The sequence below is a fragment of the Phaenicophaeus curvirostris genome, chromosome 1 (assembly GCF_032191515.1).
Source record: "Phaenicophaeus curvirostris isolate KB17595 chromosome 1, BPBGC_Pcur_1.0, whole genome shotgun sequence".
NCBI lineage: Eukaryota > Metazoa > Chordata > Aves > Cuculiformes > Cuculidae > Phaenicophaeus > Phaenicophaeus curvirostris.
The window spans coordinates 16,499,051-16,643,229 of record NC_091392.1 but is presented as its reverse complement, the minus strand read 5'-3'; the positions used below and the strand labels follow the sequence as shown (position 1 = coordinate 16,643,229).

The 144,179-nt window shown below is 41.9% G+C and overlaps 2 protein-coding genes across 4 annotated transcripts; one reads left to right on the top strand and one right to left on the bottom strand.

Annotated features, from left to right (window-relative positions):
- Nucleotides 1–52,774: 52,774 nt before the first annotated feature.
- On the bottom strand, nucleotides 52,775–126,399 carry GRAMD4 (GRAM domain containing 4). Of its 2 annotated transcripts, XM_069849847.1 has the most exons (20): nucleotides 126,284–126,399; nucleotides 102,312–102,522; nucleotides 92,808–92,928; nucleotides 81,497–81,617; nucleotides 73,935–73,996; nucleotides 71,824–71,956; nucleotides 71,325–71,350; nucleotides 69,198–69,289; nucleotides 67,583–67,674; nucleotides 66,543–66,591; nucleotides 65,622–65,693; nucleotides 64,264–64,307; nucleotides 64,048–64,157; nucleotides 62,625–62,779; nucleotides 59,303–59,320; nucleotides 58,615–58,762; nucleotides 58,073–58,166; nucleotides 56,952–57,036; nucleotides 55,381–55,449; nucleotides 52,775–54,367 (listed from the first exon to the last, which is right to left on the bottom strand). In XM_069849847.1, the coding sequence occupies exons 1-20, from the start codon at nucleotides 126,310–126,312 to the stop codon at nucleotides 54,266–54,268; spliced, it is 1,833 nt and encodes a 610-aa protein (XP_069705948.1). In that variant the 5' UTR covers nucleotides 126,313–126,399; the 3' UTR covers nucleotides 52,775–54,265. The 2 variants fall into 2 exon arrangements, with proteins under 2 accessions (XP_069705948.1, XP_069705955.1); XM_069849854.1 differs by lacking the exon at nucleotides 59,303–59,320.
- Nucleotides 126,400–126,627: 228 nt separating this feature from the next.
- Nucleotides 126,628–143,978, top strand: LOC138716746 (histone H2B 5-like). 2 transcript variants are annotated; one of them, XM_069849936.1, is made up of 2 exons: nucleotides 126,628–126,651; nucleotides 142,258–143,978. In XM_069849936.1, exon 2 carries the CDS (start codon nucleotides 142,287–142,289, stop codon nucleotides 142,665–142,667), a length of 381 nt encoding a protein of 126 aa, XP_069706037.1. In that variant the 5' UTR covers nucleotides 126,628–126,651; nucleotides 142,258–142,286; the 3' UTR covers nucleotides 142,668–143,978. The 2 variants fall into 2 exon arrangements, with proteins under 2 accessions (XP_069706037.1, XP_069706031.1); XM_069849930.1 differs by lacking the exon at nucleotides 126,628–126,651 and adding an exon at nucleotides 130,630–130,757.
- The last annotated feature ends 201 nt before the right edge of the window (nucleotides 143,979–144,179 follow it).

Sequence of the window (144,179 nt, the reverse complement as noted above, 5' to 3'; positions counted from 1 at the left end):
TGTCACCTCTTTGTCCCAGTCACTAGGAATTAGGATGCTATTAATACAGTCATTTAGGGAGTTAGGATAAGACAGTTAATTAATTAGTTTTAAAAGTTTGTGTTTCATCTCTATGATGTGACCATTTATAATTTCTTAACGGGATTTTTTTTATCCCTCTACAGTCTTACAGATTGAACACCAAATTTAAATGGTGCAGTAACATTGTCATCCTAGCCAGAAGTAAGAAAAAACCTCCAACTACTTATCGCAATGATGTAAAAATAGCTGGAACACTTTAACACTAGGAATTTTGTAATTAATAAATAACACGGAGGAGAAAAAAATCTTGTCCTGACTAAAATGCTGTAACTGAAAAATTCCAACAAAGTTCAGTTCCTCAACCTTTTCTTGTCTTGAGTCCGCTAATGCAGGTGGGAATGCAAGTGCAGACCTTTAACAGGATACATTTTATGCTATTCCATGTACAATGCTATAAATAATGTTCTATCTTTGCCAGGAGCATGAGGTCTAGTTTATTTTTTTCCCCACAGCTAAGCTGGTGCCAGGAAAATCAAAGAAAACTATAAACATGGAGTTGAGGTACTCATCTGATGCATTGATCCTTGTAGAAATATACACATATCCCAGTATGTATCCTAACTCTCTTCTGTATTCTGAACATGCTTATTAAATCACACATAAAAGCTTTTGCTAGGCAGATGGCAATGTCTTGTCTTAGTTTGATGAAGTAGTTTAAAAGCAAGGATGATTCCTCTTCAAAAATTATAGAGGATTTCTTTAGAGTTTTTGAAATTTCTTTAAGTTGCAGCAAAATTCACTAGTGCCTGGTTTTTATACAATTCTGTTCAGGAAGATTAAGAGGTGATGAAGAAACTGCTTATTCAGACAGAAGACAGAATGTGGAATTCGTTACTGCTGGGAGGTCTTAGGAATGCTTTGCTGAGGTCACTTGTGCAGAAACAGCAAATTCATGGTGGCCACAAATTTGACAGACAAACTAGACCTGAGTAAGAAAAGTACGTATTTATGAACTGTTTGCACACAAATCCTTGACTGCATCCTTGAAAACCAGTGGAGCACTTCAACTAATGTAGCTACGTAAAAAAGGGCTGACTAATTTTATGGCTATCAATAACATCATTTTTACTTTTGCAAATAACGGAAACTTGCATCAAGCAGAAAGATGACTGTCACAGGCATTGAAGAGAAACTCTTACACTGCCACTATGAGCAATTAAACCCTAGTGCTGGCTGGGGAGGTTTGCAGGCCAATTAATGCCATTTAAGACACAGATGATTTGATTTTGACACTCCGTCTCTTCTTGCCTTCTGTAGGGAACAAAGAAACTCCAGGGGGAGATGCAAACAACCCAACACTACCCCTTCTAACAAGGATGCAGGGAACCAATGTGAGGACTCCCAACCACTCCTCCAGTCCACTTCACTGCAAGAAAGACATTGAAGTGCTTAAGCATGTCCAAAGAAGAGTGACAAAGCTGGTGAAGGACCTAGAAAACAAGTCTTATGAGTAGCAGCTGAGGGAACTGGAGTTGTTCAGTCTGGAGGAGACTAAGGAGAGACCTTATTGCTCTCTACAAGTACCTGAAAGGAGGTTGTAGTGAGGTAGATGTTGGTCTCTTCTTCCAGGTAACAAGTGATAGGACAAGAGGAAATAGCCTCATATTGCACCAAGGGAGATTTAGAGTGGACATTAGGAAAAATTTCTTCGCTGAAAGGGTTGTCAAGCACTGGAAAAGGCTGCCTAGGGAATTGGTTGAGTCACCATCCCTAGAAGTATTTTAAAGATGTGTAGATGTGTTACTTAGTAACATGGTATATTGGTGGGGTTGGCAATGTTAGGTTTCCAATAGGACTTGATTGGTCTTTTCCAACATAAATAAATCTATGATGCTATGGACAGGAGACAAAGCACAGCTAATGGTCTTATTTGGCCTCAATCCCTGAGAAATGGGAGACTGGCTTCTTGCCTCTGTCATATTGATAAGGTTTGAACTGTTGTTCAGTAATATATCCTAAATAGCAAATATCTACTAGAGGGACTCAGATCATCCAGGGGTGTTTGACAGTTATTTAATGAGACAACAGAACACATTACAAAGTCTTAAAAATATCAGTCAGGAATGCCTCACAAGGACCTGGTTCTGCCTTGGCAAAGGGGAATCACCTGGGAATGCCCTAGTTGTCAGTTTGGGCTCTGACCTTATTTCTAAGCATGGGATTCAGTTCACACAGATTTTGTTGGATGAGTAACTAAACTCTCAGTGTAGCCTATGCAGAACTAGTGGTGGATTTACTTTGTACCTTGAAGAACCCTAGGGAGCCTGGGACATCACCTAGACCTGGCACGTCTGAGGCAAGGCAGATGTGAGTTGCCTGCTGCCACCAGCCACTGCACACCCAGAGACTGGAGCTCCTTGCCTCTACTTAGGGATCCCCTCTACACTGTACGGAGACCTCCTGTCCAAGAGAACATCAGCAATTATGCTGAGATTCTCCAATTCTCAACAACTGGCTTCTTCACCCTGAATATGCACCCCATGATTCCTTTGCCTAGCAGCCATCATCAGTGGGAGCCCAGAATTACTGGAAATATTCTCTCCCAGTGGTCCTGGAAAAACATTCTGGATAGGTAAGAAATAAATCTCACTGCCTCTTCTTGTTCAATCCCTGTCTGACTCTCCTGCCTTGTTTTCCCATCTTCTCAGCTCCCTACTGCCTTCTTTTTTTTATTTTGTCAAGCCACAGGGAGCTCTGAAAAAGTCTTGCTCAAATTGTTTCACTCCTCTGCAGCTGGTACAAGTAGGTGGACCCTCTCAGGTCCTGTAGCAAGAACCTTATACTGCTTGCTACAGATTTCATGTGAGGTTAGTGAGATGTTCCAAACACTGCTTGGCCCTATTGCAGCATCTCAGAAGGTGCTGAAGGATTGTCTTCCCGCAGTATGAATATCCAAGAGAATAACACAGGACAAAACACCAACTGAGACATTTCTCTTTAACAGCATTAACTCTAATAATGATGTTTCCAGTCCAGAGAGAATGTATTTATCTTTCTCAGGCTGAAATAAAAAGTTAGAATTCTGAGAGCTTTGCATGCGTTACAGGAATTAGATATACTGCTCCACAAGTGCTGTTGTTCTGCACAAGGCCTCTGTAGTGCTTTAGATATATGTATCTATAAATCAGATGCTTGAGAAAGCAAAAGAGAGTGATCTCTCCATTAATACTACATGGTACGGCAGATACTTTTCATTGTGTGATGGCAGCACGGCTGTATGCCTGAGAGCTCCTTGTGGGAGCAAAAGCTTGCACAGCACCTGCTGCAGTGCAGCCTCAAGGATGTAGCTGTGTCACCAGACATTCAGCAGCAGCTTCTTAAGCAGCGTTTGCAGTTTGAATGATGTTCCTCCCCAAACAGGCTGTCTCTCCTTTTTCTCCTGCTGTTCCAGCTGCAGCCAGCATGCTCCAATGGAGCCAATGAAAAAATATATAGCTGTTTCCTCTGCTGTCCTGCTCCTGGAGCTCCACCAGAACAGAGGAGCAGATCTGCATGCTTCCTTTGTGTGTCCAGGGAACGCTGGTCCAAAGGACAGTAACTGAACCTTATCAAGGGTTATACAGGACCTGAGCTTTAAATTTATATTTCTTCTCTGCCTTGCTCCAATACCCATGAAAGGGCACAGTAGAGTATCTGGTGACACCCTTGGCACAGGGCTAGGTCTCTGTAGTGCAGATCATCTATTTCTTCTCCTAAGAGGACAGTACGAGGCCACTAGTTTAAGTGTCTTGACTTAGTTGCTCACATGCAGAAAGAATTAATTTGCAGTGGCTGTAAAGCAGCAGGATAGCCAGGTGCAATCATGAATCTCGGCAGCTCTTCATATTTATATTAGGCCTTTTGCAGCTGCTCTAGAGGCGCCTCACTAACTCTGAACTTCCCCTGAATACCAAGTGACTATGACTACACTGTCCGTCCTCTCAAGAACACATACATAGCAGAAAAAGATAAAATAATCAAGGGAAGCAGTTTGAAAGTTTTTCTTTTTGGACAAAAAGAAGGATATGCAATTCTTCTTCCACAAGAGCAATGTGAGAAGATGGAATAGTCTCTTCTGCAATCAGGTCAGGGCTGACACATCAAGGACCAGGACAGCCGGGTTTGCAAGCTCCCAGTAGCTGGGAAGTTTGTTCTTAATCCAACTTTAGAAGCAGACAACTACATATTTACATCTGTGTACACATACAGTGTACGCAAATGAGAGACCAATAGAAACCTTTTACATAGATCTGGGTATGCACCTTTGCTGAGCAAGACCATGGCAATGGGATATGAGCTGCACGAACCTCTCAGTTCGGATCTAGCTTCTCCCCATAACTTTGTCATTTGCTGAACTGCTAACAAAATAAGGCTGCCTGGCTTAGGTGATCTATAACCCATTCCCTAAATAGCTGGCCAAATTTTGTGCTAAGGTTTATACGATTGAGTTTATGGACCACACTTGTGTAGCTTTACCTGTACTTGTGTTCCAGTAACTTCTAGGTACATATGGGCTACAGGTGGCTTTAATGCATCCCTGCATCTTTTGATCCCTGATTTTCTTCATTTTTGTGCCATGCAGAGCATTTTGTCCACATGTAGCTGGGGTCTGAGTTGATGAGTTGACCTTTCCCTTGTTTGAAATCCATCTCCCTGTTACAAGAGGTTAAAAAGGTTGCATCATAACGTTTTGGCAGGGTTTATAACTTTCCTTAAAGTTTCACAAGGACATTTGGCAAAACAGGGGCATTTCTTAAAATCAGGCAGTTATGGGGCTCTGGCTTGGTACATGAGATACCAGCCTCCAGCCTCTGCAGTAAAAAGTTATTTGCAGAGCAGGGTTCTCAGCTTGGGCGTCTTCCAGGACATAGGACTCCAGTGCTCAACACCCACCAGGACCACGCTACTGTCATTAATACACCCCACATTTAGGTGTACAGCAGAACCCAGAAAACTTTAAAAAGATGGTAAAACAGACTAACAGCCTCTGGTTAAATGTGCCTTGACAGTAAACTCCCTGCCTTTACAGATGTTGCAAGATGGGCTCAGAAAGCCTGGTGGGTACCCTGGTCCTACCAGACCAGGCTCTGGACGAGAGGAAGTCTGCAGCCGTCTTACCCATCCCAGACAACAGAGCTGGTCCAGTTGCTCTGTAAAACAGGCTTGAAGGAGGTCTGAGGGAGAAGCCACAGGCTATGAGCTGTTAGCAGAGAGGGATGGATGTCTGGACACAGGGCTAAGCAGCATGAACCAGCTTGAACAAATCCATATGTATGAGTTTACCCAAGACTCAGAAAAGCTAAAGAAAAGTTCAGTGTCACAGAGTCAGGGAGAGTAGCAGCCAACATGATTGAAAAGCAAGTAATAAATAGAGTAGCTACCTATTTTGTGCCCTGGAGACACACTGCCAGCATGGCAGGCTTCGGCTGGGAGCCTGAAGAGATGCCAGGTGCAAGCTGTATTATTCTCACTCCTTAGCTCTCTGAATTCTCAGTTTCAGTACTTAACTAGATGCTATATGGACATGACGGTGCACTTCCTTACCCACATACAATTCTCGAGTGTGCTTTATATCAGAAAGCTTATAGTCCTGTGAAGGAGTGTAAGAAAGTCAAGTTACATATTTGTCCCTCCAACAGCCAGTATATGAATTCTCCCCTGTTGATATAACAATATTAAAATATGACATGGAACTAGAGGACCACTTTTAATCTGAGTGAAAAACAGTATTTCATTATCCCATAGCCTCAAGGGACCTATGTTCTCCAACACTATCCTGCCCATGTGAGCAGTGTACCTAGCCTTGCTCTCCTTCTTTTTCTAAACCTCCATCTATTTTATCCAGTGGTTTAGGGCATCTCTGAAACTTTCTGAATAAACTTACTCTATAAGGGGAAATATAGACCTCAACAGCCTGCAGAGATCTGGAATTTCACTAAATAGATGTAAAGAGGAAAGAAAGACAAGTGTGAATGTTTTGATGTTTGTCCCCAAACTGCTGCTGCTGCTCAAATCTCCGCTTAACTTGTGTCATCTGTACTTTTCAGCTCCACCTGTGCGATCATTTGAAGAAACATTATTAGCTGTTTGATTTTTTTTCCCCAGTTTGCTTCCATGACAACATCCATCAGGAAGAGAACAGCAGGAGCATATGGGGAAGTTACGAAGCATATTTTCTACAAGAAAAGAAGGCCAACACATTTAACAGACAGCACTTACGTTTCCCTTAGTAACTGAAAATCCAAAATACCTCTCTCGTTTCAGTATGTCCTAGTATTAATTAGGCTGCTTAACAATGTACCAGTGCAGGGTGGAGGTAACACTTGGGTTGTCTTTAATTAATCAGAGTACTGGAACATTTCTTTGAGATTTAAGCTTATTGCCAAAACACAATCTTGTTACATTTTTGTGTGCTCATGTTTTACAAGCAAGGCTCGGAGCTGTTAGACAGCCTTTGACATGCTAAATATTGTGGAAGTATTTTTGCATAAAGTTCCAAAGAGAATGCAAGAGCTGAAAATTATCTGTTTGAAGAGTTTGAAATCTGTCACCAAGGAATAGCTAGAAACTGTCAGGTCAATTTTAGAATAAGAATATAAAAAAATAAAAGTGTATCTCCTCCTTAGTCATTTCTCTCCTTGCCAGTAGCAACCTATATACCATGCACACTGATATTTTATTAATGAAAACTGCACGGGTATTCCTCTTTAGTTTAAAATACAGTCCTTGAAGCTCAATATGAAAATGTGGTTTTGAGGAAAAGGAATTTACACCTCCTACTCCCCAGTCTATGAGGGAAAGATGGAAAACATATAAATGTTGGAGAAAGCTAACAGGTGAAATGAAGTAAACCAGGCAGCCATCTCTTTAACTCTTTCTGAAACACTGAGAGTTGTTAGGCCTTTTTAGTAAGTCAAACACTCCGGTTGTCTCTTGGCTAGATCCATGTTTCTGCAACTGCATGGTTGAAATGAAATGTTGATTTTCTGGGGAATGTTGTATACTGCGTATGCATAAACCTAACAGGGAGACTGATGAGACTGCAGTATAGGACATTGGCAAAGATCAGGTTACTGGTTCCTAGAAAAATAATATGGAAGATGTTGCACCTAGCAGACATGCATTCCACTGAAAGGCTGTCATTTGTCCCCAGCGTGTCTGCTAGTTTGGAAGCATGGACAGTGCTGGATGTTGAATGAGACACACCATAATCCTCCAGCAGCCCCTGAGCCATTGTGAAATTTTGCTACAGTTTCGTATTTCCTCTTTCCATCTTTCCTCGTGAATTCCTTGCTTTTCTTCTTCTCATAACCAAATTGTGCCCTGCTCAACACATGCCACTACAGCCTCCCTCACTTTTGTTTCCCCATTTTATATTGTCTTTCCTCTGTGGCTCCTTCTCTGGTCCATTTGTTCATTGCTGTCCATATCTGCCATCCTTCAGGATCAGCTCTGCCCCATCCAGTCCTTAGAATGCAACTACCCTTTCTGCAACCACTTCAAGAATTCTCTTTGCCCCACTATCTGAAACATTTCTGCTCCTTGTCATCTGTGTATGTCTTTACACCTCTTCTTACCTGGCAGTGAGTCCCCATTTGAACCCTGACTTGTTTCCACTGGCCCCGTTCCACCTTCTTATCTCCTGCAGTCCTTTTGCCACCCAGCCAGCTCTCCCTCTGTCCCTCCACCTGATAAGAACAGAGCAGGAAGAAGAGCAGGAGATGTCTCCCACTACAGCAGAGGAGAGTAAAGTCTGCTCATACATTTCCAACATATCTGGAAGCCTTCTGCTGCCCATTGCATACCCAAGGCCACTTTGCCAGATCCGAGCCACAGCCCAGTGCACTGCCTTGGCTCCTCCATCAGCTCTGAAATCAGAGCAGGCTGCTGCAACAGGATCCTTAAAATCTCATTTAAAATCCAAATCTGCCTATGATTTCAAACCCTGCCCCTGGAGAGGTATAGGGGAACGTTGGTTAATTGAGTTCTCTCAACAGAGCTTGAATAGACTCAGAGTTACTTGGGCACAGATAGCTCCAAACTGCTAGTCACTGCTGGAGGTTGTTCTTTATTTGGGCTTAAGTTTCGCTCTTTGAAACAGGCAAATGTAACTTTGTCCTCTTTCTACTCTCGTGTCTTGGGTCACAAGAGTTTGTTGTACATCAACAAATTCTGCCATTATGTAGCCACATAAAAACCCCACACTTGTGAATCCACAACCAAAAGTAAAACAGTGAGGAACATGAACAGGTAATTGCACTGGCTGTAACTCAGCCAGATGTTAATTATTGGCATTTTGTGGGTGGTGTCAGTGTGCCTATAAAAAATAAATCAACCTACTCCCTCTACCCCATCCCCTGATTTTGAAGGAAGAATTAATTAATTAATTATCATTCGATGAGTTGCTTGGGTTTCAAGCAGGAAGCTTTAAGTGACCATATATGCAAAGATCAGTCTGTTGATGAGCAAAGGGTTAAGGCTCCCTGGAGGACTAGCCCTTCTGTAACATCTGATCCTCTGGTATTATGACAAATCTCTCAAATCCATTTTCTATTAAGGATGGCATAGGCAGAATCTATCCACCTAGAAGTTATCAAACACAAAATAAACAGGAAAGCAATATCTTTCTCCCTTTATTTAAAAAGCACCTGCTGCATGAACTAAGTTATAGCATAGATAGAACATGAAAAATAAGAGCTGGCAGAGACTGAATTGGAGAAACAATATTTCAGTTGGTCCTCCTACAGGAAATGACTTTTGTGGGACCAACTATGAGTACAGACAGAGCCAGGCTCTCCACCCACCTTAGCTTAGCAGAGGCAACTCTGCTAGTAAATCCCAGCCAAGGAGTGCTGTTGGCCAAAGCCTGGCAAAAGCAAAGCCAGCAAAGCACTGAGCAGCCAAGAGCAGGGATGCTGAGACAGCCAAGGCTGGGTAACGTGTGCTTGAAGGTGCCATATGGGAGACAGAAAACAAAATGATTTTGTTCCAAATAAGACCCTGAACTTTTACTGCTCCAGAGGGGTTGTAGCCCACATCTTCTAGTTCTACTAGTTGGTATTTTTTGTTTCTTAATGTGAGCAATATGACATTTTTATATATATGTAATATAAATGTCATTTAAATATATGTATTGTAATCACAGATAAGCTCTAGAGGGCAAATGAACGCTATCTTTTGTTTACTACAGAGCCACAGAAAGAGAATAATCAATAGGACTACATTATTTGCAAATTAGAATAAGAATAATGACATTATTACACTTGTATTATTACATTCCTGTCACTATTAAGATTTTAAGTCCTGAAGTGTGTTAAGTGCTCTACAGAAAAACACAGGGTGACATTCAGACTGTCAGCTCTAAGGACAGGATTCAGCTCCAGACTAAATCAAGGTGCCATCATTTAAGCTGCATGTTTAAGCTCGTGTTACACTCAAGGAGCACCTGTTCAATAGAGTCAGTGGAGCACAAAGATTGATGCAGCTCACTCTAGCAAAGTTGCTTTTAGAGTGATTCAATTGCCCAAACATAGACAAGAAGTATCATCTGAGATGCTGTAGGCACCTTGCTGGTGTGCCAGCAGCGAGGTCTCAGGCTTGCTGCCGCATCTGCCAGCCTGCGCAAGTGTCTTGGGACGTCTACAGTAGTGCAAGTGGCTATATTTGGGCAGTCTCTATAGGTGGGAGGACAATTTACTCTCAGGGCTCAACTGGTTGCATTCAGTTGCCTAAACAAAGGCTTCTAGTGAAATTCGAGTTGCTCAAGTATCTGCTTCCTCAAATACAGTGGCCACAGCAGAAGGGCACAGTCAATCTGTATTGTATCTGCCAACCTGATGAAGTTGTCTCAGATACACACAGAACGTCTTGAATTGCATTCTTTTAACATAGGCACAAAACATGCTTTCCACTGCCTTACCTGGGAGTAGGAGTCCCTGAGCCACAGCTGTGGACACGTGTCTCACACGTGTCCACACAAATCTCAGAGATTTGTGTGACACATGCTTGCACACAAATCTCAGAGTACCAGAGTCACGTGCTCTAGTGTATCCAGCCTCTAAAGCCTGCAGAAAATCCTGTCCTCCTAGACCAGCTTTCGCAGGAAAACTGACTCCTTCCTGGGGTTGAATACAAATATTTCAGCTATTGAAGTGCCACATTAAAATTCAAGTCCTTTAGTGTCCAACCCACCAGCCAGTTGACCTAGGTCCACACTAATATGAGATTACTGTAAGATTGCAATGGGCAGGTCTGAGATTTGTCAACATGAACATGACTAAATGAAACTAGACAAGTGGAGTGTTTCAGGGATTGTTAACAACCTCAGGCAGAGCAGTTTCAGTAGGCAAATGAAGACCTGGGAAGAACAACGGTGCAGTTAGAGGAGAAGACTCAAGTCCCACATTGTGTCTAGAGAATGGAATGTAAGAAAGCGAGGTTAAGAAGTAGGCAAGAGAAGTGCCAGCTTTATGAAGATGGAAAATCAGATCATTGCTTGCACTTTAGGAGGAAAAAGGCAGGGAGGACAGGAGATTAAGCCTGAGGGAGAATTTGTGAGATGCACAAGTCCTCAGCAGTAGCTCAGCCAGAGGTCAGGTAAGCGGACTGGGGGCTTCTGCAGGGTAAGTGCTGGGAGCAGGAGTGAGGTCAGAGTTCACCCTGTGGATTTAAAGGACACCAGTGCTGGTAGGAAGAGTATGTGATGTGCATTTTTTCACCAAAACAAAAACAGAAAGGACTGTGAAAAATAAGTATTTGCTTTATTCCTGTAAATAAGTCCCAAACCCACAAATGTTCATTTTATAATTCAACTCACCCTCTGTAACTGTTTTAAATCCCCTCTGGCACCTACTATTTTTAATATTTTAAATAACTCTGCAAGGATTAAGTAAGGATTTAGTGCTTTTATCCTCCTGTGGATAAGAACGTGAGGTTCTTTTACCTGTTCACTGCTGCCTTCACTTCCTTTCCTCTCCGTGTACGTGACAGAGATGCTTTCTATTCCGTTGTGCTGAAAATTACCTTCCCCAAATACTGACATGCTTAACAGCTGTTGTTCCTCAATTTGCACAAAAATGGAATATTATTCCATAATGGAGCACAATTTGCCAACTCTTACACCTCCACAGTCCTGAAATCTTTTTCTCTGCATCAGAAGGCATTTGCATACCTCAGGTCATGTTTAGTCTCCTTACAAAAACTAAATGCAAACTATGCCTTTCTGTTTCTTAATGTATCAGCCATCTGAAATTTCTGTCGTCTGAGCTGGTTGAAAACAACCCTCTCAACCACGGATCCTGTTAAAGTGCCATGTATGGTGGCTCTTCCAGAAGTGTCATCCCTCCCATTCCTGCAGGGAAAAACTAGTGAGAAATTTTGGACTTTACCCTGGGGGAAGTCCCCAGCAAATGTCTTGTGTTTGGACATCAGAGCAGCATGGCCATGCAAGCATGTGTCACCTGCCACCATGGTGTCACCATAGATGCATATACTCCATTCCAAGCAGAGCTCTTCCAGGCACAGCACCACAACCGAAGGCAATGATCTCTGTCACCAGCACATACATCTCAGAGTGGTGGCTGCTGCTTTGTGCATGATTGTACTGGTGAGAGGACTGAGCTGGATTGGAGAAGAGCATCTGTTCCGAGACTTTGTTTGAAAAGTAGAACTATGCATAAAACCCCACTCACATGGCATTTAGAGGTGTGGACCCCATTCCTGACTACATTGAAGCTTCCTGTACTTTATGCTATACTGTAATCATGTGTTTAAGCTTCACAGACAGTAAAATGTCCCTAGGAGACCTTGTTCTGGTCTGACCAAATCTTAACAATTGGTTTGGTGAAAGGTGTGTCTTCAGTGGGCTCCCCAGGGGGCACAAATGTGCAGAAATATTAACAGCTGGTGAGACCACTTGGATGCTCCGCCCACAGCCCAAGATTTTCCACTCTTTGCATTGTCTAACAACCTAAGAAATCCAAGCAGGATCTTCTGATGTCGGAATTCCTTCCCCTTTTGTCATGAGAGAACTCTTGCACATCATCCAGTTGATATAAGTTGCTGCATCTCTCAAGAAGATTCTTTCACCACCTCAAGCCCACATTGGCTTATCTTTGGGCCCCTGTGGGTATGTCTGGCTCCAGCCCTTTCCCTAGCTTACAGATGAGATCTGCTGCTGCCATCCCCTTGGTTCTGCTGGCCTGCGCAGGGGCTGTGGGGCAGTGATCTGCAGTGAGCACATGGCCCACACCACAGTCCCCCATGGCTTGACCCATTGCAGAGCAGCCCTCTCACTTGCCAAAAGCCCATCATCCTCAGAACCCAGTGTATCTAAACACTTCAAACAGAGCAGCTACAAGACTGCACTTTTTCTCCTCTTCTTTCTACAATCCCAGATAAAAATACTGGGGGTTTTGCCTTAATTTGTCACAATATATGGGACTATGGCCACCCCAGCCATCTCTGCTGCCAGTAACTGGCTGATTAGTTCAGTCTCTTGCTCATTCACGGGACATTAAACCACATGCAGAGGCGATGCCCTCCACTGCAGAGTCGTGCTGGTTGTGGGGCTGCAAAGGACCAGTCATCTTGTGTGATAATCATGTTCCACCATGCCACCTCTGGGCTAAGGTGTCTCCCTGTGCCAGGCAGCAGAGAGGAGCGCTGCCCATGCCACATGTACCAGATATTGTGGATGTCACAAGGGGTAGAAAATGCCTCGTGGGGCTCAACTTGCTTCATTTTTCAGTCTTTGTGAAGTGTCAGATATAAATTTCCATACATGCTGCTCTACTGTGGATCTGACTGAGATATAAACCTCTGAGAACATATTTACTTTCTTGTTCAGAAGCAGATAAAAACTCACAAGAACAACGATCCTCATGGGATCTTTGCCCAGAAGTGGTAGAAATCTCAAGCAAACTCAACTGATTTTGTAACATATCTGATTTTCCTGTTAAAAAAATCTCATGAGGTTATCTTCCAAGGCAGTTGAATTTGAAGTTGGGTGTCACCTAGGTTGAGTCTCAAATCCAAGTTAATCCACATAAATTTATGATTTTTTCTTCTCCTTTTTAATAATGACTTGGGCTACTAAGAGAGAGCAGTGTTCCCTGCCCTAGCATTGCTGCTTGGTGCTTTGTTATCAGGAGACTTAGGCACAAATGAAATCAAACTAACCACAGGGTGAGCACAGCAAGGGTTGACTCCCCCAGTGCCTTGTGGTGGGGTGGGGCAGTTGAGTGGCTGTCTTGCTTTATTCAATCCTGATTTTTCATAGCTCCACAGTCTTGCTGTGGTAATACACAACTGGTAAGAAGGTGGCACACAGGCCTAGCACAGCTCTGCAGCAGGTAAGTGTGTACAGGCAGCCTGGGTTTCTGTCTCAGTTGAAGCAGCTTGAATATGGCATTCTTCAAAAGCAAAACCAACAAGGGCATAACCATCAGGCATTTTAAGTCATTCCACCACAAGACACCGGGAATTGCTTATATTCCCGCAGAGTTTGCAGTGTGGAAATTTCCTGCGGGATTGGACGATTTTCCCCACGTGCCTGTGTCACAAATTGTATTGGGGCACAGTCACACACATGAAGATATATAAGCAGGGTCTGTGGCTGATTGTGTACATCAGCTGTAATGGTAGAAGTTATTTGAGGGAGAAATAAGAAGAAAAGAGGAGAGAGAGAGGAAAAAGGGAAAGGAATAATGTATAAGGCCCTTTGTAGCCCAGAAATAAATGGCTTGAGTCTGTGATGGGTAAAATGCGGTAGGGAAAAAAGAATTAGAAGGCGTCTAAGGAAGCACAAGGGAAGAAATAGCACACAGGAGCAAAGGAGAGAATAGATCTGAAGATGAGTGGTCAGTGGCTGGGAAACCCAGACTTGATATCATGTCCTAGATCAGTTCCTGTGAAAATCCTTGCAACATGGACTAATACACTCACAGGCAAGAGACAGAGATGAGAGAGAAATAAGGAAATAGTAGATTTTATATGTTTGGTCTTCTAACCTACTGTAAGAAGACCTTTATGAGACAGTGAGCAGATCCCTGGGAAGTAATGTTTCCCTGGGTCTCCCACTGCTAAAACAGCATCTGCAAGTGCCTCCTGTAGTCCCTGTGAGCTGTGCTGCAAAGTAACCAGGCACAAATTCAGCCTATCCCATCCAGATATGAAGAGTAATTTCTGGTTTAGTACTCCAAAATCTGACTCCTTCAGACAAACTTTCTGTTCATCATGTTGCAAAATTCTTCATGTGCACCTCTCCAGATTTCCCCTGTAGAGCATCTTGACTGCAGGTCAGGACCTGCTTCTTGTAAGGAGCGTGTGCAGCATGTACAATACCAGGGGATCTTCGTATTATTTGGAGCCTCTGTGTAACAGTGTGGTTACATTAAGGAAGAAAAAAGGTGTAACGCTTACTGAAATCCTCCAACCCTATTTAGCTTAACAAAATCAATGACTCTTACTTGAGCAAAAGAGCAGTATCAAATCCCTGTTGCTCACAGAGGCAGCCTGGCAGGGCATCCCCTCTTTTGGTTATCCTGAGAGCCTGAAGGTGATGGAGAAGTTTCAAAAATCTGCCTGCAGCCTCCACTTGCAATCAGCAATTTTATCTCAAAGGCAGACCTTGTCTCTGTGCCATTTCCTAGAGCTATCAGATAATCACAACTGTTTGTGCTCTCCCAACAGATTTCATGGCTACAAGGCTTCAAAATGAAACAGCTCGGCAATGAGGCATTTCTCTGGAGAAGACATGTGTTGACTAAACAGTTTAAGGTTTTTACTCACAGTAAAAGTAAAATAGATTGTGTGTACCTGTGCAGTTCAAAGCTCACAGAATCACAGAATCACAGAATAACCAGGTTGGAAGAGACCCGCCGGATCATCGAGTCCAACCGTTCCTATCAAACACTAAACCATGCCCCTCAGCACCTCGTCCACCCATGCCTTCAACATCTCCAGGGAAGGTGAATCAACCACCTCCCTGGGCAGCCTGTTCCAGTGCCCAATGACCCTTTCTGTAAAGAATTTTTTCCTAATGTCCAGCCTAAATCTCCCCTGGCAGAGCTTGAGGCCATTCCCTCTTGTCCTGTCCCCTGTCACTTGGGAGAAGAGGCCAGCACCCTCCTCTCTACAACCTCCTTTCAGGTAGTTGTAGAGAGCAATGAGGTCTCCCCTCAGCCTCCTCTTCTCCAGGCTAAACAACCCCAGCTCTCTTAGCCGCTTCTCATAAGGCCTGTTCTCCAGCCCCTTCACCAGCTTCATTGCTCTTCTCTGGACTCATTCCAGAGCCTCAACATTCTTCTTGTGGTGAGGGGCCCAGAACTGAACACAGGATTCGAGGAGCGGTCTCACCAGTGCCGAGTACAGAGGGAGGATAACCTCCCTGGACCTGCTGGTCACACCGTTTCTGATACAAGCCAAGATGCCATTGGCCTTCTTGGCCACCTGGGCACACTGCTGGCTCATGTTCAGTCACTGTCAACCAACACCCCCAGGTCCCTCTCCTCCAGGCAGCTTTCTAGACAGACTTCTCCTAGTCTGTAGCACTGCATAGGGTTGTTGTGCCCCAAGTGCATTTGGCCTTGTTAAACCTCATGACATTGGACTCTGCCCAGTAGTCCAGCCTGTTTAGATCCCTTTGCAGAGCCTCCCTACCCTCCAGCAGATCGACACTTCCACCCAGTTTAGTGTCGTCTGCAAACTTGCTAAGGGTGCACTCGATGCCTTCATCCAGGTCATTGATGAAGACATTGAACAGGGCTGGACCCAGCACTGAGCCCTGGGGAACCCCACTTGTCACTGGCCTCCAGCTGGATTTCACACCATTTACCACCACTCTCTGGGCCCGGCCATCCAACCAGTTTTCCACCCAGGAGAGTGTGCGCCTGTCCAGGCCAGAGGCTGACAGTTTCTCAAGCAGAATGCTGTGAGAAACTGTGTCAAAGGCTTTACTGAAGTCCAGGAAGACCACATCCACAGCCTTTCCCTCATCCAGCAACCGAGTCACTTTGTCATAGAAGGCGATCAGGTTAGTTTGGCAAGACCTGCCTTTTGTGAACCCATGTTGACTGGGCCTGATCACCTGGTTCTCTTGCATGTGCTTCATGATAGCACTCAAGATCACCTGTTCCATGACTTTCCCTGGCACTGAGGTCAGCCTGACAGGCCTGTAGTTTCCTGGGTCCTCCCTGTGACCCTTCTTGTAGATGGGCACAACATCAGCCAGCCTCCAGTCCAGTGGGACATCCCCAGTCTTCCAGGACGGTTGGAAGATGATGGAAAGGGGTTTGGCCAGCACATCCGCCAGCTCCTTCAGTACCCTGGGGTGAATCCCGTCCGGCCCCATAGACTTGTGGCTGCCTAGTCGGGCTAGCAAGGCTCTGACCACCTCCTCTTCGATCATGGGAGCCTCATTATGCTCCTCTAGCTCCTGGGTTAGTACACAGACGGAACGACTCTCCTTACAACTAAAGACTGAGGCAAAGAAGGCATTAAATACCTCAGCCTTTTCCTCATCCCCTGTCACTGTTGTTCCTTCTGTGTCCAATAGGGACTGTATGGTCTCCCTAGTCCTCCTTTTATTATTTATATATTTGTAGAAAGATTTTTTGTTATCTTTCACAGACTTGGCCAATCCAATTTCTAGCTGAGCCTTAGCCCTTCTGATTTTTTCCCTACACAATCTCACTTCCCTCCTGTAGTCCACCCAAGAGGCCTGTCCCTTCTTCCAGAGCCCATAAACATTTCTCTTCTTCTTGATATCCCTCAAGATCTCTCTATTCAACCAAGCTGGCTTTCTCCCCTGCCGGCTTTTTTTCCGGACCACGGGGATGGCTTTCTCCTGAGCTGCTAGGACCACCCTTTTGAAGAGCTCCCAGCCCTCGTGGGCTCCCTTGCCCTTGAGTACTGTCTCCCATGAGACTTTGCCAACCAGCCTGCTGAAGAGATCAAAGTCTGCCCTCTGGAAATTTAATGCTACCGTCTTGCTAACCACCCTCTTCACTTCACCTAGAACAGAAAACCCTATCATCTCATGGTCGCTTAGTCCTAGGCGTCCACCTACTGCCACATCCCCCACAAGGCCTTCTCTGTTCACAAACAGCAGGTCCAGGAGGGCACCCTCCCTTGTTGGTTTATTCACCAGCTGTGCGAGGAAGTTGTCTCCCACACACTCCAGGAACCTCCTAGACTGCTTGCTTTCTGCTGTATTGTACACCCAGCAGATATCAGGCAGATTGAATTCTCCCACAAGAACAAGAGGCATCGATCTAGAGATTGACTGCAGCTGTTTATAGAAGAGCTCATCAGCTGCTTCTCCTTGGCTGGGTGGTCTGTAACAGACTCCCATCACAATATCTACCTTCTGGTGGGCTCCTCTGATTTTGACCCACAGGCACTCAACCTCCTGATTGCCACAATCCATCTCAATGGAGTCCAAGTCCTCCCTTACAAAGAGGGCTACCCCACCTCCTCTCCTACCCTTCCTGTCCCGCCTGAAAAGCTTATACCCCACCATAGCCGTACTCCAGTTATATGAGTCGTCCCACCATGTTTCCGTGATGGCAACGACATCATAGGCTCCTTGCCCTACGACAGCTTCCAGCTCTTCCTTCTTATTCCCCATACTGCGTGCATTGGTGTAAATGCACTTCAGCTGAGCTGCCGAGCCTTCAGACCTCCTAGAGGGAACAGGGTTCGTTCCCAACTGCCTGGTAACTGGAGTAGCTAACACCAGAGTGCCTGCATCTCCTTTAGCACCCCGAGGTGTGTTCTCCCCCACTTTCTGTGTGGTGAGGTACTGGTGGTCCTCACCCGCGCACCCTCTCCCAATCACTAATTCCCCACGTCCAGGCTCGTTCATGTCTAGCCTGGGCTCAACCCCCTCCCCCTTCACATCTAGTTTAAAGCTCGATTTATGAGCTTGGCTAGGTTTCTAGGGCTTTAGCCCCCCTAGGAGACCCATGTGTCCCGCCCTTAGTGAGAAAGCCTGGGGGTGCGTGAGCCACCCCATGATCAAAAAAGCCAAAGCCCCTCTCCTCGCACCAGGCTCGGAGCCAGGTATTAATCGAATTCTTCATCCTGGCTTCCCGCTCCTCTCTATTTAGCATTGGGATGGAGCAGAATACTACTTGTGCCCCAGAGCCCTCCATCATTCTCCCAATGGCCCTGAAGCTCACTCCAGTTCAACAGAAATACAAAGCCACTACACTGTGCAAAGAAAGGAAAGGAAACAGAAATCTCACAGAGGACATGAAAGATTAGAAGTGAAACTCACCAGTATTTTAGGGCACCAAAGCTGTTGTGAAATCCCATAGAAGATTCCTGAAGTGCAACTTGGAAAAAAAGATTTCCCTGGCTTTTCAGTCAGAGCAGGTGGAAAATGCAGAATAACCATATAGGATGCAGACCCCTTCAGCACCTAATAGGATGGAACTGGCCCTGCCATCAACTGTGCCTGGAAGGTGAGCTTGGTAGTTATATGAAAACAAAAGCATGAGATGCGTCTGACTGGCAGTAATGGCTCCTGAAATCTTCTCTTAAATCTCTGAGCAGGTCTAGCTCCTTACTAACGGCCCTGCCAGGCTAAGTCCTGACCCAGGGAGCTTGATATGGGGAAATAAGGAGGTGTACCCTGCCCATTCAAGCCAGAATGTGTTGGCTGGAGGTATCAATCTGATGAGCAGCCAATAACATTTGATGAACAATTCTCTAATGTGCTACACTTTGGACATGATTGACTCTGGTTTTCAGCTTTGAGATCTTTAAAAGACAATAATTTCCTGTTTGAAGGTATGTGACGAGTGAAAATCTGGAAAAAATGGAAGATGGGAAGCTCATTCATTGGACTGGGGATCCCTACAGGGTAGAGGGCTGCATCTGAGCTAGTCACATCAAGGGTTCCTTTATATCGACTGCAAGAAAGAGGTAGGTTTAGGGCAGAGAGGCTTTTGGATCTTTCCAGATCTGCCTTATACTTATAGCTATTCAAGTATTTGTATGGTCAGACGATTCATGCCTGGCATTTCTAAAGATTTCCTACTTTCTTCTTGGGCTGTAAATCAGATTCTCCAATGGTCTCCTAGGAGTCTCTTGGCATAGTTGAAGAGGTTAATCAGACCCTGTAGCCAGGATCTTTCTAAATTCAGAAGAAGGTGCAAGGAAACACAAAACCAGTGCTGTGCTCATATTTGTCTATGTGAGATTTGTCTTGACAGGGAAAAACAGTTTTAAAATACAGTAGAAACAAACAGACCAATTGAAAAACGTTTAGGAAAAAAAACAGATCCATTACTTGCTCTTGATGTTTTTAAAATATCTGAGAGTAATGAACTGGCACGTTGCTCAAATGGAAACAAAAGAGGAAAAGGTCTCACATGGGTGAGTGGAGTGGGGAGGGTATAATCCTGAATGTAAACTTACTTCACACCCCTGCAGGTTAACACACCCTCCATGCAAACAGTATTACTCTGAAAAGGTTTTATTTGTGTTCACATAAAAGGAAAACTTCTGTTGCCTAGAAAAGATGAAAGAAAATTAAACCAGATCTGACACAGCCTGAAATAACAAGAATAGAAAACAAGGTGGTCTCAGTGACAATTTTACCTTTTCATAACAAGCAGTTATCCCCACCTTACTGGCATGCACGTGCTGCATATGCGCCGTGTTTCTGGGAATAGCTGGGAATAGTCATGAGTTTGAGGGTAGAATCCTAGAATTTGGGAAGAAGCAATGAATAACCAATAAAGAATAAAATCTTCATCAAAATCTTCAGCTCACTGCTTAGCAGTTTTATTAGCAAAAGGAGCATGCACAGCTCATCCTTACAGTACCTCTGTAACTCAAGAACAGTTATGGGGATTAGGGAGAAAAAAAAAAGTAATCCTCTAGATAAATGTTTACCACCTTTTCTCTCTCCTAACTCCTGTGGCCCCAGGTGGCAGGGAGCCCTTACCAATCTGTAATGTAAATCGCATGGTCTCGGCTGGCTTCGCTCGCCCTCACTCCAGCAGCTCAGTGAGGTTGAGCTCTATCTGCTCATACAGGTTGCAGCCTATTTAATATAACTGCTCCCCACTGCACAAAGTGGCCAGGTGCTGTGACAGCTCATTGGAGCTCTCCATGTCACTCCAGGAAGGTTTTTCTACCATTATCCTCCCACGGACCCTGGGGATATGATTAATTCATGGAGCATCACTGAAGGCATCTTTCTATGGCATACGGAGTTAAAGTGTCCTCTTCACAGAGCTGCCTGGGGACAACTGTGAAATTTGTATAGACAATCCCACTAGGTAGTCAATCTTGTAAAAGCACTGATATTACAAAGTAAATACAAGTGATCTATTTGTTTAAGGTTATTACTGTGACCGACAGGGTATTAAAACAATCTTTCTACTGACAAAAGATATCAGTCCTGCACTCTCATTTGATGTTCGTAGGCATGCCTTTTCTTCTGTCTTTCTCAGCCACTGAGCTTTGGGGTGTTCATCAAATTTGACTGATATGGAGATTGAAGCACATTGCAAAACCAGCCCATTGAAATTCAATTCAGATATGGGCTTAAATTATGAAAAGAAACCTTAGCTACTAATAACACTTTGATATGCAGATGCATAAAAGTTTTAACTTCTACTTTCTTCTGAAACAAATCAGCTTCCAGTCATGCTATTTGATTCATATTTTATCTTTTAATACATCCAAAGCACGAATATTAAACATTGCCCTCTGTGGTCAGGAAAATTGCAGTGGTGCCATATGAAGGCTTCCATTTCATCCTTTTATCAATGTTGCTTCCCTGCAACATGAATATACTTCCCAGTGTTCAGAGAAAAAGGTCAATCCCTTTATATCTGGCCTCTTTGTAACAGCATGCCATTTCTTTTGGAACTGGACATTTCAACTAGAAAAGGACATTGCGTTCCTAGTTGCATTTTATGTTCTGGCAGCATATGGACTTAGGGAAGAAGTCAGTTCTACATACAGATGGCATCTGTACAGGGCTCCCTCTGCTCTGTGCATTGCAGCCCTTGTCACCTTCTCCTGGTTGTTTTCTATTCCAAAGCATGCTGTCCTGTGCAACTCCCTGCTTTGCTTCTTTATCTGTTTTTGCTAGGGGAGGGACTACCATTCATCCACCTGTACACAGGCCAGCCTCATTTTATTCCTTGGGATCTCACAGCATACAACAGCAGGTACAAAATTCTTTGCCTTCACAATCCCCAAGGCTAGCACTAATCCAAAACTTATCAACAATAATTATCATCTAATTCTAACCCACATGTTTGTGTGAGAATCAAGCTTCATTCTAACTTTATGGCTCCTGCAGGATTCTGTAAATAACATGACAAGCCTGCACTTCACTACCTCTACCCTCAGCCTCAGTTCTAGCTTTAAATCCAGCAATACCTATGTGCCCCCAGAATTAAAGGCAAAGGATTCCTTCATATTGGTGCTAACCTTGTTCCTAGTATGATTATTCTTACAAGATCCAGGAGTAAACATAGTTTATCACTGACGAGAAGACATTTGTCTAGGTTTCATCCCTCATTTTCATGCTTCCTCCCTTGAAGCTAACCCAAATCATGTTGCTAACCTGAACAACACATTTAATCCTAAAGGTCTCAGAGTCTCCCAAAGATCAGCGTGAGGAAGCAACTGAAGAGTTCAATTTATGTTTCACACCTTCAAGGGCTAAGGTTAAGATCTGTGCCTACAGGAGCGATATTTTATAGCCTACCAATATAATTCACACTAGAAACTGACAATGGCCCATGGAACCATCATGAGCATGCCAGTGCACAATGCTCCTCAGGTTCTTAATCCCTGAAATTTAAGACGACTTTAGTTTTAAGGCAGGCACACAAATTTGAGATAAGGTGCATCCCGCAGGAAGCAGCTTTCACTGCTTCCTGTCAGGACCTCTAGGTATCACTCCCAGCTCTTTGGTGCTGTGATCCAAACTGCATGCAGGCAGCACCTGACCCAGCCAGCTCTGATGACCACTGCCCTACCAGAGACTACGCTAACAATTAAACAACATGGCCAGACATACATTAATAAATATGGCCTTGTAGACCCCAACATCAGAAAGCATGTTCTTTATCCCACTCCATCTCTGCCTTAACTGTAATACCATAAACAGTAATTTTGCTAGATAAAATACAAGTCATTGAATACTCAGGCAACAGTCTTGATTCTAGTATGGAGGATTTGGCAGAGTACAATGCAGATAAACAATAAATTATTCATTTCCCAGGTTCCTGTTGTAAATATTATTGCTAGAACTGAAAAAGTAAAACCAGATAATTGCAGAATAGTTTAGAAGACAAGGGATGTCTGACTAGAGGCCTCTGATCCTACCCCTTGTGCAAAAACGAAGATGAGACTCCACAACCAACTTGGCCACCTGGTTCCAGTGTGTAATCACTTTCCTTGAAAAATTTTGTCCTTATCTCAACTGGGTAGTTCGCTTGCTGCATCCTGTGAGAGTTGCTTCCTGTCCTTTTATTTTGCATCTTTGAGAAGCAGTTGGGTTTGTTGTCTCTGCAACAACCCTACCCTCAGACACAACAATTACATCCCCTTAGCCTTTTCTTCGCAAGGGTAAACAAACACACTCTCCTCAGCCCTTTTCTGTGTCATGTGCTTGAACTTCCTAATTATTTTATCATCTTTTTGCAGGACTATCTCTGCTGTAGCAGACGGGACAAAGAGTGGATGCAGAACCTAGAAGTGACCTCACAAGTATTGGTGCAGTCCAGGACGTGTCAGGTCTCCCCAGCTGCAAGAGTGCATTACTTGCTTGGGCATAACCCATTATCCACCAGCATCCCCAAGTCCTCTTCTGCCTGCTCTGTTGCCTGCTTGTAAGATTTCATGGAGTTATTTTATTTCAGGTGCTGGACTTTGGCCTTGTCTGTGCTAAACTTCATCAGTTTCTTGTTGGTCCACTCCTCCATCTTTTCAAGGCTCCTCTGAATGACAGCCCTGCCCTCCAGTCATGAACCACATCTCCCAGTCTGGTGTTACCCCTGCCTGTACCCACCTCAGTACTGAGCCCTGAAGATTGGCAGTTTTACTTATCTATCCGTCTGGTTTTGAACCACTGGCTGCACTTTGAGCCAGACAGGCCAAGTAGTTTCTCACCAATTTGTAGTTAGTTGGTTCCTTCAATGGTCAAAAAGATCAAATGACAGCCTGGGAATTGGGCTGCTGCCTGCTACTCACTCTGCAACCTTTGACGTGACCTGGGCATGGGTCTCTGAGGTTTGCTCTAGGCACAGCTTTAGATTAAGAGCTAAAGCTCTAGCTTAATCTAGATATGAAGGCCACAGGAGAGGGACAAGTAGGCTTCCTAGTGGCTTCTGGAGCAGTCACCAGGGCTATGGGGAAGGCTGCTATGTGCTGGAATTAACATATACTGGAATTTTATTTTTGAGATGATAATCTCACTTAATGCAAGAGAATTAGGGTTCAGGGTTGTGCAGCTATGGATTGATGTGAGGCACAATTAAGTACTAGTTAGTAGACTAGGATGAAGGATATGCTGTAGGTTCAGGCTAAGAGCGGGGACCTCATGAGTTGATGAATTTATGTGATGAATTTAGGTTTCCTCCCGTGCCTCCTACAACACATGTTGGATTTGGGCTGGGATAGGATCCAGTGGACTATTCATTATCTTATTTATTTATGGCCATAACTACATCAAGTAGTTAAACTTTTTGCTAGATATTCCACAGAGGAAAATTATGCGCTACAGATGGAAGGAAAAAAACTAAATGTGTCAGACTGATGTGGAAGATAATGGTGGTGAGACAGATGGACTGTGTTTAAGGGTAAGGGAGAAGTGGTTCCCTTAGCTGGACTGAAAGCCTGCAGTGACTGCAGGCAGGAAAGAAGGCTGGTATGAAATGAAGCCAGTAGATCAAAGCCATTTCTAAGCTTGGTCATAGCACAGCATGTTGTGCAATGAACATAAAAAAAATATTATTCATCCTCTGATTTCTAACCTCTACCCCATCCCCTAACAAAAGAAGAAATTCAACCAGCCTTAAAGCAAATCAGTTATCCCAGTGAACAAAGCTCCTCATCTCAGCAAACAGGTCTTGCAGGACACAGCCATGGTACAGGTATTTCACTCAGAGGAATCCCACATTTGTTATATGACCCAAACAAAGCCTGCATGTTTTGCAGGACTCATTACTATTCTAGTTTTCCAGCCCTGGATTTACCAGGCATGATGCAAAGCTATCTGTGAACCCAGTAGCAGCATCTCTAGGTCAATGAACTATAAGACTCCTCAGAGACTTTGATGGCAGAAAGAATCTCTAATTTTTCAACACTTGGTTTCCCATGCCTCACTGAACCATGTAGCTGGTGAACTATGCAGTATATGAAACATACCTCAGGATATGACCTTGAGTGACATGGTCTGGCTTTGAAGTTGAAACTAAGTTCGAAGTTGGCTGTGCTTTGATTTCAGGTTTGAGCCAGATGCCCCTACACAATCCTACCAGCCTTAGCTGTGTGAACCTGCACATGAATTCAGCCAGCACAAGCCTCTCACTGTAATATTGGCCAAAAAATCAATTTACGCAGTCCTTTCTCTACCCGACTCTAATGCCAATACAAGTCTTAGTTACTGCTGTCTGGTCCAAGACTGCAGTAGAATTAACCCATGCTATTTTCCCAACCTGACATTTGAATTTTGTGGGCTTCGAAAGATGCTCAGTAAATTTCTGTATCCACAGGAAGAAGGAAAGAGAAGCCATCTTTCGCTTTCATGTCATAACCTTCTGGTTTACATTTTCTAGAGGTTTCCGAAATCCTCACTGTATGGTTCTGGCTTCATAAGGATTTTTTTTGGCCATCTCTATTCAACCTTTCCTCCTGGGCTCAGTTCACCTCCCATATACTTTTCACCCTCCACAAAGGGAGAGGTGCTGACCGCTCTCCTCTGCCCAGACTTATGTGTGATGGCTCCCTGTCCCCTGCCACTGACCATCCACATTTCTCTGAACCACCCTGCTGCTGTCTGCCTCTTCTCTCTCACTCAAGACACAGCAGCATATGCTGCTGGCTTTACCTAGCCTATGTGCCTATTCTTTTAAGAAGACCAAGGCTTTGGGGGTTCTTTGCACTCTGCAGCATCATCCCTTACTTACAACTTAATGTGCAAAATCTAGGTTGTCCAGGTAGATGGCCAGTGGCAGGTATCTAACCCACCAACCACTTGTTCCAAGCTGCAGCTGTGTCTCAGGTTAATTTTCCTGCCAAGTATTAACTGCAATTTAAATTTCCTACACCATTTAAGCAGAGCAATCTGTACTTCAGATCTCTCGAGCATTAATAAAACAGTTACGAGACGTTTCAGGATAAAAGGTTAAGCCTATAAAAATATGCAACTCATTTATAAAAATAACTCATCAGGTTTTTCACAGACAATAAAGACAAAGGTGTTAATCTCTGCTTTTGTCATAACCTTGGGACTGCTGGTGGCAGAAGTCACAGGAATAGCTGCTCTTTGGGAGTCAACTACCCCAAACTTTTCAAACAATGTAGCTAGCCCATGGGCTTTGCAGCACCTTGTCAGCAAGCATTTTCTACTTCACAGCCAGGCAAGTAACTCTGGAGACCAAGAGACATCCTTGGTCACCTGTATTGGGTTTGTGTGGCAATGTTTTGGCAGCAGGGGGGCTACGGGGGAAGCGTCTGTTAGAAGATGCCACAAGCTTCTCCTATGACTGACAGAGCCAGTGCCAGTCAGCTCCAAGATAGACCTGCCGTTGGCCAAAGCTGAGCTTGTCAACAATTGTGGTCGCTCCTCTGGGATAACATGTTTAAGAAGGGGGAAAATTTGCTGCACAACAGCAAGTGCAGCCAGAGGGAGAAGTGAGAACATGTGACAGAAATAACTCTGCAGACACCAAGGTGAAGAAGGAGGGGGAGAAGGTGCTTCAGGCACCAAAACAGAGAATACCCTGCAACTCGAAGTGAAGACTCTGGTGAGACAGGCTGTCACCCTGCAGCCCGTGGAGGTCAAAAGTGGAGCAAACATTCACCTGCAGCCCCTGCAGGACCCCATGCTGGAGCAGGTGGATGTGCCCGAAGGAGTCTGTGAGCCGGTGGGAAGCTCGTGCTGGAGCAGGCTGCTGGCAGAACCTGTGGACTCATGGAGAGAGGAGCACATGCTGGAGCAGATTTGCTGGCACAACTCATGACTGTGAGGGACTCACAGTGGAGCAGCCTGTTCCTGACGGACTGCACCTGTGGAAAGGATCCGCATTAGAACAGGTAATGAAGAACTGCAGCTTGTGGGAAGGGCTCGTGTAGGAGAAGCTTATGGAAGACTGTCTCCAGTGGGAGGGACACCACCGGCGAGCAGGGGAAGACTGTGAAGAGTCTTCCCCTGAGGAAGAAGGAGCAGCAGAAACAACATGTGATGGACTGACCGCAACCCCCATTCCCCATCTCCTTGTGCCACTTAGTGGGAGGAGGTAGAGAATTTGAGAATTAAGGTGAACCCAGGTAGAAGGGATGGGTAGGGGAAAGGTGTTTTTAAGATTTGGTTTTATTTTTCATTATCCTATTCTGATTTATCCTACTCTAATTTCCCCAAGTTGAGTCTGGTTTGCCCATGATGGTTATTCAATGATTCCTCCCTGCCCTTATCTTGATCCATGAGTCTCTCCCTCCTACATTTCCTTTCCCCTGCCCAGCTGAGGAGGGGAGTGACAGAGTAGCTTTTGTGGGCACCTGGCATCCAGCCAGGATCAACCCACCACACCACTTCAGAGTGGGGTTTTTGACCTCATCTCCTCCTACAAGGCTCAGCACATGACCCTCTCACCAAGCATGACCACAGAGCTGGAATCTCCCAGTAGGATTGTCCCTCCTAGTGAATATCTCTTTGAAATGGGCCATTTCAAAGAAGTCACAGAGATAATCTTCCCATTTCGTCTGATATTGTGGGAGTGCCACCTGTGGGAGCTACTTCAGGGCATGTCAGGTGTCTGAAGCATCCCTCAATGGCTTCTGTTGGGTGGGGTGAGTCAATTTGTTTCTTCTGTGACTAGGGGGATCCACAAGAGGCAGCGCAGATGCAGCCACTTGGCATTGTGAACATCCAGAGCATTGCAGGAGGAACATCTTGTCTCTCTCATCTTTTGGTGAGGAGAATCAAGGCTCCCAGTGTTACCAGGTGAATCCAATTGAACATGGTTAAAATATTCCACAGTCATTTATTTTAAGAGTTAACTTTGTTAGCAGTTCCCGCTTGGGCTAGGATTGCCAAACAGCTGAAGTGTGTTTAGCTGATCAGCAGATACACAAAACCAGTGGGGTCTGGAGACAAATTTTAAGGTCTATTAAAAACCCAGATCTTTTGCTATTGCTGTAAAATACTATGAAAAAATGTCTATGTAGTTCCTCAGGAGCTCAGAAATCATTTTGAAATAAATCAGCTTAAAATAAACTCAATAATTCCTTGTTATACGTGATACCATATTCATCCTCATATAAGCAGCTTTTCTCACTAAGCATTAGCTTGTATTTGCCTATCAATTTTAGAAAGCCTGGTTTCTCTCCATCTAGAAGCCTTTAAAGCCTTTTCCTTTGCAGAATTTGCTGGGCGATCAGGTAAATGCAAGGCAAGCATCCTCCTGGCTGTTACCACTGATTACCTGGTGCTGGCCTGTTTTTCTCCCATTTGTTCTGCAAGCCTGGCCTTTTCTGGGAGCTGCTGTCATTCCTTACTGCAGCACAGAACAGTGAGGCTGTTTAAAAACACTTCCTTTTGTGGAGTGAAAGGATTCTGTGCTGTGTTGCTAGTGGTGCATGATGCTACTCCAGAAGCAGTGTGTGGCAGCCCTGAGATTTGCCTCAAACATGCAGTGTAGGCTCTTTATTAAAAGATATACAAATTTATATCAAAACACAAATCTATGAGCACTGACAACTGCTGCCACGAAGTCCAGCTATGGGGGTTCCTTGCCTGTTTGCCTGCTTGGTCGCACACTACACCACTAAGCTCCAATCAATTTATTTAACTTTACTCTGATATAACTGACACCTATGGCTGGTCCAATGCCTTACTCCTCACAAACTGAGCTGTAATAGAAATCCCATCTCAAACCAATAGCTTAATGAAAGGGAAAAGCGCTGTCTCCTCCACAGCCTGCCTGGCAAGAAGGAGGCAGGCATTCATCTCCCACAGCCCCACAGGCACTGCCCTGGGAATGCAAGAGAGGAGTTGTCAGGTGGGAGCTAGCTGTGTTTGCTGCCAGTGGGAGCTTGAGCAGGTCTTGGGGGGAAAAAATCGCCCCATTCAAACAACCATAATTTCATGTAAGATAGCTCACTGTAGGCTGAATGCTTTTAAATGGATTTTTTTTCTTCCTATTTGAGTTAAAAAATGAAAGCAGATCCAGGAGAGTGCTTCAAGGATATACTGTGTGAATAGAAGTAACAATAACAGTACTTAGCCTTTATGCAGAGACTTTTCATTAGTGGATTTCAAAGCACTCCCACAAAAGGACATCACTGTCATTATCCATGTTCTCCTGAAAGAGAAGGGATGTGGTCAAGCTTACCAGCACATCCTACCAGCCTCCCACGGCTGCCAGCTCTCACACTGGCCTCCCCACCACTTCTCCTGGTGTGCTTGAGCTGTGCTGGTTTTCTTCACAACACCTTCCTTCCCCAAGCACCTCCTGAGACAAGGAACTGCACTAAGGAGGTAGGAGATGCTGCCTGGAGAGCAGGCAGTGGGTGGTGCAGGTCTCTCTCCAGGTAAGGGCATCTTTCCAGTGCTAAACCAGCTTCTCGAGACAGGCAGCATGAAGACCAGTTCCTCTACATCCTACTGGTAAAAAAGGAAACAGTCAACTAGCGTTATTTTGGTCCTAATTTTTTTGAATAAATGCACAGTACACATTCATAAAAAGACCTGTAAATAGGGGAAAAGAGTAGCCCCATTACTCTTTTCTATGTGAGGAGCAACAGTTGTTCTCGAAGAATGAGGTATGCCCTTCATTAGTTATTTCAGCAACCAGGTACACTTGTGGGGTGTGCAAACACTGCCAGGAGAGGGACAGTTATGTTATGATGAGTTTGGTACCTGTCTGCAGGTTTTTCACTTGGACATGGAATCTGCTGCAAGGTCAGATACCTCAAAGATGTTTCAAGACTGCAAAAGACTCGAGAGCTTACATTTAAAAACATTTTAAGCTGAGCTACAGTACTATATTAGAAAAGAGCAGCAGGGAACCTTCTGCAGCTGCAGAAGAATCTGGGCCTGATCTTTACAGAGGGAAAATGCATTTTTTGCTTTTTTTTTCCTCCTGTGATGCGAGTGCTGTACAACACCAGGATTTCCATGGAGATGCGGGCATTTCTTATTGTTGAGGCAAGGATGTGATCTTAAAACAGAAATATGATTGATCTGAAAATGCTGCTGGGGGGTTGAGGAGAGGGCAAGGCATTGTTATGCTAAAAAGTGTGTTTTCCAGCCCTCTGCCACAGCCGAAGAACCGCAGCCACTCTTAACTCCTTCAGCACCAAACCCAAGAGGCATCCTAACAGTGAACAGTATGCCATAGCTTAAAAAATATTCAGAGGTAGCAAGATTGCGTAGTCTGCCTTATCCCTCAGTTCCAGCTTCTCTGTGATATAATAACTTTCATAGCAGTGTGGCCAGAAGTGCTTCCCCTGAAATGTACTGGGAAGCCTCATTTCTCCCCAGGGAGTGAGACTGGAGGCTTAGTGTCCTGAATGATGAGGCCATCAGATTTTGGATTTGCAGAGGAATTTAACATGAGGAGTTAACAAAAATAACACTTTTTAAAATATATGTCAGCCTTCCATTAACTGCCAAAAAACCTACAAAGAAAACATATTATTCAAAGTAAATAAGTACTTGATGACAATACTTTCCTCTTTTACATCTCCCATCTGCAACTCAACATTTAATCTGAACTTGAAGCCAAGAGAAAGTGAAGAGAGACACAGGAAGATGACTTGGCAGGTGATTTCAGCTGCTTCTAGCTGAAGAAGCCATCTCCTCAAATGACAGTCTTTTAAGCTCTCTTAGGATTGGGCAATCTCAGAAAGATTTAAAAAAATGTGTACTGTACCTCTGCAGAAACACCCTTGCTGTACCAGTGCAGAGGTGCAGTTAGCCAGGAGAGCACATGGGTGTGATGCTTAGGAGGGAGATGTGGGGGGAGAAAAGATGGTCACCTCTATAGAAATAGATGTAAAAATCCCTGCAAGAAGTCACTGAGGGTTTCTGATTCAGCCAGGAGCTCATGTGGCTGCTAAACCTCTCATAAGAAATACAGCACGGTTGGAGATAGGAAGCAGCCCCTGCTCCCTGCCCAGGGAAAATAGGCTCTCCCTCCCCAGAGATGGCTGGGGAAAAGATCTTCTGCTGCCAGCCCCACAGCCCTGCCTGCCACCCAGGGCAGGGTCTCTTGAGCTCAAGACTCTACCAAGGCGCTAGCATTGCCATGAGGAGACTGCTACCAGCAGCAGGAAAGGCTACAGAGTCTTTTATTTATTTGCAATTGACGGGGACCTTGTGAATGTCATTATGAAATGACTTCCTTGTATTTAGGACTAGAGGTGGAGGGACTGGAATGGGGAATTAGCAACAAATCTGTGTGCTGTATTTTTGTATGTGATGAGTAAAGAAAATTTAGAGATTTTTGGGGCTCAGTAGCCTCTGGTCCTCTCAAAGTAGCACATCCAAAGCTATATCAGCCTTTCCTGACCCTCAGATCACAGCAGTTTTCCTAAGCCACCACCTCCTGCTCCCCAGGCTTCCCTGGCTACACAGGCCTGTCCACATTTCACCTGTCCAGTTGCAGATCAAAGATGTTGCACTGTTAAATGCATGGTGACAGGACAAATGCTCACTGTTCTTCAGACTCAACAGAAAATGAAGGATTTTACATATTCTTGATTAGACAAATGGCTCACCAAAGGCAATCTTCATTAAAATTCCATATACACAAGTATCATTAAAACACAGAGCTGCCTTGTCCACACACACAAATTTCTCAGTTTTAAATCACAGAATTATAATATTTAATGATGTTAGAAACAAAAAAAGTTAGTCTGGCAACACACCATCAGGCAAGTACTGCAGGCCTGAAATTCATTGTAAAACTATTGCTTGATTATGGGGTTTATTTTTAACACTACCCCCACTGTCTGGAAACCACAGCTTGAAGATTTCTTATCACTGGTATGAATAAACATAGTGTGTGAGAAGGAGAGAACAGAAAAGCACCAGGGCTGCTGTTCAGCATGACACTTTTGGGAGGGTAGGGATCAGGTTGGACAAGCAGGCCATGACAGCAAGAAGCACAAGACTGCAGGGGCCTCCTTGCTTGCAGAGTTCAGCCGTTGCCATCTCAGCAGTCAGGTAGTATGACCTTCATAAACCGATCTAGTTCACCTTAAAGTTAGTTAGATAATTACAGTTCCTTAGCTGGATCTTATTCTTCTAATAGATCAGGATCCTTCTGGCAATTTCCAGTCTATACTTATTCAAGGACAGTTTATATCCCATACCCAAGTTGTCCTCCAGATCAAATCTCCCTTTGGATGTTTCCTGAATATTGTCTCAGCAGTGAGTGTACCACCTCTCAGCCCATGTTTTACCAGACTAAACACAGACCCTTTGCTGTCATCTTGAATGGCAACTTCTCCTTTCCTTGCACAGCTGCAGTAAGGACCAGGGTTTGTAGGCAACTATCGTGGATACTGGTGATCAAACCTACACATTTAGAGTCCGTAGGGTGGGTATGGATTTGGAGATGGTCTAGACAGTCGATGTTATCCATGTAAATGTAGCCTGACTGGCTTGATGGACTTGGATGCTCGCATTAGACAGTGATTTACCATCCTAATCTCTTTGGCAAAGATAGTGAAATTCTCTGGTGATATTTTGAAATGCAGTCAAGGGAATGTTTAAATAAGACAGCCATATTTGTGATAGAATGGACTGAAAGCACAAGTCTTGTCATACAGCTCTCTCCCACCATCCATGGGTGCAGGGTCTTCCTTTTCACTCCTTCTGGGCCAATCACTAACTAGGTCTTCATGTGAGCAAGGGTTACATACATTCTCATATTCTACCTCGGTGAAGATTTGGATGTGACAAAAGGATTCAACATAAAACGAGTTTCAGAGCAAGTGACGGGGGATTAAAATCCAAGCAGAGCATAAACACACAAGGTTAGCATCATCAAAATGAAATTACTTTCTCCTTATTGTTCTTTATAGACTGCATATTGACCATGAAAGTGAACTGTTTTCTGTAGCATGTTCAATTGACTTTGGGAAACTTCCTTAAATCAAATTGGAAATGTTTTGAGATTTCTTAGGAGAATAAATGAGAAATAAATAGCAAAGCAGCGTTTTGCTGTAGTGTCTAGTCACCAGTCATCATTAGATCTGACAGACAGAACAAGATGTTTAGAAAACTTATTGAATATGGTCTGTTATCTAGCTATGTACCAAGGCTTTTATCTGATATATTTCTGGTTTTCTTCATATAAAAAGAACTCAGTTGTATTTGCAACAAAAATATCTGTTTATCCTAAGGATCTTGTTGTCTACAGTATGGTTTTTTCCGAGCACTATACAATTTATTTGATGGCAACATATTTCTCTCTGTTTTAATATTGCTGTGAAAAATTAGGAACATTGCAGTTTGCCTGGTGAAGGGCAGACAGAAATCTGCTTTTATTTTTATTTGAATAAATCTAACACAACAGTTGACTTAAGTTGTTCATCTAGATATCCACTGCTGTCAAGTAGGAGAAACTCATCCACAGAATGCTTTTTTTTTTTACCATCATGTCTGTCCCTGCACGGCTGAGCCCAGGGTCCTGATGGATTATGTACAAAGTCTTTAAAAAAGTCATTGTCCTCCAGCCTAATTCTTCAGCCTTGCTCTGACCTTAGCTTCAGCCTTTTTCTGCAACATTACTGAGACTCAGAAACATTTCCCTGGATAAGGACTTAAAGGCCATGACCAAGGCACTTAAGCTTCTTCTGGATAATTTATATTGAGCTCTTGGCACTCTCTAAGCTTTTCCAGACTTCAAATCATTCTTGCAGTACTTTTCTGAATCCTTTCCAATTTATCAGCATACTCTTTAAACTGAGGATCCAAGAAGTAGTCAGTTTGTTCAAGTAGTTCTCTTGCTAATGCCTCATAGAGAGATAATTTCTCTTCCCACCTCTCATCTGTATTTTCTTCCCATGCAGCCATGGATTGCTTCAGCCCTTTAGCCACATGGCTAGACTGGGAGACTATCAGCAGTCAGCTATCCACCATGAAACATTTTCTTGGCCATTTCTTGCTGAAATACAGTCCTGAGTCCTATCATTGGTGCCTGCATAAAAATATTCCAGCATGAGCACTTCTATTTCCAGCAATTCAGCTGTATGTTAAAAGGTGCATTATTCGGTAAAGCACAAGCTGCTGTGCCATCAGATAGCCCTGAAGAGTTGCTCTTTATCGCCTGCCCCAATGCTTTTTGCAGCCAGGTTCCTTGGGGTGTATTTGCACCCTGACTGTGGAGGATGCTGGTAAGAACAGGATCATGAGCAAGCACTTTATGAAATCCTGGTGAACCTGCTCAGGTGGAAGACTGGTTTTCCAGATATAATTATTTTCTGATATCTATCCATTAGCCAGTTGTGTTGTATTGCATTGTGTACAGAAATGGTTATTTTATTTACCGGAATGTCATGCTTTATCAAATGAAATACCTTACAGTGTCGAGTTCGGCGAGGCTGCTACTTTTATCAGTCAAACTGCATCTCAAAGAAACAGCAATATCAGGTTTGACAGAAATACTGCTCTGCAGTCATTTGCCTATGCATACCAAAAAAGCAATCAATCTGCAAAACCTCAGCAAATAAGAAAATGTATTCAGTTATTTAAATTTTCAAAGAAAAAATCTTTAGTTCATCTGCTTTGTAATATTCCTGAAAACAGAGAGGTTTCTACTCCTTCCTGATATTCAGCAACTCCCATAACATCTGAGACAGCTAATTTTACTCTCAAGCCATTTAAAGCAGATGGATTGTAGTCATGCACAAAACTCTCTAATGAATAAGTAAAACTACAGTTACTTATTATATTATATAATAGCCATTTGTAAAGAACTGATCATTGAAGCAGTTGAAGTTTTCAGTTTCTCTCTGCCTTGCTTTATTTAATTGCCTTTGTCTGCCTCGTCTTTGTTGTGCATTTACTGCCATCCAGTGCTTCTGTGAGATATGTCTCCACCATCTGCTATTAAGAGCTAACCCAAAGCCAGAATATTTGGTTCTTAACGAATTCACTGACCTCATTTGCAGAAGTGCTACAGGTATTTTACTGCAATAAGCCAGTGCATTGCTCCCCTATCGCAGTGTTTTGAAATGATGTGGTATCTGACTGTGCCGACAGCTTCATAATGATGGGACAACGATTTTCAAACCCTGAGGGTAGGGCTCTGTCTGCCAAGCATTGAAGGGGGCTGATTTAAGCTGCTATTCTGCAGGTGCTGGAGAGGTTTCATGATGAGTACTTTAAATAATGGTTTGCTTTGATTTTAAGATGTTAATCTTTTGATTGATTTTTTTAAATTCCCTGCACAGAAGTTGCTTTTGCATTTTCTAGCCTGCAAGTCTTAGAGAGTGTGCTCCTTCGGCTTCCCAGAAAGATAAAGCTCCGTACTTGAAAAGCCTCCATCTTACGAGGATGTTTTCTTTTCTTTTTTTTTATGTGACAAAAATCGAACTTTGGAAGATCTACACAGGTTTATACAATGTCGAAGAAAGCTAAATTAGTAAAGATTTCAATTTCAAAAATCCAATTTTTTCATATTTTCATAAAAATTAGGTGGTGTTCATAATGAATAGTCCTTGTAGCAAAACAATCAGCAACCCTGGGTCTTCCACATTTTAGTAAGTCTGAATGTCTTAATTCTGCATAGAATAAACCATTTGGGGCTTTGGAAATGCTAAAACTGTTAGTTCAGATCTTGTAAGGAGATAGGCAGAAGACGGACCAGGCAAAATGAGAGATTTAGGGCTGTGAGCTGGGCAGTTAGGCTCAGCCCTAATCCTGGCCAAGTCATTCAGACCAAGCTTTTGAAGCTTTGTATGTACTCCTTGGTTTGGGTGGGTATGAGGTACCTAAGCAGCTTTGTTTATCCAACCATCTTCTTTGTATTTTCAGGATTTACTAGTTAGCAGCATTTTCCTTATTGCAACAATATAACACATTGTGGTGAAAATCTACTTAAGGAGAAATTCATATTTGTGTATTTAAACTGACGGCTATTTTGCCATTCTATGGTGATTGAAGGAAGCCAGAATTGTACTATACAGCACTTAATCCCTTTTTTTCATTGTGTCTGATGTCAAACTGGACCAGGCTGCCCAGAGAGGCATCCTTGGAGATATTAAAAACCTGACTGGACATGGTCCTGAGCAAACTGCTGTGACTGACCCTGCTCTGAGCAGGGGATGAACTAGCTAGTCTCCAGAGGTGCTTCTGGCCTCAGCAATTTGTGGTTATGCGGTTCAATATATAGGTTTGCCTGAAACAAAATATTATATAGCCCAAAGAAAGGAAAACCTGGCCCAGAAAATAATTTCTTGTACAACCAAAAGTTCCCATGTAAATCTCTGAGCACATGCAATTCAGCTACTCCACATATCCAAGACAAGTTTGGCCTCAGATTGGAAGTATAGGCGATTCGTTCTTCTGCAGTTGCATTTAACCTAGAAGCCTGGCATGCATGAAGCCACTAGGCTATCCTGATCCAGCCTTGCTCATCATCTTATCCTTGCCCAGCACAGTACGGCACCCCAGACCCCAGAAGAACATGTCCCATCAAGCATAGTGCTCCATGAGCATCAAAGCCTTCATCTCCCCTTGCCACAAATCCTCCCTATACATACACCCCAGCCTTCCCTTTTATCACTGAGTAGAAGAAAAAAAGCTTCCACATCTCTCACCTGTGTGATATGAATAACCACACCACCATACACATCTGAGCAGCAGTCCCCTACTACTGCTGATTACTCCTCACTTAGTTTCTGTCCTGCATCTTCAGGAAGCTACAAGGAAATGCTGAGTGCAGCGTTTCAGTACTAGAAGTTGTGCTACAGTGTTACATTTATCTTTAAAAATCATGCTAATTAAATATCTTTCCCTCAATTAGTCTCCATAGCTTAGAGAATTTCAACTGAACCTTGAAAAAATTCTTTTCCCCTTTATCTTTTTTATATGGTTTTGCATTACTTTCAAAGTGGTGATTCAAAGAGGTTTAATCTGCTTCACTTTGGTGTTAAATTGTTCCTAATTCCAGATGATTTTAGATCCTTCAAATGCCTTAAACAGAGATGGCAGGGAAATGCAGATCCACTGTAATAACAAAAACTGTCCTTAAGACTTCCACCTTCACCTAAAACAAAACACCAAAAGCACAAAAATCTTAGGCAGGACTTTGCAGAGAACCTGCATAACAGATGTGACCCTTGGGGAGAAAACTGCAGCTTTTTTAATCCTCAGCAGAAAAAACCCCTCAACTTGTTATTGGAATTTCTTTTAATCACCTCTCCTTATGTCTTAAAAAGTATAAAAGACACACAGAAGAAGTGGCTTCTGTTTGGGGATTCCTTGGGGTGGAAGGGAGATTTTATCATTGCTCTGGCTTGTTATAGTAAGAGTCTGGTCAGATAGAGTCCGACCCTATGATTAGATACACCAGCAGCTCTTCCACTCACATGAACCCATGTATACCTAAACAGTGCTCTTAGTTCTGTACTGTTCCCAGATTGTCCTGAATGGAATTATTGAGATCCAAATAAGCCTCAATATTGCTCTGCTCATAGCTTTAAATTGAAAACCAATCACCTAAGCCTATTTAAAAATACTAAAAAGAATATGTAACATGCTGAATGCTGAAATCACAGTCAAACCACAGAAAATAAGGTTGCTTGTGAAGAAGCAAGAAAAGTAAGGGTTTGCCTTTTCCACAGATGTCTGTGAAATTGGGCAGAGAGAGAAACCTTCGCTTTTTCTGAACACTGATATCTTTAAAAGACTGATATGCCATTTCTTCCAAAGTTTCAACTGACCCATTCCTAGATTCCTGCGCTACTTATATCTCAGCTCCCTGTTTCACCATGGCTTAATGTTATTCATACTTTTAGGTTTGTCACAGCACCTAACCTGCCTGTTCTCATGCTTAGTTTCTTCTCCTGCAGCCCCTGAAGAACTCTTGACTTTATGAATCTGCTGACATTAAAGCATATGCAGGTTAGGATGCTACCCAATGATGATCCTTAATGTACTGCACTACATCAAGTATCGGTAGGAGCTCCTCCTCATTTTAACCAGATTTTAAGTTCTCCTTGGCCTGTGCTTTTTGTACACTTCTAGAAACTCCGTGAATCACATCAATCCCCCTCTCTGCATTTTAAATTCTGCTTCTGGATCTGAAATGAGCATTGGCTGGTAAACATGTGGTGGATGCTCCATAGAATTGTCAGACATGGGCATTAAAACAAGCAAAAAAAAAAAGAAAAGAAACATTGCTTTGACTTCAGCAGTGAAGAACGTTAACTCTAGTGCTTGCTTCCTATGTGACTGCACCTAGAGGTCTCTTTACTCATTTCATGGTGCCTGATTAGACATAAATCTCACCAAACCCCAAAATATTAATTAGGTCCTGTCTAATGTAAGAGCAATTTAGGAGTCAACACAGGTCCTGAAGGTAACTGAGAAAACACAGCACAGAAAAGCAGTGGCTTGCATAAGGCTCCCTTTTCAAGTTGGGAATCTGATGCCATTACTAAACAATTTTATAAAGCTCATCAAAAGCCTTCTATCAAAGGGATTTTTTTTCCTTTAGAGTTACAGTACATAAATGATGGAAGATGTAGTTCCCCAAAGGGAGGGTCCTCAAGCCATCATCCCTTCATATGTTCTCAGAGGCTGACAAGTACTCACAGAGGTAAATGAGAGAAAGCAAAGTATGTTGCTGCTAGAACTGGCACTCCTTCCCCGGGATTTTTAGCTAGAGGGTAGCAAAGCCTGAAGACTAATGCCATAGGGGAAAATGGGAGCAAAGAGGACATAAACTCATACCCTCACTGCAGCTTCATGGACAGCAGGTACATGCTGTAGATCGCAGCTTGAAGCAAAAATGTCTAGGTGTTTCCAAATTAGGTGCTGGCTTTTGAACAATTTGTTCAGATTTTTATGTGCACTCAGGGGAATATTCCATCCTGCATCAGGACTAAACAACAAGTGTTGAAGAAATCATTTTTCCCCTGGGATGAGAAACCTAATTTCTACTTGGCTGTAGAAAATAAACAACCCACAGTAGCTTAGAGGCTTAATTAAAAGCAGACTATACCTGTGGTAAGGACTGGCAAACATCGACTTTCTAATGACTTCTGTGAGCAATCAAAAAAGAACAAACAAAACAACACAACCTACTTGACTTTGCCATGTAAGGAGAAATGCAGCCCTGAAGAGCAGCCAGGCTTTGGGACCCTGACCTTCGTTGCCAGTACCCTTGGAGATAAACAAGACTAAGGCAAGCACTTAAGTGATGCACAAGGTAAAAAATATTACTTTAACGAGATGTGTTTTATAGAGCGGTGTGTTTTTACTACCAGGCCATGATTAAGACCTAATGGAAAAAAACAGAAATAGAAGGTGACAGTAGAAACCAGGGGAGATTTAGGCTGGACATTAGGAAAAAATTCTTCACAGAAAGGGTCATTGGGCACTGGAACAGGCTGCCCAGGGAGGTGGTTGAGTCACCTTCCCTGGAGGTGTTTAAGGCACGGGTGGATGAGGGGCATGGTTTAGTGTTTGATAGGAATGGTTGGACTCGATGATCCGGTGGGTCTCTTCCAACCTGGTTATTCTGTGAAATACAGTTTATTAGCGCTACTGGTCGAACAGTGAAGGGATCTAAGCCGCGCAGGCAGGGAGCTGCTCTGAAGTGATGCAGCTGGCCACCTTGTGGAAAACGCAGTAATGCAGGGATACTCAACAGAGACTAAACGGGACGGATTTTAAGTAAATTATTACACTAAAACCCGCAGAGTTTCATTTTATTTTTAAGGATTATTTACCGTGAACCTTCTAAGAAAGACCCTCACCTGCTCTCAGTTCCTATCAAGCTCTCACCGTTGCCACTGCTCTAAAACACACATCTCATTTCTGCGAATGGTTTCTAAATGGCCTATTTGTTTAGAAGTCCCTGTTCGCTGTGCTGGATCTCCCCCCTAGTAAGAGAGCCAGACTTCACACCAATAGTAGTGTCACAGCTAGCAGACCCCCTGCAAGCGTAGTTCATAGCTGCTGCATTCACTGGCTTGCAATGAAGTTGTTCCACATTGAGTCATTACTAGCTAGAAGATGCTATAGCAGGCTCTGTCATTCTTGCCAACTCGTTAGAATAATCGGGGTGGGGGGGGTAAGGGAAGGTGGCTAATTTGGTAACAGGAAGGATTTCCTCATTGAAACATCACAGGCAATAAATAACCATTCAGTGGGCTTTCATTTGTTCTTTTGATTATTCCACATCTGTAATAAAAAGAATTAATCTGGTGCTATGTTTAAATGAAGAAAAAAATTTTATATCATCATTTGTACCGAAGTCATACAGGGGAAACATATGATGTTTGCAAAGAAAGACTATAATAGAAAATAAAACACACACAATTTATAACTGACTTTAATCTTTTTTTCTTCTTTCTTTTAGACAAGCTCATTACTGAAGGAGAACTGAATTTCTGCAGTAGCTGCCTTTGCTCACAGGCTTCTGATGAGCAATCAGCACTGTGCACTGAAGCATGAACTTTATATGTGTGCAGAAATTCACAGTTCAACAAATTCCCCAGATCAGCCAGGAGACGGAATAACAACAGAATTAGATGTGTTATTACAGATAGTGACCCAACACCTTCATTCTTTGTCTTTCATTTACCTTTCCTTTTGCCTGCATCCCAAATGACAAGCTAAGTCTGTCTTCACTCAGTCACTTCTGTGTATTTGATGAAACTTTTGCAGGCGAAAACAATTATTGCTTCCTTTTTGATTTTGGTGTTGCTTTCCCTATGTTGCTATTCACATAGATGCCATATATGGATGGAAGACATAAAGCAAAATGCCATGGCTTTGAAGTAAAACAAATTTCTCACAACCCAGTTTTTTCACACAGGAAGGATCCTGCATTTCTTCCACTTTTCCAAGAGGAATCACTGAGTGATTTTATCTTTACCAGTAAAAGCAGCAACAGGCAGCCAAAACACGAGAGTCTCTGGGTTGACTCAGTACCTGCAGCCAGTGCAAAAGTCCTGGTTTCCTGTTTTGGTTCCTGTCAGGGTGTTCAGCAACCTGCTAGGGTAGGCAGATATTGGTATTAAATTACCAGAATTTATTAAGTCCATATTTTTTTAGTGTATCTTGATTCCCATTTTGCATCTAGTCTGCAAAGGCATTAGTTTCTTTCTGTGGCACTGGGGAGGACATCAGTGCTCTTAGGGTTGTAGAAGGGAACCTGAAATCTGTAGGAGCCTTTCTGACAAGATATATGCATTTAATGTATTGCAAAGTATATTATAGATATATATACTCATATATATATTGAGGTGAAGTGTGAAAAGAGGGTGTGGCAGTCTCAATTTTGGATTTACTAAAACCAATTTCAGCACGTCATATGCAGATGACACCAAGCTGAGTGGTGCAGTTGCCACACCAGAAGGATGGGATGTCATCCAGAGGGACCTGGGCAAGCTGGAGAAGTGGGCCTGTGAGAACCTCATGAGGTCCTACACCTGGGTTGGGGCAATCCTTGGTTTCAATACAGAGTGGGGGATGACGTGATTGAGAGCTGCCCTGCAGAGAAGGACTTAGGGGTGCTGGTTGATGAGCCGGCAATGTGTGCTCACAGCCTAGAAGGCCAACCGTATCCTGGGCTTCATCAAAAGAAGCATGGCCAGCAGCTCAAGAGAGGTGATTCTGCCCCTCTGTTCCTCTCTTGTGAGACCCCACCTGGAGTATTGTGTCCAATTCTGGAATACTCAGTATAAGAAGGATATGGAACTGTTGGAACAGAGGAGGGCTACAAAGACAATCAGAGAGCTGGAGCACCTCCCATACGAGGACAGGCTGAGAGAGTTGGGCTTATTCAGCCTGGAGAAGAGAAGGCTCTGGGGACACCTTTTAGTGACCTTCCAGTACCTGAAGGGGGCTACAAGAAAGCTGAGGAGGGACTTCTTACAAAGGCTTGTAGTGACAGGATGAGGGGGAACGGCTATAAATTGGAAGAGGGAAGATTTAGATTGGGCAGTAGGAAAAATTCTTCGTGATGAGGGTGGTGAGGCTCTGGAACAGGTTGCCCAGGGAAGCTGTGGATGCCCCATCCCTGGAGGTGTCCAAGGCCAGGCTGCATGGAGCCTTAAGCAGCCTGATCTAGTGTGAGGTGTTCCTGTCCATGGCAGGGGGTTGGAACTTGATGATCTTTAAGGTCTCTTCAAACCCAAACCATTCTATGATCTCTCCTACAGAAGATGCTCCTGAGTCTAAGTGTTACACTAGTAAGGCTATGATGACATCAAAGAGGTTTTCAGGAACATACGGCTGACTCCCAGCTCAGCAAACTATGTTTTCTGGAGTGGGACACTCCATATGCATCACATTCTGTTAACCAGGCTGTCAGCAGTACATGCTCAGGAACAGCTAACACATTTACCCACAGGTAGAAAGAGGAAGGTCAGGAAAAAAAACACAATAAAATCAATATCTAGCTTGCTTCCCCACCCCCCCACCTTTTTCACACCATTTATTACAGTTGGAATCAGTGACAGACAGACCCTAAAGCCATGTGTTGGGACAAGACTATTTCCAGTCATGCCTCCTGCCACGCAAAGGCTGCTGTAGCAGTTGTAAGCAGCAGCCTCCTGCCTCTGAAATTAGTTTCCTCACTTGGTGGGTGACACAGGATATAACAAGATTCTCATTTGCAGAGGTAAAAAATAATTTGGTCTTGAATAGTAGGTGATAGTTTTATAGTTCAAAGTTTTTTCTTATCAGGCAAATGAGAGCAGCCTTTATACTTCAGGTGCCTCATAAAAATGTTCATAGTAAATTTAATTTAATAACCCCCATCTGTAATAGCTGGGGCTTCAGACTCCTCTCACCTTAAACAAGTCTTAAGCCAAAGTAATATCAGTGACACCAGCAGCACAGGGTCTGCCACTTCATCTTTTTATTTTATTTTTTTACCTTAACTCTTCCCCTTCTCCCTCACCCCAGTTGTTCAATACTTTTAAATTCTTCAATCCCTAAAATCTCTTTTATGCAATATATATTACATTAAACACGGGATTGTGGAGCCACATCCTTGATGTATGGGCTTAGTACGGATGAATTTGTAACGGACCCATTTTGTAAGGAAATAGCACTGCAGGGTGCACTCATCCCTGGGTCAGATCTGTTTTCACGTTCTCCTTGCTGCTGGCCAAGAGGCAGTGGCTGTTGCCAGCCTGCGCCAATCACATCCCACTGGTATAGCATCCAGCATCATCTGTCCCTGCACGAGGCCTGTCAGCAGGGTGAAAGGATCCTTCCAAATGCTGGCTAGCATCACAGCTCCTGCTGGCATCAGTAACCAAAACCACCCTCTGTAATGATCCTTACAAATAAGAAACACACATACTTTATTCACTAAAAGAATAAATCCATTATCATATTTTGATATGTGAATTTGATTTGTGAATGCTGCAGTTTTCTCCCTGTCCGCTCCTGTTTCAAGACTTGCAATTGAGGCCTCCTTTAGCCCCACTTCAGGTCCCCAAACTAGCTTCTTAATTCAAAGCTACTGGCCCACAAGCACATCATCATCATCAAACCAGATCACAGCAGAGGTAAGTGCCCAGAGTGGCGGTACTTGGAGTTTCAGCACTCAGCTTTATGGCTGTGAGGACCTGAAGGTCCAAAAAGTCTGGTAACCCAATTAACACCTTCAGAGGTTTCCTTTCCATGGTACTGCCGCAGTGGGGACAGATTCCTCACGGAGCACATGCTTGATGTTGCAGCAGCAACAGAGGATTTCCCTGAAGGTATTTCAATTAGTTCAATCTGGCTTATTGTACTACAGGGGATCATAAAGGTCCCGTAGCTTTATCATTACAGAGCTCTGAGCTGATGTGTCTGATAGCAGCCTGCATCAGATGTTTGCCATTAAATCATTAGCGGTACATAAAAACTGAAAATAAATAAATCAGGCTACTATTCACCAGACAGGGCCATTTCCTAATCTCATGAAACACAAAAATAGCTATGCTAATGACATTGTTATGAATCTGTTTTTCTTTCTCATCATTACCACTTAAAAGTGGCTTAAATGGACTAGTAATCACCATAGCAACAAAGCAGCAGCAAGGAGGACTACTATCAAGAGAATTTGGTGTCTTAAAAGGGAATGTGGTTTTTTACATCTTTTCAGTGGAACCTGGGTTTCTTCTGATTTTGAATCTGATAGAAGATCAGAAAGAATCATGAAGAACAGATGAACATTCTCATGAAAGCACCAAATATCCTCAAATCTACCCTTCTTATTTATTGATGCAAAGTTTAAGGGACATAAAGAGAGAAGCAAGCAGGAATTGGTACACGAGGAAGGATCTATGTATGCACTGGGGTAAATAACACTTCCAGGTAGCCAAAACTCAATGTTGCACCTGGGAAAGCAAATAACAGGTCTGGAAGAAGATCACAGCATCCTGCTGGACGTTAGACTTCACAGGTTTTTTTATAATAGCTTTTCCTGCTTCTGCCTCCTCCTTCCATCGACAAACACTCATCGACCCTTAGAATTACCTATAATGGTACACATCACAGTCTAATATCATTATTTTAGTTGTTCCTTAGACAGTGGCAACCATAGTTAATTATATTGGAGATTTTTAAAAGCGTGTGCTACAGCCTGGCTTAAAAAGTTTAGCTCTGTCTACAAAAAATAATGACATTGAAATAGCTGTCACTGTCTGTTGCTTGTCTCCCACTCTTCCCTGTTTCTAGAAGACTTGATAAGCCTCAGGAAGAAGAAAATTGAGTCAAAGTGACACAACAAAACTATTTAAAACCCTCTATTATTTATTTATTTTCTTAATACTGAATTATATCTGCATATATGCCTGACAAACTCTCTGGATAAAACCACCCCCTGTGAAAAATAAGGCGGCTGCGGCTGAGGTCAGAGTGCTGGGATGTTCCTCTGCCACCAGCCCTCAGCAGCAGGGCCAGAGATAATCTGGGCTGAGAAGCAGGGTGGAAGCCAGAGGCCAGTTTCTCATTGTCCAGATTCTACTCACTATTTTCATTTTCTTGCCAATCCACAACCAACAGCAGGGTTCTGGACTTCCCAAAAAGAAAGACAGAGCTTGACATGAGCCGGCAATGTGTGCTCGCAGCCAGAAGGCCAACCACATCCTGGGCTGCATCAAAAGAAGCGCGGCCAGCAGGTCGAGGGAGGTGATTCTGCCCCACTACTCCACTCTTGTGAGGCCTCATCTGGAGTACTGTGTCCAGTTCTGGAATCCCCAACATAAAAAGGATATGAAACTGTTGGAATGGGTCCAGAAGGGGGCTACAAAGATGATCAGAGGGCTGGAGCACCTTCCTTATGAGGACAGGCTGAGAGAGTTGGGCTTGTTCAGCCTGGAAAAGAGAAGACTCCCGGGAGACTTTATAGTGACCTCCCAGTACCTGAAAGGGGCCTACAAGAAAGTCGGGGAGGGATGTTTTACAAGGTGACAGGATGAGAGAGAATGGCTTTAAATTAGAAGGAGGGAAAAAAAAAAACAAAACAACAAAAAAACCCCAAACAACCCACATCCCAGACCAAACTCTCTAGAAAAAAGAGATTAACCAGCTAAAGCAGGCAGGAGACTTGCAGTCTTGCCGCATCACAGATTCCAGTCAATGCCAGAGAAGTCTTCCAGTGACAGGAGCACCTGAGCAGTGCTTTTTCTTTTTCAATTCTTTTTTAATTTCAATTTAACAACACCCAAGATCCTCACTTGTGATTTTCAGAAGAACGTGTTGCCCTGCAGGTGACACGTCTGCTCCTCCTGCATGAGTGCTCTGAGACAGCTGCCCCTACCTGCCCCGGCTTCCAAGAGGGCGCAGCCCAAGCCGGTGCTGCCGCAGAGCCACAGCCCCCAGGACAACGTGCTCAAGCAGGAAGCCAACCACATCTCCTGGACACACTTTCTGGCTCCTCTACAAGCACCCTTGCTCTGGCAGCAATGACCAAAAAAACCAAGTACAGATGAGCAACTCGCCTCCTTGTTGTCAGTAGTGGTTAAATTCTGAGAGAAGGAGCAGGGGAAATGTCAGTGCTTGAAGGAATCAGATTTAGCAGATTAAATGCAGTTCTAATGACAGCATATCAACTCTAACATACAATCAGGTGTCATGCAGAGCTAACTTGCACACATGGATGTTAGTTTTAGTTCAGTTTCTTCGGCTTATTCTTTCATAGTACAAACTCAGGACCAACCTTTAATGTTCACCTAATCTATATTCAAAAGCTGCCTCCAAAATCTGATGGACATTGCAAAACTGAAAAGGGGAACATAGAGGCATTTGTACATATCATCTCCTTTACAGTCACTGAAAACATAGCAGAGGCCGCAGATCCAAGGGCTGCTAAGCCAGCCTCTAACAGCTTATTGTGCTGGAAAGGGGGATGTCTACTGTTTTTCTTTTTGCTCTCAGGTCCTCTGCTGAGTTTCTGCCATTTCAGGAAGATCTGGCATAAGGTAGGTAGCAGGAGGCAGTGAGATCTCCATTTGGTACGAAACCACAGTCAGCTTAAAATGCTGCTGAAGCACAGGTCAGAGTTTGGGCTTTTCAAAAAGGCATTTATCCAGCTGGACTTTGAGCCAGGCATACCTGGAGAAGTAGGTGTCAAAAGACTCCTGTCATTTACAAGTTAGAAGAAAGCTGTATGGGGCACACTAAGGCCACTGAGCAGTCTACGTTGTCTGGAATATAAACAATAAAACACCTCATCTATTACGAAAAAAGCATGAGTTGGTTGAGCAGTATGTCCAGATTGCTGAAGGCATATGAGCCTTGTGTGTGTTTATTTTCTCCAGAAATCATCAAATACAACTGATATTTGCCACAGTGACCTTGCATGAAGACCACAGTGATCATATTTGAAAATAAATCCACATTCTTCATATAAACATCCTCTATAAACTTTTTGGTATACTTAAAAGCAGAGTCTTAACATACTTACGTATCTTGGAAAAGGAAAGGAGATGCTCTCTTCAAAAAGCCCTTCTGAACAGCAGCTGCAGATATCGGGGGGAGCATCCACAGTCATCACAAGCCCAGTTTTAGACTCAAAGCTGCCTGTCCCCAGTATCCCACCTATCTGCCCTTCCAACACACACTTCAGTCCTGCATCACCTAGACCAAGTCCAGGACTCAGCTTTTCTCCACTGCACTTTGCTTTTCCTTGGAAAGAGCCCAGAGCCACTTATCTTGCAGGATTGAGCACAGACACAGATGCCACCACTCCCTGAGCTATGCAGTCAGTGTTGCTTATTTTGGGAAGTCATAAGGGTCAGCGTACCATAAAAAACAACCTGAAGCTCCATCTATGAGCAAGAAGAACTCCCCTGCCAGGTAAGCACTGTGAACAAGGATGATGTCCTGTGTAGCTTCGGAAACTTTCCTAGAGCATGTCTGCTAACCAACACCATTCATACATTTCATGCAGGCATCCAAAACACAGGGCATTGCAAGAAAAACTCATCTGAATACAGGAAAGCCCAGCATCAATATACCAAAGCCTACCCCTGAGAGAAAAGAAAAGTAAATGCTACCATTATAAATTCCACAAAGCAATGTCAATTTGATCATTTGCCCTACAACCGTTTTTGCAAAGAGCTTTTTTTCTTTTTTTCCCCCCAAATGCTTCTCAGACAGCATCTCTACAGATTTATACACTTGTGTGGTATTTTTACAGATTATCTGGTTTAGAAACAGGTCAAACGAGTCTCAGCCCTCATTCCTGTTAACAGGAATGCTGGTTAACATTCATCAGTAGCTAATGACATTTCTGGTCAGAGGAGATGATTTTTCAAAAATCAAAAGTAACAGTGAATATAGGTGTTTGATTGACAGACTCTATACTAGGAGCACTCCTTCCTAAATATTTATGTGACCTAAAAAACTAGGGAGAAGATTTTTAGAACTTCTTACTGACTTATCTGTAAGAGGTTAAAACCTTATCCCTGTGCTCAAGAGTAGCATGGAGATGCCTGAGCAAATACTGGCTTAGGTTGAGTCCTTCCCAAATCCCGCTTTGCAGCAGGCAGCTAACTATACATTTATTCCTCCATGAATATATTTTATTTTACATAGACTTGCACCAGTAAGAAAACAGGCTTTGCCCACAAGAGATTGTCTGCTTTGAAGAGCTCGCTCAATAGTTTCAAGCAGCATCCTCTCCCTTCAATTGTGTGGGTCAAGAGCAAGAACATGGCACATCAATGTGAGAAAATGGAAGTCACTGAGTAATCCAAACCAGCAGAGATAGTAATTTAGTTCCAATTTACACAAAGTGGAAGATGTAAGAGGTGCGAGACAGCTTTAGCAAACTTGTGACACGTTCATCAGGACATGGTCAATTGGTATTTCTAAATAATCAGGACTGAAAGTATAAGGGTATTTCTGCCAGAGGAAGAAAACCAGAACAACACTGAAACAGAAAAAGCCAGGTATGAGGAACAGAAGAAAGCTCTCCATTTAAAACATGAGCAGTAACAGAGACAAAAACCAGAAATTTGGGGAACTCAGGAATGAAAAAAGAGCAGCTTCTTTCTGGACTTAATTCTCCTAGATGTCTAGCAAGACTGTAAGGTAAAAGCCAGCCACAAATTAGCCAAAAATGAAGTGAGGATGAAGAGAAATATCTGGTCTAAGCCAGTAGAATTTGATCCAGTCACACGAGGTCATCCAGAGATGAAATAAAGAGCAGGGGATAAAGAATAGGGATGCAACAAGCCAAATGGGCAGAGTAGTTTTGGAGGAAGGCTTGTATATGCATATGAGAAACGAGGAAAAAAACCATAAAGGAAAACAAATGTAGAGAATTAAGGGAGGGTGAAGCATAAGGCAGAAGTTATAGAATAATTTAAAAAAAATTTGTTATTTAAGAGAAAAGCATAGTGGAAAAGAAAGACCAAAGGAAATAACTCTCCACGTACAACTATTTTCCATGGAAATTGGCAAAGATGGGGCTTCAGAAGAGGATTCAAAAGCAGAGATTTTGCTCAGTTCTCATCTCAATACAGGATGTGAAGCTCACAAGGTAGAGATGAGCCAACTGTTTAAACAAAGAAACAGGTATTTACCTTCCCCTCTATCTGCCAGCCAAATCCAACCTGGCCACGTATAGCAACAGTTCAGGCTAAATATACCAAAGGCATGTTCACAACTACATCTTTGAGGCACCGCATTAAACCAACTTAACTTTCAGAGCACCCACAGCCCAGTAAGGACACTCTTGCTGCGAGGGACTGGTCCCTTTGCAGTGCCCTGACTTCTCCAACACAGAAAAGGACTCCTCACATCTTTAGGACATTTTACTCACGATGCAGGAAAAATGTCTGAAGGTCTGAGACGAGCTAATAATTCACGGGTGAAGCACTTAGCTTATCCTAAAACTGTCTAAACAGAGGAATGTAGTAAATGTCTAGGGGTTCAAGTAGAAGAACCGAGACTTAGATTACTTAAAAGTAACAGCAAAAAAAACCTTCCACCTCTGCAAGCTGAATGCTTTAACTGCCCTTTACCATTAATCCAAGCACTGCACAGGCCATGTTTCTATCTGGTCATCTGCACCAAGCCAGCACGTGCTGGTGACACCCTGCAGCCCACTGCCAGCACGCAGCCTTCCCTTGCACAGGCACTAGAGTTACAAGGAGGGCAGGTAAATGATTAATTCAATTCAATTATATTTTATTAATTTCATGGGCTGCTAAAGGGAGCTTGAGAAAGCAAGTGGCATTTTCAGGATGATTGCCCCCTCCTCCCAAGTGCCATGCAGTCCATGGCTGAAATGAGATTTCCAGGCCCCACACTCTCCTTCCACAACAATTCAGGCAGGGTCAAACCCAGTCTCTGTGCTGCAGATGTAACTCACCTTGTACAAATATTTAATGAAAAATGCATTACAGTAGTAAAAGTGTGAAGTTAAGTATTCTCAGAATACGTAAAGTACCAGTTTAAAAGCACCATTCCATTGCTAGATGCATTGCTGCCATAATGAGAAAACTAAATATTGAAACAAGTAGAGCAGCAGATATTCAGGACTGGAGGATCAGTCACAGACTGACCTATGTCAGCTGAGCAAAACACAGAAAGGAGCATTGTAGAGGCAAACAAATAGGTCTGGATTAGATGACCATGCAGCTCATACCTGGTATTAGATTCCTAACGGCAGACAAAGGCTTGTGTGCCCAGTGAAAGAGTGCTGTGCGTTCACCATGCATAAAGAAGCTCTGCCATTTATCCCCAGCAGGGTTACAGGTTATACAGAAGTACAGCCAAAGGCTCAGCAATTCAGTACGTGTCCATGTGACCAACGAGCTCAAGTGACCACAGATGCTGCAGAAGAGCAGCTGTGTCTGGATATGTAACACCTCTCCTGAACACACCTCCTGCATACCTCTGGGTGGAAAAGGGCCTATTCTTACCTCCAGTGCCCACCTGTAGCACAGCTTGCAGTGATTGATTTCATGGACAAGTTCGGGGGAGTACAAACTTGTATCTGCCAGAACTTGTCCATGTTGCCCATGCCCTTCTGCAGCGGCAGCGTTTCAGAAATCCCTGGTTGCTTTTCCATCCTCTAAATTAATTGTATGATGACAAAATGACAGGCACAGACAAAGATCTAACCAAAAAATATACACACATTTTCCAATATATTAACAGGATTATTTAAAATATAAGCATGTTCCTCGGGCTCCAAACACAGTGGGAAATAAACCCCACCCACCTCCCAGCTCAGTGGTGGACTCGAGGTGTCTATGAATTTGTCAAAAAGCACAAATTCACCTTGTTTGAAGAAATCAGGCATAGTTTTCATAGATAAGTTATAAAGTCTGTAAAAAGTGTTAGCACAAAGCATTTTTAGGTTTATTTAAATAAAAATTATAATTTATACAAGACTTTTTAAACAAACAAGATTTTTCTTAAAAAATGTACAGGGCAAATCATTTCATTATTTCAATTCTTCATACAGTATAAGTCTTTTGTCAAACAAAAGTTACACTGATAATGAATTATTTACAACTTCAAAATATAGACTCAAACTCCAGACATAAAAATTTTAACATCCATTATATTTCAATAATTAGTAGAAATTAAACATCTGCCAAAATGTACAGAATTCAATAAAAACTACCAGTGTTTTTAATACAAGTGTAAGTAGCCAAAAAAGTACATCCTTTCATCTCTTCACCATTGGCTAAAATCTCTTTTCTCTTTGTGTGCAGGAACAAGGGTAGGGTTTGGCTGCTGGCATCCTGTGTGATGTTGCTACTAATAAATAGCTTGTTTCATTCAATCTTGCCTCACAAAAGCTACAGTGCATGGAAAGGCATGATTTCATATTTCAGCTTTTTATGTGGTTTGAATCGAAACGGTCACTGATAAAGAATTAATGTGGTCAGTTTTCATATCCCTTTTTTGTCCTCCTTAAAAGGGACTCAAACTAACCAATGCACTTCTAAAGAAGTTAAATCCAATTACACGTGAATGATCCAGCAATGAACCACAGACACCAACAAAACTGCAAATATAAACAGCAAACAGACGAAAGACAAGAACATCACCTTCCGCTATTAGAAAGTAGCACTTCACATTAAGTGGTACGACCCAGCCTGCTACTGAAGGACAGTAGGCTACACTGTAAGACTACACATGAAGATTGGAATTTGACTTCAGTGTAATAATACAAGTCAAGTGTGTATTTCCTCACTGCCCATCCCCTCCTGCCCTCCAAACCTGGGAGGGTGGTGCAGGAGGAAAAGCACAGGAGTACCTGTGAGCAAACACACCAAGGTTATCTTCTACAGTCTCTCACGCTACATACGCCACAGGAGCAGTTACGTAGCAGGAACCTGGACAACCCAATGTAAAGTGAACTTTGCAAAATATGTACACAGATGTTTGTCAGTTATATTACAACTTTAATTAAAAAAAAAATCCAGTCTGTTTTCTATATATTAGAATGAAACAACGTTGCATTGCAGCTTGCAGTAGGTTCACTGCTTTAAAAATTGCTAACTTTTAAGTCCACACTGCTGAAGTGCAGATTAATTTCAAACATCAACACATTAGATTTTATAAAAAGTTCCTAATTTCTTCATCTATAAATAAAAATGTAAGGGTGTATTGTATGCATGGGGCATTTCAGTCTAGGAAAAGGCTAATTATTTCTTTTCTCCCTCTCTGAAGCCCAGGTATCATTAATTGCCCTGGCACCATCAGCATAGGACCTATAGCCCCTCTAGGAACCAGAATCTAGGACAACCCTGTGTACTAGGGTCAACCAGAGAAGGGTGGGAGGAGGAGGAGGTAATAACTCCAAGTCAACTGATTTCCTACGAAACTCCTGTTATGATCAGAGTGAAGGTATAAATTACACTTGAAAATGATACAAAAATAAGAAAAAGACCATGCTCTCTGTAAAAAATATACTTTTTGTTTCTTCAAAAAAAAAAAAAATAACCTTAAACACACTCAAGGTTTTTTTAAGACAAAATTAATGAATCTGATTAAGATTTATAGAACATTAAGCGACTTTAATGTCTATTTGTTAGCCACACTTACTATCCAAGGAAGTTTCCAGAAAGGAAACCGAATTATAATATGCAGTACTTACAAAAAGAAATTAACTGATTTTACGTTAGCTTTGATGAGAAAAATTTAAGATAAAGGATTTTTACTTAAACAGAAAACCTTCATGCGTAAAAAGAAGAAACCACAGACTGTCAAGCCATATCCATATTAGACAGTGGCAAAATGGATTTCCCACCAGCTTCATCTATATTTTAAGTTTTCAAACACTGAGTAAACCAATACTTAAGAAGGCGTTAGAAATTCACCCCTTTTTCAGGTCACATAAAGACGTGTTGAAGTGCTCCTCTAAGGGGAGAACTAAAAACTAGCATTTTAGCCATTATGGTGGATTCTCCCCAGCTCTTGTTCATGTTTCTAACCAGGGCATGGACTTCTACCCCATCAGTGCTTCCCTTTACAATACCCAACTAGATCATGGTATCCAACAGCATTTCTTCATATTAAAGTTCATTTTAAGCTCTTCTTATCATACCTCTTCACGATCAGACTGAAATAAGGTTTGTACAGTTTAATTGCCACCTTCTTTATTACTGCTACATTTGTAGTAGCAGTGCTTGCTACTTTCAGTAGCACCTTCAGTGCTTGTCTCCCCTCTCCCTTCTTTCATCTTACCCCTTTCCTTACAAAGAACGAAAATCCCTGTTTAAAAAAAGAGAAAAAAAAAATATGAAATGAAGTCTGATTTATACATTAGCATTTGCATCTCCATCGCTTTTTTGGGGGGACATTCACATAATGTCTGGAGACATCTATACTACTCAAACTCAAAAGACACAGTAAAGGAAAAGACATACCAGAAGGTTTCGCATAACTCCTACTGTGCTTTCATGAAAATGCAAATAAAATTCTAAACCTCTCAGATGGGTGCTATTATATAGAATATAAAGGCTTTCTAATATTAAAAGACAAAGGTCAATATGTGCTTTGCTGCTAGAAATGCCTGAGAGAGTTTAGAGAAGGAGTGCAACCTTCCTGTTTTACCTGGCAGTTGGGTTTAATTGTTACTAAAATTTAATTTTGAAGGGGAAAGACAGCAACATACCAATGCCCCTCAAATTACGTTCTGAAAAGGAACTAGTGCTTTCAGCTGTTATATTACAGTGTTATTTTATTACAAGGTAACTCTAGAGAAAAGCCAAATTAAAGAGTCGTGTCTCAGTTTAGTTTAATTATTCCCACCTCCCCCAACACTAAAAGCCTGCAAGTCTTTTATGCATTAACATACAAACATCTTGTACACACAACATGTACAACAGTTGAGCCCTTCTATGACACGTATCTATAGAAATACAAATATATGATGCCTAACATTTTAGGAACAACATTTTGGCACCCTCTTTTATAAAAAGTATCTGCCTGCCTTCCTTCCTCTTACTTTGGATAATTAGGAAAGGAAGATATAGTTTCAAACTTTCTCCTCCAGTTCACTGTACAAGCCATTTATGTGTCTATGCTGGAAAAACTGAACTTAACCAAACCAAACTTTTTTCTGCCCAGGGAGATGGTTGAGTCACCTTCCCTGGAGGTGTTTAAAAGACGGGTGGATGAGATGCTGAGGGGCATGGTTTAGTGATTGATAGGAATGGTTGGACTCTATGATCCTGTGGGTCTTTTCCACCCTAGTGATTCTGTGAAACCAGTAAAATATCCTTCTGCAAGAACTAGCAAGAAGTTATTTTAAGTGCAGTTATAAACAAGGAAATACCAAGATGATAATACTTCATTGGTGTTGCTATCAGTTAAGACCCAATTAAAAACTCAGAACTGAGGTGGGAGACTTAATGCTACTGCAGTCATCTCACATCTTGGGGAAAAATAACTAAGATAAAGGGACAAACATATCCCTAGTGATATTGGCGGAGTTGAAGGGTCCAATCTATTTCATTTTGATATTTAGTCAACTCTCCAAGTATCTTCCCAGCTTTTAACGTCAGCAAATAAACATTAAAAGTGCTTAATGTGCAAGGCTGATAGTGATGATAGCACTTTCACTCTTTTGTTTCAGTTTGTTTTTTGTTTCTTTTTTTTTTTTACAAAAACCTTAAAAACAAACATGAAGGCATATATAAAATACACTTGATTTATGTAACAGATAGAATATAAACCACCAGACAAGAAAAATTATTGCAAAATAGATGAGGATGTTCATTTTTTTTTCACTACCAAGTTGTAAAATAAGAAAGTTTCCTTTGTATCTTGTAAGACAAGATACTAGCTCTCAATGCTTGATGATGCAGAGGTTATTTTCACATATTGGTTGAAAATTGTCTCAAAAGCTTCATCTCTGTGTACCATGGCACCAAACACCAAAGGCTAAGTGAAAGAAAAAAAGATCATGTCAGTCCAGAAAAGAAAAATCTTCCTCTCGGTATAGTTTTGGTCAAATCAACAGGAACAGGAGATTAACTGTACTTGTAGTAAATCAATAAAGATGTAAGAATAGTTTTCACTACTAAAGTCTTGGATATATAGCAGAGTTTCTAATATTTGTCACTTCTCCATCTTCTTCCTAATGCAGCCATGGCATAAAATGCACCTGCACAGAGTATGACCAACTGAGAACACTTCAACTCTTTCCCCTCCATCTGCTCAGTGCACAAGGTCTTCATGATTGACCTCTGCCTTCATTAAAGATTTCTAAAAATCTCTCTCAGCACTTCTTCATTTTTGCTCATAGAGTATTTACTCAGGTAGATGAACATTTTCAATCTTGTAACAAGCACTTCTCAATATCAAACAATGAGCAGAAAGCCTGGTACAAGAGTCGTGTACCTTGGAGAAAGGTTATTCATAGGTCATTGGTTTAAAACACGGTTCAATCGTGTGTTAAGAAAAGCTTCAGTCACCCAAAAGGTATGTGAGAAGTTTAAATCTTTAGCACTATTAGACTGAATCAAGAAAACTGCATGAGGATCATGCTATTCCACCCCAAAACCTCCTCACCCACAGATATTCTCAAGCCATCAGCTTTTTGTTCCAGACTGCAACAGAGCAGCCCCTATGCTCCTTACAAAGCATGCCTGGGAATGGTCAGTGGAGGTGGTGAAATAGTGGAGCAGAAAGGAGGGAGCAAATCTTTCTGAAGTGTTATAGTAAAATAGGCAAGATGCAGTAGAACAAGCTAAATGTTTAAATCATTAAAATGCTGAAGCCAAATACACTAAATAAACAAGTGAAGAAAATAAGAAAAGGAGACGAACATTGGCATAAGGGGAATCCCTCCCCTCCTCCCCCCAAAAAATAAAAGCCTTTATGTGGGTGCTAACCAGGGAAGGAAGACAAAAGGGGCACGAAGTCAGGCACAGCAACATAACCCAACTACCTACTTTTTGCGTAGACGGTGTTGATACAGCAATACCCATTCCTGATCCCGGGAGAACAGAGAGTACTTTATACTGGAAAGAAAAAAAAAACCACAGACTAAAGATATCTTACATATTGAACAGCTGCAAAAGGTGCTGAGGTTACAGAACTGGTCGCTGCTGTACCCTCCCAGACACAAATAACAAACCTCTATTAAAACCAAGGACAGGTTAGTCGCTGTTCTGTGACCCTGAAGCCAATGGGTACAACATCACCCTACAGCAAGTGTCTGCCCCTCCTCTTCCTCTTACATGTATTTGGGTACATGAGAGTTTTCTGTGCACACAGCCAAGAGGATTCCCTTGAAGTAACATCCATAAAGCTTCTTTTTCAAAATTAAATAGACAAATAGAGTATCTATAGGTTGGTGTGTTGGTTGGTTGGTTTTGTTTGCTTGGCTTGTTTTTTTTAAAGAAAGTCTATAATGCTAAGAAGAAATATATTTGGCTGAACTCAGGAATATCCCCAAGGGGGAAAAGACACAGAATCTGGCCTGTTGTTTCCCCATCCTCGTGTAAAATCATGGCTGCACAATCCCTGTCTCATCTTTATTACAAAAACTACAGAGGTGCAAGAGAACTTTTATTGCAGAAAAGATCCACTGAACCATGAGCCAGCATTACTTCAAGTATGATGCAAAAATACATCAATATGAATTATTAATTCCAACAGGAATGTTCAAATTATTCATATGTTGTCTGCTCTATAGACATGCTATAAAATAGAAAGAGGGAATTTAAAAATCTGGAGGTAATTTGGCAGTAGAGGCGGGCGAGGTGCTTCTTCGCACAGCATGATACAAGCTGTGGCACTCACACTCACAAGACGTAGTAGAAAGCAGAAGCATCTGCATTTAGGAGTAGGACAAGTTCAGAGAGGATAACAAATAGTGACATTAAGTACCATACAGAGTGCTGCAAGGCACCAATAAAGCCATTGGTAACTGCAGGCTGATAAAACTCAGAGGAATGATCCCTGTTATACTTGCCAGGCTTCCAACCATCTACTTCTTACACCTGTTACTGATGGGATCCCAACTAGACAAAACTCCAGCTCGATCCAGTGTGGCTATTCTACTGCCTTATTTTTCTCCACCAACAATAATGTCTCATCCCTCTGAGGTACCTATTCTTAAGATGGTGCACCTACAGATATGGACATCCAAACTAAAATTAGTATTATTTAGTATTATTAAAATTAGCAGTCCCTGCTAACAGTAAATCTTCTTAAAGTCTACACGGCCCTAGCCAACACAGGATTTAAGGAACAAAACAACTTTCATTTTATAATAACTCAGGAGTGTAGGGGTTTAGTAAACTACTTTGGTTTTATGTGCATAGTGAGTTCGCTTGTGCTGAGTTCAAATGGCTAAACAAGCAGTTGTGGAAAATATTCTTGATCAAAGAATTACATCTTACTTATAAAAATTATCAATGGCATGTGCTTTCAAAATAACGTAAGTAGAAAAGCAAAACATGACTAGCTGAACAGAAAATCAACTTTATCCCCTATTTGCAGCACAAAACAAACATACCTTCTGAATATCTGTTATGTCCGTTAGCTTTATGACTTTATTTCTTTTAGATGAGCCAGATTTGGAACTTTCAAAGCACAAGTAACTGAAGACAAAGAAAGAAAATGCTCATTTTGATACAGTATTCTAAACCAAAGTTATCAATACCCCTCCTGCACTTCTGAGGTTTGAAATCTCACAGGTCAAAATCAGCTTCAAAAAAAGAAAAAGAAAGAAGCATACTACACAACCGAGTTACAGTTTCTAGCAACTGGCTAACTTATCTGAAAGCCCAGAACATACAATATACCTTCCCTCCCCCATAATCTTATATTAATGCACTGAATGGTTAAACCTGACAGGCATTTTGAAGACACAGGAAACACATCCATCCTTACACAGTTGAAATATCAAATCTGAAAAAGCTTATAAATCATTTACCATCCTAGAAGAAGATTAAGAGAAAAAAGTTTTATATTATTGTGATGCAGACAAAAGCTCAGATCTCTAAATGCTGGAAAAGCTCTCCATCAGCAGGTGACACTGCATACAGATGAGCTTTACTTCCATTCACTACGCTCCAAAGGAATTTCAGTGCAAGATTCAAACAGTATTGACGATAGCTATTCAGCCTGGGGAGTAAGCAGGATTAAAAATAATAATAATTAAAAAAATAAAGTACTAGTTTTGAAACCAAGGCTTGAATTTCTGGGTTGGTTTTGTTGCATGTTATTTCAAAGAAGCTACACATTCATTTTACTTTAAAAAAAGAAACTATGAGTATTTGCTAAATAACCATTGATCACAACTCTCAAAATACACTTAGCTTTTAGTTTTCTTTTTTACCGTACATACATATTTAGTATGTTATCCACATCAAAAACTGGAGCTACTAACAACTGACTGTATAGAGCTACTCTGCATTCCCATGCAGACCTTTCCAAGGCAAAAATCACATTTCTTAAGTGTTACCATGCCACAGATTCAGCTCCCTCTCCTCTGCTGCTTTCTTGAGGCTTTAAAGCACCGTGAAAAGGCATTTTTGTTTTGAAACATTATTAAAGGATTGCTTTTAGATTCAAATTTTTGAGCGACTGTTGCATTTCCTTCCTAAGAAATGTGTGCAATGCAGTGAGACTCACTTTTCTGTGACATAAAGAACTCCATTCCTGATGTAATCTGTGGGCATCTTCCGATCTCTGTTAATCAAGCAACAGCGCCAGCCATTTTCACACACTGGAAAAAGTCATAACAAGGAATCTTACTTTAAGAAAGGCATTACCCCCAACAGCTTTCTTAAAAAACAGCAGAAAATACTTAAAATTAAACTTTAGATACCTAAAACTAGAGCTGTTTACATAGAAAAATCTAAATAAGGTGCATTTAGGCATCATAACATTTGATTTTTAAAAAAAAAAAAAGAATAAGCAAACCAAACCACCCGCACAATTAACTTGACTATTCCATTTACATTACCACAAAGGGCACATCAGACTCTGCTTTCTTTCAAAAAGTTGTAGGAACGTAGAATGAAAGAGACTATCTCCATTCATCCTAATTTAAAGCAAGTCTTTTTAAGCAAAAACTTGTACCTGTACATTGTAGAGAAAGGGAATCCAGCTTTAAGCTACCTTTGGCTTTTTAGAAAATATTCTACTAATGCAGACTTCCTGTTCTGCAATACCTGCCAAAGGACGCTCATTTTCTGACAGATTAAAAACTTCATGGAAATTCCCCCTCTTGGTGGTATGAAAACGACTTGTGTCTTCATCTTTGCTTACTCCAGTTGGGGTGCTTGAGCCCACATAACTTCTGGATGCTGCTGTTTGAAGCTGCAGCAAAATAAACATGAAACAAAAACTTGAACAGCAATATTTAACCTGCTGCGCTCTTAAAAATAACTTGGCTAACTATTTTTCCTAAAAAAAATAAATAATTCTGTAATGCAACAATTTTCATTAACTACTCCGATAAAGTTAACTTTGGCCTACTGTACTGTACCCTTGCTATAGTACAAAATTCCAACATGCTATGTTAACATAACTTTTCAAAGAGCTGACTTTTGCAGAAGTGAAAACACACGGTGCTAGATGCACCTATCTTAAAATACCATTTTTCTACAGTAAAGGGTCTACAGATACAGCTAAGTCACAGCACACAACTCCAATTATTATACAGGTGGGACTAACAACAGTTAATATATTACTAGCATATGGCTTGTCTTCAAAAGAAAGACCAAGCACAAAATATCGTTTAACAAACGTTTAGAAAGAAAAATGTGCAAACAAAGAAAAAGCCACAGAAAACTGCATTAGCTCATTATGAATACCAATGCTGAAACTGAAAGAAGTTTTCCACGCTACGATCCATACCTTTTCATGCCCTGACAGCTAGCAGGAAAAGAAACAAACAACACAAATGTGACAGTGACAAAAGAAAAAAAAGTGATGTCTATTTAATAGTATAATACATAGAATAAAACATGAACTGAAGCTGCAAGATCTTGCTCACAAACCAAGAGAATACACACAATGAAAGCAATTAAAAAAAAGAAGAGTTATCAGTGGTTAGAGCACACCAGTTCAATTTATTCATGTTGAGTTAAGATTCATTGATCTTTCCTTTGCTTTGAAGATGCACTGAATTTTGAGAGTGTTGACACATGAAATAAAATAGGAATGGCTGTCAGCATCCTTGCAGGCGGGGAAAGGTAGCACAGAGTTCTTAAAATCAAAGTACTTGAATAAAATCTACTTTTGAACAGAACTCCTGAACCACTGGAGACTGCCCTAGCAAACAAGTCTTGCTTCTGGAGGGAAGGCAGGCAGTTCCTTTTGGAAAGCTAGCCTGCATTTGCTTTTCATCTTGGTGGGACACCCCATGATTCCAAAGACTGGCTTTTGTCATCAAAGCATTAACAGCTCCATTCTTAGCCCTACCGTACACATGCAGTTAAACAACTGGCAAGCTGACAACATGCAGATTCAGGACTAAGCCCTTCTGTAAAGGCTTGATGCTGCTGGAAGCCAACCAGTCTCCTCTGCGTTATTTTGCATGTTAGTTGGCAGCACTCAACACTTTGCAAGATTTAGTGCTAACAAAAGAAATCCAAAGCAAATGAGAAAATCCGCACTGCAATTGCTGACTAGTAACAGACTGACAAAACGGGCACAGCAGAGGGCATTTACCATCCAGACTGTTAAGGTAAGAATAATACAACCATGCTTCGGTGAAAAGAGTAAAGGTGGTTGACGTGGAAAGCAAATGGTTGATAACAGTACTACTGCTTCAGTTACTGCCTTTCTGTGGTGTCCTTAGAAATGACTGAGCCCCTGGAACAATGTGTGCAAGCAAACATCAGATGAAATTTTGGAGGGGTCCCTTGGACCAGTTATTTGGCTCCATATGCATGGAGCAAAATGAAGCTCCGTGGCCCAAAACACAGAAAAAGTCAAGGAAAGAGGCCTAATGCCTTTAGCACTGGATTGAGAATTATTTCTGGTCTCTGCTACACTGCTTCCCACCTACTTGTTATATAAAGACTTAAAAAAGGTGTTTATATTTCAGTATGTGGTTGGACTCGATGATCCGGTGGGTTTCTTCCAACCTGGTTATTCTATGATTCTGTAACATCCCGTCCGGTGGCTGAAGATGTGGGAGAGTTCTACCCTTACTTCTAGTCTTTCCTAAATCAGGCAAGTGTTTCCTTTACCCTTAAAAGAAACAGCCATTTTATCCACAATCATCCAGGCTTGAGAGAACTTATGGTCGACTACAAAAAGCATTGCATCCAGTTTTGACATGCCTTAAATCTAACTGGAAGCGATTGGACTTATAATGCTGGAAGAGTCCTGACTCCCTAAAAACGTCACCAACAACCTAGAGGTAGAAATACCTGGAGGCATTCCTTTTCATTTGCTCTGTCATCAGCTTTTGACATACAACCTTTACCCATCAGATACTATTGTCAGGATTGTTCTTCTAAGGACATTGGGTAAGACTGGTGGTATAGGCAATGAATACCGCATTGTATCTAGGTTTACAGTGCCTTGTACGCTCCTTAACAATAAGAATCAGAAGCAAATGTGCACATGCTGGCCTTACCTGCTTTTTGGCTCTGCCTTTTGTATGAAAAAAAAAAACCCAAAACTATTTGTTTTTACCATTTGTACAAAAATCTAATTTTTGTACTATAAAGGTTCACAGAAATCTCTCAAGGAGTAAGAATGTTTGTCTAAAATTATTAAGAAGTTAATGTTTTCAAAGGCATTTGGAAGCACATAATGCAGTCCTGCATTTTCTTTCCAGGGAGGCAAGCTGAGCCCATCAAGTCAGCCACAGCATTATCAAAACCCTGGTCCACTTGTCAAAACTTAAGCGATAAGGAAAAGCCAGAAGGGGATATTACTAAGTTTATGGATTTAAGTTCAGTAATTCAGAGCATTTCCACCCCTAAGGCAGATTAGAGAGAGACTCAGCAAGAAGCTGCCACAACCACCACAGTGCAAACAATAACCTGTAAACTCAAGAGGCACAGAAACTTTTAAGCCTATCTTCTGCAAGCAACAGAAATACAGGTTACAAGCAGCTCTGTTCAAGCATTCATTCACCTCTCTCGTTCCCTGGAAAATAGAAGCAAAAGACTCACATTCAGTCAGACTGGTTTTTTTCTTCTGTTTTCTTCTGAAATACTCAAATTATGCTGCAGTTATTATTTTACCACCAACTGCTCCACTTTCCCCAGAACCTCATATTTCTTCTCCTGTTTGACAGGTCAACAACCAACACTTCATGTCTTTATCCCTCCTGCTCTCCAATTGTATTATGTATCTCCAGGCTGAATTATTGCTAAGTCTCACACATTTTAGTCAGGGAGTTTATGACAGTGCTTAGACACCCCATGAATGCAAGCAGATATTATGATTGGAGGCATTAATCAAATGCTATTTTTTTTAACTAGTAAACATTGACAAATTCAGGGATATGGAAATGCATGACTTGCTTTTCATTTATCATGTCCAGCCCCAAAACAATCTGCAAAGATGCACAAAAAACAACACTTCAATCTTTAACTATGAGATATTAACAAAAGAAAAATTTACCGCTGGAGTACCAACATAGTTAAAAGTAATTCAACACCACCATGCTAAAAGGTGATCTAATGTAAATAACCATGCAAAACATAACGCCTATATCTGGAAATTACTTCATTGCCTCTGTTACTGCTTATCTCATTATTAAGTTGCACATTACAATCAAGACTTCTTTTTTTTTAACTAACTGTTCTGCAACCTCAACAAGAATCTGAATTTCCACTGGAAAATTTCTGAGAACAAAGAAGTGCAATGAAGGAAAAAAAAAAAGAAGAGTATTTTGACAATAAAAACACACAGAATGTACGTTACAGAAACTGATGTGAATATGGAAAGTGTTATTTTTGTGTGTTTAGCTTCATATGATTTCCAGTATCTATATATACATTTACATACACATTTTGATAATAGATTCTGTTCGTACAAGAAACCGAATCCATACAAAAACTCCATGAATCTTGAAAAGAGTAGAAAAATAGAGTTAACATTGACTGCTAGGATTTAATTAACCTTCTCTTTAATGTGCTCTAGTCACTGGGGAAAAAGGGATCTGATTTTCAGATGCTGGGAACAGCGGGACAAAAAGATTTATTACCCTTACCCGTCTCGACACTGTAGCATTAGATCTTTCTTTAAGCTGAGGATCTGTTGGGAGACTTGTCCAGATGATATAAGGAGTATCATACTTAGCTCTTAGTCTGGGGCATCTTTTGAAGATAAAATCAATAAGGAAAAACTTGATTCCAGCATACAGTCCTGAAAAAAAGATCACTTTAGTAGGCATGTTTTAGGGGCATTAGAAACATCATCACTTTGACCACATTTTAATACGTTTATGAATGAAGCCAAATTCCGTATCTTCAGTCATAGAGTTAAGCCATTCTCTAGGTTTCAATATTTTGAATCTTCTCTCAAAGACAGGAAACTATTTTTCTTTTCCTCCCTTGCCCAGATTCCTTCCTCACCATTCCCAGTCCTTTTAAACTGCTTCTTCTTCCGCTGAGAAACATTAAAATAATTCAAAGATATATTGCTTATTACCAGAAGCATTCTGAAAACATAACGTACTTCCAAAACAGAAAATATATCAGAGCATTCAACTCTGCAGCTCCCTGCAAGAATTTAAATGGCAACAGAGGGCTCTCATGTACTACAGTAAACCCCATCTTCCAGTCCAGTATGCCTTCTTATTTATACACGCTATTTTTTGCATTCTGCAAGATTAACAAAGGCTTGAAATACCTCCTCAAAACTCTACTGATGCAGTTCAGATCTCCTTCTAAGAGTCAGAGCATAAAAGTAATTCCTCACACATCTAATTCAAGCCATGTCAAGCCATGTCAAGCAAACCGACATTTGTGTTCAAGCTAACAATTTTGCATTCAGTGTACACTAAAAGTATTACTCATTTGATTATATCATTACTTTAATGAAACAATGGAGAATTCTTTGTTCACAGGATGATGCTTCATATCACAGAGAAAAGACAAGTTTCATGCTGTAGGGAGAACCCTCTTTTCCCAGTTCCTCATAGAGACTAAGTACCTGCAACTTCAGCCAAAGTAATCATCATTTTGGCCAGCCTATCCTCCAAGTTTTACAAGTAGCCCCATTAACCCCTTCATTTTTTTCCCCCAACCCTGTCATCTTCATGCCTTCTATGTGGTCCCATATACTTAATTTGCAAGGACATATAAGCAAAAAAAATCCCAAAAATATAGGATTTCATGGAAGCCTTACAGCTGACAGTCTGAAAAGCTCTGCTAATAGCTCATCATAAACTTCCCCTCTTCAAGGAGTGAATGCGTTATCCAGTCTTTTTCTCTCATATTATGTATCCAGAGGTGGTTTTTGAAATACACATGACAAATGATGTCAAGCACAATGGAAACACGTTAAAACACCACATTATTTATTAACGCAGAGTTTTCTTGCTTAAACTCTAAATTCGCCTTCTAAAAATCATGTTAAGTTTTAACACATCAAGTCTGGACTGTAACAGGTCAATTATCTATTGTGTTTACCCATTGCAAGCCCAATAATCCTGTAGGGCAAAAAGCAGGATGCAATAAAAGCTGCCCATAGAGTAATGTAGAGCTTCTGTGTTATTTCTGGCTGGACCCACATGAACAAGCTGAAAACAAAAAAAAAAAAGAAACAAAATTTTATTACTAATGTTCCAGATATTGGTCAAGTCTTGTTTTAAGAAGAAAAAAAATGACTCAGGTCAGATAACTTACTTTTTAATTTTTTCCAGTATGTCTGCCATCTTACCAAAAAGGTTCTGCATAGGAAGCAAGAAAATTAAAACCAAGTCCTGCATTATTTTGGGGTTTTGTCCACATAACAGAAAAGAGTTACCTTACATAATAAGCAATTCCCAGAAGTGATTTTTTAACCCATTTTTAGCTATTTATGTACAACTGAGTAAATACAGAACACAATAACAATACTCAATTACTTTCATCTCATTTAACATCTTGTTCTGCAACTCATGACTGACTGTTAGAAGTGAAGAAGCTATTTGAACCCACTGTCACAACGGAAAAGCATTTACATCACTGCAAATATTTTAAATTAAGCTGTCAATCTGAGTTAAGAGCTTCTGTCAGTAGGTAACAAAATGGGAAGTTTCTCCACACATTGAGCACTGAAATTTCAGGAAGTGGTTACTGAGTTCATCAAATGCTGGACTGTAGCTTCTTTTGGAAACACATCTCTATAAGGTTTTTATAATACACCCTTGGAGTAACTAGATTCCACATTATTCCAACAACTACTGATGCAAACTGACCCCTGCTCAGGACTTGAGCCGTCTTCTGACTGATCCTTGCTGCCACAGCACCTGTAAATTTTACCCTCCCAATAAATTTCCAAAGGTATTCTTATAAACATATGCACCATCACCAGAAGAAGGAAGGAGATGAGTGCACACAGCTGGCCAAGTAAGCAAGCTACTTTCAGCAGCAGCACCTTGTGAGACATGGCACAAGGCTGCTGTTCAACTCGATGGTGGAGTCACTCAGTTACCAGAGTAGCTTATCAAACTGATCGGGCCTTCCTTCATCCTCTCACACACAGGCAGCAGATTTCATGGCTTGGAGAGAGGATGATGGTGTTTAAAACAGGCTATTTCAGAGATGCTCTACAAACTGTTGAGTTAACGCAGATGAACAGTGACCTTCAAGTAAATCTTGAAGGAATAGGGTCTTCTACACCAGTTTTGCAACTAGCAAACATTTGGGATATGGATCCAGCTCCAGTACAGGTAAGATTCACCACCTGATCTACACTATCAGAAGCTCATATGCATGTATCGGGGGAAAACTGCCAGAAGCTGCTTCTGTTCACCTGTAGATATTGCTCAGAGCTGTGACTGGAGAACCTCAACTAGTTCTCTGAATCATTGTGCCATTTCAGAAGCTCCAGGAACCCGAGATCTCTATTGCATGTAGATAAAGATCCCTATGCATGAAAAGTATTGCTTCTTTTAGTGTTTATTTTCACATACTGCATAACAATATGCTTTGATGACTTGGACTATGAACATTTTTGTTTCTAAGGAAGCAGCCAGAGCGGTCCAAGAGCAACACAGTACCTGCGCCTTCTGAGCCACATCTAGAACAAGCTGAAACTTTTCAGATACGGTTAGGTCCTCTTTCGGGGGTTCCTTGGGCAAGAAAGAGACAATCTATTAATTTGAAGCTCAGCTGTAACTGCTACTTGACAAAACTCCCTATGACAAGGCAACCCCTCAACTTTCTGGCCAATAGTCCTCTTAGTTTAAATAGTTTCTGAATTCACCAAGTCCTTCCTTTGTTTCAAATCTACTATTTATGTCTCTTTCACTGCCGGTTACCTTTAGTTCTCAATGCTTTTCCTCCATGGTATACGCAAACATATTAAAATGAGGCTGTGAAAGACACAATAAGTCTTTAGAGCGGCACAGTTACAACGGCTTTCAGTCTATGACCACACGATTAAACTGAGCTGGTCTAGCACAGAAATACCATTTTTGTTAGAGATTTTACATCTAGAGGTTTTCAATTTAATTAAATAGATTATTGGCCTTCTAAGAATAACAAAATTACCAAGGATGGAAGGCCTCACTAAGTCCTAGGGAAAGGTTTGAAATTCAAAGAACTCTGCCTTACATTAACACTTCAAAATCTTTCCTGCTTCAAGCAGAGTGTGTAAACATTAACTTCAAAATGTTACAAAGAAAGTAGAATGCAAAGCTTCTTGATGATCCCACAGGATTTAACCCGTTCCGAGCCCGTTCATTAACATGGATTCCAGACATGTGATTCAAGGTTGGAATACTTTAGGCTGAAACACCCAAATCTAAGTGCCGTTAGTGAAGATTTCTAAATTGCAAGAGAAAGAAACAAAGCTGTACTGTCTTTATTTGCATCTCACTCTTCCTTCCTTTCACAACTACCCACATAAAGTGCACAGGAAGGTTTCAAAGGTGCAACTTTTAACATAGGCATATAGGCTAAGCTGATCAAAGACCTACCATGGGTTCAGAAACTTCAGGCACAATGCTCCACTGTATTCTCCAACCCCTAGAAGTTAGGGAAATAGTTAAAAAGAGCAATATCTCTTCTCCACCTGCCAATATGGATTATTTATAAGAAGTTAAAAAGCAGGTTTCTGCAATAAGCAATTATGGCTTAAGAAAATAACAAAATAAACCACAAATTAACCAAGAATCTGCAACATAAAAGCACAAGTTGCCAACCACAGACAGCTTTAAAGGTATATATATTTTAAAAAAGAAAAAAGCTATGTAGATACTACACAGAATCACTACTTGTGCGTTTTACAATAGAAGTGAACTGTGTGCACAGAGTAAATACTTGGGAATGCTTTTTTTTCATGTGAACAAAATTACATCAACTTATACAGGAGTCTATTTGCTACCACAAGTTTTCAAAGAACAGTGTGTCAGACAGCAAATATCAATTAAGAAGTCAAAGTTATTTTAAAATATGCACACTAAGCTCTTCTCCACCATTTTAAGGGAGAAAACACCATCAGCTTAAAATAGCATTTTAACAAGATCCTCTCAGTACAGAAATGGTACATTTTTTAAAAAGTGTTAGCTTTTAATAGAGATTGAATTTAAAAATGGAAGGTACTTTGGATAAAGTACGTCAAGAGCTACAGAAAAAGGCGAAACAGCAATTTTAGGCCTTGGTGAAAATTCTCCCCAGGGAAAAGCAGCAGCCTTCAATATTTCAAGTGAAGTTCTCAAAGTACTCCGACTGCTGCAGAATTTTATTTTAGCATGTTCATGTGCTGAAGGAGTTGTCTGAGAACATGCAGCATCATTTATGATGACCCAAGTCACATGCTATGAATCTAATTCTTTAGAACAGTCAAAAATTATACATATTGAGCAATGAATTTAAGGATATTACAGTTTGAATTTCACTTTGTTAGACTTAACTCAAAACATTAGAAAAAGTTACAGTTTACAACTTAATGCAAGAATAATAAAATATATTTAAAGCAAAGCATTATAAGAGAATAATCTAGTATTTAAGTAAATACCTTGCTATGAGGTAATTTAGGGACAACCTCAAAATTGCTAAAAATAAGAACATAGGAATGGCCCAGCCATGCCATACAGCATTCATGTAAATCTGCAGATTAAGAAGAAAAAAAACAAAACAAAACAGAAGAAAAAAAAAAAGATATGTGGATTATAAACGGGGTACAGTGAGTTGCATGAAATAATGTTTCCCACTGTACTACTGGGTTCAGAATCATGCAATTCAGATCACAAAAATTAATAAATTTTTGCCACATCACAACTGACAACAGCACTGCGTTCATTAATTTAAAGTTGAAACTAAGACTGAACCAGATCGCCAGGGACAACACTTAAGTAGTTCTCAGCTGCTTGAGAGAGAGCATTGAATATTTCCAACACGGTGATTACATAAAGGGTCAGGAAAAAGAAAAAATAAACCCTAAAGAGTCTGTGACTTCACCTACAGCAGTTGAAGCAATGTTATAGGAGGAGAGTTATAATAATTAGCCCCATACAGAGCACTACTATTATTTCAGGTAAATTGAAGTCCATATTTTTATAAGCTTAAAAAGATTGCAGGAAAACAGGTTTTATTTTACCTAACAAGTACAAACACAAAGTACTTCAAAAGGTATTCTGAACTTTCCCCAGCTTCAGAAAATATAGATATTACAGCCTCCCTGATTAGGCTTTTTACTGACAACTCCACAATGAAGCATCGCTTCAGGTCCCAGAGCTTTCCAAACAACAGCTGAAGTTTCTTCTTCAAGCTTTCATCTGAAGAAAGGGTTTGTTGGCAGAGGCAAGAGAAAAATCAGTGAACTAGAAGAAGGGACAGACACATTGCACTGGCAAGGGGGGAAATCTCAATATTGCTTCAGCTGTGCTGTGCAAAGTAGCATCGGGGTTCTAACTTACAGGGACGGATCATTCAATGAAAAGGTGTGTGACATTTTCATCAAATGGGTTCATTCAGCTAAACTACCAGTAATGATTTCCTTTGATATCAAAATATTTCATATGTGCCATGAAAAAAACAATTTAGATCATTTAATTCACAACTACAGGGAAAACAAATCAAAACCCCACTAAACAGTTATGCCACTTTGTGGCATGCAAACCTCCTTACACAACATGGGAATGCTTGAATTTAGGTCACAGACCTGATGTTTGCACATTAAATTATACTCAAATCAAGGCATTTTGTCTCTCATCAGTATGTATGATCCTAACGAATGGGAAAGAGCATGGATGGTGAACAATGGTTTCTTAACAAACGAGCTGCTATCAGCATTTCAGGCCTAGACAACAGGAGGTTTTGTAGAGGCTGAAGTAACCATCAAATCACAGGACTGATAGACGGGAAACAAGACTTGAGAGAACAATGCCCAGGTTGTTAGGAGTTATTTTCATTGTAACAAAACTAATCTACAGTAAACCCAGAATACACAACAACAGTGGCTTTGAAATATAATTGAAGTGACAATTACTGATATTGTGTTCAATGAAATTACACTATTGCATTTGACTTAAACTGTAGCGCAACCCCTACTCAGATATGGCTGTTTTAAAGAATTTTAATAAATAATACATTCCAGTTCTTACTACTCCTGGAGGAATAGGATAACTTACAATAAAGGCAATAGCAGAAGTGTAGATAGAATACCAGTCTGATAAGGCAGAAAGATTCTTCACAAAATTAGTAACAGGTTTGGCACCTCTCTCTAAACAGAAGAGGAGAAAAATCACAACTATTAGATTTGGCTGGCAGTGGTTAAATAACTTGTAAATGACAAACAACCAAATTAGCAAACTAATAGGAATGTTCAAGACACGTAATGATAAAAAGGCTTATCTGAATAAAGAAAAACTAAACCTATCAGTGTAACCAAACTATTAGTTAAGGAATGCTTTTTCAAAAACTAGTGTTATACAAGACAAAAGGTTACATCTAAACCCTTAAGTATAGTAAAGAAACCAAGCGAAACCCAAAAACATCAATAGCCTTTACAAAGATACCCTGGATGCTGACAGGTCTGTTCTTTACCCTGTTCAAACGACCATATTACCCCAAGGATCGCCCCACAGGTTCGTTCATCCCACTGTAAATGGCCTGACTGTACTCCAACCCATGGAAAACAACTTGCTGCTGCTGCATGACCAATCTAGCTTAAACCCTGGCTAGATCTCTGTTGGCTATGTTTCTGCAGGAGTCTGCCCACTGGTAGCACTTTGCTGCTTATTCATCCTAAGCCAAGAGATACAGGACCTTGCTGCCTGAAGAAGTTTGTCTCCCACTTCCGCAGACCTTTGCTCTCACTGTCACTGCACAGGAGACAGACCTGTGCCAGGAGAGGAGGCACTCCCACATGCAGAGCCCACAGCCAGTCAGAGAAAGCAAGAGGAGCTCCTCCACGGCTCCCTAAAAATCACTTGTCCTTCACCATTCCTAGCTCTTCTACCACTTGGGCAAACTAACTGTGGGACATAAGAAAACAGGAGAAGGCTGCTGCAAGACCACCTTTGCTCTCTCTGCTAGAACACACGGGGCTTTTGCCTTCCCTGTTGACAAGACTGAAGACTTCGCCTGCGCAAGGGATCCCAGGAATCACACATCCTCATTTGCAGTACCTCTTATAACTTCGAAAGCTTTCCTTAAGACAGCCTGTGACTTGCCATCCTAGTTTGCTTAGACTGAAACTCAGCTATCCTTGATACATTCCCTATGGGAAGTAATTAAACAACTAGGACTAAATTTCCTTGAGCATCAGTAGCACAAACAAAGCAGCAGATGAACTAAATGGAAGGGTAGGCTCAAGCACTGCTCCACTATCTTACACCAAACCTGCAGGGAAGGTCAACATCTGGAACACCGTTGGCAACAACAGGGACCTTGAGCACAAACAAGGGTTTGGGGAGCTCCAGGTGGTTATCAGACATCCCTGGACAACAGGTATCTAGATTTTGTTGTTCACCTAGTGTAAGTTAAGAACCACTCAAAGCTTAAGCTTAATACTGCTTTTTTTAAGGCTATTCTGAAGGCAATGCATGTCCACCGTGGAGAACAAGTCACAAGTATTCTCCCAAATGAAACTAGAATGAACACCAATATTAGAATAAGGAGAACAAAACTGACCTTACATAGAGATTACAGACCCCCATTTCTACTGCACCTTCCCCCCTACAGTAATTTAATAATTTGGAGTACAAATTAGCCAGTTTGGGGTTTTTTTTCCAGGCTAGCAATTTTTTACTGATAGAACTTTAGGAGGGCTTAACTACATGTTTGACTCACTATCTTGCATCCTCCACCTTCCAGAAGAATTTATCAGCTATCAAAGAGAAAGAAAAGCAAGACGCACTCAGGGTATGCAATATCCACTCCCTCCTTCTTTGAAAGCATAAGCTAATAGGCTAGCAAGCAAACTTTGGGCAGCTCAGGCGTAGTTGTGTGAACAATATTACTTTTGCCATTGGACAAATACTCTGCTGCCATTTATTACATGTTTACACATTTTAATTAAGATTTCACTTTCAGTTCAGAGATACCCTATGTAATTCAAGATTAAAGGCAAGTTTCTACCACTGCTCCACTAAGATATTTTGCACTCCAAATACTAATTCAGTATTTCAGAATCATTTCTGCTTATGAGCTGGCAGAAGTATTTCAAAACACTATTTTAAAATGCAGCAACCTTCCCAATGAAGTTACTAAGAACTATTTCTACTTCCAGAAAATAAGTACTGTGAAATACTTACTTAATCTTCTCATATTTTCAGTCAATCTGAAAAATAACGGATAAAAGTAACTTGATAAATAGGCACGTAGAGCACAGTTGTGTATATTTGATCACTGAAATACTGCTCACAGTTAGAAATCAGATGTTTGTGCACAAAGCTTCCTTCTTACCTGCCAGGAATGTATTTCTAGTGACTAATACAGCCTACCTTGCATCAGATCAAAAATTGAAACATAAAAGCTCTCCAGTCTAACTAAGACCTTGTTCACCATTTTCAAGAGGCATATAACTGAGCCTGGTAAACAATATAACATGTTCTACTTCAGACAGCAGATAAACTTCAAATTTCATGTTCTGGCCAAAGCATTCACAAACCTTGAGATGGTTCTGTTCTTTCAGTTTTATTACATGTTATGTAAACACTTGCTCAAATAATGTAAAAGGTTAAAAAAAAAAAGTAGCAAAAAAGCGACTTGTAAAGAGGCCAACAATTTCTCACAACCACATTAGAGATTTACCTTCTAGCACTAAGCGGCTCTTCTGTTTCCACTGTATTCTCTTCTGGCTGAAATCGGAAGTCCTCAACATACTCCCCAAATTTGTCACAAAACCACTTCTGGAGTCTCGAACAGACTGTGTGACTACGCTTATCTGAAAAAAATAAACACTAAGTATCAGGATAATATTAGAATACATCTTCATACAAAGCCTGCCTCTGTTCCCACACACCACGCTTCATTGGGAAGCAGACTTTGTGCCACATTCCTGTCCTTCAACACTTCATGGAAACTCACCATGCAATTTACTTTTGCCACTGCACAGGAAACCCAACTGCATTATAAGCTGGTAAAGCAAGACTAAAGGTGACTCCTGATTCGCTCTGAGTATGGCACATGGAAGCAAATTATTGTACAGAGATTATTTAAACATCCTAACAAATGAGATTTTTTTAGCAAACATTGTAAAAAAGTTTTCTGGTTAAGAGCGTCCTATAAACAAGAGACTGATGCAAATCTTAGCACTCTTATTGTGCTGAAGGGTCACCTCAAGAAAAGCAAGTGTAAAGTAAAACACTCCCGAGCAGACAGCAGGACAATCACCTTGCAGCCACACAAGTTTGGCAGGAAAGGGAGGTGGAAACTCTATGCAAGATTCTGCAAGAGGCATTTTTACTACCACTTTCCAACCATATTTAGGCTGTAAAGATTGTGTATATGTGTATATATACACAAATACATATATATTAACATTATATGTATTATATATATTATTATAATGTATTATAATATTATATATATTATTTCTAAAGCCAGGCTACAGAAATTATACCGTATGTGCCACTTATATATACGAAATATAGTCATAATACTGCCTGGCAAAGTAATGAAGCAATGCATGCTTCCTGTTTGTGAATGTCAGTGGAAAAATATAACATAAATATATATGCACAGGGAAATAATATAAGCACACCAGCCTTAAGGCAGCGCAGGTGAGAACAAAACAATCATGTTCCGTTTTGCCTGTTATTCAGAAAATCACTGGCTAGAAGGAACAGACTATTCTGTGGAAAGGTAGGTCAACAGCAATGTCAAGAAGAGGACAGTGATCACAACCATTCCAGAACCAAACTTAGTATGGAACTCCATAAATTTAAGTTATGATTAAACAGAGGCGTGAAAGATTAATCAGCCAACTTTAATAGCCAAAATGATGCCTTTAAGCCTGGGAGAAAAAGCAACTTGTGCTCAGAAAATACACTCAAACTATTAATGACTGACAGTGCTGTCTAGAAAGACAAGAAATTTAGTAACAGCTTACAGCTTGGACAACACTTCCATTTGAAAATAAAAAAAATGTGAATTAGCTTCTCACATGGAGCTTCAAAAATTACTGAGAAGGAAATTTTGATCATACAGGACAAAAAAAGATGGCAGGTTTTAGTTTACATAACAAAATACTGATATTACTGGAGTACAGGAGAAGCAACTCCCAAATTAACCCACATATTTGAAAGCCTAAGTCTCGATCAAGAGATGTGGGAAGGAAAGCATAAGAGTACTGAAAGACTGAGAATCTGCCTGTTGCCTTGGTTCTTTCAGAAATCACCATATTATTGGATGAATAATAAGCAGCAGCCTGAGAAATGTAGATGACTGTGTATGTGTACAAAATATTAGTAACTCCTAAGCTTATTACTTCTCCAGAACATCTTTTCTTTTAAAAAAAGGAAGAAGTAATATGGTTAATGGCATAAAAGAGCTTTTGCAGCTGAGAATAAAACAGAACATCTTTTCTATGCGTTACACCTGTTTTCTGGTAAGTCAAGGATCAGCAAGGCATGCAAGAATGATGAAGTCAGACAACAGATTTCATCACATTCCTAAAGGCTTTACAACGCACAATAAATTCCTTGCTCAGGTGTGCAAAGTCACCTACAAAAAACAAATGCAGAATTGTGTACAGAGTGATAAGAAGCTGCTCAAATGGTCTTTCATATTCAGCTTTTTAAAAGACCTGCTTCAGGACCCACCAAGGTTTCCAGCAAAGTTTGATCTTCTAAGGATCAAAAGAAAGGAGTGAAAGAAATCCAACTGAATCAAACTGGTAGTAGAGATCTGACCAAGATTACCTGTTCCATTGGCTTGCATCTGTGGCTTTGCAGGTTGCTGAGCTGCAGGCAGCTCTTCCGGCCTACAGAGAAAACCAAAACAATGTGAAATGCTACAGAGTAATTTTTTTCCCTTTTAGGCATAAAGAGGACCAGAACCTCCAGGGTTTCCACACCTGATATAATAAAACCATGACTAAAGAAAACCAAACTTATGTCCATTTGCAACGTTCAAAATGTTCATTGCATATTCCACTTTGGATCCAGGGAAATACTGCCCACTGGAAGGAGAGGTGGGTTCAGCCGTTTCCTGACACTGACAGCTCAATTCCATCTTACAATTACTACATAATTTAGTATCAAAACTGTTGCATTACTTATGGCTTTGTGTCCTATATTCATATTCAATGCCTGCCAGGAAAACTCTTCAGAGCCCTGACTTTTCCCACAGTAATAAATAAAAAATGGATGCCACACTGCAAATTGATAACCACAGTAATAGAATGAAACTATAGTTTAATGGATGAACCTTGAATTCTTCCATTATTACTGGAGTCAAGCACCACTCATCTTCAGGAAGGTAAGAGGTGTCAGGAATTATTAAAATGCTACATTGTAAGATCTTGAAATGCACAGATATCAACTAATTTTAAAAATACCTTTGTGAAAAAAATGAAAAATTTAAATAAAATTTTAAAACTTAGATAGAAATGTTCTAAAAATATATGGTAAGTAGCAGGCATCATTTGTCTCATCTTTCAAAATGAGTCAAAAATAATATTCTCATCCATTAAAAGTGAACAGATTTTGAAAAACACAAATTCTTTTGCCATTCTGGACATATACAACACTTCAAATTACATTTGCACTATCCATAGCTTCTACCTGCCAACCTGTCTTGAGAATACCTCAGGCTGCAGCGAAAATGTCTTCAGTCACCATGTAGATAACCTACAGACAGCTTTCTCTACTAAAGCAGGAGCTTTGAAACATAACACCAGCCACAGCAAGCTTTACTTGACAGGGAGTTGTATGATTGAAAAGATTACTGTTCTAAACAAAAACCAGCTGGTTGTGCAATTTCATTATCACTCATTTATAGGTGCTTTCAAATGTTCCCATCTTCTGCTCCTCAGGAAGAGAACCAAGTGGGATGCCAGTCAACTAATGGAGAGCGAGAAGAGAGATCCCACTGCAGAAACAGCTCACTGTACTGTCTGCACACAGAAAAAAACAGTATTAATGTGTGCTGCCTCAACATCAGTATACATCATTGAGTATGGTGGAGTTTCTACAGAACTAATTACCTTCCTTCCTTCCCAAGCATTCCCCAAACTGAATGAGCTTTCCCCATACTTGTCCATTTCTAAAAGAAACATTTAGAAATAATTTCCTGATTTATAAATTCTGACTGGACATCTGTCAGTGTGCAGTACCTGAATTCAATGGTTTCTGCTTTTAAAGCCACTTGTTTTCACATTTCTTCATGGCTTCTGTATTTGCAGCAACTCTTCTTTTCAAAAGCCACTTGAAATTCCACCAGTTTATTTTTCCTAGCTAAACTTTAATTTTGGTTTCTGTGCCATTTTTCCTCAGTTTATATTCAAACCACAGGTTCCTCACCTAAAAACAACCTCCTTCTCTTTTCCTTATTCTTCCTCCCACAACCCCGCATCTTCTCCATTTCCAGCTCTGTCTCTCTAAAGACAAAAAGCAATTAAAGTGGTCAAATTTGCACAAACTATCACACAGCAGTGTCTTGTTTTCATCTATCAGCACATCAGATGGTTATACCACACAGGTGGGCATTTTCATCTGCAATCTGTCACTGCTGCCGTGTTTCATTGATGCTGAAGACACATTTAGTAGAAAGGATTTAGTCACTTACAAGCATGTTTACACAGGCAGGAGCCAGTTACTCCATCCATTCCAGTCGTGCAAAGGCACTGGGAGGGTGTGTCACACCTGAGAGGCTCCAGTGACAGAGCAGAGATGGGATTCCAATACCAGCAGTTGTCAGAGCCTTCAGACTGGGTCTTCCTTTGGCATGCTGGGATATATTTTCAGAATATGCAGCACAGCATCACTACTCCCCATGTTTCTTGGGGAAAAAATCCAAAAAATCTCATGAAGGAGTTCAGGATAGCAGTCTCATCAGGAGTACATGATGGTTTGGCTTTCGCCCTTCTTTGTAGTTTCCTTTTTTTGGCAGTGTCTTATTTGCCATCTGCCTGTTACTACTTCCCCATGAAGAACCTGACCTTTACGAATCATCGGGTTAATGACAGCTCATTACTGCATCTGTGAATCAGGTTATAATTAGCCACTTCAGACAGATTTGGGCCAGGAAGCTCAGAATTCATTGTTTAGGCTTGCACACCCACTGGGAAGCTCATCCCAAAACCAGGTCATGTTGAACCAGCCAGTACACCAAAACCACTGACAGAAGGCAGGAATTATCTTTCCTACAGTTTCTGAACCACTCTTCAAGCCAGAGATAGTTTAAAAGGCTGGAAAGCATAAATAGTCCCCCAGAACAACTCAAAAGGCTGTGTTTCTATGAAGGCTTCTTAACTGCAGCCTGCACCAAAGAAAACGAGCTGCGTGAATTCTTCTCGGAGTATGGTTTCCACCCAGAGAAAGGGTATGGCGGACAACATTAATAGATCCCAGTTCCTGAGGTTAGCTGATTAAAATGTATAAGAGCAATGACAATCAATGTAGAAGACAAAGACAATGTGTTCCCTCTCTTATTCTTTTTTTTTAAAAAATATACTGTATTATATTTAAATACAGTGTCCACTCAGTACTGCCCCACAGAACACTGCCAAAGTGTTATTTCTGTAGGTGCAATATGACACAAAAGTTAAGGGAGCCTTGGTACTGAAGGCCATTTATCTTAAATAAACATTTTTGGTTTGTGCACATTTGGCCTTGAACACAGTTACAAGTTGAGGTGTGTGTGAAACAACAGACTCCCCAAAAAAAACCTGCATGAAGACTGCACTTGCTGCACACAACAGTTACAGTTACTGCTAGGATGTTCTCAATTGCATTAAAAGCAATTGTCCTACAGGCTAACTTCATGTTCACAAGCAAACCAAACCATCATCATTTTTGACATCTGTTGTGAAAGCCAGTCAAGGCTGTTACATCTTTCTTACGGCTCAAAGCAACATGAACTTGTGGAGACTTCCATCCAAAGCACCTTCCAACCTCAGAAATGCAAATATAAGCATAAAAGAGGTATTTTCACAACCTAGTTCAAAGAGATATCATTCACATATGCATTGCTACTTAACCTGAAGAGCTGTCACAAAACCGAGTTAAACCATTTTCGTATGCTTTACATCTCCTTCCCATTAAAATACACCAAATACTTCAGAAACCTTTGGGGTTCTCATCCCCATTTTGCAAGGCTAGTATGCTAAATTTGTAGCTTCAGAAACAAAAGGCTTCAGAATAAATGTCATCAACCCGAAGTCATATAAATGTTCACAGGCAGAAAAAAATTAAAAAGAAACTCCTGTCAGGAGCTACTTCATCAGCAGCCTGTTACCAATCTACTAAGCTAAAAATAAAGACATGCACTATGTGGAGTCAACTGGCAATCACATGTGTATGTCAGTAAGCCCAGTGCAGCACAGCAGCCAGACAAGAAACTTTTGACTCGAGTCTCAGGTTTTGCTATGTCTGCAGAGTTCCAGCCTGTCAGGAATCCTTTCAGGACAGAAGGTTTCAACCAGCCTCCAGAGCAATCTCAAGCTGAGGCATCTTCTCAACAAAGTCAGTCACGTTCAAAACATCACGTGTGGAATATGATGTCATTTCATAAGAGTCCAGGAAGAGTTAACCGAGATAAGTGGCATAGAGAGACAGAGACTTATGCAGAAGCATTGTCTATCTGCTCCTCTTAGAAACAGTTCACAATAATACTAATAAAAAGTCTGCATAAATCACAACTTGTTGGTATATCTTGTTATAAATCTTTTTTTGGTTTTGTTGTTTTTTTCTTCTGCATGATGGAGCTAGCTCACAATTTGTAAAGTAAGGCAATAACAGCCCACAGTTTACACTAAACAAGCATTGCTCACACAAGCTATTCCAAATTATTTACTCATTGTTCCACTAGCAAAATGTCATAAGCTTCAGCTGTTGTACCAAGTGCTGGGATGTCCCAAAGTGCTTCTATGGAAAACGTCAGCCGAGACCATCACAGTTCTAAATACTCAATACAGACAATAAACACCATGACAAACAAAACCACTAAAAATCCTCTTATTCCTCCCTGTGCACAATTCATTGAAAGAAGCCCATGTTCTTCACAAAAAATAACAATAAAACCCTAGACTGTTAGCTTATTGTCCTCTACTTGCTGAATGCTTTGCAGCATGCATTTATATAGCTACATGTACTGATCTACTTCACAAATACTTTTGAATACTGTAGTTACTAAAATAATTTCCTTCTCCTTAGACTGTAGTATGATTGGGTTTCCATTAGTACTTAACTTCTGCAAGCAAAAAGAGACTATGTGCAAACATGTTTATATGTATGCGTATTTGAAGATTACATGAAAAACTAGCTAGCTGAGAAATAGAGCAAATTTGGGGGTGTGGGCATAAGTGAAGATGACTTTTTGCCGTAATTTTGCTTAACAAAATTGAGTTTCCATCAGGAGTAAATGTGGCCCATTAGGTATTTTATTGTGTCAGCCAACACTCTTCCTGTAGTCCTAATAAAAGTATTTTAAAACATCTACAGTGAAGCGCAAAAAGAAAAAACAATGAAGAAGAATTTCACACAATGGAACACAAGATGAAACACAAGCAACCCGCTTATTCTTCTGAGTAGAAACTGGGAAAGTCTTAAAAGTATTTTTCTTTTTTTTTTGTCAAAATCTTCCATATACCTTCCTGTCCCCCAAAGGTTGGATTATTAGCAAGACTAGTTAGAAGATGACTCAGATAACAGGCATAATTAGCTGAATGTAGTCCCCAGCTGCAATACCCATGCTAACACGGCTACCGTGATCCTTAAGATATCTAAATGGGAATACAGCACTGAAGCAGAGAGGTCACGCTATCTTTTATTTAGCAGTGGCATGCCTGCTAGGGATTTGCTGTTGTCCACAATCCAACAAGACATAGATGTTGACACTAATACTGATAAACAAACACCTTCAAATACATTTTTTTCTATAAAACACATGTACTCATTAGTCATAGTGGCTGTGTCAGACTCTGGGCCATCCTCATTACTCTGCAATAGGGCAGGACAATGGGTACCTTCCTGCAGGATAGGCAGCTCCTCATCCTCCTCCAGAACACCCAGCAATGATGTCTCTCCCCGTCCCCATTCTCTGGTTTAAGATCAAGAGCCCAGGCACACCTGCTCTTGGGAGAAAGCCTTAAGGCTTTAACCAGTGTTAAAGGTATAACTTGTACTGTACTCTAAGACAAGTATGTGGAATTTACATCTCAAATGACTTCAAGGCAGCAAGTCCGAGACAGAAGGTATCCTCAAGTGTCAACCTTATCTACCAATAGCAGAACACGTTACTCATTGCTTCGTATTGCTGTTATGGAGCTAACGCATACTCTCAGCATGGGGACAGGTCCAGGTTTCCTCTTTCACTGTCCTCAGCAGCCTATTAGGCCAGGCAACTTCAGTCAAGATGGAAGTTACATGCACATACAGCCACAGCAACCAGCACAGGCAATAAAAATGCACTCCCACTTCCCCACTGTAAGAGCAACTGTAAAACATCACCAAAAAAATACGCAAATTGGAGCTGTTCAGATCAGCTTCCCAGTGCATGGGCACAGGGCTGGCCTGGGAACGTGACTTCTTTGCAAGGACCTCATAGTTCCCCTTCCAAGCATGCAACTTGGCAGCTCAGGTCAAAAGTACAAATGGATCAACCTTGCAGGGAACCAGTGATTTTGGAAAAACATGTGCAAACGTTAGCCATAAAAATCCCACTGTATTGGGTACCAGTAATAAGAGGGAAGGCCTAATTTATCTTCTATGTAAAGCCTTGTTGAACCCATGCTTTGAGTACTGCATAAACTCAGGCTCCTCATCTTAAGACAACGGTTAAGGAATGGCACTGAAGTGATGAAAATGATGGAGTGCTCTTAAGGAGACACTGGAAAAGCTGAAACTCTTCAGTCTAGAGAGGAGAGCAAGAGAGAAAAGAACTGATCAAGGGTGTTAAATAAGCTGAATTCAGAACAGTTATTCACCAGATCTCACAATTTTGTAACTATGGGGCACTTCTTGAAAACACTAAGAAATCTGTTATAAAGGAAAAAAAATTGCTTCTTTTGAGTTAAGAGAGGACTTTGTAGAGTAGTGCCTCCACAGCTTCCAGTGGTAGATAGTAACAGATTTTTAAAGAGCAGGTTAAACAAATTTGTGGATAACAGGTCTTCAAACAGACAGTGAAATGAAAAAGCAGCAATGTACCTTCTGATACCCCTAATACAGTGTTTGTGGATGCTATAGGAATAGGAGGTAAATAGACCACAGAAAGCTATTAGACTCATGTTTCCTGTGAATGGCTCTTGTTCCCATTGCTACAGAACACCAGTGAATATGGCCCACTGGCCTCAACAGAAAGGCGTTTTTACTCTCAGAACGAGTATACGAGAAAGTAACAGTCTGGGAAGAGTTTGTAAGGCATTGAGAAACCTCATATCCAAGCAAAAAGTGTCACCTGTTTGTTCCTGCTTGTTACCTCTAAGTAACTGGCAGTGCTTACTGCACACAATTATCAACTCAGCCTGCACTACTTCCTGATGCAGAAACTGATGATGTACCACAGATCCTACTGCTCAGCCAAAGAATCTTAGCTACAGCATAGGAAGATAACATAGGCAAATGGTCTAGACCAGCAAGGCCACCAGGCAGCTGCTATGGTCTTAAGATCTAAAGTCCATGCAGCTAGGCAGACTAAGGAAAGACAATGTCAAATGTGATGCTTTGCATCACCAAGGAGCGTGTACTCAAGGCTGAAAGGACTTAGTGGTATAGGGAAGCATGTTTGCTTTTTTCACTGCAATGGCAAGGAAAGCTCAAACTCCAGTCACTCCCACATATTTAGGGTTGTGTTGTGATACTGGGACACCCTTGCTGCTACTAGAACAGGAGTAACAAGGAGTGGGCAGTGGGCAGACTGGAGATGACACAGGTTTTGAAAAGTCAAGCTCATGCAATGACACAGCAAATGTGCTGGCATTCAGTAGCACACAGTGCACACAGATAAATCCAGGTAGGCCAGAGGGAGGGCATCAGAGAAGGTAAAATGAAGAGTATCCCAACTAGACAAGTGCCAGAACACCTCTGCAGCTAGGGCAGGATGCATGGTCAGTAAATCAGGTGTATATGGGCATACAAGATATACTTTTACAGAAAAACATAAACATCTCTCCATGAGCTACTAATTTATTTTAAGAGACCTGTGGCTGGAAATGGATGCTTTCACCAGACCTTTCTCAAAAAGAAGTCAGAGATCTCAAGTGGCTTTCGGTTTTAGAGTGAAAACATTTATCTTACCTTCCTTTAGATTTTTTTCTTACCTTGCTTTAAGTACTTCATTGACTTTTTGTTCTAGTTCTAATCTCCTCTGCCGTTCTTTTTCTAGCTCCTGCCTTAAAGTTTCAGCATTCGTTTCTTCTCTCAGCTTCCTGAGCTCCTCCTCTGTCAGTTAAGGGAGAACAAAAAGATTTTGTTACCCTGAAGTATTTATATAAGAAAATTAAAATCTAATAATGACAGATTAGGTGGTGCTTTTTTTCATCCACCAAATATATTCACCAGAAAAAAAACAAGAAATCAAAAGATAGAATGATTTCATAGAGCTGTGTGCTTTTCATCACATAGAAAATGTTTAGTTACAATTGCTAAAGCAAGAAGAAAAACAACTTTAAGGATTTGTTTTCATGATGCAATGTATCAAAAATAAGCTCTTGGTACAAACTGCCTTTATCTATATACAGCACGATGTACCCTTCATTCTCCCAAGAAAAAACAAGCAGAGAAGTCTGCTTATTACTAAAATCTAGTTGTTACACCAAGAAAAAAAGTATCTGCTTTCTTCCTCCATGTCTGTGGCTAGGAAAAAAACCAAGACATGTATTCACATAGTTATATGATACCATATAATCCTCTATCCATAAATTTCTGGCACCCATGTATTTTTATACGTCAGATGGCCCCATTATGGATCTGAGTATCTTACAGTTTTAAGAAGCAGTTAGGAGACAAAGAACTAAGTTCACATTCTTACCCTTTTCTGAGGTTACAGTGTACCCTATTAACTTCCACGTAATAATTTACGTACAAACATATATATACATGCACCTATATATTGATTTATTCAAACACATACACACTCTTACAACTTTTTTCATAAGAACTTATTTTCCACTATGTGTAAGGCCTTTTTGTGACTAATTAGCCTTGCTTCTTTACACTGGCAGTATCCTTGTTAAGGAATTTATTTTTATCCAGAGCTACAATGGGGTCAGTATCACGGATCACTTTTCGCAGGCTGGTACACAAGAGGTATGACAAAAACAGGATTGGTCTCTGGTTCGGATTTTAAGCTCAATCTTGAGAATAACTAGTAGACCAGCAGGTGTATTTCAAGCTTAAAACAAATCAGAACAGAAAATACTTGCTAATTCCACTATCACTATGGACAGAAGGGGTTCAGACTTTATCTCATTTTAGAAGATTTATGGATTATGTTCTCCAGCAACCTGTACTGTTTCTTTCCACATATTGCCTTCTAACTCTTTGATAATCAGATAATTTTGACTTCTGAGTCTCTCTCTGACTCCATGTTTTGAGAAGCTCTGAAGCCCTAGTGCAAATATTCATGGGTAGGGAACTTCCACCGTTTCAGCAGGTATCATCATTCCTGTAATTAACTGGAAAGATATGAACATCGGGGCATACCTTTACATGGAGCTGTTTCTAATTACGTGTCCTCAAGGAATTTTAAATCCAACAAGAAAACTGCATTTATAAATAGCTCACCCTACTTTCAAGGGCTCATCTTGTTCCAGAACAAGAGCATGGTCACAGCTGAGGGGAAATATTCAAGTGCACTGGAGCTTGTGCAATATCGTAAAGATATCACAAAAAGTTCCAGAGCTTGATAAGCTCTCAAGACTTCCTCAAGATCATTTAAGGGAAAAAATTCTTCATTAAGCACTTTTTTTTTTTTTAAAGAGGAAATGACTATGCATTGTGGTTTTCTTATATACACACAAGTAGTGTAAATCAACCTCAAAGGCACTGGAAGTCTACTCAGATCTTCCAGCTTCCTTAATTCTAGTTCTTCTGACTGTACTACCTCTTGTTCTATTAAAAACAAAACAAGCCCTCTAGAAAATTAACCACTATGAAGACAAGGAGTGCAGAGATGCAGAATTTAACTCAGCCTCTTTACATAAAGAAAGGGTACAGAATGAATTAGGTAGAAATCCTATAAAACAAAACAAAAACTACAGCATCTCATCATTACAGATTTCCACAGCTTCACATTTCATGGCATTTCTTAACTATCAAGTACATGACTTTGAATTTTAAATCCACCCCACTATGACTGTTCTGGCCCCTCCAACTCTCTAAAGCAGTGTTTGTTGCTACTTTAACAGCAGTGTGGGGGACACTGCTTGTGACCAGTCGCTAACTGGATTTAACTCCATTCACCACAACTCTTTGGGCCTGGCCAGTTTTTTACCCATCAAAGAGTACCCCCACCCAAGCCATGTGCAGCATATTTCTCCAGGACAATGTTGTGGGAAATGGAGTTAAAGACTTTAATAAAGTCCAGGTAAATAAAACCCACAACCTTTCCCTCATCCAATAAGAAGGTCAACTTGTCATAGAAGAAGAATCAAACAGAATCCGCTTTTCCTAAACCCATGCTGACTGGGTCTGATAACCTGGTTATCCTGTATGTGCCATGTATGTGCATTTTGTTGCATTATCATATGTCATCAGCCAGCAGAGGAATTGAAAAATTTCAGTTTGCTCCCCAGGATACAGAAGCTTGCAAGAAATGTTTGATAAAAAATACTTAGTTTAGGTGAGAATGAATCATAAATATCTGGGTAGTATTTAGAAAAGAAGAATGATGCATCAGGCTAGGAAGGCGTGGCAGCAGATTGGATTTCTAATTCAATACTGCATGTGCAGTGGAGAGGATGTCTCCCTTAATACCAGGATTGGAGGTGGATTAGGGAGCCTTCTAGTAGCTGTTTTACATAACAGCATTCCTTTGTAGGTCTACAGGTACACCGCAAAATCCCCCCAGGATAAAATGACCAAAAAAAACCCCTTCCAGGGCACAGAGAGAGACCGCACACCACTGTCTTTAGCTACCAGAGCAGTTTAGTGTTAAATCTAAGAAGATAAAGTTAAAAACTAGAAATGTCAAAAAGTGTATGTGCACTCTGTTATATTTACATGGGGAAACACCAGTACTTAACAAGACAGAAATAACCCTTCTACGTCTATGTTAATTATGGCAAATCTCCCTACAACCCTTTGAACATCACCACAGTTCAAGTATGTTGTTTAATTGGTACTAAACGCGCTAAATCCTAACCACACACCGTTAAACTGCATCTTGCCAGCCACGCTGACAGAGCCAGACGTGAGTTTTTTCCAGCACAGGCAGCTTCCACACTTGCCAGACTTCCAACTCCTAAAAAAGCTAATATTTTAACTTTGTCCCAACTAAACCAACTATACGGCATTACTAACCGAATGTCAGGAGTCCAAAAACATGTCTATTTTCATCATCATAGACAGTGAAGACCCTTTAGTCTTCATCTGAAATACCGTGAGCAAACAGCAGTGCTGTGAAAGAAATGGAATGGCTCCGCCACTTGTGGTAAAACAAACACATACAAAGAACATCTTCTGACCAACAAGCAGTGATGGAGGAAGAACCCACAACAGAAATTCCTAACCTGTTTTTTTCCTGTTTACATTATTTCCTAATTTGTCTACTCCTTGGGAGACATGCTTACAATTCATAGCCACAACTGGATACAACTTCATTGCGTATTTTTTGTTACTGTTTGTCTTCTAATCTCTGACCTTCCCCGGGGCTTATGTCCTTTCCACCAGTGACTTGAGAACCACAGAGACTGCCAAAAACTTACCACAAATCTGTCCAAAAGACTTCAGATGAAACATTAGCCTTTGCTCCCAGACACTGTGTCATTCTATTTCTTTGCATGCCAGATGCTTGGGAAAGAAAAGGACTTGTCCAAGATATCACTTTAGCAGCTCCACTAATGCAAGCATTAGCTACTTAGAAGGAACAGAGCCACCTACAAGTCCTGATTCACTTCCACAACCTTTAGCAGTTAGTGTAATAGTAAAACCCCCCACAGCAGGAGTGAACTTCTGTCACATTTTTTTGTATCATTCAGCAACTTATTTATACAGTGGCAAGCAGTCCTAGGTGAGCAAATAAACTCCTGTATGGAAAAAGTAAAATCAAGAGTAAGTGAAAGAAAAAAAAACCCTAAACCACCCCAAATCTAACCCCTCATGATCTACTACTATATAGGGATCAAAATGTTTTGTCCAGACCTTCAGTTGCACAACTAATCCTCAATGAAATCTCATTCCTCCTTCCTCAAAAACTTCTTTTCCTACTGTTCTAAACAACTAATCCTGAACTACTTTATCTTCAGCTGATCTTTGCTCAGCTGTGCTGTGTAGAAAAAAATAATGCTAAAACCAAATGAAGTAGGGTTTTTTAACCAAACCAGTCTATGGATGAGGACAAAAGGCAAGACATCCAAATGTCAATTAGATGATGGGAACACAACACAAACCCCAAAATAAGTCAGCAAAGAAGGAAAATTGAAGGAAAAGCTATTGATGTTTCTGGGGTTGGTTTTTTTTTCCATTTGAGAATACCTTTCATTACCAACTTAATGGATTTCCCTTTCTGTCAGGCCTCTTGCTTGTTTGTGTGAGTCTTTCATACAGATAAAAAGGAGAAAAAAAAGGATTTTCTAACAGGAACACTGGTGCCATAAAAAGCAAAAAAAGCAGACAGAAACATTGAAGATATCCTACATCTATTGAATGCATATCTTTTCCTTCTCCCTACCTTGTTTTATATAGGCATTTTGATAGAGAAATGAAATGGCTAAACAAACTCATGTGCACTATAATGTTTCTCCAATTCAGTCTGGTTTACCCGCACACATCAAAACAAAAAGTGACCCAATGTATTCAGAAACAGTAACAACAATTTGCTTTACAAAAAAAGCTAACAGTTTTGGCAGTTGAAACTCCTGTTTGGGAGTTAAACAATCCCTCCTTTTAATTTTTTTTGTTTCCATCATCCTGTTGCACCTCTCTTTGCTCTTTCAAAGGCAGAACTCCTGCTCCAGTACTTACAATAAGCATAGCTCCTGAAGACCAATTTTGGAGTCTCTTTGCATACGCCTACAGGGTGGGGAGCAGCGTGGGCTCTCTACACCGACAGGAAAAAAGCCAACTCTGAGCCAGAAGCAGCAGAGAGAAGGCTAAGTCTGAACCATCACCCTGTTTCTCAGGGCAATTAACATTCTCCTAGTACTATTCTCCTCACCTCAAGAGCAGAGTTTAATGTGAAGTGTTCTTCTATTTCCTGTAACAGAGAGCGAGTTACAAACCACATCATATTTGACAAGATGATCATCTGTGCAAATTGGACTAGCCTCCTCTCTCACCATTCTTGTTACATCCCACTTTGAGTGGTTGAAGTTAGAAAGCAGATGTCATTACTATGTACAAAATAGTTATGTTAATAACAAATTAGTAACTTTACATTGACGTATAGTACATTCAGTGGAATTTTATTGTGTTATAATAGACACAGGATCATTTCATCATTTTACAGGATTTTAAATTAAGCTTCCTGAAAATATCTGAACTACCTTAATCAATTGCTTACTGAAACAGATCGTCTTCTTAGAACATGAAGTGGGAAGTTTTCTATTGCTACATATACTTTTGCCAGCTTAAAAGTCATGAAAATAACTGCTGCTTTATGAATTTTCAGAAACTTCAGAGATTAAAAATGCCAGAAGAGCTGCAGAATCCATCTAAAATGAAGGGAACTACAAAAAAAATCTGTCATTATTACAGGAACTGTTTTTACTCCCTATAGTTGGCAGAAGTGAAACAGGCTACAAACATTTCAATGACTGTCTTGGGAACAGCAGTAGGCTCTTTCAAGGCTTTTATATTACCAAGTTGGGAAGGGCATTTTCCACACGGGGCTCCTGAAATCTCCAGCCCGATTACAGAAAAAGGACAGGCACAGCAGTGCTGACTGCTGCCTTGTCTGAGCTTTCACACCAACTCCACAATTCATGAAGCCAAAAAAAAAGGCAGAAGAGCACACCCCACCTACATAATGCAATGTGTAGGCGGTATCTGTTTGAGCCAGTGGAGGAGCTAAAACAATACCAGCGTGGTGCTGCACTTTGGTTAATCAGCCCACAAAAAGGTGGCATGACAGCATGTGAGCTTTCTAGGCTGGGCCCTCCAGCATTCTGGCATCTTCACACCACCACCATTCACATGCTTTGTCCAATGATGATGGAACAAGGACAAGCCTAGGATTCCAGCTTGATGCCACGTTGGGCTAGAGTTGCACCCCATCCCTCTCGCCTGGTCTCAGAAAGCTTGTGCCTTTGGAAGCCAAGTTGGGAACAAGCAAGAGCACCACCCATTCTCCGCCAGTTAGAGCACAGTCCTTGCAGAGAAATGGAGGTCTGAATCCTTTTAAACCCCAGATGAGCACTCTAACCTGTCTCATTATTGTCTTTCCCAACAATGTTTCCAGGAAAGCTGAGCCAGAGCTTTGGAGGGGTTTTTTTGCCCAGGAAGGACATGTACTCAACATACATGGTGCACGATGTAAGCACCTCTGGGTACAAGCAAAACCTTCCCTACACATCTTAATAAACTTAGTAAACAGTTTTCTGAGAAGCCTCTCAGTCAGATGTCAGACCTAGAAAAACTTTTGAACAAATTTGTTAGTACAAAAAAGGTGAGAGCGGTTCTGGTGAACTGACAGCTCTGCAGCAAAGCCTGGATTCCCACCTTTTTCCTGCAGTTTCTCTGGGTGCTCAAGGAAAACATTCAAGCAGATTCCCCACCAGCCACCATGTGTAAATCAAAGCCCTCAAAGGAATGAGGGTGAGGAACAGGTGCAGATCTCCCAGGAACTCCCCCTGTTAGCATCTGGGAGTCCGGGATTTTAAGCTGAAAGAAAGGAGGCTTAGAGAGACGATTAAATTGTGGGAGAAGCTCAGGGTGAACTTCACTGCCACAGCAGCCTTGCTGCTCACCAACATCAGCACACGTTAGGAACCTGTGCTGTAGTATCAGGATCTTTTGGCCAGGGCTGACCATTTGGCAAGGAATGGCTACTGTGCTATGGCACACGGCTGGTATTCGGGTGCCTCAGATATACACAACAGCTACTCATTCTTACCGGAGTCTTCACCTGTCACATAAATTAACTCTTTATTTTGCTTCGAGGTTTCTTAACCATAGATGACCACAGGCTGCCAGGTCCTTAAGAGGACAGCAAAGTCAATGCAGTGAAAATATTCCTCTGCTCTTCTCTAGTTCTCCAGGTGTTTGACCCTGAAGTCAAGAGAAATTACACCAAGGATGTTTTGACACAGTTGGTAACTGGACTCTGAATCAGCTTCTCAATCAAATTATTACATACAATTACTGTTTGAGGACATAGTCGCATTTCTGCACAGAACAGTACTTTGTAGATTGCACATCTTTTGCTGGTCATAACTACCACCACACACTTTGTCTCTAAGGTTTACCACTCTCTAACATTCCAAATCTGCCCAAGGAACACATATGGTTTCCTAGAGCTCTAATTTCATGAGATCTATATTCTGCTAGGTTGGTCTTCTTATAAAGAATCATCAGATCATTTACACTGAAAAATAGCACTCAGCAAACACTGTGGAATGCCTCACTTAAATTATTTTAAAAAGCACATGAGAATGAAGAGTGGGAAGCAAAAATTTCAATGAGGAAGAATCACAATCCTGACTTCTTTTGTGATGCTGGTATAAAAATCATAACTGAAACAACCAACAGTTTTGTAAACCCCTTGTGACTCCTGTCACAGCCTGCCGTGGAATGCAAAATCCTTGTGGGAAAGGACCTTACTTCATCCTAAAGCTGTTCATCATCACGTGGCACTTCTTCTGCTTACCAGTTCACAACTAATGCTCTTCTCTAACAGCCACCTGGTTTGTTTACTCTTAGCTGATGCTACCACTGACTCCTCTTCCCTGAGCTGCTAAAATTAACATTGCAAAATGCTTGAACATTCCTTAAGTGACAATTAGCCAATACTTCACATAAACCACAGGATACATGTGTGCTTACAAAATGCCTCACACCTCATAGTACCACAGGACAGTGTTGATATCAGCATAACTACCCTCAATAAGCAGGCACAAACAGTAATGGGAAGAAAAGCAGAACATGTACCTCAGTGAGGTGCAAAAATGAAAAAACATTGCCTATCATTTTCGCTTTCAAATGCAAGAACAGCAAGCTTTTATTCCTTGTTCAGATACAACTAGGTTTTGAAATGGAAGCACTAAAACCACTAACCTTAGCTCATAAATCTAGCTGCCCCAGTGCAGTAGCTGCCTTCCAAACCTGAATGTTAAGCTAGCATCAAAGCAGTGTTCACATGCATTAAAATCAAAGTTATAGTAATAAAAGTCCTTTAGCAATGGACAATTTCCACAGTGACAGCATCAAGATAAGGCTTTATTATCCAGCCACATGCATTCAGAGGTCCAACAGACTGAGCTCTCTGAACTTGTTCAGCAGGCATTAAGCCTTGCTCTGCAGGAACCCACCCCAATACTGCAGTCTCACCAGACCCACCAGGCATTGAATGTTTTCAGTGTTCCTGACCTACAAGCAGCCATTAGATTACAGAGATTAAAAGCATTCCCACACATACAGGAAAAGCAACTTTAGCCTTTTTTTGCTGGAAGAGTCAGCTGATCCCTCCCCTGCTTAACACGTCATTATCCAAGATCCCCTCCTCCACATGCCTCATCCTCTTGTCACTCTGCAGCTTAAATTCCTTGCATTTCCAGTCACATTTTATTTGCATTTAAAGTTACACAACATGCTAAGCAATTTGCCTCCATCATCACCTCCCTGGATGCTTAGATTATCTGTTTGCTACGCGGGAGATTCAACTGGTGTCTTAAATGAAGATACTTCCCTTTACTGACAACCATTTGCCTCCAGTAACTAAACTATTTGCTCCAGTTTGGACTGGGATGTGTTTCGCTGAACACACTATTAAGCCAAACTGCACCTTTACTTGTGCCTACTAACGACTGAACAGTGTTCAGAGAAGAACAACAGTCTGCTTGCTGCTCCTTTAACTAGGCACTTGCAACTACAAACTCACACTAACTTGTAGCTGTGTTACAAATTGCGCACAAAGTACACATACACAGCTGGGAGGAAGTCTCTCCTCTTTAAGTCTCCTGGCTAATAACACACCTATACAAACAAGAAGTATAGAAGAAGCAAAAATAAAGTTAAAGGGTCAGCCTAATAACAATTAGAAATGCAACACATTAAACAGCAAATGCATGGTACTTTAAATATTTACACACACAGTAGCAAGTGCTTTGATTTTTGCACACCTAGCTGGAGGAAATGGAACAAAAGGAAGTGGCAAACGGTTTAAGTAAAAATACAATTATAGCAAGGTGTCCTTAAGGAATGTCATAACTAAAAATAGTATGCAAATACAGCTGAGTGACTAGCCTTCAAAAACACCCATTGCAGCAACAGGATTGGAAAAAAAAAAATACATCAGGCTTTCTTCCATGGGTAAATTAAAGCAAACAAATCACACATTTCAAGAAGGTTTTTCTGCTCATTATCAGCTCATTTTTGAGAAGAAAAAAAAAATTAAGCATTTCCAGTATTTAAAATACCCAAACAATGCAAAGAGAAGATGGAAGAAAGCAGAATACAGGAACCATATCCAGAAAGTGATCTTCAACTTCACTGCAACTGACACATACAGTTACACATTTCAGCCCAAAATTTTCAATAGGGTGTAGGAGAATAATGAATAAGCTTTACTGTGCTAATTTCTCCACACGTTTATCATTCTTTCTCTTGTTTTTACGTACAGAGTTATAACCAGCTTGCCAGGACAATACTCCAGTTGCAGCTATAGCAAATGTCGGGCTTTGCTGAAGAGCTCTTAAGCTAGCAGTAAGGGCTGGAGACACCCAGGACTGGCCGATACCACTCAGCTGAACTGCTCTGTTGGCCTGAACCCCCAGCTATCTGCTCAGAGCTTACATGGAAGGGTGAGCGTCGTTATCCTTTACCTTGGAGTCTGCTACAAAGGTCTGTACAAAAGAAAGAGATGCAGCTAGAAGTGGTAATGTAGTTGAACAGAAGGTTTTCAAAATAGAGTAAGAACCTGAATAATAAAAATATTCACAAAAATGTTTTTATGAGACAAAGCATTTCCTGGTTCAAACCAGAAATCAATTCCGGGAAGTCCTACTGTTAGTGTTACACATCAGACTGCATCAACAAATCACAGATGTTCCATCTAGTTTATAAAACAATTTGATAACAGGTGCTTAAGCAATGCATCTTTGAGGATGGCAGGAGTAAATCATAACTCTGTGATGCACAGTTAAGTAAGACCTCAAATAAATAACTGGAACAAAACAAATAACAAGGGAAGTCAAATAGAACATTCAATTTTTGCTGGATATTCCAATCATGATACCCCTTCCAGATATCAGTGGAAGCTGATAGCATCTTGCTATAAATTCTTTCCCAGTCTCCTTTATCATGATTCTCTCTCATACACACGGGGAAAAATTATCAAAGAAATACTGCCAAATGATAAACAAGTTACAGAACATTAATTCGAAATCCTTGAGAATATGCTGAAGATAAAACACACATCTTGTTGTTAGGTTATAATCTGCAAATCAAATAGAATCTATAGCCTTGTTACTTCCATCCCTTAGAAAATATCTGAAAAGCTCTGAACAGATAAACATAACTCTCATTCTGAAGTTCAAAAATAATCCATTAAAATGTCCATTTGGAGAAGCAACTGAACAAGAACTTTCATGGATTTATTAGAGTACTCTACTTCAATCAAGTTAAAGGAATGCTTGTCTTCAATTTTTTTTCTGTCTTGCAAGTGAGCAGTTCAGATCTGCTGAGATAAAACTCCAGAAAGCTTACAGGTGCCTCCAGGCATGAAAGATAATTTTGTCACAAATGCGCAAAATCGAAGAAGTAACACTTAAAGTCTACAGATACTCTCACCTGTGTTTCTTATACCACTTACCAGTAACTTAGACACTCTTAAGAGAGGTTGTCTTTTAAGATGTATTACTCATTGAAACAGCTACCAAGGAAATGCATTGGTCGCCCCTTCAGAAATCCCTTCTTTCTTACAATTACTAATAGACAAAACCCCACATATTGCAACCACCATTAACGCTGAGCTCATTCTGAAATAACCTGAAGGTGTCAACATCAAGACTTCAACTAAGCAGCTTTTGTCATGTAGTGACCTACACTGTGAGGAATTCAATAAGGAAAAAAATATCGAAGCGACCCAGAAACCTTGGGAATGCTTTTAAGTTCTTCCTAAGGTACTGTCAACCCACGTCATCTACACATCAGCATACATATCACGATTCTGATGCCAACTTCTGCAGTTTAGAGAATGCTTATTTAAGAAGGCTTAAGCTATTCCTTTCCGCAGCGCACTAGTTTTATACTTACGTAAAAAGTGTTTTTCCAGTAAGGCTATTTCCAGGTGACCTTTGATCTCATTCAGTCTGTCAGACTCTGTTCTGTTAAAATCCTGGACTCCTGAAGCCATGATGATGGTCCCTGGACCAGCCTATAAGAAAGCCAGAACACACCAACAGCTCAGAGGCACATTTATTTAATTTTTTTATCATTTAAATACATCAACTTACTTCTGGGGTATTAAAGAAACAGCCACGTGAGAAACATGCAAGCATCAACAGCTCTGCATGCTTCTTATTCAGCATTAAATTATCAAAATACATGAGTGAAAGCTGATCAAATGCACAGCATCTCTCCCATGGGAGTTTACAGAACACACTTCCGCAGACCTCACAGAGTTACAGAAAACAAAGATATTCGCCACCCTCTTAAAGTTCTGCTGCATCATCATTTAGCCTTTCTTCTGCTGATTTAAGACATATTTATACTATCCCTCTCTTCTTTGCATTAAACGAATCATGAATGCAACATACTTTACACGTAAAATTGTGAGGCTGGCAAAACTAACATTTTTCCAGATATTTAATGAGCTATTAGAAAACACATGTTGTATATTTTAATATTCATTTATAGAATTAATAATTCTGAAGACCTTTGGTCTCTCTGCACAGAAGATCAGCGCAGGGGTCCTCCGCTCCCCTACTCTCCGCACAGCCCTTTTATGGCTGAAGGATGCGTCTGGTGCCCAGAAGCTCACCCTGGCAGACCAGGAGAGGAAGGAGTCAGGAGATTGTGTTTTGACAGATTTACCAGCACCAATCCAACGAGTTGGGCACTGGAAATATCACAAAATGCAGGAATTAGGGAGCAACTCAACTACTTAAGAAGTGCAGCGACAACTGCCGCTTCCACAAAGCGTGCACAGAAGGATCCCAAGCCGTCACAGCAGAAAGTAGGTGATGCTGTTCTCCTCTCAAAACGGACTTTTTCTGACAGCAGGGAAAAGGGTGGGTAAGAACATCTCCCAGGTAATGGTTATTCAGACACTGTGCGCAGTCCCCACCAGTTACAACAAGTCTGTCAACTGGAATTACAAGAGCTTCCCTCACAGTTTACACTCCAAACTGAAGTGCTAGATTACAGAAGCCTACATCTAAGAAACGATCTCAAGACAAAAATGGATTTATTTACCTATCCTAACTGCTCCCCCACCCCTTGCCCTGAAAACATAAAGGAACTATATTGCTTTCAAAAGTCATCTCACATACACTTAACCAGAGCAGCTTAAATCACATACATATATAAACTCAACTAATCTACACGAGAGTTAATTAAAAGACATTTTCTATGTTTTAGAAAAGATGTACTAAAAACTCACTGACAGCAAATGACCTTCATTATTGGGAAAGATTTGCTCTTTTAAGATAACACATCATGGAGATACCTATTAAAGAGCTCTTTTCTTGCTTGAGTTGAGAAGATGTTGAATTTAAGCCTCAGAATTTGTCTACACAGGCAAATTATCACTCTGTAGACATTTACTGCATGGTGTTTACCTGGCACTAACTCCCCACCTGGGCTTGCTCAATACAGCGTCAGGCAGAGATGCTATTTCAAGTGCCAAAAGCAGCACAGTTACACCCCCACAGCACTCTGCCAACGCTGCCAGCCCTGATGAGGAGCAGAAGCTGTTAGCTCAGCAGCAGCCTTGTGCTGCTTTCCATTTTGGAGCCAGCATTAACCATGCCATAGCAGAGACTGACAGACCCCAAGGCAGTCCTCAAACAGGGACCTACAGCACAGCATCTTCCTCCCTGTGCTCCATATTTCCAATTCACACATGCCTTTAGCCAGAGAGATGCAGCAAGACATGCTGTTTGCAACCACTCCAGTCACTGCTGAAGAACAACAGCTGCCTGTTTTCAGACTAACCTCTGCAATGATTTGTTATCTATAGAGCTAGGTTTTATTTATATATGTGGGAAGACTTAATGTTATCACTTGCCAGGCACTTTGAGAGCCCCAAGGAGGAAGGTGTGGCTGAAGTCAAACAGCAGCACCCTTACAACACACTCTGCAAACAGGCAAAAGGAAAGCTTTATTATAACATAGATTACTGCCTAGGCATTAAAGCAGGGCTTTCTGAATTGTATATCCAAGTCTGGTAGAAAGGGACAGCCTCTGCTCCTAGCACACAGGGGTTCATAGAGTGCTGTCTAAAGAAGCAGTGCCATTGCTTACAATTAAATAAATAGTTAAATAAAATCATGTACAGGTCAAAGAGCAAGATGCTGCACTCATTGGGAATGCTCTCCAGCTCTGTGCATGTACTGGGTCTGTGTGGCAATGTTTTGGTAGTGGAAGGCTACAGAGGTGGCTTCTGTGAGAAGGTGCCAGAAGCTTCACCCTTGTCTGACAGAGCCAATGCCAGCCAGCTGCAAGACAGACCCAGTGCTGTTCAAGGCTGAGCCCATCAGCAATGGTGGCAGAGCCTCAGTGATAACATATTTAAGAAGGGGGAAAGTTGTTGCACAACAGCAACTGCATCAAGAGGGAGGAGTGAGAATATGCAAGAGAAACAACTCTGCAGACACCAAGGTCAGTGAAGAAGGAACAGGAGGAGAGAAGGTACTGGAGCAGAGACTTCCCTGTAGCCTGTGATGAAGACCATGGTAAGGCAGCCCACAGCAGAGCAAACATCTACCTACAGCCTGTGGATGACCCCATGCTGGAGCAGGCAGATGCACCCAAAAGAGACTGTGACCCTGTGGGAAGCCTGCAAGGCTTCTGGCAGGACCTGTGATCCCTTAGAGAGAGGAGCCCATGCTGGAGCAACTCTTGAACTGTAGCTTGTGGGAAGGATTCATTCACATTCGAGAAGTTTGTGGAAGACTGTCTCCCATGGGACCCCATGCTGGAGCAGGGAAAGAGCATGAGGAAGAAAGAACAGCACAATGTGTGATGAACCGATCACAATCCAAGCCAGCATTCTGGCTCCTGCCCAACCAGTCCTTGGTCCCCAACCACACATGCTACAGTGCAGACAGGAACACAGAGACTGAGGTATGTGAAGAGATGAAGAAAGGGGCAAATACCTAGGCATATTAAAGTTTCCATCCTCACTGAAGATACTAATGGTATTTCACCAAGAGATGAGCCACGTTTCTGAAATCCTTCTAAAGGACCAGATCCACTTTTACTTCTTCAGAGATGTTAAGTCAATAATTAAAGCCCAGGACATCTTGACTGTACCTCTTCAGAAGCAGGAAAAAGCAAAAGATGCCTAGGACTGATGACTGAGTGACATGGGTGAACAGAACTATTTCTGACAGTTTCCAAATGTGTCTATCTGCTAAAGCATTGGATCCAAGAAGTCTGACACTGGTTAACAGGTCAAAAATCATCACATACACATCACTAAACTAACCTCAAAAGGCTACAATGACCTTCTAAGTTAGAGAGAAAAGGAAAAAAACATCCACTAAGATAAATATTAAAGCCCCTTGCTAATACCAGAAGCAGGATCATGCAAATATTGTGTAATAACAAAATTATTTAATGAACATAGTAAGATACAGTGATACAAGTTTGGTGGAAAACAAGCATGCAATTTCCAAAATTAGTGACACCATAACATATTGATGATTACAAGCCAGAGGCATACAGAAAACCGAGAATGTCCAGGACAATGATAGGGAGACTTTTAAGCAGATGCTTCTTTTGTCCCAGAAGATGTTTTCCCCAGATCAACACACCTCATGGTGTGAAGAGGTATTAACAGGCTAAAAAGACAAGGAATAAGATCTTTACATTTGCTAGAGGTCAAATGTCTGCCTTTAAATAAAATTACCTCTGTTCAAAGTCAGCATAACTGACTCAACTCACAAATTAACAAAAAAAAATAAATAAACCTTGTATTAATTTCAGCATTAACAGGGTAATGTCTCTTTCTTCTGCTGTCTCTGCAGGCCAGTGCTGAGACTTGGACTGCATTATCGACACTTTTAACTACAGCTGTCCTTTCTTGCTTCTGACTCACAGTAAAAGCCTTGAAGGCTTCCACAGATTTCTGCTTTTCCTTCTGCCTTTCCAACTTTGACAGCATTAGACACAGAAGCCCTCTTAAAACATTGGAAATCACTATTACTTAGCAAAGACCACACACAAGGCTTGGCAGTACCTAGGAAGCCAGCAAAACACCAGAGCTGAGCACAGTCAGTCAGAGCCAGAGGGGTTAAAGGAAGATGAGGACAGATTGCCTCTAACCTACTATCAGAGTTCAGAGGTGCTGCTCCAGGCCACATCCAGCTCCGGATATGAAAAACCACATCTACCACAAATGTGTTTTTCAAGTCACGTGCAGTTCAGGCTTTTCATAGCAGAATCCCTCCCAACCAGATTATTCTGACTTCCCTCCCTTTCCCCCCAAGCCCCCTTCATGCTGCGAGCCCTGGGGTTTCGTTTTGTTCATGGAATACCTACACCACCTTCCCTGTACAGGCACAGAAAAGGTCTAAGTCACTTCTTAACCAAGCAGATATGCATCTGCCCTCCCCATCTGCAGCACAGCACATCTTCAGCATCACACAAGCATAACTGGTGAACTCCCTCCTATTTCACGTGCACATCATACGTGGATGATTTTTCTATGATGATCTAACAAAAAGCTGGTCTCCTTTCCAAGTTCGTAATTAACTTTGGAGCATTACTCAAATATGGAGCGCAGGGAGCAGCAAGGACACAGCATGCCAAGCCCAGGGGTATAACCATCCACCTAAGGTACTCCTCAGGGCCCAGCAACAGCCCAGACACAACACAGGGAAACTGTTTAAAATACAAAATTTTAAGTCACATTCATTTGAGCAGGTGGGAGGGCTGAGGGGGAGGGGGGAGGAATGGTAGGTAGAGCCTGTAGTAGCGAAACACTGGAACAAGTTGCTGAGAGAGGTGGTAGATGCCTCATCCCTGGAAGCATTCAAGGTCAGGTTGGACTTGGACAGGGCTCTGAGCAATCCAATCTCCTTGAAGATGCCCTTCGTAATTGCGTGTGTGTGTGTGTGTGTGAAATCACAGTAGATGACTTTTAGAGGTCCCTTATAACCCAAATCATTTTATGGTTCTTCAGTAATGCAACAAACTACAGCTTGTCTAGAGAGGTCAATCTCCTGAGCTGCTCAACTGACACTTCATGTGCATCTTCTTACTTCAAGTTATGAAGGGGTTTCCAGTGGCTGCTGCATTTACCCACTGTAAGGAAAGGGAAAACCCAGCAACACTGCTCAAGAATTAAAGCATCTGCACGAACAGTTAATCCTTAGTAGCAATTCTGGTAAGCATACCCATATTGGAAAGCTCCTAACACACAGACATGTTTTACATATATTTTAAAAAAATCTAGTGATACACAGGTTTAGAGACTTTAATACCTTAACCTGTAACGTTTGCATTGTGCTCTACTTCTTCCAATCATTGTAAAGGAGGTGACGGATACAGAAGTGTTTAAGATTTTAATTGACACGTTTCAGGAAAAGCCAAACTGTACTAGAACAGCAAGTAAATTAATGTTTTCTGTACCACAATAACTCAGATTTAATCCTAGCACACTGGCAGGGAACCTGCATAAATAGATTAGACCACTTTCAGTACAATTTGCCAGGTACAAGGGAGCTTCAATCTGCAAGGCTCACTGCCAGGTTAGTGCAGAATCTTCACAGGTTTAAACACAAATTTGTTCTTTCTTCCCCTCTGCCTAAGGAGACGTGATCTTCCTCTGCACTGAATTCACTCGCATACCTGTACCTAGTACTGAACATTTTCTCCCTTATAAAAACAGGACATTTGTCACATTAGGAGTACATAAATTCATCTACAGCACAAAATGAGGAGACCTAAGTTAAAACAATGCAAATCATTGCAGACCTAGAAAATATGAGGGCAATCTATGATTTTGAGGGCACAGTTCCCAACCTTGAATAGTTGCATCTTAGTAAATCAAGTTGCCAGAGCAAAGTTTTAAAGCTTTTTTAGATGCAGAATTGTAATATAGCAGGAAAGAATCCATATTGCATCTGCAGAACAGGAAATACGATGGCACCGAGTAAAGGGATTTTACTGAGCAAGAAACATTACCTGAATTTCCAAGATCACAGCAAGGCTAATATTAATTTGTTCACTATTAGCAAAAAAGAGTCGACCAGGTTACCCTGCCCACCTATTTCATAATTGTGTTGTTTTTACAAAACAATGCAGATACCAGTGCCAGCATCCTCACTTCAAGAAATAAAAACAACCAACCACCTATAGTAAGGAGGGAAGGGAGGAAGAAATCTGGGAAGACATTCAGGAATTGGAAGAGATGCTTAGCAAACAGTTTACTTATTAATCCAACACTGCTGTATTGGAAGCAGGATCAGGATCTGATCAGAGCATACAACTACCCATAAAGACCTAAGAAAGTACCTCCTACCCAAGAAATACTTGGTAGTCAGGGCACTTATGGGAAAAGCAAACAGCCTGTAAGCCAGTAAGTTGAGATCAAACTAGTTCAAATGAAGAGTAAGTCACCTTTTGAACAGAAGGTCTCATAAACCATAGAGAATATAAAGGAAAATAAGAAGTCCAACTCCAGAGCTCTCCTACCAGGAGCTACCTGTGTGCTTTACCCAAACAGGACTTGAGATGTTTGTTATTGAATTAAACAGTTACAGACAGTTTTAAGATAAAAAATCTAAGGTGACCTCTTCTGACCATGATTCTTGTCCTTCCATAGGGTCTAAATTTCGCACATGCTACTTTAGTAAGACATGTGAAGTGCTGGGACTAAGTCCTTCTGTTGTGTCTGGCCTGAGAGTGAACGTTTACTTCACTTGTTGGAGCGCTGCAATAGAGGATGCTGTTCTTTGATGGTCAGGACTCTGCTATCACAAGCTTTTATGGAAAGGCTTTTTACTCTAAAACTTCTATTTGTGGCAAGTTTTTGAACAAGCTTGTCAAATTCAGACAAATACATAAAGAAGAGGCACCTAATGTGTGCATTTGTAAGTGCAGTACGTACCCTTGAGGCACAGTACAGAAGGGCCTTTCATATGACTGTGCTGTACTGTTCCAATAGACAGAGATCTTTCTTTAATAGCTCTACAATGATTAATACACCCAAGGAAAAAAAAGGAAAAAAAAGTAGAGAAGGCCAGAGACGAAGCCTTTGTCAAAGGAATGGCTGACAGTGGAGTCAGAGATGTCTGCCTTTTGCGTCTGCAGAAAAGGGAACCAGGACTCAAATTTTGCCTATGCTCAGTTCCAAGCCACCAATCTTGCCCTTTCAAGCCCATGAGTTCTGTACTCAGATTTGAACAGAAACAGTGAAGCAACCGAAGTGGAAGCACAGTACAGCTCACATTCATCTGAAGAGACATGCAGCCTAACTCCAATTTATGCACAAGACTTGCACTGACTTTTGTAAGCTTTCAACTGTTCCCCAAACAGGAAGAAACCAATAAGACAGTCTTCTCATGATCAGTGTAATAAAAGTATAACGCTAAGTTGCTTATAGAGCCTATAAAAGAAAACCATCTTGTATAAGTCATTTAAGATTTGCATTTTAGTCACTGAATTAAAAAGAATTCAGGCACAATCGAGCCGCAGGATCTCAATAAAAAAACAGTCATAATGCAGAATCGCCCTGTTCACAAATCTCAGCCACTACTTCAATATTGCCTTAGAAATACAAGCATTACTTTCTTTACCACTGGCACCTCTGCAGCACAGGAGATTATTTCTTCTCCCTTCATTTTATAGATGGGGTCAATTGCTAATCACCCATAATTCCCATCTGAAATTCATTCCTTATACATCAGATCTCTTTCCTCATAAAAGTTTGCTTGTTTTGCTCATATCTAACACAGCTGTTGCAGTGTGATGCTGGAACAGCCTAAGAGCATTTGGAGCTCCCAAGCATCAGGAATAGGACAAAACAAGTCTGATGCTGTTGCTGCTTTCCTCTGTCAATTTCTCCCTATTTTTAAAGAACTATAATCAACTGTATCCTAAGGACTTAGATCATGACAGCCTATTTAACAGGATGTAATCAGCCAGAAGGCAAAGTGTTTCTTCAAATTACACTCTCAGCACACATAGCTCAACAATTGGAGAAAACGGAGACTATGACCACAGATGTGTAACTGTATTGTAACTAGTCAAAACTGTAGTTTTACCTTGCTATCCCTCAGCCATACCATCCTGGAGATACTATTCTCCTGAAGAAATACAGAGCAGGGTTTAAGGCAGATCTTTCTGCAGCCTCTAGCTCTGCCATCAAGATCCTTCTTGATTAGATACAATGCCTTACGTTTAATGAAAGTATGCCAGTATTTACCTGTAAAAATATTCAGCAAATATCATGCTGGAAGGGCAGCAGCACAGATTTGTCCCAGTATACACAGTATGTACATCTTAAATGACAGATGTCTTCAGTAAAATAAAAGCAAAGAAAAGGCATTCAACAGACCTTCCTTGTCTGAGGAGAATGAACATTTGCACACAATAGACTTCTTGTGTCTGAAAAACGCTCCTTCATTACCACTTGTTTGCTCTGTGATTTCAGGAAAAAAATTCTGGCAAGAGGGTTGTAAGTGATACCATACAAGCCCACAGAACAGGATATAAGCTGCCAATACCCACAGGAAATGCTTAAGCGTATAGAGCTTGAAGTCTTTAATTTAACACTTGTGGTGAGCAAGCCCTTCTAGAAATGAGCTTTAAGACAATGGTCTGACCTCATTCTGGGAATGAAAACAGCATGTTGAGTTTCCAAATAGGGTGGTACAAATTCTGACTTCCAAGTCACATTCTAGAATACAGTTCAATGGACAAATCATAATTTAGATTGTAGCACTCCAAGCTCAAGGATCCACAGCCATTTTTTAACGGTTGAAGCAGGATTATTTTTTTAACTTTTCCTGAAACAGGTGTCTTTTTTTAAAAGGCAGGTCTGTTTGAATGCTTCTGCTTAGAGGCACCACAAAGTCTTGGTAGCTGAAGAGTATTACTCACATCCTGGATAGGTTTAAAGCAGCTCTGTAGCATAGAAGCATTACTGGATACAGCACTGCAGTAAAGAACAAGATGGCAAGTAAGCCACCAGAAGTCTTATCCTTCTAGTCCCGGCCAGTGCCGTTTGAGCAGATCTAAGCTTCTCAGACTGGGAAGAAGTCTTCCTTCAGATATGTTCATTAGTAATTAAACAAAACAAATAATAAACCAGACAGTATTTGGAGGTACATCCAAGGTTAACAAACCAGTCAACCCACAACACCTAAAATCAGCAGGAACAGGGAACCCTAATACTAAGAAATTCATTTGAACTTTCCACATACTTTCAGCATACTGGAAGCAACATATATGGAAGCTTACCACCTATCCCACAAATCTTCAAGTGTTAAAGACAAAACATAGGGATAAAAAAAATTATTAAATTTCTGTTATTTTTCTGCCCAACAACTATAACAAACTATAACAATACTTAAATCAAGTACTTACAGGGTCTCTCAGCTCTTCATTGTCTCGAGCTGATGTTCGAGGTATTTTCACCGGTATTTCATCTCCACATTCAGTGTCTGAAGCATTTGGAGACTCTGCTAAATCAAGGAACTCATCTCTCTTGTGACCTCTGAACCTTATTTTGTCCAACTTCTTTAGCATGTTCAGCACTGCACTTTTCTGCTTTACTTTAACATGACGGTTGGAGTCTCTGCAAGAAACAAGCCATCAAAAATACTTCAGATAGTTTGCAATAAAGATGATTACATTCATTCCAATCACTATCTACTTCTAACCATCTTTCAAGGGCCTTCTTGCTACTGGAGGAAAAACATGCTGCAGCTTAGCTTTTCAACAGACATTTTTATCCACAGTGTAACAGATGCATGTGTTTCAGTAGTTGATGATTTACCATCTTCCCACGCTATTACAGCGTCTTTCTCACGGCTATTTTTAAAGCAAGTCAGAATGGGCAGAAGCTAACAACCTGCACGCCAAAGAAAGATCAGGAAGTCAGTTCCTAACAGGTTACTTGAAACAACAACAACAAAAAAAAGTTTGGCTGTTCACATTCTTCAACTTGCTGATACTTGCAACCAAATACATGAAAATTCACTCAGCTTCACAACCACGCTTTAAATTCCCAGAAAAACTGGAGCAGAAAAGTAGCAAGGCTACCATATCTCCCTACTGCTTCAGGCAAAGAAAAAAAATGAGTGTTTATTGGAGAAAGCCACCAAACAGATCTATGAAGAAGAACCCACCAAAACCAGAGACTGTTGAAATTCATGGTAAACCACATTCGAATGCACTCCCAAAACCCTTAAAATTACCACCACTGACAATCTTCTATATCCTTTGCTAGATTTTTTTTATTACTCCCTTTAAGATGTAAAGGGGAATCACTTCATTAGCAATGCTTTCATACGTTTTTTTTAAAACTAACATGACCAAAACTTTAGCGTAAGAGAAAGAGCACAGCCAGTACTTTTGAATAATGTGCAGGTGTCACGTCATCTGGAGGGACAAGAAATGTCCAGGACATTTCACTGCCAGAGAAAGTATTTTAAATGACCAGTACTTGAATCATAAATAATAAATTGTACTGGAAGGAGCATTTTTCTTTTTAAAAGACAGTAGAAGAAAGCTTAGTTAATGTACGTAAACTCATTGAAATGGTAGCTTTTCAAGACATCATACTGTACCAGTTCCAATTTAAACCAGACCTGTCAAACTGCTCTGATTCAATACTCTATACATAGAGTCTGTACCTAAAGGTCCCAAGTTCCAGCTTTTTTTTTTTTTTAAAAAAAAAAAAAAAGTTAATTCCTTGATCCTGCCACTCCAGCAAGGTACTGCTCTGGCAGTTTATAGCAAATCAGAGACAATTTTCTCCCCCACCAGCTCTGTTCCGTAGCTTAGTGTTTTCCACCTGGAGGGTGCTGCAACTGTCTCCCAAAGGGACTCTTGCAGTGGTAAAAATTTATTTTGAGGCATTCATTCCTGTTACTATCCTTTTTTTTCTCTACGGTCCATATTGCCCTCCTGTTCATTAAAAATCACACTTGGCTTCATGGCACATCATCCCAGGCACTGCTGTCAGACGAAAAAACAAAAGGCAGATCTAGACACACGTCACTTCAGGTTCGTAAATAAAGGGCAAGAAAGAAGAGCCTTCTGCTACTGGTTCTCACAGCCACTGCACTTGAGGCAATTCTCACCTCTTAACACAAACCTCTGTTCAAAAGAGATCTTCACCTTTCCCTTGCAGATTCTCCACTTACCCTAACACTTTCACTGTGACTGTTCATACCAAGTTCAAACCAGATCACTCCCTTAAAATCTGCCTTAGTTTGCATTCTCTGCCAAGGTTTATTAACACCCTTAATTTAAACACAGAAGTTTAGAATTCATGCATATCCTCCATAGAGCAATTGACAAAAAAAAAAACCACAAAACTCTTCCTTTATCAGGGATGCTTGAAGTTGCAGCCCCTGTGTTTTATAAATTTCACTTAGAGAATCACTTGTGGAAGCTCACACCAAGGTTATTTTCTGCAAATAGCTTTTCTTTGAAGTTCTATTACTTGTCAAAGCTAAGCTTGAAAATAGAGACACTTCTTGCTCATTCATTGACTATTTGATGAAGAAACTTGTCAGCTATCATATCCAGAAGTATCTCTAGGCTCTACTATTAATAGTAACTAGAGAACAAATGCTGTCAGGGAAGTTTAAATCTCTGATAACCACCAGCCCAATTCTACCATACTCCCCCCCTTCTCAAAAGATCTCCATCTATGTTCAACCAGTTTTAAATACCACATATGTCAGGCCTACAGCAAAGCAGTTGCAAACCAAACCCCATTTGTTCATTATCCATGCTGTCACTCCTAATGATATAGCTAAGGAAAAGAAATAAGAAGGATGGTAAAGTACTACCCCTTTTCTGACTTGCAATTATCACGCCACACCAATGCAGGACAAGCCTTCCAGACCTCTGCCACCCCTCTTACAGACAGAGCAGCTAACTCAAGGCTGCAGATGAGCGCTACTCTCCTGGGCAGAATCTGGAGTCCTCAGTGTTCTCCTGTTGAAGTCACATTTATCCATTATTCCTTAAAGACCAGGCCTGGACTGAGACCTCTTTTTTATAGCCTGGCATATACGGTACTTCAATGGACATTAAGATCTGAATTCAGTTCTTCCCTCACCGACAAGATCCACTATCATCTTGAGACAAAACACTCTCCAACCTTTCTCTTCAAGCTTTGCCTTTAGGCAATGAAGAACTAAAGACCCATGAAGCTGCCCAGCAGTGCAACTGCCTGGTTGGACACAGAATCACGAACTTCAGCTTCTTCCTAGGACAGTTCATGCGCTTCAGCCCTAGACACAGAATAAACTGGCCAGAGGAACCCTTGAACACATCTATGGTATTTTTTACTAGTAACACTGATGCATCTACCTTTAAATGTGTTACCACCTGATCTTTTAAAAATGCAAACCTTTCTTTAAAGTACTAACAAATCCCTCCAGTCAACACAGTCACTATAAATTGCTTAACACAGCAGCCAGTGAACAGAAGTGTCATCAGTGTCAACACTTCTAAAGTATTGCTCATCAGGTTGACCATTAAAAGAGGAAATAGTAAAGAATCATGTTCCAAGGAATTTTTAAGTGCTTTAAGTACAAGAAGCTTGCTATATAAAAATATCCACTCAGTTATAACTGGAAAATAAGATCATTTTGTCTAAAAATTGTTTTCAGCGTACCAGGCTTCCAGATTACTTACAGTTACATTAGATTAACCTAAGCTTGCCAACAAGCTCCTATAGAAACTCACTATCTGGCCTCCAGCCAAATGCATGATCCAAGACGGGTTTTTTATGTCAGCAGCCTGTTCTTGCAACCAGCAATTATTTTTCTTTAGATAAAGATCAATAAATATGGGCACATTTCAGCAGTTCCAGGCTCACTAGAAAAAAAGCTTCTTGGAGACTTTGTATTCCAAGTGGCCTGGGTGAGGTTTAGATGAGCTTGAGGAAGCTTTCACACCATGCAACAATCTGACTTAGCAGTAGCTTTACTGTAAAATATAGTAACTAAATATCAAAAACACTTGCTCCACCATCACCTATTCAACACCTCACCCTCTCCCAACTACCCATTCACATCCTGGGCTCAGCTGGTTTGTTAATGAATTTCAGGCTGCTTCTAGTAACTCCCCATACCAGAAACACCAAAGCAACCGGTGGGTTTGTACATGAAGAACTCACAGTATGATTGTAGACCCACATCTCCTTCTGCTTTCAAAGTAACTGTAAACAAATATTATGAAATTATAATTAAAATGTAACTATTTTAAATCCATGCACTGTAAACACTCTTGCTTCCCAACACCATCTTACACATAAGAATAATTGTTCTCACCGCCATACAACAAACAAGCCATAAATAAAAATTAAGACTGGTACCATGCTTGCAAATCATTAACTTGAGCGAATTAAATAAATTTCATCCTCCTCAATCAAGTTCATTTCTCCACACAAACACTCTACCATTAATGTAAGCAACAGAAGATCTTTCCCACATCCAGTGCCATAACAGCAAGTGTCACAGTACACAGAAAGGCAGATGCTGACTTTGTGAGACTGATTTAGGTCCAACTTCATTGCACCTCAGTCAGATCTAATAATACTAGCAGGCTCTCTGCCATAATATAGTAAGGACATGTTACATTAACATGCTTACAAACAAGGCTGTTCAGGCACCCAGGTTTTTAAGAAGGTGGCTTTATTTCTCTTCTTGCAGAAGCAGAGGTCAAACTAGCAAAATTAAACAGCAGCCTACATAAATCATCCTGAAGTCCCAAACCATCTAGTAGAAACTAGGCAAAAGGTTCTGCAAACAGGGCTTGATTAGTGGAAAAGGTTTGTATTTTCCACACTTAAAAAAAAAAAAAAAAAAAAAAAACCAAACAACAAACCAAACTAAAATAATCTTCAAAGGTTTTTGGTTGGTTGTTTTTTTTTTTAAATTGCCATATCCAGTTGCTAAAGCAAATCCTTTAAGGCTGAGGTTTCATTCATCCTACAGACAGACAGAGAGGTGATGACTTTATTTGAACCTAGTATGAAAATGCTCAGTTAATTCCCAAATAACTGTCAGAAATTCAGTCTAACTGAGTACATCAAGACCCAAAACTCCAAACCAACACTGAATTTATGCCAAGCAGAGGAAAATCAAGTTTTCCCAAACTTTCACATAAAAATCATAAGGAGATCTAAAAAGGCTTCTTCGGCCTCTGTTTACAGAGAGGCTTCAGCAAGGAGACAATGAGCTGTTGGGGAATGACAAGAGCCAGCCTACCAGCATAGTCTGGATGGGTGTCAGTTACAAGATTACTCCTACTGACATCCCCTCTCCCTGCCTCTTCATGCCACTCCTCCCTCCATGCTCTACTCTTGCGTCAGCATGGCAGAGATTGGGATGCAGAAGGGAGAAAGGAACTTGAGGAAGGGCAGCATTCATTGCATTATTAATGTCTGAAATCTGCTCTAACTCATCCTGGAGTCACCTACAAATGGCATACAGGTTTGGGTTTTCTGTTGTTGCATCTAATTTTTACACAAGAATATGCTGAATCAGAGTATGTGGCCTGGTAGACTGGGCAGGGATTGAACAGATAAATCTTCACGCATGCTTTGTCAGAGAAAAATCTCTGCAACACGGCCTCAGTTTTCCTTAGCTGTTAAAATGCAAACCAGCTACACAAAGTCAAACAGCATTGTCTCAGCGAGTGCTTATCTGGAGCCTGGAGGGAAAAAAAAAACCAAAAAAACCCCCCAAAAAACTCACTAAATCATGGATGAATTTCACCTAAGGTGAAAAAGACCATACAAGACTGTGACACAGCACACTAACCTTCAAAGCACTTGTATTCCTTTCGCTAGAAAAATGGCATTTCAGAAAGCTGAAGATGACATCAGAGTTGAAGGAAGTCTAGCATACCCCTACTTCTCATCTTTACAACTCATCTCCTTCACATTCACCTTTTACTCTCAAGATTACTTTCAGCAGATTTCCTAAGTAAGAGCTCCGATACTGAAGAGAAGCCAGTCTGTGTGTGGATGAACAAAAACAGACATGGTGTCAATACCAGGATCTTTCAGTCTTATGAGGAAGGAGGGACATGCAAACTGAGGAAGTGGAAGGCATCAGAATTACGTTAGGTATTCATTACTTCTTCACTGAAATGCTCCTTTGTATTATACTAAAAGAGTTGACAGGAGAACAGGAACACAATTACACCAGGCATCCACATACCAATTGATACTGAAGGCAAAGCTTGGCGTGTTTTTTCTGGGCATGTCTAAATAAACTGGAAACCTCAATGAGTGCATCTAAGCCTACAACAGATTCATGGTCCAGCTCTATATGCTGTTCTGTGCAAGAAGTTCCCTTTTGCTACACGATTTTTATACCCATGGTTTCTCATTTTAATAGACAGAATCTCAAGTCACTGTCTGAACATTTTGTACTTATTAATATTTAAGAAACCAACCAGAGAAAGATCGATTGACTGCACTTGAGAGCTCCTTGTCTGCTCAGCTCTTCTTCCCCCTGTGCACACACTTCTCCCAGTTTGATCTCCAGGACACTTATATCTGTGAAGAAAGTCAAACCTAACCCACAGCCCCTGTTGGTGAGGAACAGGGAGTGGTTTTGTATAGACAAAGTTGGCACCTTTCAGGAAGGCTTTACATTAAGCTCAGTTCAACAAGATGCTTACGCATGCAGAAGGGACACAAAGCTCATACAATGCAGCCCTTTCATGAATGGCACCAACATGATATAAAATCACCCATGACTATGCAATATGTGAAGTTCTCTGTATAGAATGATGTCATCATTTCTCATTAGAAACCAAGAAACAGCAATACTTTGGACCAAACACCCAGATGGACTGGCCAAGAGCAGCTTAAAAACACTCTCCAAAAGTTACAAGCATTGTGCAAGTGCCCTTAATTTCCTACATCAGCAAATACGCAAGACTTGACCTTCAGAGCTGAGTTCTCCCCATGCTTAACCCATCATAGGTCCATCCTGACATTAGTCACAGCCTTAGCATCACAGTCTGGTAAAGTCTTCCTCCAATTACATCACCCTTGGCCCCAGGGTCATAACATGATGTAACGCATACAGAGCAAACTGCTTTCTGGTTTTGAGTAACATCTACTAAAAGCTCCCGATCCCTTCAGGGTCAGGAGTCCTTAAAACTCTTGGGATAGACTAGACTGGATAGGGATAGACTAGGGGAACAGACTTAGTTGGTTTGGGTTTTTTTTCATGAAATATGAAGTTATCAGGTTGTCTGTGGTGTGGAGAAATATACTTAGTAATTCAGGTTTATTTTTTCCCTTGTGTTTAAAGGGAGATGAACAAAGAAAATCCCAACAGAATCATCTCGTCTGTGTTACAGATTGCTGGCAGAAGCAACATTCAATTAACACTGTTTGGAAATGAGCAGGAAGTTGTGCTCCAGTATTGCTGGCTTAATTAGATGCAGCTATTAATTAAGCATCAACTCTGAAACAATTTAAGTTGTCCATTGACTGGGGCAAGGATAGGAGGGGAAAAAAGTAGAAAGCTGTGTAATGTGCTACAGTACAACACAGGGACTGAAGACAGAAGTATAAGGTACCAATCTTGCCTGCCAGTGGCGAGGTTGTCACAGCAACCATAATGCAGCCTCATGAATATGCATTACACTAAAATCTATTTTTTTCCCCAAAAAGAGACTAACATGTCATTCAGCTCACAACATGAAGCTGCCTGGGAGACGAACCAGGGTTGTACAATAAAAGTGTCTTGTCTTCAAAAACTTCAGCTCAGCTGCTGCAGACAGGAGAGACTGGGGGGAAAGGGGAGACAGAGAATGGTGACATGGGGCAGCACGACTCTACTGCATCTGCCTCAGCCAGAGGGTACTTCAGACATATTTGGGAAACATTTTAACACAGAGGTTCCCAAAATGACTTGTTCAATCCCTGTAAAGCTTCAGACCTGTGCAAGGCATCAACCTTAATCCCTTAACCACCTTGGGACAGGCCCTTCAGCAAACTAGAGGAGAAGGCACCTGCAGTGATCCTCCACAGAAGGATGGAGAAGGAGGAGCTGCCGCTCCCACTGCTAAGGACAGTGCTCAAGCCAGCTAAAACTAGAGGGTCTTCACTTGATCATCACTGGAAAATCGCGGGTGGACAGGCTCACTAAAAAACCCAAACCACACATGTGTACCTGTACAGGTCCCCCAGAGGTGTGGAAAGAAAGAAACCAAGAGCAATGACTATTTCAGAGAAGTGGATGCGGGAGGTGTACTTTGTACTTAATCCACCCACTGGAAACACCACACTTCCAAAACCACACCCCTTCCACAAAGACGTTCACACCCTACAAACCTCTCTCTCTCTCTTTCATCACATAACCTAAAATTCCCAAGCTTTGTTAAATTAATTCCTCTGTAAATTGGGAAACTTAAAATTTCAAGTTCCCAAAACGGGAAGAGAAAAGCTCATTTTTTCCCCTCAAGATACCTGTGTGGGGAGAAGAAAAAAAAAACAACAAAACATTTATTATGCCATCTGAAGAGCAGCACAAAAAAAAACCCTGCAAGAGGACTTTTCCTGTAGAGGGAAGCTCAAGCAGCTTGCATGGACTGGAGGAGCCACCAGCTCAAGCCATGGGGCAGCAAGAAGTTGCTCAGCACCAGTGTTTGCCAGCCACTCTGCCTAGCAGATACTCCGTGAAAGGGTCAGCACGTAGTGACAGTAATAAAACCCTGTCACCCTCTGGGCGAAACCTTCCCCTTCCCAGCCACTCACTGGGGTTCCCACTTGCCACACCAGCCCTCCCTGCTGTGTACCCACCCTGATTCTGGAGGAGGAATTCAGCCAAGCCTGAAGCCCACTTGATCAAGGGCTGACACCCAAGGGAGCAACTCTGTTCATTTCTGCCATGGCGTTCATGTCACTTGTCCACTCATGCAGTTTATCAGCTCAGTGCTGATACAACTAATTTTTGTGTTTGTTTTCTGGCAAGGTCAGCCTAATCGGAGCAGACAGCTATGCAGACTCACCCATGATTGCACAAGCTATTGGAGCTGTTGTGCCTCCTGCACAGAAATGTTTCTAGTCATGGGCAGAGGGAGCAAGCATCCTTTTACAGCAGCCACCTGCTCTGAAGACAGTGTTTATGAAGCTGCCACAAAGCACATTTCAGAAATCAGTCGCATGTCAGAGCTTCAGTCCCTCCCCTGAAGGAAAGGGGAAGAGTTTGTCACAGCCCACCTTTGACAAAAGGCTTTCTTCAGCTTCCTCACTCCAAATATCATCTACCAGTGAGAGCAAAGACAGGAGGATGAACATCACCAGCTGAGCAAGAACCTCCACGTTCTATAAGGTTCAGGCAGGTCAGGTCTGGCTGGCCTTCACCCATGTAAGAAGCCAGGGCACAGGCACAAGCAAGCACCACAACTTCTGCCTATAAAACCAAAGAGATATGGGGGTGGTGGATTGAGAGGAAGAGCAGGACGTGACTAACACAGGGTAAGATTAGGCTATCGCTGCATATATCTCCTTTTCCACTGTTCAGACGGGACTGTAAGAAGCGTACCTTGAAACAGCACTCAGAATAAAATTTGCCATCTACAATCTGCTTTAAAATAAACATTTGAAGTCAGAAGTAAACATACCAGCATGGAACATCTTATTCAGACTAACAAGCGTATTGTGGAAGGTGATCACTAAACTGTTTAGAAAGCGTGAGCCCTATCAACCTGAAAAAGAATTTTAATTCCACCCTTTCAACAAAAAAAGTGCAAATTATTGAGACCAACGCAGCTATACAGACAAATCAGACAATGGGGATACTACCAAAAAGAAAAAGCAAACCATAACATAGGCTTATAGAAAGACACTTTGAGAACAGCCCACCTAGGGCTATGCAGAATGGCTTGGACCTAGCAGGTATTTCTTGTAGAGGTCCCTCAGCAGCAGGCAAGCTCTTCATCTGCTCAGGGTGACTGCTTTTAGCTTACTCAGCAATCTTCAGAAACAGAACAAAGCTATAAAACATGGTCTAGTTTTGAAGAATTACTACATATTCCTTTTTTGATAAACAAAGATTTTACCTTGCTATTCATTGGGGAGAAAAGGGAAACAAGGTACATATTTGAAGCAGTACACATGGCCTGGTCAACATGACCTAGCATGGCCAGCAACTACTGTAGCATGAAAAATCTCTGCTGACCTCCATGTGGTGCATGTACCTCCACTGAGCATGACTGAGTGTGCAACCCAGCGCTGAAAAAGAAGCCTGCCCCTGCCCCAACCAATAAATACCCACAGCACCACATGTAGGCAGCTTACAAGTTCAAGCAACGCTTCACAGGTGCCACAATGCCAAGCTACCTATGCATTATTTTCACTTATGTCAAGACCATGCAGAAGGAGTTACTAAAGCCATCAGGCAAAAGACTATAGACCTACAATAGCTGTGTTACATATGCAATAAACAAAAAAGAACCCCCCATCTTTGTGGTTCACAAAGCGACTTCAGGGCCACGTTCATAGTCCCCAAATCATTCAACTATCCGGGCATCTCCCTGAAAACAAGGCCAGTAGCCAGGGTACAGCAAGCTGCTCTGTCTCGAGGGGCTTCCCTCAGTTTAGGTAGACAATTCAGCAGAAGCCAACCTCAACAGCTCTGTAACCAAGTAACAGAAGTTATCATGAAACCGCCTAGATAACAGTTTTCAGAGGATGATTCCCAGCATGCAATGAGTTTATGCATAACACTTCATAATTTGCTTCTGCAAGCTTCAACTATTCCATTGCTGATCTGAGAATCCATTAAGGCTCCAAAATATCTGTGTTGCAAAAATAAACCACATAAAGACAACAGGTAAGTGTGTGAGATGTCCATCATTGATTTCTGTAGTGAGCATACAGCCAATGGAAGGAATCTACTATTTTACCAAACACCATTAGCTCTCCAATAGCTATACAGAAAAAATAAATTAATAATAAATGAAATTTTTTAACCTTTCCCCTCATGAGTAAATAAGTTCAGCATTTTTGGTACACGAAGAACTACAACGACACAGCAAGTTCATACAGAATTACAACCACCACTACAATTAAGAACCTTTAATTTCCTTCCTATTTACTGGCCTTGAGCTTATAATAATCCCCAAATCCTGCACATCTCCATGCAAGAAGCAGTGCTGTTCACTCCGTTCCTTCTCCCTTCCTCCCAACTAAAACCTGAAAATGCCCCTAAGATTAGTGCTACGGGCACAGAAGGTATAGAGCAGAAAAAAAAGAAATAATTACTATGCGGATTACGCAAGTTTGTAGTGTTGTAATTCCTCATCATGTCAAGTTCTAAATGAAAAGGTATGCAGGATTGCATAAAAACTTGCACAGATAATACGTAAATGGGCACTGTGTGAAAACTGCTATGCTGCGCAACACATGGAGGGATTTATCCAAACAATACACAGAAGTAAAGGAGAAACGGCAAGTTTCATACAGTAACTCTGGCTTCAGACATTGGCTTCATTTCTGGCACTTTTACTACACAGCTACTTGTAAAAGCCATGAAATTATTCCTTGAAATCTTATCACTGAGTAAGAAACGCAAGGTCAAGCTCTCAGCAGACCAATAGAAATGCGAGCAGCAGCTCCGTTGCAAAATGGCACCCTAGAAACAGCCTCCTCCATTCCCACTTACACAATTTGTCAAATATGAGGGATATTTTTCTCCACATAGCGGAGTTTGGAAATAGCAAAGGAAGTTGCGTGACACAGGAAAGCACCAAACTTGTCCTCTAGGTAACACAGAACTCTTCTCCATCTCTTCAAAGTGTAATTCTTTACGTAAATCCATCTGTACGGTTGGCACATTTGCTATAAACAGGACTGAATCACAGCACTCAAAAGGCAAGTTTAAATATTGGATTGCAATTACTTATTTAAATGTTTTGGCTATTTAACTAACTTGTCCTAACATAGTGAAATGCCAGGCTCAAGGCTGAAAGGCTCTACTGTTCAAGCTAATCTCCCTCACAGGAACAAACCTCTGTTCCTGTACATTTCAAACTGCATCATTATAGTATCATAGAATAATTAAGGTTGGAAAAGACGTTTAAGTTCATCAAGTACAAGCGTCAGACCAACAGCACCATGCCTACTAAACAGTTTCCCAAAGTGCCAGAATATCTGCTTTGGCCCCACGCTTACAACAGTAATCCTGAATTAAAAAAACAAAACCAACCACCAAAACAATACAAAATAAAAAACCAAACCAACACAACAACCAAACAGAATCACAGAATCACTAGGTTGGAAAAAAACTCCAGGATCATTGAGTCCAACCATTCCTATCAACCACTAAACCATTGCCCTGAGCATCTCATCCACCCGTCTTTTAAATACCTCCAGGGATGGCAACAACCACCTCCCTGGGCAGCCTGTTCCAGTGACCAATGACCTCTTCCGTGAAAAAATTCTTTCTGATGTCTAGCCTGAACCTCCCCTGCCGCAGCTTGAAGCCTTGTCCTGCCCCCTGCCGCTTGGCAGAAGAGGCTATCACCCTCCTCTCTACAACCTCCTTTCAGGTAGTTGTGGAGAGCAATAAGGTCTCCCCTCAGTCTTCTCTTCTCAAGGATAAACAACCCCAGCTCCCTCAGCTGCTCCTCATAAGACTTGTTCTCCAGCCCCTTCATCAGCTTCATTGTTCTTCTCTGGACTCACTCCAGAGCCTCAACATCCTTCTTGTAGTGAGGGGCCCAGAAATGAACACAGTATTTGAGGTGTGGTCTCACCAGTGCCAAGTACAGAGGGAGAATAACCTCTCTGGACTTGCCGGTCACGCTGTTTCTGATCCAAGCCAAGATGCCATTGGCCTTCTTGGCCACCTGGGCACACTGCTGGCTCATGTTCAGTCGCTGTCAACCAACATCTCCAGGTCCTTCTCCTCCAGGCAGCTTTCTAGCCACTCTTCCCCTAGTCTGTAGCACTGCACAGGGTTGTTGTGCCCCAAGTGCAGGACCTGGCATTGAAACCTCTAAGTTTAGGTTCTAACAAGCTGGTATAAGCCACACCAGGCAGCACAGTATCCAATGCTACGAGAAATGGGAAGGGCTGTAAGGAGTGTAATCACCATCCCACACATTAACTCTTTTGTTTAGAAAACTGCCTGGATATTCTGTCATAACTGCAGACATTTCATTTCACATGTTGTTTTTAACATGGTTTGGACAGCAAAAATAAGTGGAAATGTTTGGTATTAAGCCCAATTCCCTCAAGAGGCACAGTCTGGGCATCTCCTCCATGCTCTTTCCCAATAACCTTTGTACATAGTATCCACTACTGTTAAAACAATTTTGGTGATACATCTAACTGCTCTAAGTAGAGGATCCAAGAGAGGCAGCAGTCCAGCCCAAAGAAAATCAGCCACACAAGTTCAGCAGTTGCAACTGGTTGAATAGGCAACTGACAGAAAAGTTTAAATGTAAAGCTCAGCAGAGGCTGTCCTCTCAGCCCACCCACAGTTATCAACCCAGAAGACAACACGGGTCTATGCTGGGAAGCGGAATAATCTCAGAAGGAATGATAGGGCCCACGAGCCAGACACTCCTAGCAAAATACATGGGAAATAAATAAATAAAAAGACGTTACTCCAGTTGTTTCCCATGCATTCTTGTCTCTTCTCCCAGATTATATTAGTTCATTAAATGTTTCGTTCTGCAAACAAAAGCAAAATAACTAATCACTCAAAACCCACAATGCTGCCACAAATGAGCTCCAGCCAGCAATGGTAACCCACTCATCTCCAGATACCAAGAGCGCACCTCAACATACACAGCTGCATGCACGGCTGATGGAGGAACAGTGAGGAAAGATGGAGATATGCAGCCATGTGAGCAACTGCAAGGCTTCCTTAAAGCTCACAGAGTTGAGGAAACAAACAAACATTTCTAGAAAACACACAAATGATGCATTACATAAATCTGGAAGGAAGGTACAAAGCCTCTTCCTAACAAGTAAACCAGCCAGCTGAGGCTATTACCATAAACTAGCCCAGTTCTTATGAATTTGGCCATATTTATAGAAAACTAACATTTTAATGGTGCTTGTTTTAGCATGAGACATACTGGACACAAGGAAGAGGCAGAAAAAAAATCCGTGCCAGTTTGAGTTTTTTTATACTAAACATGTGGTAACCTACGAAACCAATGGTGTTTGCACTTAATAGAGCAGCTCTTTGGTTTATTAACCAAGCCTGTACAGCCACTCTGATCTACCATACTTTTTGCATGCTTCATTCCAAAACAAATTATTTTCTTATCTCAAAATGTCACAAATACACGTGAAGACTGTCAGGCTGCTAAAATGATACAAACACAATGATAGTAAATAGCAACCTGGCACATTGCTGAGCCTTCAGACTTGAAATAGATTTAAATTAATACAAAGATAGCAGGATGGAGAGTTTAGTAACAAAACTAAGGGAGAACAAATGAAGTTATTTCAGTCATCATTTCTATCTCACTAAGCAACTTAAGAGTCATCTACAGGATAGCATTTACGTCTGCCTCTCAGACTGGGATGAAGGACAGAACTATGCTACTTGAGCTGACAGGTTTATTTATGCCATGATGACACTTCAGTTAGTAATGATAAAGGTCCCAAGGTCAAAGTACTTAAAGAAAAAGAGCCATATACACACAGTGTATCTTTCTGAGCAGTCATGGTTGGGGTAGGGAAGGAAGGGGCAGGGAGCATTATTCCTTGCACACACTCATCTACCCCACAAGCCACCGTAAAACCCCTTCAGCTGTGCCCATTTCAAAGCTTTCTAAGTGCACAAAGGAGATTTCTGTAGAGATTCCATCCTTCTTGATCCAACCACTCCTAAGAAACAGTTTAGTTTACCAAGTCAAAGGTAGAGAGAAGCCAGTGCCTCATGGCAAAATTGAGAGGCAACATCACCAGCTGAAGCCCAGAGACAACCCACAGACCTCCAAAAGACCTCTCAAAATCTCCCTAAAAACTCTGGGGAAAAGAGTTGAAATCAAGGTTGAGAGCAACATTTTTTTATACTTCCAGGAGTCTCTTAAGCAGGACTTCTCCCAGCTCTAGCTTATTACCAATTACTTAATTAATATTCAAATATTTAAAACTTGGAAATTTAAAAACTAAACTATGGATTTCACCTTTCAATAAGGATTCTGAAAGTTTAATTATCAATTAAGCTCAAATTATGGTTTGGGGATATCAAGTCTTTTGCTTACACTACACAAACATTTTAACACATACAGTCTCTGAAAGTCACGGAAACTTGGAATTCTGAAAGTTTTTGCATTAGTGACAGAAGCATGCTGAAGATTGCAGGAGATGTTCAAACCACCAGCTACTACTAAACTCCCACCAGCTTCTGATTTGCTTATATAATTGCCATCTATGTTAAAAAAAAAGAAACAAAACCATAAAAAAAAATATGACATTATTCTTGACTATTTTAGGGATTCCAAGAGACTCCTATTTGTGCCAAAAAGCAAACTATGGAACATCAAATTTGCTGAAGGGAAAAAATAAAAAAAGAAAGATGACATCTTTGGATTTCTTTGTTGTAGGCAACTGGGGTCTTCACCCAGCTGCAGGATCTAGTCAGGCTGACTTGGATGGCTGTAAATGCCATTCTGTTCTAAGCAAGCCCTAAGTCACAGAAGACAAGATGACAAGAAACAGGGGCAGGCTGTCTTTAGGGTGGAAAAGAAAGGCTGTTAATACACAACAAAGGGATAGTTCATATCCTACCAATACTCATGCCAAACCCTCCTGTTCCTAGGACAGTACAAAAATCTTCAGGAAACTAAAGAGCAGTTTTAAGCAAGGACTGTTCTGGGGTTTTACTGCTGCACTCAACTTTGATGCCTCATAGCACACCAGAGGCTGCAAGCCTCACAGAGCTGTGTTGCAACAAGCAGAATAAAAAACACATCCTGCCACCACCTCTCCTTCAGAAAAGGCAGGCACACAACCCAGAAGATATGAAAGCAAGGGCTTTTTTTTTAACTCAAAGACTGTTTTCCAATGAGTGGAAAGATTTCTGGGTGCCCATGAATCACAAAAAGACATTAAGACGGGAAAGCTGGATTTGACTTGTATATAACCAGCCCCAAGATCTTTGACCAAGAGTTTCACACATACAAAAAAAAAAAAAAAAAAAAAAAGACTCTCTGGATTTGGTATAAATCTGCACACTTGTAGCTAATCTACTGCAAGAGTTGGTGTTGGCACTTCCTCCACAATTTGGAAACGCCAATGATGCATCTGCTTCCTAAACACAATTTCTCGTCTCTCATTTCAGATAACAAGCAATCTGTGGTCAGACAGCCACCTTCAAGGTCCAACCACTTCTTAGCATTTCCACTAAGTATATCTGGTTTTACCTACTTTCCGTCTGACTTCTACAAGAACACAGTATTAATTTTATTGCAATTAAATAGCTGAATCTAAAAAAGGTCTAGAAAACACCAGTCTGTGTAACACCAACACTTGTTTCAGCTGGAGCATTCGAAAAGGGATAAAGTAAAAAAAGCAAATCACCGCCTTTAAAGAAAACAGACACTCTCTTTTGTCAGTCCATGTAGTGTTTCCAAACCTCATTTAACACAACTGTTCAACAGTTAAATATGCACATGAGATTTTTTGGGCAATGAGTGAGATCTGCTGTACTTTCATATTAGCTCTCAGATATTATGATGAACTTTCAGCCAGCTGAGAAGAAAGCCACCTTCAGGGTAAAATAAACAGATGTAATTTGCTTCAGACAATAAGGAATACAAGCGGCATGGGAAGATTTTCCATTATTTAACAAAGATAAATTGTTACCAACAGTAGACTAATGAGTCACAGACAACAGCTTAATACTTAAAAGCTTCTCTCTAAAGAAAGAAATATTAATGAAATTTCAAAGTATTAATGATAAAACATAAAATTAGTTTTTTAATTTATCCCATAGTCTCCAACCACGAGAGCCATGTGCATACAAGTGAAATCTGAAGTGGACACTGCAACACAGCCAGGCTTGCGTTCTACCAGGAAAACCCAATTGAAAACTCCAGCCATTGTTTCTTATTGAAAAGTATATGTTGTCCACACTCTGTCTTAATAGGACTGCTGAGGGCCGGAGAGGTTCACCAGGCAAATTTAAACTGCTAAGCATCCATATGCCTCCTGTAAAATATTCCAAGAAGTGGTATTTGTGCCTCACTTGTTTTCAATACATGTTGTAGAGGAATAAGTGTTTCAGTGCTAGAGGAAATCATTGTTGGCAGAGCCCTCAAACTGGGGAAAGGTTGCTACTGGAAGAAACAGGAAAGAAGCAGAAGCAGCTTTAGAAAAAGTGTAAAGTGCTGTAAAAATGTTTCCTAATACAGTTTTCTGGGGAAGTCAGAACTATCGCACTTTGGCTGGTTTTTCCCATAACTGAAAGTAAAAATAAGAGCTGTTGAATTGCATGGACATTGGTCAGTCCCATAAGTAACTCAGCTGGGGAGGGAAGGCAAAACCCTTCAGAACGGGGCTAGATCCTTTTATAAGCATGAAAAACTTTAGATTCAGAATATTTCTCTGAAAAAAAAAACAGAGCTACCTCCAGGTAATCTGGAAGAGACCACAGTTATCATTTCTGTTTGAAAACTCTTGACCTTCGTGTTATTACTGCAAGTTTCCAGGAAGCTCTGACAGCTGAAGAAAGTCCTGGGAGCACATCACCCTGTAGCAACTGGCAGTTCTCTTAAAGGATCGGCGTACCCAGACAGATGCTCCATAGGTTGTTGGGAAGGACATGCGTCATGGCACAATCCCAGGTGATCCCACAGAGCTGCCGAGACCATGCATGGTGTTTACACAAAACCAAGCCGCATTACATTTTCATACAAAAGGTGATCGCAGACACTGTGATATCTTTTGGGTTGCTTTGTCGATTAGCCTTTAAGAGGAGTGCAAAGATCTTGGAAAAAAACACATGAAGACCTTGGATAAAAGCACTGCAGAACTGCAAGGAACTGTAAAGTTAATCAAATTGGAATAATGCTTAGAAGTGGTTCAATGCTTTGAAAAATCAGACTACATAAAGAATGTAGTTATATAGATTCCACTTATTCCTACTGCTTCCCATGACATTATCCTTGCAAGCTGATGTAACCAGTCTAGGGAGCTGGTTTTCACTATTATCTGACGATCACAGTCCACAACCACCCTAATGCTAGTCACACAAGAATGCTTTGGATGCTCTGCCACACTCAGGTCCCTGACAGCTACCTTTGCTCCACACTGAGGGACACAGCTACCTTTGCCCCACGCAAACAGGACTGCAGCTGCTGGGAAGCAAATCTGTCAGCTCTACGCAGCAAGAGGAAGCAGCCAGGTTCTTCAAGGATAGCATGTGCAGGCAACTCCCTCAACATTCCTCTCCAATTCACAAGGCAAAAGGTGAGGAAGAGAGAAGACTAAGAAAGCCACAAACCAAAAAGTCAGTTCAGAGACAGGATTCCAGACTACAGCTTAACTTGCAGCTTAGTTTTGAGTCAAGTAGCCAGTGTCATATTCATCAAGGGCTAAGAGCAAGGAACATCACATCGAAGGTACACCACATTTCATCTCTGAGTGTTGAACTTGCTATTTTTTTCCTGTTGCAATGTGCTACCTTGTTGCAAATCATTGTCCCTCTCACAAAATACTGGGAGCCCAGACTATTGGTTCCTTCACCTCCAGAACTGGTCACTTCTCTGCTGCTCAGATCTCTAAGGCTTGAACTAGGCGTGCCACCCTCTCCAGCCAAACCAGAAAGCATAAACTCACTCAGCTTCTGGCAGCGTGTTTTCCCTAGAACAAAATCTACTACTGCCAGTAGTCCCACCGCTATACGAGTGTCTGGGAAAGCAGCTTGTGCCCGAAGAACACAAACATACAGCTCTCTAGACTCAGGTCTGGAATAGATTACAGTAAATTATAGGGTTCAGAGACCCACATCAGTCCTAACAAAACTAGGAGGAACCCTGAAGCTGTACAGCTACAGACATCATCTGGCTCTACCAAAAGCAAGATGGAAAAAAAAGATACCCTTGTCAGGCTCACGGACATCACGGACTACTCACAGCCTTCAAACTATGTTTTAAGAGCTCCTTCTCTGCAGGCTTTCCATTTCCCCATCCCCGTGGCTGTGACATTGCTTAAATACTGCTGACTGTTACAAATCCACACACCTCTGTGTAGCCCTGCTACATGTCCCCAAGAATTAAAACATGCTGTTAACCTTGAAAAGTGCAACAAGTTATTTTAAAACGCAGTTACTGTGCACACCTGGGAACACAGAGATGAAATCCAGAAAGAGGGGAAGAAAAACACGCAAGCCATTTCCTGAGCATAGAAAGAACGTGCAGCCTCAGGTAGTAAAATCTACAGTGAGAGGCTGGAGGACATTTTTCATTAAGGTAGCTCTAGAGATAAAACTCTAATAAATTCTCTTTTACGTACGCGTTTCTAACTTGAAGAAGCTACATCTCAACATTTAAACTTCAAACTATAAAATAAACTCTGCTTTCAGTATCTAAAGGTGCTTGTGAATCCTTCACTGGAAAACCTGGTACTAACTTTCAGCCTCTGAGAACTGCTTGGTTTCCAAACCAGTGAACTTAAAGTGCTCTGTATATGAGCAACCTGATACCTGAAACGAATACTGAAGGAACAAGTGGCTTTTACAAAATGGTAAAAAATGCCAAGCATTAGCAGTGCCAGATACTAACACGAACTGCCGACAGTCCTATTGAGAGCTCTGATAAGACAGTTTTAGCAGCTGGAAACTAATTGCACTCAGTCACTAATTGCATACATCAGGCCAGCATGCAGTGCATCGCTTTGTGCTCTTTAATTAAGATAAGTATAGACCTCTTATGTTGTGTGGTTACTTTCAGGGGAGTGCTACAGAAATTTAAAACACGTCTATTAACCATTGTATTTGGACATAGAGAAGGTGAGCAACTGCTAACCACCCTTCCCATGTAATTTTGCCATATCCTTGAAGAACCGTTAAAACAAAACACCGATAAAAAAACCAAACACCCACCTTCACCAACCACACACACCTCGATATACAGGAGGGGATACTCAGTGGCCAAGAGAGTGTCTCCATCCATAAAATTTGAGAACCCCAAGAATAAAGTGATACTTTATGCTTTATGCCTTTTCTTTGTTCCCCTTCTCTCCCTCCTGTCCACAAGCAGTGTTACTGGCACTACACCAACAGTTTTATTCTGCACCTGAAGCGCTGACCTAAAAATAAAACTCCTGTTTACAAATTCTGTATTTAACATCTACTGCAGAGTTATCATATAAGCATATAAAACAGCTGTGGTAGAACAAGGATGCATCTGAACTTTACTCAGTTTAGTTTACGTGAGAGACGCTTACCTTCAGACCTGTCACAAGGGAAACGCAGTACCAGAGAAAGTGCCCACAGAGAAGGCAGGTCTGCCCCAGTGGAGCACAAAGCAGCACGGGAGGGCTGCTGGAGAACCAGACCAGCTCACAGCAAGCATGTGCCATCACAGATGTAAGCACGCATTTACTTAAAACCAAAATGAGCTGCGTTTCAGACTGCAGTCTGTATGCACACACCCCAAGAAACACATGTGCCCCAGTGACTCAGCATCTAATGATTACGCTTATGAGGCATGGGTAGCCAGCAAACCCCTTAATCACAGGTCAAAAGAGTTGCCAAAGCCCACACTGATAGGATGAGGAAAAGAGGGATGAAGTATCCGGGTTTTTTTAAACAAGAAACATCAGCTCTTGCAGAACAGCAAAACTACTCAGAGGAGCTGCATCTGTGACTCAGAGCTCCAAAGTGACCTCTAAAACCTACATCCTGAAAAAAAAAACAACCAACAAACCACATTCGACATTTATTTCAGAAGTTTCTCATTTTTACAGCATACTTAGAAATACACTAAGGCCACAGCTGGAGTGCTGGGTCCAGTTCTGGACTCCCCAGTACGAGAGAGACATGGACAGATTGGAGAGAGTCCAACAAAAGGCCACAAAGATGACGAAGGGACTTAGGAAGAAAGGCTGAAAGCTTGGACTGTTCAGCCTGGAAAAAAGAGAAGACCTGGGGGGAAATCTCATCAAGGTATGTAAGAACCTGAAGGGAGGATGCAAAGAGGATGGAGTCAGACTCACTCCAGTGGTGCCCAGTAACAGAACCAGAGGCAATGGGCACAAAGTGAAATACACAAGGTTCCCTCTGAACATCGGGAAGCACTTTTTCACTGTGAGGGAGATGAGCACTGGCACAGGGTACCCAGGGAGGTTGTGGGGTCTCCATTCTTGCAGATACTCAAAAGCCATGTGGCCATGGGCCTGGGAAACCGGCTCTAGGTGGCCTTGCTTGAGCAGGGGATTGGACCAGATGATCTCTAGAGGTCCCTTCCAACCTCAATTACTCCGAGAAACAGAGAGGCTAGTTCACTTCAGTCCTTTGTGATACACCTAGAACAAGTTCTACACTAAGTTTCATGCATTCTTGTTAACACGCGTATCTACAACAGGCTATGTGGTGTTCGAAGACCATCACAAAGAACTTGCTGTGCTAAATCAGCATTTATAAGAAGTTACAAATAAATCAAATTTCAGTTTCCACTGAGATGCAGACATAGCTTGTAAACTAAAAGAGACAATATTAAGTATTCTCAAAGTTTCTTTAGAAACTACTGCCACCGGGTTTTTTTCCCCTCATTAACATAGGCAAGTATTAAACACATATGGTGACCCAAGATGCCAACAGAAAAGATTTTTCAAACGCAACTGAACACATTGGGAATCCTTATCTTCCACTATTCTCAGAAGCAAATAACTACTTCTTCAATCATCTAAGCCCTTCTGAAGATCTGATCTCATAAGTCAGGGGATTAAATCTACTGCTACCAGAGCATGCATCAGGAGAAAGGACAGGGTGATAAAGAGAGGAGGGGAGAAAACAGCAGGAGTACTCCTAACCACAAATAGGGTACTTTTGGTTTGCATCTGATAATCACTCTCTCAGTTTAGTTCAGGCAAGAAGATTTACTGTGCGAAAGAAATTGTACTATTAAAGTGAAGAAAAACATCCAGAACTTACTCTCTGTGAAAACTGCAGAGCCTGTTAATATTTATGAAGTCTGAAGTGGCTTCCAAGACTCCCTTCTTCATTTTCTTATGTCATAACAAAAAGCAGCACTAACTCATAAAATTTTAATATGAGTTCACCACTAAACTACAACTGTTTTAATAAATTCTGACCTACTAGGAAAAGGCCTAACTTTTTTGTTCTGCGTCTGTGTGTGTTTCTGTCCCCCATATCAATAACAATGAACACAAGATGAAATGAGAAAACTTGGATTTGCTCGGAGACTTGAAAGACCAAAACACAGAAACCTTGGAAGCACCCAACATTATGACCCAAAAGCTACGTCCAACAGCTGTATTTCTGCGCTAGGATTATTTCATGGATTAATGTACTACCGTGAGAGGCCAGGGCGGTGGGGAGAGAATCTCTTTTGGTAGACCCTGATTAAGAACTTGCTGTCAAAAGCGTTCCCTCTGATCAAACTCTGTGTCATAAAAATAATACATTAGAAGAAATCATCTTTCCTCCTAGCATGGATGTTGCCACACAGTTATTATTTCCCTGAGGAAAATCTGTGTAGGCAAGAAAAACAACAGTGTTACAGGATAGAGCTAATAAACCATGTAGCCAGCAGAGCTGCGTGTCAGCCTCCTGATTTTGCCTCCTCAATCTAAATCTCTTCCCCAACAGTCTCTCCAAAACCAGGTCCTGAGCCAAGCCAGGACAAGCTTTTCCCAGCTGCTGCCCTTAATTCCTCCCTCCCCCACAGGCACTGACGTCAGGTCACCAGGACACAGCGATGCTGGCAAGGCGGACTAGGAGGGAGGTCAAAGCCTGGGTGATGCCTTCACCCAAAGCAGAAGCTGTACTGTGCCACAGAGTGGCACCAGTACATTCAAGCAGCAGCCACTCCCCCACCACTGCTCAACAGTCACCCCTCGACCCAGGAAACGCTGAACTGATCAGGTCTTATTAGCGATAGTTAAATCGGAAAAAAAACCAAACTCATCAGTCTGACACTTTAGCTCAGGTTAGTCCCACCTGCCACTGGCCAAGACCATCTCCAAGTGCTCACCTGCAGAGCTGGAAACACGACATGGCTCATCTTCAATTCAGTCTGGCGCCTCAGCCCAAACCCACCTTTATTACAGCAGAGGGACGAGCCAAGCATACTTGTGGCCAGCATATGAAAAACAGTGAAACATAACTCAGGCTTTCAGTGATTATTGCACAATTTGACATCCTAACACCATCAAATTAATTGTATATTTCATCTGTTTTCACAGACTAGGACTAAAAAAAGCCCTCTGTTTTCGAATAACTAGATACAGCATATGACAACTAGATAGGGCATTAAAAAGAAGGTTTAAGACAGCTCACTTCTCTAATTCTGAGGAAGGAAACTAACACACGTTAAAAACTAAGGCAGGCTGCTGTCAGATAATGCAGAGCGCAGGCACATGGGATCCCCACTTTATTAAATATTTCCCCTCTCCACCCACATCTCGGCCACAACTGTTAATGCAACACCCGAGAACTCATCCATCCTTCATTCCACATTCACACAAGCTGAACAGTACCGCATCTACTCAAGATAAATCTCCACAGCTGCAGAGACGGAGCACGACATAACAACACGATGAAAAGCTGTTATTTACGATTAAGGCCAGTGATGAGGGACGGGTGGACGAGGTGCTGAGGGGAATGGTTTAGCGATTGATAGGAATGGTTAGAGTCGATGACCAGGTGGGTCTCTTCCAACACGGTGAGTCTATGATTCTATATGAGTCTGTGACCCACAGAGCCACGCAGGAGGCTCACAAAATCCGTACGCGGCTACTGGAGCTTTTCTAAAGGAGTCCAGGATGACAGCCTGGACAGTAAAACAGCTATTTACCCAGCATCACAGCTCTACCACTTTGCCTCCTTGAAAGTAAGCTCTCCAGCAGCATCTCTCTGCTCCTCCCGTCCCTCACTCCACATCAAGATACACCGCAGGCTTCGAGGGACTATTCGATCCGAAGATGCTCGTCCGTAAAGGTGTGACCTTGGCCGGCTTCATCTCCCCCCTCCTAGGCAGCCCCGGCGCCGCGGGGGTCGGCCTCCCGCTTCCCTCAAGCGGCTGCAGGAGGCCCAGAAAGACGGAGGAGCCCGAGGAGCCCCCCGGGCCGAGGGGCGCGGGGAAACGTTCGGCCCCCAAACCCACCGCCGCGGTTCCCGCGAGGCACTCACCCGGCTCGTAAATCGGAGCAAACTCTCATCCACGCTTCCCCGCCGATCTCCGCCGGAGCCGGGCGACGCCCCGAGAGAGCCGCGCCGGACACAAAGCGCGGCGGCGCTGCGGGCCGAGGCGGCGGCAGGTGCCCGTCCCTCCGCCGAGGCCGCGCCGAGCGCCCTGCGCAGCCGCCGCCGCCGCCGCCACCGAGCGCCCGCCGGCCGCCCCGCCCCGCCCCGGGGCCGCCCCCGCCTCTGCGGAGGCGGGGGCGGCCCCGGGGCGGGGCGGGGCGGCCGGCGGGCGCAGAGCGAACCCGCAGCGCCGGCCCCGGCGGCGTCGAGCGGCCCCGGCGCGCACCCCCCGGGGGAGTCCCGACACCCGGCAGGCAAGGTTCCTCCTTTCCTTTTCGTCCCCCACCGCCCCCCCCCGCCCCCCTCTTCCCGCGCCCGGCAGACGCAGCGGGGTCCCGGGGGGCTCGCTCTGTCGGTGATTCCTCCCGCGGGGACTCAACGGGAGCCGGTGTGAGCGGTGTGACGCGGTTTTGTAAGGGGTCGGGGGACGAGCCCCGGGGTTGCGGCGCGGGGGGGGGGGGGTCCCCGCTGAGGCCCCCGCTGAGGCCTCGCAGCCTGCGGGGCCCCGCTGGCACCTTCTGCTCTCTCCAGTTTCACCTCATCTCGTGCCCTTAGCCCGCTGTCTTTGTAACTCTTTATATATATTTTTTTTTTTTTTTGAGATGAAGAATTTATGAATCAAAAGATGGGGGAGTGGAGCCGTGTGGAGGCTGAGTCAGATTGCGAAGAAGGGAAGCCAAGTGAGAGTGTGCAGTTGCAGATCGCATTTACAAACATAGTTTCATTCATCTCCATATGCTGCTCCCTTTACTACTAATAAAGCTCCGGTTTTCCAGACTGGGGCTACCCTGGGAACACCGTTTGATCTTCCTGGGGTTTTTACTCTATAGCCTCCACAGTATTTGTGTTCTAGCATGTTATTTTCCTGATTATGTTTCTATTACATTGAACACAGGTTAATAACAGAAAGAATTCGATAATAGGAATGTACTTCCCACACTCTCCTCTCTTATTCCTATTATTCGATGCACAAAGGGTTGACAGATTATTTACCAGCAGCAATTTCTTCTCTCCATGCTGGTAAAATTTCCTAATTGCAAAAAAAAAAAACCCAACAAACATTTTCCCTGAGCATACGCTCCTTTCTCTGTCTTTCTTCCTCCTGCTAATACTGCCCACCTCCATTACTGTAATCTTGGAGCTGCAGGGAATCTGGCTTTGTCTACTCAGATATTTCTACAGAAGCCTCTATAGGCAAAGGGAGCCAGAGAGCAAGATCTGCTTTAGGCGTAATGGTGTCTGGGGTTTTCTTCCTTGGCAGGAAGGTGTAACTGGGGAGCATACAGTAATTAATTTAATCCAACACTGGGATAGAAGGAGGAAGAAGGATTGTATCAGAAAAAGTAAGGGTTTTTTTAAGTTTCAGGTGTGAGATCTAAGTGACAATTTCAATGACCTTCATGATTCTATTTTAGACAAAAAGCAGCAACCTGGTGCAGTGGTATCGTTTGTCTTCTCCTGGTCTCCTGGCCTCATCCTTTGTTCTCCTTGGGTTTAGCTTGTCGCTTCCCAGGGCTGACTGTCCCTCATTGGGGCAGTATCATCTCTCACCCATAACTGTCAGAAATGCTGTTCTGGCAAGTGATTTTTTTTTCCTCCAACTGCTTATTCCACATCTCTGCTGTGCAAGGTCTTTCCTTGTTTTGACCCTCTGCGTCTGTCCTGTGTCTTGTTTATGCTTCAGTATTTCTGTTCTGCCCAACATTGTGCTGGTTACTTTACATTCCCTCTTCTCTCCGCTTTTTTGTACCCTCATACCTTATTTTTGTCCCCTTTCATTTATCCTCTCCTTCTTCTACCTTTTTATTTCTCTTATTCTGTCCTTTTTTTCATACCCTGTCTTTCAGTCTCCTTTCTGACATCTCACTTCCATTCACTGCAATACTCTATCTTCTTCTTGGCATTTTTTTTCCACACTGTTCCTTTGGTCATTGTCCTCCATCCTTTCTCCTGACTTGCATTTACATGTACGTGTATATATATGTGCGTATGTTCAGACACCTCCACTACAGACCTTCCACTTTCCAGCTGAAACAAAAAAATTACTTGTGCTGATAATCTGATCCTATTGCATCCCTTTCTCAGCACCTGAAATATGCTGTTCCTGTCCATCCTCAAACATATGTTGGGTAGACTGAAGAATCAAGTGTGTGGGAGATGGACCTAAATTCAGAAGTGGACATGAGAAAGCAACTCGCTCAGGCTGCACTGTGAGCAGAACAGTTATTGTGCTTCCGGTGACAGTACTAGAGGAGGATTGTAAGTCCCCTCAACTCAAGAACTTAATGGCATTTTCTTCACATTTCTAAATTTCTGATTTTTGGTAATGGAAAGTCTATAATTTTAGGTAAGGGACACTGCCATCTATTTGAATTGTCCCTTGGACTGATAAAAAATAAGACCCTACAAAATGCTTTTTTTTGCCAACTGTTTTGTTTTATTGGCTGAGAAATGCTAAGCTTTGCCTCCAAAAAGGGCACTGTGTGGGGTGAGGCTTGGATCTCAGCTTATAAATTTGCCTTTTTTTCTGGAGCCAGAGGGAGAGGAGAGAGCCGTGACTGTAGGATCATATGCATTGTGTGGGAGATGGAAGAATAGAGACATAACCCAAAATATGCTACATTAACCTCCAGGGGCGGGAGTGGAGTTGCTTAGTAATATTTCCTCTTGACTATCACTGACTATGAGCAGCATCATTGGGGATCAAGGGCAAATGTTAGTTTTTGCTATTTAAATAATATACTCAGTTTAAAAGAATCTGATTTAATAATTAAACTATTATTTTACTTTTCTTGCCTTTCAAAAAACTTACTACTAACTGGCTGGAATGAAAACAGCTCCATCCCACAGTTGCCGCCTCCGCTTTCTGGAAGCTTACCTGACTCATAAAGAGAGTGGGGGATTTTATACGCCACCTACATCAACTCAACATTTTCCTTTGTGGTGAGAGTTAATCACCACCCTTGTCATATTATTTCACCGACCCTCTTGATACAATCTGTCGGGGGGATTGTTAATTTTTCAAACCATCATTAAAACTTCTCATAGAATAGGGTTTTTTTCTGAATTTGGTTAAAATACACAGGCAGGCCATCGCAATAAAGTTCTCTGTGTTATCTGTTAAAACCTGGTGGTTACTCCAGGATCAGGGACAAGAGAGATTCTGTTCGCAATAGACTCATCTCTGACATGAGATGTGCCACCTGGAGAGTTGAGGACCGTCCCTGAGGTAATCATCAGAGGAGATGTGCAGTAAGGAAGAAACTGAGGAGTTGCAGCCTTGATGATCAAGAGTCTTAAGAGGACCAAGTTTTGTCTGCAGAGCCAATGTTTACATTAGACCAACAGTCAGGAACGACGGACACACTTTTGGACATAAAATCTCTGCTTATTACCTGCTTGTATAACCTCTGTGACCCAGTCTCCTGTGAGGAGAGAGACTGTATGTATTAGGCTGATATTTGTCAAATGGAGATACTACGCAAAGGAAGATAGGAATGAGAACAAGGCACAAAGGTAGCAGTACAATAAATACTATATGCAGAGGACGCAGCAGGAAAAGGGGACAGGAGGAACTGAAAGTGCACTTCCAGGAAGTTATTGGGAGCTATAAGAGCGCATGAGTTACTTTGGAAAGAAAGAGGAAGATTGAGCATAAAAGCATGTGACATGTTTGCAGAAGAAATTTAAATGAGTTACAGGGAGGGAGGAACAGCTGAGACCACTCTGGAGCTCAGTGCATAGAGAGCAATTTTTGTATGTTGGAGGGCCATGGAGAGCATTTGACAAGAGTCCTCTTATTTCTCTGTCACAAGGTCAGGCAGAATCAGGGAATGGGAAGGAAAGGGGGAAACAAAAAGGGGAGGAGTAGGGAAGCTGCTGCCACGTTGACAGAAAGGCAGAAATCCTCTTTGCAACCTGGAAGATGATTGAGTAACGAGTTGGGTGTTACAAGACAGGATGCAGGGCACATCCCATCATGAACAAGCTGTCTGACTGTACCCAATATAAATACGACTTATTTCCATTCTTGATGTGTGTAAGAATTAAAATGCACTACAGATACAGCAGCTCTGCCCTGAAGATACAGGTGCTGCAGCTGTCTGCCCATTCCTGTCATACCTCCCTTTTTCTCCAGCGCCAGAAATAATTCACATACTCTTTCCTTTTCTGCACTGTGGGTCCTCAGCCAGGTCCAATCCTCCTTATCGATTGTGTCTACATGATAACTGGGGCACAACTCAAGATAAGGATTCAGGAGTCACCCACAAAGATGTGCTTTGTGAAGTGGAGGCACTAATGAGCTCTGCAGAGGGTGCATGCTGAGAGAGGCACCAGCAGGGAGGAAGAAGAGCAAAGGGTGAGCACTTCATCTGAAGCAGAAACAGGTTGGAAGACCATAGCCGTGGGGAGACTGAAGGTGTGGAACCATCAGGAGGAAAGTGAATGTAGGAGGATAGAGCCATGGATGGTTAAAAATAACGGTGTCATATAGATAATGTGGCACTCCACTGACATTTTAAACCTGCTGCCTTTGAAATCCTTTCTGTGTTTTGAAGTGCAAGCCCTACTTTTAGTTCTAATTGCTGCTGACCAGCCAGAACTGCTGACATTTCGAGGCTGTCATTTTGTCCAGCAACCAATATTTTCTTCACTGCTGGTCTAGTGGTTGCAACAGGGTCTTCAGCAGAGAGGTCTATGCACCCCTCCCTGATATAAATATTGATGTATTCGTAAGTATGTTTTGGTTTCTGTGGAAGGGAGATGACTTTTTTTGGCTTGTATCAGTATAGTGACTAACACACTAAGTACACACCATGCGGTAATGATGCTGTCACAAATTAGGGCTAACTTGAAACACCATTCACAGGCAATTTGTATGATGTGGAATTTGGGCATTGGCTAACCCAGCCTGAAAGCTGTTTTTTCCAGTGTTTCTAGAGAACTGCAGGCTTTTCAACCCCTTGGCCGTGCAGAGTAATGTGTTAATCTCTGTGCAAATATCACATGTTGGATGGGACCAAATAGCAGCAAACCTTCTGAGGCTTTGAACCTCCTGCACTTACAATGGGTGTGAGAGGAAGAAACAATAGAGAAAAGAATAAAGGAGAGAGAAGTACAAGGTGAAGGACCTCTGTGTGTTTTGGTTACAGTTCTTCAGTAGCGCAGCAACATAAAACAGAAAGACGTCGTCTGGTTAATGTAGAACAGTTACTTGCTATGACCAGAGCCATATCCTGTTTGGGGGTTTTTTAATATTTTTTTAATCAAGTTTTGTCTTTGAACTATGGAAGGTTCAGGTTTCTTTCTTCATCTGTTGCTCTCATCCTCCCAAGTGAGGATGTAAGTGAGGTTCCTTCTTCTTGTCTCCAGAGCAAATTTATCCATGAACATTTTTAAATGGTTTATTGTCAGTTCTTGTGCTGGAATTACTTTTACCTTCAATAAATCTTGTGTCCCTCTTAGGTGGAGCTTTGCTGTGCTGTCCCAGCCATGCTTTTCTCCTCTCCTTCCATCTAACAGGCTCTCCATTCTGCTGCTTTATACAGAAGATGACCTCTAATGCTCAGAGGACTCTCTGCCTGTGGTAATGTGATCTAGTGGCTGCAGCAGAGAAAGGTGTCAGCAGTCCGGGATCATATTCCTTTTCTGGTTGTTGGATGATGTGAGAACTGGAGGACATTTGCCTTTGTTTCCCTATAGGCTCCAGTAGTAGTCACACATCTCCACAGTGAAATTGCTGATACCGTGCCAAATTATTTATTAATACACACATTACAATATTTTCAGTATCCTGTAGCAATGAAATCTGATTCTGTGCCACTTGCTGCCCTTTAGCATGGCATCCAGGCCTTTTGGATGTACCTGTGTGGTACCCACAGCTCCTGCATGTACACTCTGCTTTCCCAGGCACCTATGCTTTACAGCTGTGGTAAAGCAGCTGTCACATATTCCTGACTTTTTCATTAATTGCACGCTTTCCACTCATTTTTTTAGTCACTTTTGCTAAGATGTGAGTGATGTAACTGGGAAGCAACAATTAGAGTTAGAGACTCTCATTTAGAAGGAATGTCAGTCATGATTGATTACAGCTGCATGCATCATGCCCTCACTTGGCTCTTTCTCCCCCCGTAGGAGGAGAGTTGGTGATGCTGCCCAGGTCTGTTGAGCCTATGTGCACTAAACCCAGGTACATCATGTGAAGATTGTTAAAAAGTTTTGCTGGGATAATTTCACCCATTCCATTGAGGATATGTGGTAATACTTATGTTGTGATGTATTTACCACATCACTCTTATAAGTTTTAATGACCTTGATCTGATCTTCAGTCTAATTTGGGAACACAGATTTCCACTTCAGTGTGGTTTTATATCCGTACGTATTATTCCGGTCAATGTGGTATGGCCAGTGTAAACATTTTGGGCTATGACCTCTGCTTTCGTTCTGTTTTGCTACACAAATTATCTGTAGCACTGGAAAAGGTCACTGAAACCTGTGGGTGGGACGTGTGGGAGGAAGAGGTCTGCATGGTTCCCACGTAACTCCCGCCTTAACTCAGAAGCAGCTCTCATCTCCTAGGGCTTCTTCTTCTCCCTCTCCCACCCACTCTGTCCTTATGGCTTGCTGATGCTGGGCTGTAGCTTCTGTCATATTTTTGGCCATGGCTGAATTAGCACATTTTCAATGGACGCCTTTTTCAGCACCAATGAAAATAGTCTAAAATTGTGGTAATTCTCTGTTGCGCCATAAAATCCATAAAAATAATTTGGTTAAATGCCATAGTAGTTCTTTATGTTTGTTATCATTACTAGTGTAGAGACTGTGGCTCCATTGTAGAAGGAGTTATTTAGATATGGCAGACCCAGTGAGTTTGTGGTATTTTGCTTTTCCAGAGAAACTGAAATGATGAGGTGAGCTCTCAAGTGATTTTCATTTTTGATATGGCACAGAGCAATTTATTTTGAATCTGCGCTTTTTATTCTCAATAGCACAGGGCATCATGAAATAAGTAAAGCACCTTTCTGATATGTAATGGGTCATTAGTATTATGGGCCCCAGTCACCTATAATTTTTGTTCTCACACCCATCATCAATAGTCTGTATTTTGCAAGTCTCCAAGAAGATATGTAGAGCCCATGATGCTGTTGACTAGCTGAGCTGCTGTGTGTTTTGCTTGCTTCTTGTGCCCAGCAGGATTGCTCCAGGTCAGCTAAGGATCATCTGCCTATACATGGTTAGCAGGTTCTGACCTCTCCTTGCCTTCAGAGCAACTTTGCTCAGTTAGTCTAAGGAGAGGAGCTAAACCCTGCACCAAGACACAGAGTTGCTACTGAAAGGTTAACCCCCAGTGGGTCCAGTTGAGTCCAAGTGGGATGTGAAGGGAACAGAAGCCTGTTGCTTATAGAAAGGATTCGTAGCAAAAGAAGCAAATCCTCATGACTGTGAAACTTGGAGAGGAAGTTTATGCTGACACTTATGTTGTGTTAAGGTTTTGACCTATTGCCAAGACCCCAGGAGGGAAGTGAGCCTGATTGTGTTCTCTGTTGGACTGTTAGTACTCAGGGCTTCCAAGGACCACTGTGATAATACAGGTCTCTTCTAAGCTCTAGCACTCCCTGGGAAAGCTGACTGGAGTGTAATTGTAGCAGATGCTGATACTGGGTGTACCCTCATAAACTCTTAATGGGTATTGATCTATAGAAAACATCATTTCTCCTTTTTGCATTTATTAGATACTGTTGGTCAAGTGTGTAGATCAGAGATATCCCAAAGCAGATAGATAATGAGTGCTCTTCTAAAGAGCAGATGAAAGTCATGCTAACGCTTATTTAAGTACTCAGTTATTTATTCACAGTAACAAAACCTTGATAAAACGTGGAGTTTGCTTTTTATAAAATAGTGAACCTCCTGGATTCCAGTGGAAATCAATGCTAGCTGTTGGTGCTAAGCATCTCTAAATATCGTATTTGTGGTTTCAGACTCAGGTTAAATCCCCATTGACTTCAGGCACTCCTTTAATCAGAATAAGGACAGCAGTGTATAGCCTCGTGACGGTCATTCTTCTTGCAGCACTGTATCTCTCTGTTGATGTGCTTGAGTAATGGATAAGATTTGCTTTTCTTTAAAAATTCAATATATCTTCTCTGCAGAGAGCTCTGATCTAGTGTCCTGTTCCTTACTTGATACATAAGCATCTCTGATTGATACCTCCACAATCCTAAGAAGTATTTACAGCTTGGGCAGAAGTAGCACAAGAAAATGCAGCTCTTGCTGATGGTTAAAAATGGGGTTTTTTTCTAAAATTATAAATGAAAATGCTAGAAAAGATTACTCTAGGGAGTATCCTGTACTGAACTGCCAAGCAATGTGTTAACACAAGTAATGGTAAGGATCAGTCAAAGAGCTAAGATGCCAGTGTAACTCAGTGCTCTGTTCTACTTGTATTTCTTCTAAAGAAATCCAAAGATCACTTTGAACATAGTGTATCTGCGTCAGGGTTGAGTTAGTAGCATTTATTTCTATGCTAAGGAGGAGCGGGCATCTTCAATTTTAACACACTCATGGTCCAATATGCAAGCATGAATCTCTTGACTAGAAGGGTTGCATGTCTGTATCCAAGGTTAAATGTTAGCTATTTAAAGGATAACTTTAGAGGAGCAATCATAAAATGCATCAGAGTATGTGGGATTGGAGGTGGGGCCTTGGTATAAATACTGGATTACCCAGGAGGAGACCGGGGATCCCAAAATTGATCTCTGCACTCTTCCACCATTGGAAGAAATCAGGCGTTTAAGACTAGTTTATCTTATTCCAGGAATTTCTTCTCCTCATTACTTCAAAGCAAGTATTACCTCATCATCACATGCTAGACAACATACCAAGTGAAAAACCCTTTCCAGTCCAAAATGTGACTATCAGTTTTTGCACATGAGGTGGCATTGCCGATGCCTCATGATGACTCATCATGCTTCTGATCCGCTTTACTACCTAAGGCAGAGCTTTCTACTAAATAACTAAAATATCTGCTGCTTTCTCCAGTATTACTATTTAATGGCACCTGTTGGGTGACCAAAATCTTGTTTAATAACAGGTAGATGGCTGTGCATTATAAAAGGGAGGGCATATGCACTTTGCGGAAACATGCTGTTCCAACAACCATCATTTGCAGACATCTGGTAATTTGGGAAGTCTGTTTACCAGATCTGCTCTTCCAGCCACTAGAAAGCCTTTTCCTTTCTGTGGAAATATTCCCTAATTCATTGCTCTTCTTCATGCTTAAGAGTGACTAAAGCAAAAAGCAGCAACAAATTTCTTGACCTGTAGGATTAAAGTCAAGTTTTCTATATTTTATGTAGCAAGAAAAACTAAGGAAAGGGACAATAATTGGACTGAACGAACAGGACATTCCTATTTAAGGGGCAGAATAAACAGCAAACGCCCATTGGCTCTCATTTACTCTAGAAAGGATTAAAATAGATCATCAGAAGATTAGCAAATATCAGATGTCCAGAAGGTGAGAGCTTGAGCTTTTCCTACAAATGTTTAATTTTTCACCAAAACCTCCTAAGAACAAAGTGCTGATTCTAGAAATTTAATTTTTGTGGTTGGTTAGGAAATTACAGCAAGGGAACAGGCTGATGCGCATGGGGATTTATTGTGGATGCTCATCACAGCAAAGACAGCTTTTAATAGGAAAAAGAAGGAAAGAATCTGAGGACTGTTTCCAACCCTGCATGAGGCAAGGTCCAGAAGGCCAACTAATAGTCCACCCATGGCCACCCATGCAGACCACTGACACCAGCTTGGCACTAATCCTACAGACTCTGCAGCAAGGCCAACAATAAAACAAAATTGCTACAGGAGCTTTCCTGCCTGTCTGTCTCTCCATCAATATATCAGGCCTAGGGAAAACAGAGACAGCATCAGGCTTTATGTGGGATTTCTCAGCAGGACTCCTCTCCCATCTCAGATCCAAGAGACTGCAGTGATTTGTATCTTTGAATCTGTTTTCAGTTCATTTTCCTTTTAATGATACTGAAGAAAGGGGTGTCAACACAAAGCAAGATGTATCTGTCATTCAGCACTGCTCTGGTTTTTAGCAGCAGGCAGGCTGCTTGCTTGGAGCTGGTGAGGAAAAATACTGTGGTTGGTTTTGTTGTTGGTTTTCTGAGGAAGGAAAAAAAATGCCAGCATTGATAACTGATTGATTCATAGCATGCAAAGCCATAAAGAAAAAAATATGCCCGAAGGTTTTCCTAATAAACTTGAAATTTTCCAGATGTCACCGTGATGCTTCAGAGTGGCTCCTCTTGTATGGCCATCACCTGTGTCACAGGGACCTCTGTGGCTGGAGATGAGCACCATCTCTTGATAGGAGTCCTTGTAGGAGTCTCTGGTTGCAGTATTCTGTAGGAAACATCCATCGGGGGAACACAGCTCATAAAGTTTGTTTTAGGATAGAGGTACTCGGCTTCAGTCTCCAAGAGCCACACAATGGCTGAGGCAGGAGGTACTTCAGAGATGGATGCTCTGCAACCTTTCAGAGCAACCTACACCAGTGCTTGGTCACCCTCACAGCAGAGAAGTCAATCCTGATGGCAACACTTCTAAACACTAAATCTTATAATTATTAAGTTATTAACCTCTTCATGATTTTGTGTTGGGTTTGGGTTGTTTTGGTTTTTTAAAGAAAAGAAAGAATTGCAACTTGGTTTTTTTTTAAATTAAAAAAACCCCACATTTTTTAAAGGTCACCTAGTTTTTTCTCAACAAACTTTCCACAGACAGTTTTAAAATAATCCCAGTACTTACTTCTGTCTTCCTACCAGAGCAGCACCTACCTGTGGATTGCGTTGCACCGTTGACTATTATTGGCATTATTTATTTAGCAACTGGCAGAGGCAGTCAAGCTCTTTGTGCTAGGCCCTGCCCAAACAAACTGGAAGGAAGACAATCTGTTCCCAGAGAAGGTGTAATTTACCTGTTAAACATTAGCCTGCAAAGAAATGGGTGGAGGGAAGCGAGGATACTGAAGCTTTTATGCTCATCCCTGAGTTAGGGCCGGATGGGATCTACCCAAGAGTATTGAGGGAACTGGTGGATGTGCTTGCCAAGCCCCTTTCCATCATCTTCCAGCAGTCCTGGCTGACTGAGGAAGTTCCACTTGACTGGAGGCTGGCTGATGTTTTACCCATCTACAAGAAGGGTCGCAGGGAGGACCCAGGAAACTACAGACCTGTCAGTCTGACCTCAGTGCCGGGGAAGGTCATGGAACAGGTGATCTTGAGTGCTATCATGAAGCACATGCAAGAGAACCGGGTGATCAGGCCCAGTCAACATGAGTTCACGAAAGGCAGGTCTTGCCAAACAAACCTGATCGCCTTCTATAGCAAAGTGACCTGCCTACTGGATGAGGGGAAGGCTGTGGATGTGGTCTTCTTGGACTTCAGTAAAGCCTTTGACACAGTTTCTCACAGCATTCTGCTTAGGAAACTGTCAGCCTCTGGCCTGGACAGGCACACACTCTCCTGGGTGGAAAACTGGTTGGATGGCCGGGCCCAGAGAGTGGTGGGAAATGGAGTTAATTCCAGCTGGAGGCCAGTTACCAGTGGGGTTCCCCAGGGCTCAGTGCTGTGTCCAGCCCTGTTCAATGTTTTTATCAATGACCTGGATGAAGGCATCGAGTGCACCCTTAGCAAGTTTGCAGAACTTGCAAGCTGGGTGGAAGTGTCGATCTGCTGGAGGGTAGGGAGGCTCTGCAAAGAGATCTAAACAGGCTGGACCACTGGGCAGAGTCCAATGGCATGAGGTTTAACAAGGCCAACTGCCGGGTCCTGCACTTGGGGCACAACAACCCTATGCAGTGCTACAGACTAGGAGAAGTCTGGCTGTAAAGCTGCCTGGAGGAGAAGAACCTGGGGATGTTGGTTGACAGCGACTGAACATGAGCCAGCAGTGTGCCCAGGTGGCCAAGGAGGCCAATGGCATCTTGGCTTGTATCAGAAGCGGTGTGACCAGCAGGTCCAGGGAGGTTATTCTCCCTCTGTACTCGGCACTGGTGAGACCGCTCCTCGAATCCTGTGTTCAGTTCTGGGCCCCTCACCACAAGAAGGATGTTGAGGCTCTGGAGTGTGTCCAGAGAAGAGCAACGAAGCTGGTGAAGGGGCTGGAGAACAAGTCTTAGGAGGAGCAGCTGAGGGAGCTGGGGGTTGTTTATCCTTGAGAAGAGAAGACTGAGGGGAGACCTTATTGCTCTCTACAACTACCTGAAAGGAGGCTGTAGAGAGGAGGGAGCTGGCCTCTTCTCCCAAGTGACAGGGGACAGAACCAGAGGGAATGGCCTCAAGCTGTGGCAGGGAAGGCTCAGACTAGATATCAGAAAAAAAATTTCATGGAAAGGGTCATTGGTCACTGGAACAGGCTGCCCAGGGAGGTGGTTGAGTCACCAGCGCTGAAGGTGTTTAAAAGATGGATAAATGAGGTGCTCAGGGACATGGTCTAGGGGCGGATAGGAATGGTGGGACTCGATGATCCAAGAGGTCTTTTCCAACCTGGTGATTCTATGATTCTGTGATTGCTTCCCTCATTGCAGCTGTACACGGGAGAAAATCAAGATCCTGGGTGCAATACCCAAGAGTGTTAGCCTGTTAAAGGGACAAAAAAGCCCTATAGGTATGATCTTTTCTGGAGACATACAAATCATTCTGGTTCCTATTGTGTGCTGTATTCTTTTTTTAAAAGCTGCAGCACCAGCGCACTTAACAATTTATGCATATTAAAATATTAAGGATGCACTTTTAAAACAGCCTGAGAAATAGTAATTTACATTTTTCACTTTATATGGTTTTCAGTCAGGAAATTAGCTCATGAGAGAAAGAAGCAAGTACACAGTTATTTCTTCTCTTGGAAAAATGCCTTTCCATTGAAAAGCCGTGGTTTTGCATCTGCGAACAAGAGCAGTAGGGGATTTCTTTTCCTGATATTGCTTCCCAAGTAGAGGAAGGAAAAATGTGTTTTCACTAGAGGAAGAAAATGTCGTGGTTAAGAAGGGAGAAGTCAGAGTTTTGGAAGGTGTCCAGGACTTTCGGAGCAGTACACCACCTGCCCTTCCAAATGCCTCCATTGGAATGAATGCCTAGAAAAATTAATAAAGTGGATGAGGTGGCAGATTCAAGGCCATAGCGAAAATTGTATCTTTGGAGATTTTTAAGAAAAGGTAAGAAATTGATCTAGGAGGACACCTGAGTACCCTCAAAGCAAAGCATGGAGCTCTGAGGCTCCTTCCATCTACACATTTCTGGCATTTCTGTGACACTTTTTCATATGGTCAAACTTAGCTTTTTGCTGTGCCGAGTCTGAAGAGCCCACTTTTCACTGAGCATCCTGCATATCTCTGGACATGGTCTTTGTCTGTAGTTTTCCATCTAGATCAACTCACTGAATCATGAAGCTTTGCCAGGGGGTGAGTTTAGCTAAGTAGAACTCCTCTCACAACATGCCCATTCCCTTCCTCTTTCTGTGCAACTGCTTTTCTTTTAACTTCAAAGAGTTAGCAAAATACGTTAGTTTATGATTGCCAGGTGGCATACATCACAACTGCAGGTTTCCTGAAACTGGGAAAAAATATTAATGTTCATAAATCAAAGCCAGGTAGAAGAAAGCCTCAACAGCTTTCAATACATGTGTTTGCTTTTTTCTTCTTGTTTTGCTTCCTAACCTCCATACCTGATGTTAGATTGCTAGTTATTCTAGGGATTTGAGAGGGATTTATATGCATTTACTCAGATTTGGTGTGGTGGTTTTAACATTTGTATGCTTAGTTGCAAGCAGTTTGAGGGAGAAGTTAGTGACGTGCTTGCAGCCTTTTATATGACATTTTACTGTATGCTGGCCTTTTCCACCTAGTTAGACTTTATCCCATTTTGGACTGACCAAATACTTCTTTTTGCAACATGAAGCAAAAAATACTTGAACAGGTCTCTCTGGCCTCATGAAGTCAAAACTCCCATTAAAGGCAAGGAAAATTGCTTGAGCAAAGTCTCAGTGCTGAGGACACTGCTGCCAACTTTCATTTTTAGCCAGGCAGGTGTTTTGGAGGGTTGCGGTGGAGATGTTGCCTCCTCACTCCACAGCATCCCGAGCAGTGCCAGCCTGCCCTTCCACTTGAAATGCTCAGCGTTGCCCTTTGCCCATCACCTGCCAGACCATGTGGCCGCCGGAGCCCAGCCTTGGTGCCTCAAGGGGTAAAGCAGCTGGCAGCAGCCTTAGTGCTTGCTGCAGGCAGAGGGCAGCATCTCACGTGTCAAGGGTTTGAAGTCTCTCACACAGTCTGGAAGCAGGAGCTGGTATCAACTGAGACTTGGGCATGTAAATCCATCCTTGCAATAGAAGGTATCTGCTCCCACAAGGAGCAACCTGGAATGTTTTGAAGACATGTTTGCAAGTCAGCTGCTGTCTCTGGCTTTGACTGCAGATGCGGACGATAGTGGAAAAAACAGGCCGGCATGGAGAGGGGCATCTCATTCTTTCTGAATGAGGAGAGGCAAGGCTGAGCATTCAGCTGTTGCTTTGGCACAGGCACCATTTAGGTCCCTCTCTAATGCTCTGTGTGTAGACCATATGTTGCATCCAAGATTTTTCTCTCCTGTTTATTTCTATCCATTTTCCCATGTGCCATCAGTCCTGAAGTTCTTTTTTGTCTTCTAGTCTCTCTTGCCAACAGCTTGTAATTCATAGGTCATCTTCAAAGGAGGTGCAGAGCTGTAAAAGCCTATGCCCTGGGGTGATGCTGGAAGCTGATGCTTCAGCAAAGTCTGGGGAAGCTTTGCCTTTCATAGGAGCACTCACAATGTCCTCTGAAACACAAAATTGTTTACAGCTACAACAGAGTTTTTCCCTTGATACACGTAGTAAAACACATGTAAATTTGTAGTAGGAGAGATACCCGGTTTTATGACAGGTTTTCATCCTATCTCTTTGTTACTGCACTTCTGGATGACAGTTGTCAGCTGCAGGTCAGGGCTCTGCAGGCTGTGGCCTAATGAAGAAACACTCAAAGTGATAAGGCATCTTTGATGTAAACTGCCCAGTGGAGGCCTGCTCTTCTTCTGCACCAAATAGGAAACAATTTCAGTCCATGTAGCTTCTCTCTGTTGACATGTAGCCAGAAGCACTTTGATTTTTCCTCCCACCAACGTTTCTGTTTCTCTGTCAGGTGATCCCTGCTGCTTCCTCTGAGCTTTTCTACCCTCTTGGATTTTTGCTAGCTAAAGTGAATACTGAGAGATTCCAGCAGCGCAGCTGGCTAGCTTAAAACTGTAATTTTTATATTCCTCTGGAATACATGATGTGAAACAATAGCCACAGAAAATGAGGCAATCTCAAAATAAACTTTTACCTAGATGAAAAGAAAAGGTTATTGTAATAACCATATAAAATCATCTTGATCAGTCTCATATAAAGGAGGCTTCAGTGATATCTTTCAACAGTCTCCAGCCCATTCCAGAAAGATTTAATTTAATCCATGCTGCAGTTAGTGTTTTCTTTGTAGCTGAAATGTTCTTCTCAGAAATATGTTCACCCCAGCCCATATTTACTAAGTAGATGCCAACTAGGGCTGGGTTCAGTGATGTTTATAAGACCAGTGTTAAAGGGATTTAAAGAGAAAACAACAAAAAACTATACAAAAACTATACAGCAGTTCTCACTGGCTGTTCAAAAATGCTTGAACGGGGTCATAGGGTGTTTGTCTCAGATTTACAGATGTTGCCTGTATGACTCAGACTCTCTCATCTTTCAGTAAAACTGTACTGTAGAAGAATAAAAAAGAATTTGATTTTTTTGGTGTTCTTTCCAAGCAGCCTCAAGACTCAGAGAAAGAGCTCTCAGGATGCCGGAGCCAGCAAAGTCCACTTCTGCCCCCAAAAAGGGTTCCAAGAAAGCCGTGACGAAGACCCAGAAGAAGGGTGACAAGAAGCGCCACAAGAGCAGGAAAGAAAGCTACTCCATCTATGTCTACAAGGTGCTGAAGCAGGTCCACCCCGACACTGGCATCTCCTCCAAGGCCATGGGCATCATGAACTCCTTCGTCAATGATATCTTTGAGCGCATTGCTGGAGAAGCTTCCCGCCTGGCTCATTACAACAAGCGTTCCACCATCACCTCCCGGGAAATTCAGACTGCTGTGCGCCTGCTGCTTCCAGGAGAGTTGGCCAAGCATGCTGTCTCGGAGGGCACCAAGGCTGTCACCAAGTATACGAGCTCCAAGTAGCCAAACACCACCTCTTCAGCAGGATCATCAAGCACCGGACCCTCCGCACAAGCACAGGTAGGCAGCCACGGTCTGGATAAACATCACAGCTATTATCCACAGCAATTTACAGCCTTGGTAAAGGCATGAGAGGTTGTCTGGTGGAAGAGGAGACGGTGATCTGGATGTCAGCTGATTTTCATAGTTGGTTCAGGACGTGCAACAGTTTCTGCGGGGCTGATGGAGGCAGCCTCTGCTTTCACATCTCATCTGAAGGACTGACCAGCTGCAGTATATCCAAACTCTCCTCTATGCTTGGCAAAGATGCATGTTTTTTGCTGGCTGGGGGGACTGGCAGTGGCAACTCCGAAGTCTTCTTGTTTGGCTGCTTTCTCACGGTCATCTGAGATGGGCACCGAGAAGTCAGCCCTGGTATCCTCTCCCTTGCAGCCCGGATCTGTCCTGGTGTGTAGCAGCATAGCCCATCCTGTGCTGGCAGAAGTGTCATCAACAGCTACCAGACATGGGCTATAGAATAAAGTCCGTATTGATTCAACAGGCTATCTGTGCTTGACAGCCTGTGTTAAAGAACCAGTCTGGCAGGCAGGTGCCCAGGATGATAGCAAGTACTGTTCCTCCTCGTTGCTCCTAATGGATGAGCCATCGAGCACACTGAACGTGCCAGTGCTGGAGCTGCATGCTGCCTCCCACCTTGTGCCAAGGTAGATGGACGGATGGACGGACAAGGCAGGATGTTTGGGCTGGGTCTCCCCAGCTGCTGCTTTTCCTCCTTTAGGACTTGCTTTGATATGCAAGCTGTTGCTAATTCTGCTGCTACTCAAAGTCTCTCTCCCTCAACACTGCCTAGGTGCTCCCGTCCATTGTAAGTGTGGATGAGACAGGCTGGTGGCTGAGGGGGTCCCCTTCCCTGCAAGCTCTGGGGTGATGCAGGACAAACAGCACACAGGTGTCGGGAGGGCACTGAGGATTTGGGAAGGCATCTGGAGTTGGAGCAGAGCTGGTTAGCAGGGGAGAGGCAAGCTCCCCACAGAGACTGCTGTGGGCAGCTCACCTGGCCCTGCCTTCACTGCTTTATTCACCTGTTAGAAAGCAAAATCAAAAGCTGGGGCTGGTTGGGTCTATAGGGACACTTGCCTGCTTCCCTGTGATATATTAAAGATGAAATAATTTTAAACTACTTCAGATACTCCCCACATCTTCTCAAAGTCCACAGTGAGGTGAGCAATAATGAAATCCTAGTAAAAGCCATAGAGATTAGCGGAGGGATGTCTCGTTTGCAGGTTATCTTGCCCAAACTGCTGGATAGCAGAAGAGCATGTGTAAAATTGGTGTGGAGTTGAAGCTTCCTACTCAAAACACAAAATTAGCCAACATTAAAAAAAAAAAAAAACCACAAAATCCCTGGTAGGCAGTAGCACTCAAAAAATATTCATGTCTTTAAAATAACAACTGCTTTCTGCAGTGTATTCTGTAAATAAAATATAAAAAGTAGCAAAGACACAAGATCCAGAA

Coding starts and splice junctions, on each gene's coding strand:
- GRAMD4 (XM_069849847.1), bottom strand. CDS start 126,312: ATGAGAGTTTGCTCCGATTTACGAGCCGG. Junction 67,675..69,197: donor CTTCTGCTATTGCCTTTATT/GTAAGTTATCCT, acceptor CTTAATCTGCAG/ATTTACATGAATGCTGTATG. Junction 65,694..66,542: donor CTGAAGTTTCTGAACCCATG/GTAGGTCTTTGA, acceptor TTCTTGCCCAAG/GAACCCCCGAAAGAGGACCT.
- LOC138716746 (XM_069849936.1), top strand. CDS start 142,287: ATGCCGGAGCCAGCAAAGTCCACTTCTGCCCCCAAAAAGGGTTCCAAG.